The following is a 144,179-nucleotide window of genomic DNA, read 5'->3' as shown; positions in this document are numbered from 1 at the left end:
GAAATGATCTAACAAACTTTTTTATGCTAAGAAGAAACTATTCATTATACTGCTGAAGCATTGTGATTAGACAGTGCCTAATTAATTAGAACTGCATGGCACATTAAAATGTCTGGTGAACAAAATGCTAATAAAGAAGTTCAAGACACAAAGAAATGTTGCTTTTAGTCAAAGAAATCTTTTTTTGTAACCAACCTGTTAGTAAATCATCATAAGTTATATTATTTTATCTTATACTGAAAGCTGGCTAGTAAAGTAATGATGTAATTAATGTTAGTGTCAATTATAAGAAACAAAAAAAAATCATGATTGGCATTTTTTTCTGTTTGGTATATTCTTTAATTTGATCATAGTAAGATGATAGTCTTTTTTTTGTAAAACCTAAATATAGTTTGTCAGAAAATGGAATTAATAATATGTCAAAATAAAATGATATTGGTGCAAAGTATATATATGAGCCACGCCATGTGAAAACCAACATAGTGGCTATGCAACCAGCATGGATCCAGACCAGCTTGCACATCAGCGCAGTCTGGTCTGGATCCATGCCATTTGCTTTGAAAGCATATTGCAATTAGAGAAACCGTTAGCGAACAGTATGGATTTTGACTAGACTGCACAGATGCGCAGGCTGGTCTGGATCCATGCTGGTCGCAAACACAGTGTTGGTTTTCTCATGGCACGGCTCATATGTACATATCATACTGATCAACAGTTATGATGGGTTTTTTTTTCTTGTTTTAACAGGCATTAGCATGTTACTTATTTTTTTCATTATATCTTATCCACATGTTGTGCACATAAAGGGAACATCTTCCTGCTGAAACTTGTCCCACTTAGCTTTTGCTCTGAGGCCAGCACAATTTCTGTGTAACCAGAGGTTACAGCCATCACACTGAATCCACTGAATACCTTTTCTCCCCCTTTTTTTACACACTTTACATAATTCCTCATTGTTTTCATCTGCAGATGGACTGGATTCTAATGTCAATGTACTTTCAGATGGCCCTGGAACATTATATCCTGAAGTACTTGGTTCTGGTTCTTGTGTGTCAGGATGTAACTGCAGAATTTCTGTGTTAGACATATGTTGTGATTCAATAATTCCTTTGGTTAGAATGTCAATTATTTCAGATTTTTTAAGCTTTGATCTTGCAGGAATATGATATGCTTTACATAACAGGTTTAACTGCTGTTTAGTCATGTTCTCCAAGACTGCTGACTTTCTCAGAAGCATTCCCTGCAGTAAGGAATGTGACATTTGTTTTTGTTCTGTATTATCATCAACAATGTTTTTAAATGTTAGAGACTTTACAGAATCTTCCTGTTTCTTTTTCCTCACTTGAACCTGTTTTCGGTGAGACATTGTCTTTGCTACATCAAATGCCTGTAGCAAGTCACTCCTAAATTGCACTAACATTAAAAAAAGAAATTTTCTTGATACAACTCTGAAAAGATCTTCTGTGATGCTAATTTTTTTCAGCATGCTGTCCATAACTTCTTCAATTTCTTTTCTTTCATTTTCAACCAAGAGATGGCTGGAAGACAATTCACATCCCTTACTTGAACATGCTTGCATAAATAGTTCTGCAAGCTTTGTTGAATTTAGGATTTCTGATAAACAGTAATCAAAAAGAACTTCAGCTTTCTCATTTAAGTTCTTGTCAATCAGGAGATTTAAACAAGTTTCACACAGTTTCACAAAAAAATGATAGAGTTTATCCGATATGTGTGTGAGTCCCTTATTTATGTACTGCTTCCTTACAGTGTCCATTAAAGAATCTGGATCAGATGTAGTTGATTTTAGATACTCCTCCTCTTCTCGGAAGTTGTCGAGTACCGATAAAATATCACATGCTTTCTGATATTTTACCTGAGAATCTCCTGATTTAGAGTACATGTGTGTTTTTAACACAGAGACCTGCTCTCCTTTGATTTTATGGATGCAATATCCGCCTACATATCTGATTCTACCTTTTGATGCATTTGTTACTTCTCGTTTAGAGATTTCTCTTTCAGCTGAAGGGAATATTTTTTCTTTTCTGGACAAAAGAAATTGTCTAATTGCTACAGTTAGCTTATATGTAATATACCAATGTGCACTGGAAATGTTTTGATTTGGAAAACACAGCATGCAGTTTAACCTGTACTGAGCACTTATTTGGTGTTGATGGCACTTTTCAATGAAGTTCGTGATGGTTTCAGGTTTTACAGGCACTGGGTCAGTAATGTTCATTTCATCCAATATTGAATTAAGCACACTAAACTCTTTTTCACAGAAACGTTTTAGTTCATTCATTGAACTTGGAGTCAAACCTGCTATGATTGTATTCACTTCCTTCTGCTTAGGTGTAAGAATTGGTTCAACTGCTTTTATTGATTCTAATGTGGATGACACACTGAACCCCTCAGGAATATTTGGAACCACTGGGTCTTCAGTATCTATTGTCTTTAGAACTTCATTGAACTCCTCATCAAATTCTTCCTCAGAAGCATCCAGATCATATGGGTCATAGTCTGCGTCTATAGTAAATTCTGTCTTATCTTGGTGAATGTATCTGAAATACATGTATATATTGTTACTGTGTTCAGCATATTATATAGGTGTACTTTCATATTGAATTCAATTAACAAGTTGAATATAAGTATTTAATGTGAGGCTCTGCTGAGCATTTTATGTAATTTATTAAAAGAGTTTAATAAATTCAATACAGGAAGTCGCATAATATTCATTATTAATACAGGGTACTTTTTCCTGCCTAAATATAAAAATAAAAAATCTACTTTCTGTAAGTATTGTAAACAAGTCAATTCAACCGATGTATCCTAAACACTGATGTCAAAGCTTTATTACACTAGGGTATAATCAATTTTATATAATGGATTTATTTCATTCCTTCGAAATCAAACATATGATAAAACAAAATATTTGAAATGATTTTTTTGGGTATCTATACTAAATTCCATTAAAATGCTACAAAAAGTAAAAAAAAAGTACGAATTAGAAAAGTAATCAGCACACAAAATGAAATTGTTTGTTGAAATTCTTTTAACCCTTATCATGCTGTATATGATTGATTCTGCCTTTCTGATCAGTGTAGATCATGATCAGCCTGCACATCCGTGCAATCTGATCAAGGTCTGCACTGTTCGCCATTCAGTCGGTACCGTTTGGTTAGCATCCCTTTTAACAGTTAATGGTACTGTCCAAATTGAAAGATGGACAAGTTCATTATAGAAATTTAGCAAGGTGAGGGTTAAAACTAAATGATTTCCTTATGTGTATAAAACCATAAAAATATTTTCTTTTAATTTAACCTTTAAAGTATTAAATAAAGACATGTTTTACAAAGTTTAAGTCACAATGGGACAATGTCTCCATTTTTTGCAGGTATTTTATAATCAGATTTTCAGAGTAGCAGTATTGAAAAACTATATACCTGTGCAAAAAAAAAAATGAATTAAATTTTTACATCCTGTCAAAAGATGATGAACAGATATAAACATTTTGCTGCATTTTGATTATAACTGTAGGGGCCAAAACTTTGACAAAATATTACACTTTTGAAATGATGTTTATATGACAAAGGAAAATAACAAATGAAGTAAAAACTGGAAATGATATTAATTTAATATGACATTGTATTTACTACATGAAGAACAATTATGTTCTTACTTTGTTTAAATAGCCTTATTTATATAATAAATACTAATGGATCTGTTTTATTTCTGTAAATTTCAATGTTACTATTCAAAAGTGTACAAGTCAGAATGCTTATTAACTCAAACTATAATTTCATTTCAGGCTGTTATCAAGGGTGGAAAAGTCTGATGGTTATATTGAATCATCTCAGTTATTTGAAACTTTTAAGTTTGAAACAATGGAGGCAGGGTTAGAAATGGATTTGGAAAAGCGTGTGTTTTCAGAGATAGTTCTACGTTTATTTGATGTGAGGAAAATTACAAAAAGGATAAGCCCAGAAAAGACAATATCTGTTTACCAAGGACTAAAACTGAAACCACTGGCAGCCACGGTCACACTTACAGACAACTCAATCCGAGACATGAATGAAGTTTCAAAATACAAACCAGAACATGTTAAAGTTATTTCATGTGACAGTAAAATGGCAAGTTTTTCTTTGTGTACACACTACACATCAAGTGGAAACAGAGTTGAAAAGGTTGTTACATTTAATGAAAACCTTCACTGGAAGATAACAGTTTGTGAAAAAGAAATTGACCTTAAGTCCTATGGTATAAAAGATTCTTTTACTCTTGATCTTGAAAGTATTCAACTTGTTTTTGATATTGTTGAAAAACTGAAAATCTGTTCTGGAATGGATATTAAGAAGTCTACAGTATGTTCCAGATTGCACAGTGTGGAGAATTGGAAGAATACAGACAGTGACACCTGCACTAGAATTCTGAGATCAGTTATGTGCTCAAGGGTGGTTAAGGTTAATTCAAGAAGCCAGACCTGTAAAATATGTCAAAAAATGACTATTGTTAAAAATAAAAATAGTGATAAAGAAAATGCTACTGAAATCAACAGAGAATTTCTATTAGATAAAATTCCATCTGCTTCGAATGAAATGATTGAACTTCTATTAAGTCAGGTTCAGAATGTAGGTAAACACCCAAAAGGGAGGCGATGGTCAAGAGCAATAATAAATGTTTGCCTTCAATTATATACTAGAAGTCCAGTAGGGTACAGACTGCTGATGAGTAGCCAAATGCTAGTCTTGCCATCACCACAATTGCTTGTACTGTATAAGAGTCGGGTACAGCACAAGATTGGATTTCAGGATGAGATATTTAGGTAAGGTTATCACCATTTTTATTTCCATTTCACAAGTTACTAGATGTTTTACTTGGTAGACACATCACACTATAAGTAAAGAAACATTGCATCAACCTTTACTTTATTCTGACTATTTCTTTTAACATCATCTAATTAACACTTTTTTTTCTCAATTTGTCACCAAAACATATGTAATTTTCAGTGCAAAGTACCAAAAAACAGTTGTTACCCATCTGGCTAAAGCCAGGCTTTTTGTTACTGTAAATCATGTCACAATTTTACAAGACTTAATATTCCAAATGAAAATGCATAATATTATATAATTATGTATTTTTTTTTTTCATTTTCCCCAAGTAGATAATTGCTGCATGAATTAAGATTAAAACCCCTGCTGATATTGTATTGAAAGTTAAGTCCAATAAATTTAGAGTTTTCAAAGTTTAAATCTGCTGATTTTTTTTAATTAGGTGAGCGGCCTTACTAATGAACTCTTGTACATGTCAGTTAAGATTTAAGCTCTACTGCACACATGAACACTACACTTCTATTGTGTATTACACCTAGATTTACCTGCCAGTGGCAAATTCCACTGTTTGACTACTGTAAAGTGACACACATGTACACATGCATTAAAGACTGATGCACTGTGTTTCATCCAACAACTTTTACAAGTACATGCAATTAAGAGAAAAGAAAATCACAAAATTAATCATATTAAATTTTTTTTAAAATATGGAAGGAAAATTATTTCTATAATTTATGAATATACAAACATGTGTAAATACTAAACAGACACCTACAAATAAAGGCCACCACTGCAAAATAAGCTTATAAGTACCTCTTTTTTTTCTATTCATAAGTTAACCGACAGAATTTTCTAAATGTTAGCTGGAGTCATGCTATTAGTTAGAATTAAAACATTTGAAGTCCACACTTATACACTATTAAAATAATCATTCTTTGTTTACAGTCATAACAGTATTAAGTCAGCTTATGCAGATATTTCTGTAGCAGCTGTGAAAAGCTCATTCATGCAAATTTGCATTTCTGTATATACTGGATCAGTGGTAAATAAGCAAAAAAAAAATGTTTATGGTTAATACATCCTAACTGCTGAACAAAGATTCATTTTTTATTTCTTATTATAAATAACTACTGTACATGAAAGTACTCTAATTAGACCATACATGCACTTAATATGCATGTTAAATAAACACAACTTTTGAGGTAATCATTAGATGATTACTTTTTTCATGTAAATATATTTTTGCTGATCAGAAAATTTAATTATTATTTAACTTAGGGTGTCTGTTACAGCATTCTTTATATTTCTGATAATTTACACTATCTGATTTAACTCCCTTGAAAATGCATTTTTGCTCTTTTAAAGCAGTTCCTTCAACATTTTTTTTCTTAAAAAACAACTGTTTTTTAAATTGCATGGCAGTCTGTTTATGCTTATTTCAATATAAATTATTCTAGCTTGCATAAAAAATGTTAATGAATACAGGTAAATTGCAATTCATTAATAAAAATACATTTATTTCATTTCAGATGGATGCATACTGAAGCGCTTAGACTTGAAATTCCTGTTTATGGCTGGAAAGGAGGTATCATCATAGATGAAATGGCCATACAGAAAGACGTTCAGATTCAAAAAAATGGTGATCTTGTTGAATTAGTGGGCTTGGTTGATGTGGGACCAGAGGGTAACATGTTAAACACCCTAAGAATGGGTAAAAAAGAGAAACATTTAGGCACCCATGTGCTACAGTTCATTTTTATCGGTTTAACTGGGTTTCGTTTTCCCTTTGGTCATTTTGTGACAGATAATATAGCTGCTTATGACATCCACACTCTTTTTTGGGATGCAGTAGCAGCCCTTTCTATGTATGGGTTTTCTGTTATATATACTTCAATGGATGGAGCGCAAAGTAATAGGACATTTCAGAATATGAACATTGGTAAGGACCCACAGACAATGACTGCACAATGCCCAGAGGACCCAGACAATAGTGTAGTTCTGATGATGGATGTTTCTCATGTCATCAAAAAAGTCAGAAATAATGTTATAAAGTCTGGTATAAGTAAGGGTTGTACAAGAAATCTTATTCTTCCAGATGATTCATCTATCCAATGGCAAATGTGGGTAAATGCATTTGAGTGGGATCAAATTAACAGTCTGAGAATTCATAGAAAACTAACTAGAGAACATATATACCCATCAACCCAGTCCAAGATGAGGAATCACCTAGCAAATGAAGTTCTCAACAAAGACATGCTTTATTTAATGTGCCAATATCAGGCCAGTTTGGAAAATGGCTTAGTTTTAAGTGGTGCAATAGAGTTTCTAGAAAAAACATCAAAAATTATTGAGATATTTAGTGACAGAATGCCAGTTCGTTCAAAAGATGACAGCAGGTTGAAGGACTTGTCTGAAGTAAACGACTGGTTTAGTGCTTGGAGCAACAAAATTAATTCAGAAAGTATAAGCTCTGCTGAAAAGTCAAAGAAGTTAATGTCAGCTCAATGCAGAGATGATTTACATTCATGTCTTTTGGGGTTTTGTGAGCTCTGCTTTAAAGTCCTTGCATGCAATGATTCTGCTTATGTAACACCATCTATTATTAATTCAGATATTGTAGAAAATCATTTCTGTCAACAGAGATCAACATACAATGGGGCAAATACCAACCCAAGTGCTCTGCAATATCGTAAAAACCAAAATGCAATAATCCTTGGACAAAACATTATTTCTAAGAAATGCAATGCTGGAACAGCAACGCTTAAGCAAGCAGCTCAGTCATTCAAGTTTCAAGACATTAGTAGTAACAAAAGGAAAATAAGCAATCAATCCGGCAGTGATCCTAAGAAAATAAAAGTATTGAGAATGTAATGTTGTAGATAAGTTTGTACAAAACATTACCATGAAAGACATGTTTCTTTCTACTGAAACTTTAAAAAAGCTCAAAGCTGAAATCTGGATTAACTAGATATTACTGAAGTTAACTCAACTATATTTTTTCAGATTATAAGCATATGTTGATATACAAAAATGTTTAGAAGCTTCTTGCCAAACTTTTGAAGATAAAATATTATTTACCTTAGTATTTTGTCCATTTTGATCAATAACTTGTATAAACACATTAATAACCAGGATATATTAAAAAACATGCTTATTTCTTTTCTTTTTTTATCTCATCTTGATCCAAAACATGTGGCAGGTTGCTTTATATCTATCAAGGAGAAAATGTGTTTGTTTTCAGTATGCTTAGCATGCTGAATTTTATGCATTGTTTTTAAATTATAAGTTGTCAATATAACAGAAAATTAATACCTGGCATGTTTACAGCATGAAGTGTCATGAACTGGATCCTTCGAAGGTTCTTGTAGAAACATGTCAATGGAAAATGGCTGAGGTAGACAATACTTAGGATGAAAATTTTTTATTCTCAGACCATCAGCTGTTCTAACCCTGCCTATAGCAACTCCTAGTTGTCCGGCTTTAAAAATCTGGTTGCAGTCAATCTCAACACTGAAGTATAATCAATATTTGGTGCCATTTTACTATTTATTAATTATTATGTGATATCATAAAATCATTAATTCATTTTATTGATTTTATTAAATGAACTTTGACATATCTTAACCATCGTATACTTCGTGATATCATTAACTATAATTGTAGATATCATCACATGTAATTACCTAAAATGATTGAGATATCACTAAATGAGCCGTGCCATGAGAAAACCAACATAGTGCATTTGCGACCAGAATTGATCCAGACCAGCCTGTGTATCCACGCAGTCTGGTCAGGATCCATGCTGTTCGCTAAAGGTTTGTCTAATTGCAATAGGCTTTGAAAGCGAACTGCATGGATCATAAACAGACTGCGCGGATGCGCATGCTGGTCTTGATTTATGCTAGTAGCAAATGCACTATGTTGGTTTTCTCATGGCGAGGCTCAAATGTTCAAAGAATATCGCAAAAGGGTTTTTTATTAATTGATAGAATGATTTCAAGTTATCAAAGAACAGTCCACATTGTTTTTGTGAACTCATTCAATTGTTACAGTGATATCATTACATAGATACAGATATGTTAATTACGATGTACGATATCACTAAATGAATTATTATTGTATGAAAAGTAAATATATTTTACAGCATCCTCCATTTCTTTATATGATATTTTATACATATCACAAAATAATTAATTATTTTAAATAGAACTAAGAAAATCATTAAACTGAATGGAGGGTTAAAATAAAACAGATTTCAGGAAAAATTATCTGATGAAGGATTTATATGATATAATTGATAAAATGTTAATAATACTATTTATTAAAATCATTTTATGAACCGAAGATTTTCATATTTTTGGTAAATGTTTTCAGTGAAATAATTGATCACCGGTAATATGTATTTGAGTAAGAAAAGCATTTGAATGAAACATTTTATCAGCAAATTTTTTAAAAAGAGCATCAATTTTACTCTTCTAATATTGAAAATTTTATTCTAGTAATTGAAATCAGAAGCTATTTATCTGAAATAGAAGGAATGCTGTTGTTTTGTGAATATATCTTATTAAAGTTTACAAAATATCAATTTCTTTGAAAATGACACAGGTTACAAAGACCTTACTAAGATATTTTTTGTAATAAATCATGAAGTATGTTAGCATTTTGCCAGTATGGTTCTGTGATATAGTGTGAATCTTTATGTACCTATCAAGAGTCATTCCCTGTGCTTTATGAATAGTCAAGGCATATGCCAGCTTTAGTGGTATCTGCCCTCTTGTTGCAAGGTTTCTCCTCATTTTTGGACTGTACACTGAAAAAGACATTTATTACTATGAGTATAAAAAAATAGCTATGAAGAATTGTGTCTAAATGTTTATTATAACCTTATTTTGAAAGTTCTGATATACAGGAAATTGGTTATTTATAAAATTCTGCATACATTTTGATTTATTCAACAACCCATTTTAATGTAAAACCAAAGATATATTTTCTTCAAATATGTTTTACTTTTATATATATTGTACTTCAATGTATTAAATCAATAATATATTAAATATATTGACTTGAACATTACCAGAAAATTCTGTCTTTTTTATTGTGGTTGTAATTCTGACAGAAGGAAATTCTACAACAGGTCCATCTGGATCAAAGCCTTTAACAGTTCCTGTCAGTCCATTAACAAGGACACTAGAAATGTTTCGAAGGAGGATCACAGGAGATCCCTGCTTCAGCCATAAAGTTTGTTGAGCACTGATATTTACCAAATATCTCTTATCACCATGGTCTATTGCCTTAAATTCCACAATATCTCCATCACTTTCCATTAGTTTCGAGCGATTGTATGTGTCAACAAGAAGGTTGTTAGCAAAAAGTTTAACTGATGAAGTATCATCGATGGGTCTTTCTAAAGATTTTAAATAACTTATTGCAAAATCATTGAGATGTCCTCGGGATACTTCACCAATAACCTTTGCAAGATCTTCATTATCTTGTCTAATTATTTTGGTAAGAATTACTTTGTGAGGAACTGCACCTTGGAAGACGTTGCTTTCGAAACAAAGTTCCCCGTGGTCATTATATTCTCTATTGGGAACAGGTGGAAGCTGGTAAAAGTCCCCACACAATATGACCTGAAGACCACCAAAATATTCTTGAGACTGTCTTACAGATGAGCAAATAATCTCCAATTGTTCGAACATTTTTTTGGACAGCATAGATATTTCGTCTATTATAAGAACATGTGTGTTACATATCCTGTTTAACGTCTGGTGAAACTGAGGGCTTGTCTTGATAAGTTCAGAGGTTTCTTCAGCCGCATACCTTCCATCGTCCAGTCCAGACCACCTATGGACTGTTATTGCCTGCAGGTCCTTAGGAAAGCATGTAGAAGCAATACCAGTTGTACTTGTAACCTGTACATTTTTGCCAGTACTTGTCAGTGCTCTAGCAATTTGTGATAATAAAAATGTTTTACCAGTACCTGCCTGTCCTGTAATGAAAACGTTGTGTCCACTCAGGCACAAATCAAAAGCCTCTTGTTGTTTGACATCCATTACAAATTGCTTATATGTATTTATTCAGCCACTAAAGTTAGTATCCACAAACTTGTAATTTAGCATGGCAATACAGTATGCTTGTAAACATGTACCACATGTATATACACATTGCATACATGTATATAGATCACATATGATTTATACTTTCAGCTGTTATTTACACATTTTTTTAACAGAACATCATTTGGAAACAGGTTACACAAACGTAATCCACAGAATATACTCTCATATGCATCAACACTTCAACATTTCACGGCTAGATTTATTGCTAATCATTGATGACACCAGCACGAACGCAGTGTTGCATTTTCAACATGGTTTTGTTGACATATGGCTTGTTTCCGGATTAAAATTCCCACGCTATTCGTAAATCGTTACAGTTAACTTAAAACTAAACGTATGACTGGAACCAGCCTTGTTGTCATCAGACACGTGTTGACATTGACCAATCCGTGACGCGGTTTCATATTTTTCATTACACAATGATAAAATCCGATTCTAATCCGAGTGTACAAACAGCGATGGCAGCCGGAGGCGATACGCGAAAGCCAAAAAGTTAAATAGAGAATTTGTAAGTAATTACGAAGAGTTGAACCTGATGTTCGGTCTTGTTAATTTTTATTTGGCCTATTCTGACCGGTTGTAACGTTATTTTTAACTGGGACGGAGTACTTGATATGTTTTAGGGGGGAGACTTCGGTGCGAAAAATGTGTGGGATTTGTTCGGGTGGAGAAATCACTATCGTTTCGTACGCAGTTGCTCGCTCGTGATGCGTAAACGGTTTGGAACTGGGTTTTGAAGTAAGGTTTTTCTGAAAGATTAATCTGTTGCCGAAAAGGCGGCCAACCATTGATAAGGAAATATTGTTTTGAAAAAAAATACGGACCTGGAAGCAACGCAGGTGTCAAACTGTTCATAATCACCTTTATCATGGCTCATTGTCACAGGAGCAAAATTTTTTTCAAAATGGCTTTTTGTCATTTTTTTCCTAAGAAAACATTATAATTGTAATAAATTTAAGTGCATATGACTCATGGACCTATACTGTATCCTAGGTACGTTACTGCCACCTGTGGTTTTTATTACCCATGGTAAGTCACTGAGGTGTTTTATAACCCATGGAAAGTCATTGAGGTGTTTGATTACCCATGGAAAGTCATTGAGGTGTTTTATTACCCATGGAAAGTCATTGAGGTGTTTGATTACTAAGCTTAGTCGAAATTGTAACACCAAAATAAACAAATTTAGACAAATGACATACTTTTTCTTACATGTACAATGCAGTAAAATCTCGTTATGAAAGAAATCATATTGTAACATCTTCGAAAAGAGTTTATCTCCCACGGAGAGCCGTTGATGGGTTTGATTACTTAGATATTATCACCTTATTCAAATGTAAATGGAACTTTGGAGAACAAAACGAGAAGTACAGTATCCCAGAAGAGAGCTGTGTCCTCTTAATTCAGACGGGAAGAGTACATCCAAGTAAAATCTAATAATGAAAGGTTTTCATTAAACGTAATAGCGTCAGGTCTGAAAGTACTAGTAAACGCTAACATTTTCAATTACTATGCTTTGAGTTCTCTATAATGATTGCTCAGCATGTATTCGACATTTATAACTACCTCTTCATTTATAGCGTTACTTGCAAACTACCAGCAGTTGGCTCCACTGTTTTACAGCTTCACACATGTATAGACAAACATTTCAACAATTTCACAATTCGATGTCTGTATAATGGTTTCTTTTATTTGCCTTTAGGTTATATGGCGTCTTTCCAGCTTTAATGGAGGTGAAAGATTTTCCGGCGTTAGCTGTATAACATGGATTTTGACCTAGATTCTGTAGAATCGGGACACGGAACAGGTGCGCGCTGAGAAGATAAACCATTTATTAAGTCTAAAATGACATTGGGTATCAGAAGGCACATATTAAATGAAAGATATTTAGTAGTTTTGTAACCCAAAACTCAAATAATTTATTGTAATTTTAAAGTTTTTAGTAATTTATCACCGCAAGAGAAATCGAAAGTAAACTTCTTCCCCCGTTGCTTACCTCGCTTACAGATGAGTAAGTGGTGGCTGGGTGTAACTGTAGTCAGTGTACCCAGTTTTGGACTGAACGCGGTTTCGTACACACGGCAAATGCACGTTCTTCGCGAAAATAAAGCATACATTTAACAATTCTTTGTTATTATTTCACGAAACTGAGTTATTCCCTACATAAGTTAACACCAGAGGTCTTTCCCCACTGGAGCCTCGCTCTAGTAAGTGCAGACAAAACAATAACAACACCAATGAAGGCCAGTAGGTCAGCTGAAAAATCTTAAATTTCATGAAAATATTGACTATGCAAACAATAGCAATGAGCAAACTAAATTTAAAAATCACTATTTCCATTAAATATTAAGTAGTTACCTATTACTTTACCCAAAAAAAACCCCAACAAATTATCAACATTTATTGAAGGTTTCCCAATCTGCAAATTTAATGTTTGATTTTTTGCTTTAAGTTTGTTTTTAAACTGAGGACTTAATCAAGTAATTAGAGTTATGGGGGTCACTAGTGATTTAAAAGCTATGTTTTTTTTTTTTTCATTTCAGGTATTCAACTGCTTTAGCCTTTTCCAATCCAACTAACTGTATGCTGGTCGACATACTGTGCTAGTGGGTTTCTTATGGGTGATTCTGACCCAACACGAAATCATTTTAGAATCAGTCAAGGACGTCAAATCATTTTGACCTTATATCACTGAAAGGATAGATTAATGATCACTTAAATTTGCTGCTTAGTTGAAATATTTGCAAATGAATAATGTGTTCATATATGCATATCCAAATCTTTTCTGCCTGTGCATCCTGTTTAATTCTGAATTTTTCATGCGTCAAACATTATACCCTCTACGCCGATTGTCTCTTTTTAAAGACATTTCTTGTTTTCTATTAAAATGGTCAATTCTTAGATCGAGATCTGGACAAACAAGATCACTGTATTCTAGTTATGATGATTTCCAAATATCAGCACCTCTTTTCCTCTATCTATTTCTTGTAAATCATTTTTACATCAAAATACAGACAAAAATCCATAAATAGATACAGACGAAAAACAATCAATACAAGAATAGTTACAGGAAAAAAGTTCCTCATTCATATTTTTGGATTTGTTAATATGTATTTGAGGATAAATCATTTACATATAGTGAGTCAGTGACGCAGTGGTTAGTAGGTTGGGCTACAACGCCAGCGGTCCGGGTTCGATTCCCGGTCGCGGCTTATATCCCGACTAGAGATCAGTGCTGTATGGTTTACCTACCCTCATACTGTTCCCAGCAGTATTGGCCTAAACTGGACGCTGGGGTGAAAAATATGACACCTGCCGTGGACTAGCCTGGACGCTGGGGTGAAAAATATGACACCTGCCGCGGACTAGCATGGACGCTGGGGTGAAAAATATGACACCTGCCGTGGACTAGCCTGGACGCTGGGGTGAAAAATATGACACCTGCCGTGGACTAGCCTGGAAATAACGGGTTCCGATCATTCCAGATGGGAACTTCCATCGACTACCCACGTTGAACAAGAAACTTTACTTATACCCTTCTATAACCCGCCCGCTAAGCTCAGTAGGTAGAGCGTCGGTCTACGGATCGCGGGGTCACGAGTTCGATCCTCGGGCGGGGCGTGTGTTCTCCGTGACTATTTGATAAACGACATTGTGTTTGAAATCATTAGTCCTCCACCTCTGATTCATGTGGGGAAGTTGGCAGTTACTTGCGGAGAACAGGTTTGTACTGGTACAGAATCCAGGAACACTGGTTAGGTTAACTGCCCGCCGTTACATAACTGAAATACTGTTGAAAAACGGCGTAAAACCCAAAACAAACAAACAAAGAAACAAATATACCCTTCTATAGTTTAAATGTGGTTTAAAACGGATTTATTTTTAATCCAGTTTAGTCCACAAACAATGTGTATCAAACTGTTGATTTTTTTTGAAGGTCAAGTGGATTAAAATAGAAAAATTACCCCCAGAGGTAGTTTTAATGTTACCGATTGAAAATTAATCTACATTTATTTCACTATTATACCGTGTTCAGACTACGTTTTTAATCCTACATTAACTTGGGTTGATTTTTTAAACTCGTTTGCGTCCACACTATATGTGGTGTAAAACGTGAATTTTGTAAAGGTCAAGTGGTTTCTGTAATGTAGCATTAAAACTACCTCGGGAGGTAAAACCACATTTCTTTGCCCAGTGTGGACGCAAACTAGATTATATTTTGATGGGTTTCAAATGTCAAATACCAGTTATAGCCAATTAATGCCTGATAAAAATAAAACCGATCTGCTAGTGAGAACACGCTATAATGATAACACAGTTTCGGTTTTAAATCTGTTATTTTAGCGGGAGAATACACATGGTTATCTTTAGTGTTTATGAACAATGGATGCAATGGCTGTGGGTTATATATCTTCTTCTTATACCCGCACGCCTCCTTGTTTGTTATCGTTTTTGTTTATTACAAATCATTCCAGCCCGCCCGCTTAGCTCAGTAGGTAGAGCGTCGGTCTACGGATCGCGGGGTCGTGCTTTCGATCCTCGGGCGGGGCGTATGTTCTCCGTGACTATTTGATAAACGACATTGTGTCTGAAATCATTAGTCCTCCACCTCTGATTCATGTGGGGAAGTTGGCAGTTACTTGCGGAGAACAGGTTTGTACTGGTACAGAATCCAGGAACACTGGTTAGGTTAACTGCCCGCCGTTATATGACTGAAATACTGTTGAAAAACGGCGTTAAACCCAAAACAAACAAACAAACAAATACAAATCATTCCCCAAAAACAACTATGTTTACTTCCCATAATGCAACGATGCTTATAAAAATCTATCAGCCTTGCATGTAAATAGTATTACCTAAACCGAATATTCGAATATTCGTTCCCATCCCTACTAAATCCACATTCCAGTTCCAGGCAAAGAAGGCTGACAGATTGAAATTAGCAAGAATAAGCTTCATACGAATGAGACATGAACGTTGTAAACTGTTTTTGGTTTGCTATCTCATTTTACCTCCCATTCACTTAAAACTGCAACGTAACTGAATTGTCCGCAAAAGTGCCAACCCGTATTACAACATACTTCATTCTTTTAAGAAACTTACTTATTCTATAATATAATATAATATAATAGTGAAATGTTTCACATCTTATGTTATCAACGCTCGATTACTGCCTTCTGAAATTTTTGTCTGGCACAATGTAAGAGTTGTTTTGTTCAGTAGTTGACGTAGACAATATTATTCGAGGCAAGTGTATTCTAAACGTCACATGTCTTTTGAACACTTCAAAACAGCTCCAAATTATAACACCTGAAACCAGAAGCCAACCGTTACTATGGTTTCCAAAGACACGTGATACTTAGAGCACACTTGCCGCGAAAATTTTTGTCAACGTCAACTACTGAACTTTTGTTCCCATCATCTTGAATCGAAAACGGAACTGTGTGAATTGGAACATCCATATTGGATGATAAAGGTTTCTTGTTTAGCGTGGACAATCAACAAAAGTCCCGACACGAAGTCGATGAAATAAGTTATAACCAGAAGAGCCCCCGGCAGTTGTCATGTTACCTCCTCAGCATCAAGTCTAGGACGTTAGTATCGGCAACAGTACCAGTTTAATTAAATAACCCAGCACTCATTATTAGTAGGGATATCAGTTGCAATCGGGAACAGAACACGGATCGCTTGCCCTGTTGTCCAACACTTGCATACACTGCACCATCGGCTCCATTTAACGTTTAACACGATTTCCGTACATAGTCTTCGTATTACACCACAAAATGACCACTTTAATCCTAACAACCTTATAATGCCTCAGATCCAATGAGTTACAGATCTTATTGGTTGATTCCAAGCTGAGACATGAAATAAACAGGACATCATTCCGATTATACGATGAATTAACTTACCAACCGAGTCGTGAGTACGATAAGGAAGTGAGATAGAGCCCTTGGTACATAATGCTGAGGTTTCAAGATAGAAATTAATATAACTTCATGACTCACGTTGCTGTGCGTCACCATTTGCGTCAATGACTATTATGATAATGAAATATTTTAGATTTTTGCAACTTTTCTTTTTTTGTAAAGTCATTTGTCAACAGAAAAAAAATGGAACAAAATGTACTGAGACTTTGAAAGAAAGTTTTAATAACTTAGGTGTTAACGAGGTAAAGACATCAGGGTTTTTTTTTCCTTCTATAATAGGGGCCTGTAACAGGCCCCTTCCCCTCAGAAAAATTCTTTTAAATCATGCAGTTTTCCCCAAAAATTGACTTTACATCAGGTTTTTAATTCCCCTTTGCCCAAATACCGAGCTATTTTTCCCCCAAACCACAGGCCTGGGCCCCTTCCCCTCTTGGTAAAAAAAACCCTGATTAATTTAAGTATACTCTTATATAGTTCCGAGATCTGGGGAGTTTATAATCATTAAGAAGTGTGTAATTTCAAATATATTCTTGGTGTATAACAACAGACTCCGGACTATGCTGTCCTTGGAGAACTTGGAAGAATACCTTTATCAGATATATGTAAGGAAAGCTCTATAAAGTTTTGGCTCAAACGATGGTCTAGGATACCAAATGGAACATTCCCTAACAATGTCAGACAGTTACAGAGAGGTTTTAGGTTTCTGTAAACATATCGGTATTATGACTCAGCTTATGATAAAGAAACCCGCAAGAACTAGAAAGGGACAGACCTGGCAGCTGCCTCTTTAATCTGTTTTCTCATAAAAAAATAATGCTCTTAAAAACCGGAATGATCGAAATGCTTCACTTTAAAGGGGAATAAAGTTTAGGATAAACTATAGTTGTGCGATAATCGTAAAAAGTATGATTTCGTCTTTTTGCAGTCCTGTGTGAAGACCACGCATAAAACACTTAAGGTATTAGGCCCCTAATAGTGATGTTTAAAAAATGGCATTTGCTTGGTATATTCTTACAGTTGACCGTGCTTCGCAATTTATTGCTAATTTTCAAAAACTTTTACCGTGCCGTTTTTTATCAATTTTGTGTAATTTATGGTATTTCCTCAAGCTCAAGGAGAGACACTTTCAAAGTGGGGGCCTTTATCCAAAACGTTTGCAGAAAATTCATTATACCATTATTTTTAATGAAAGAAACATCAAACTATTGGTAACCAATTATAAAACTTGAAATAAAACTGTCAATATTTTTTTCTAGGGTGTCTCAAGTAAACGGATTTAATGAGACAGAATTCTAACTCCAGCATTGAAAAATTAAGGTCGGATCCTGCGGATCTGTTTTGAATTTTGCTCACTTCATTCAAAAATAACATTGGGGCGGAAGTAAAACCTACCTAAATTTCTTCCACAATATGTAATCTAAAGAACGAAGGCAAAATAGAGAACTTTTACCAAATGTAACTCAATATTTTTAAAGATGTCTAACTTTACCCCTTCTGTTTCAGAGGTAAATTCACTTTGAACAGCAAGAAATCGCTTATCAAATGATTTTTTACCACTTTTGTACAATAAATCAATAACAAGTCTTGAAAGAAGTAAAAACCCACTAGAAAAAAAAAGGAAAATAAGGGGGAAAAAGATTTGGTCCCAGTGGGGCTTGAACCTACACCCCCCTGATAATTGCAGTCAAAGTAGGTTTATGGTAGGAATTGAATACTCTTCAGAAAGGAGGTACTCAATTATGGGCCTAATACCTTAAAGGCGTACGCTAGAATTCCCTGTATATGAGATGGGCGAAAATTTTCCCAATAACAGAATTTCCTTAAACTTTGGATATTGAAGCACAATCATCTAAGAAACAAAAATATGCAATAAAAATCATAGGTCACCGGTATTGCAAAAGAGTTATCTGCCCCTGAAAACGTCATTTTTGGGGGAAATGCCATTTTCAAGGGCAGATAACTCTTTTTTGATACCGGTGACCTATGATTTTTATTGCATTTTTTTGTTTCTTGGATGATTGTCCTTCAATATCCAAAGTTTGAAGAATTTCTGTTATTGGGAAAATTTTCGCACCAAATTCTAGCATACGTCCTTAAGAAAGAGTACGTCACATACATTGTCACTTCCGCTACAAATAATTCTCATATGCAATTAGGTAGCAGGGTACACTTCGAATTTTGGCCCCCTCAATATTTGTTATAATTAGAACTTCGTGACTTTGAATGTCTGAAAATTAAGGTGAGAGATAATGATTGTTAATTCTTTAGAAAATTTAAACAGCCGATACATGTAAAATTCTGATGTAATTTCTAACTGCTGCTATCTTTGTATGAATCGGTGAGTCACCTTGGCGCGGGAAATTCAAATCACGGAAGGGTTCCGTGCTTGTTGATTGATACTCAGGAACGTTTTCGCTATTTTGTGAAAAAAGAAACGAGCTGGATGGGCCCCCATTCGTTTATATCCTGTAGGTCAGTAGGGACTATTAAACTGAGAAATGCAACAAAATTGGGCATTGTTCTTGCAGCGGGATCATTGCAGGCTGTTCAAAAAGTGCAAAATTGATGATTTTTGCATGCTATTTTTAATGGAATATGTAAAACTTTCGTTTTGATAACTTTCTGTATTCTTGTATGAGAGTCCTGATCTTGCCATTAATTAAAAGCACAAAACATGCACGAAATTTATAAAATGGCCACCCTGATTCTGCTCATTAGGGAAGTGCAATATTGCGACTCGCTACGTGTAAACCTGGCCGTGCCCAAAATTTTCGAATCTAAGTGTACCCTGCTACCTTAGCAGCATTTTCAATTCATACGATAATCTTATGTTTACGCGATCATATGCTTTTCATAAGATTTTCATCTAAAGGGGTTTGTATGATATAAGCATATGAAAATAGATCATATGAGAACCTTATTCTTTTCATATGAATATTATATACATGCGTATGAAGAGCACATTACATTAAAAGATGTTAAATGTTTTAGATGACCTGGTGAATTGAACGATGAATAAATAATACTGACTACGTATATATGTAGGTGGGTCGGTGGTCTAGTGGTAACACGCTTGACTGTCAATCCAGAGGTCCGGGGTTCGAATCCCGTTCCAGGCACTGGAAATTTCTGAGATCATTCTTGAGTGTCTCCCACCTAACTTAGAGGCATGTACTGGTTCTTCCCACGAAAGACGGCTTCGCATGTATCGGTGCTATACACCGGGCATGTTAAAGAACCAGACTGTCTATTCGCAAAGAGCTAGGCTAAGTTAGCCGGACAAGTCTGTATCTAAAAAGGATTTCTCTCTATCTGTTCTGAGGGCTTTATCTCACTCTGTCCCTCTGGTCAGATCGCTCTGTATCTGTACTAATTTTGCGCCCTGTGTTTGTTATTTGTAAAGCGCCTTTGAACGTGTTTATCATGATATAAATCTGGTATAATAATAATAATATAGCATGCACATGAACAAATAGGTTGTTAATCTAACTTAATTATCGATATATCGATGTATCATCGATATTTATCTTCCGATATATCGGTATCGTCGATATGCTTAAGACCCAATCAATGGTAGCAATGCTTGAATTCAAGCATTGATATTATACAACAATCTAGGGATCTCAGAGAATGGCAAAAGGAATTTTCAACTTGTATCATTTCAAACTGGTGAATAATCATGTTCATTGGTTTTAGCAAAAACTTATGTATACGTGCTTTAAACCATGTTCAAGCCTTATGACCTTTAGAGGAAAGAGATCGTGACTTCTTTAAACCAGTGTTCTAATAACATTTGACTAAGATGACAAATGTATTAACTGCGCGCTCTGGGAGTAATAAACAGCTACCGAAGAGGTTGAAAGTGATAACAAGTGGCTCATATTGAAATTCCTGTCAGATTCTGTACGAATGTGAGAACGATTTTTCCACTAAATCTGAAGATAAAAAAGGTGTTTCAAATATTGCTTTCTTTCTCATTCAGCATCGGCAGTGTTCTTGCGATTTTGAGTTAGTTTCATAGAATATACCTTGAAAGAATTGTATTTTGGCTTCATTATCTAGTGTTGTGTCACACACATGCAAGCAGGTACCCACGCAAGCACACGCACACACGCGCGCACGCACACACGCACGCACGCAAACACATGCACACAAACACTGGTCTTTTTATTCTTATGTTCATATCGCTCTTGCTACATACGTTATGTATTCAAATACTCATAAAGTATGCAGTCTGTTGAAGGAAAGAGACAAGCACGTGGTGATTTCATAAACAGCGTAGAGTTATACATTTGTTGCAGATAATTTCGGTCATTTGTTTTGTGAAAAAACTTTAGTCCATCAAAACAAGTAATGGCACTAGATTTTCTGAAACTGCAAAAACAAGTTTGAACAAAGTCGTAAAAAAGAGTTTTAAGTCCAGTCACGTTTGGGAGAGCCAAGGAGTTAAGAATTAAAATATTTTAAAATGTTTACAACGGAATTAGAGCTATCACTGAAGGTAATGAATGTACCCCCCGCATGCACTGACACAGTACGTTGCAATTTGACGCACCTAAGATTGCATAATTATGTGCACTGTATGTATATAGACTCTATGTATATAGTATAGTAAGGAAAATCAAAATGCCATAACTCTGTAGAATATTTTTCTAAAAGAACCTAACATGCACCATGCACAAGTAAGGTTTGTACTGATCACTTAAGTTTCATTAAATTGTGTGCATGGGTTCGTGAGATTGGCGCGCACAAGATTGCATATGCAAACTCTATACTATATAGCATAGTAACAAAAAAACAAAGTCCCATAACTCTGCATAATATTTATCTAAAAGAGCCTAGCATGCACTATGCACAACTAGGGTTGGTACTGATCACTTGTGTGAAGTTTCATTAAATTGTGTGCAAGGGTTCGGGAGATTGGGCGCGCACAAGATTGCATATGCAGACTGTATGTATATAGTATATTAACAACAAAAAAACAAAGTCTCACAACTGTGCAGAATTTTTTTCTGAAAGAACCTAACATGCACCATGCACAACTAGGGTTACTATTGATCACTTGTGTAAAGTTTCATTAAATTGTGTGCATGGGTTCAGGAGATTAGGCGCGCACAAGATTGCATATGCAGACTCTACATTATATAGTATAGTAACAAAAAAAAAAAGTCCCGTAACTCTGCAAGAACCTAACATGCACCATTGCACAACTACTGTTGTTACTGATCACTTGTGTGGAGTTTCATTAAATTGTGTCAAGGGGATGAGGAGATTTGGTGCGCACAAGATTGTGTCTACAGACAGACGGACGGACGGACGGACAACCTGAAACCAGTATACCCCCCTTACAACTTCGTTGTTCGGGGGCTACAATGAATCGTGTGGTCTTTAACCTAAGTGATCTTTATTCACAGTTTGTCTTTAGGGTCTATTTGACTAGTTTTCACATTTAAAACTGTGCTAACTTATCAATATACCCATGTATTGCTATATCATCATTTAATATTGCAAAATCTGTATTGTAGCACTTTTGTAGAAATGTGAAATAACCGTTTATAGAAAATGGCCGTGGTGTGTAGTTTATTTCAAAATATAACGGGGTATAGATTCAATCGAGAAAAGGAAGACCCGGAAAATCGAATGGCTATTTAATTACCAGTTTATTTGATCTCTTCACCTACTTCTGCTTTTCTGACCAGACTTTGATGATCATTTTCAACGTTTATGGGTACATTTTGATTTTATGATACAACGACTGTAGCCGTTGACAGTTTACATTCAGTCTATATAATAGTCTTTGATATAATCTTGTCCTTGGATAATAACCCTTACCTTGCTAAATTTCTATGATGAACTTGTCCATCTTTCAATTTGGACAGTACCGTTAACTGTTAAAAGGGGCGCATACCAAAAAGATACTGACTGAATGGCGAACAGTGCTGGTCATGATCAGACTGCACGGATGTGCAGGCTGATCATGATATGCACTGGCCGCAAAGGCAGAATCAGTCGTGTCCAGCATGATAAAGAGTTCATAAACATATTTGAAAAGTGACCAAAACTTACAACATGATTATTTTACAACACAATGTGTTCGAACCATATGCTAAATTTCACTGTTTGTAAATAAAAAACAACAAAGCATACATGTATAATAAGTTTATTTTGATGTCAATGTCAATACATTCTGTATATAAATATTGCAGTATGTTCATAGTGATAAACTATCTAAACTTAAAACCCGTTTTTTTTTTCACTACTTAACATGAAACCAGATGTTGACATGTGTTTTACTTTCCAACACCGAACCTGAACTTTAATGTGTTTGCGCTGCAAAGATTTCCAGTTTTGAAGTAACGCATCAACATATCGAAAGTAATTCTGGTCAAATCGCAATCCATAAAGGATCGCTTAGACTCTTGTCGCTTTGCAACCTGTAGAAATCTGTTCAAAATATTTCTCGTCTCAGTATTGTACTCTATGTAATTCCTTTCAGAATTGAAAGATCCCCTTTCCAGTTCAATGTCAGTTGGTGACAAATCATTAAGCCGCAATATATCTGTAATGAGAAAAGGATGTCCCATCATTATTTGCATGTTTTTATTAAGATTATTCATTCGATCTTCTTCATTTAACCCTTTGTGCGGTGGGAGTTCAAGAAAAGGAACTTCCTCTTTTTCTGTGAATTGAAATAAAACACTTATACAAAAAAATCCCAGTTAGTCTTATGTAAAGGTACAGGAAGGCTTTATTTAAAGTCGCATATGATCAACAGACAACATATGCTACAAAGCTCTTGTGCGATAAACAAGGTATCCAATGTCAGGTACGTTCCTAAGCATATTTTTCCACTAAAAATGTATAATTTAGGGCAAACAAAGTGCCTACAGGTTCACATTAATTACCTTTGAAAGAATGCATGAAAATTCCTAAAGAACAAGACAAATTTCCTAAAACTGTTGTTAGGTATTAATAATTATAAAACCATGATTAGGTACATCATAGCAACAGTATAACAGACATAACCCAAAAGCATTAAACGAAATACTCTTGGAACGGCAGTAATACGAACTAGTTTATGCGAGGAGAACTGTGACACTGAAAACATCCTGACTTTTATAGAAACTTTTAGATGAATTTACCAACTTGAAGAAGAAATTAACTAATGGATGTAAAATTTATCTAAACATGAGCTTAAGCAAAAGATTTAGAATTTTATCATTGACGTTATAGGTATTTCTAATTACGTTAACCAAGGTAACTAAATGATTTGTTAAAATTTCATCGAGTTCTGAAAATCAATGAATATGTTTAAGGTTTGTTGTGGCAGAAAATATATTGAAGAAGAGAAATTGAAATTGTAATTATTTCAAATTAAAATGCGTACCATTATCATCGTATGTTCCAGAGATCGGTACTGCCATCACACGGCACACAAGAAGCATGGCTATCGATACGTATGACGGTACAAACTGTCCCATGTTTACTGAAACAAATGAATACTAAATCTAGACAATATTATTACGATATGTATACAAATTTCAAAATGCATGACTACATTTGTTTTGCGAAAATGTCAAAATTAAAAATGTCATTTTGTATTTCATTGCAGTTTAAGAGCTATCATGGTCCATTTGCAGTTTTAATGATGCCAAAAATGCGAAAAGATCTAATTTCTACGTATTATACTAGTATGTTCTTTATTCTTATTACGCAAAAATCTTATTAATTCCTTCAGCTTGTCGATAACAATGAATTGAACACCTAATACTGGAAATAGTACCATCGGTCATTGACACATTTTAACGTGTAAGTTAAAACAAAAACCTTTATCTCAACTTCGTCTGTTAAGATGTCATATATTGTCAAAAAAACGTAAATATAAATCAATATCCCATCTAATACGAAACTCCAAGTTTTATTTACCATGTCATATTGGATGAGAAAACAACACACAGTCAGTATTAAGTGCTAGTATGATCTTTTACGGAATACAAATGTATCTCTTACCTTTCGTCGGTCAGTCTCCTCGCCTTTCACAACACACAACAACTGTGTCCTCAAAGCAATTTTCGCGTTATTATATAGAGTACAAACGTAAGCAGTACACAAACTATCCAATCAGATAGACCGCCGAGAGCAGCCATTGGTTAGAACGTACAACGTCACACAATGCTAATAATAACCCATGAGTGAGATAAAGCTATTAGCAATTGTTGCCATGGTCGCCCCGACGAAGTCTTTTACGTTTTAGTACAGGAAACCATCGTCTCCCGGTCAAAACAGGCCGATTATGGCAATCTGTTACACACGAGGAGCGCAAGTGCCCACGGTACCCTCGGAACGATATTGCACACGAAATGCATTTTCGTCTTGAAAGCACTCAAAAACAAGTATATTACTCGTCGTAGTTTCTGTAGACAAAATATTCTGAAATATGAGGAGTTGAACAGGAACATATGCTTCATAATTTATGCTCATTTGTTAAACAGTTAATGGAAGAGATAAATCATTTTATTTTTGTATTGATAATTTAAGTAAACTTATTTTTGTATAGGTATTTTTCTCGAACTGGGTCTACTGTCCGTTTATTCCGCTATAAATTCAAATGTACTTAATTGATTGGATTTAACAAACCCGTGTAAGTCAACGTATATGAAATCTTTAAAAAAAATAGATCCATGAAGAAAAATGGTAAAATACTCAAAACATTGTTATAATCACAATATACGATTAATACCTCCATTCGCGAGTTAGACTGCACACGCGGATTCAGTTGGATTTTTGCACGCACTGCAAGCTCGACCAATCAAAAGCAAGTTTACAATGTATCTAAATATAGATATGCTTATAGTACATAACAAAAATAGTGCACAAGGTATACAAAATAGTTAAATTCAGTTATTTTTTCTACTTCTTTTTCTGATAATTTATTGTTTCGTCCACCATTGAAATCTGATAATATTGTAGCGTTAATCTTAAAATTTCATTTTCTTTTTCCTTTTTTAATTTATATTTTTTGCTGTTTTTTTTGTTTTTGTTTTGATCACTTCCCCTACAGACGTAGATAATGAATGATAAGTATAAATAATGATTATATTCTATTGCCATTCATGTATGAAACCTTTTGTGCAAAATTTGCTTGCATGTACATGTATTTACGACCTGTAAATCATTAATAAAAGTAATGACTTGACTTGGTTTGACTTGGGTATTCGACCTTGATATACTTGTGTTCATACCACTCCAAACTATGTACTATTTATGATCTATCATTTTCGCTTGAAGTTTTGTATTGAACGGTAAATACTTTTGCAATAAGTCTAAAAGCAAAATTTTCTGTTTAAACGCACTTACCTACGTAGTACTAAAACTGTCTGTATAAAAGTATCCCCGCTTTTGTGATTACCACACATCGAGAATCTTCCTGTTGGCCAACGTTGTGTCATACAATATTGACTTCATTCTTATTACTTATATACTTTGGTTTGCTTAATAATTACATGTTACTCCCTGATGGTCAACCCCTACAATTATTTTACATATATAAAACGTCCCTTGCAAAGGTTATGAACGTGATCTCATTCCGAGTCTCACCAAGGTGAAAGCATTTAAGCGCTATCTGACTGATTCCGGTCCGTCTAGACTGAAAATTATGTACAATAAAGAATAAATGTTATTTGTAATCCGCTCACCATAACCCTAAAAACTCTTAATGCGAGAAAAGTACGAGAAAGCGTTAGATTACATTAAACATATTTATTTATTGTGAAATAGTAATTATTAAGAAAAACACAAAAAAAAACAACATAAAACACATCATATGAAATGATAGAATTTTTGTTTAAAAACAACGAAAAAGACCGACGTTTTTGAATTCCCTTTTTACCTTGCTTTCTGCGCGAGCAGTCAAGCTGGGAACCAATCACTGCAATAAACCAATGAGACTCTTTCTATACGAAAGCTGTTTCCTTTATGCGTACCTGGTGAAAGGTATACCAGTATAGGCACTTTCAATTATTAAACATTTCCATTACTAGCTTTTACAAAAAGCTTACCTTGTTAAAATGTTTCTACTGGTTTCTTGGATATCATGTACCCTACCGGTTGTGCCCGGGTCACTATAGGATTGTCTTCTCTCCATTCGTTCATCCGTCCGCCCGCCCTTCCACAGAATCTTGATCCTTCTATGATAATAATGTGAAATATATATATATGTGCCTGTGTTTTATTTTATTTGGTATTTAGTGTAACTTGGGGGTTTTTGGTGTACTATTTGGTATCTTTTGTTTACTTAAGAATTACCTGTCTATAAAGTTCAATTCTGTATAGACGATTAAAAACTTTTATTACTTGCTAAGTTGATATAGTGTGGAACATCAAGAGGCCATTACGTACATCGTAGAACCAAATGTTAACATGTTCTGAAAAACATATATGTAAGCCTCATGAATATACATGTATAATAGTAAACATAATTTAGCACATTCGTTAAATACCTTATTACATATTTCAATCAATGGATCTAGTGGCCAGTAATAAATTTCACTATAGATAAAACAGATAAACAGAAATTGAAGAAAACCAATTAAAACAATACTTTACATAATACAAAGCAAAAATATACATTATATTATGAAACTTGCCATTTATGGAATGAACGTCATGTCTACACTTTTTCACTCATTCAATGCGCCTAGTGCTGATAACTAAGCCAAGCCAAAAGTGGTTACCGCCTAATACCCAGGTAACTGCAAAAATGGTGAAAAAGTGTAAAGGATATGAATGCCTTGTGACAGTCATGAATGTTATAGTTAATTAAAGAACAATGCTGCAATCTTGAATTTTAGCAATTCTTACTCTAAATTCTAGCATTCTAAAGTAAAAAAATGCATGTTTACGTAATAGTTTACTACAAACACAGAACAAGTAATTGCCAAACAAATGCAAATGATACTAACCATAATTTTCCAGTAAAACATTAGAAATCAAATTAAAACACAGAACACAAAACTTTGTGAGTTCAATAAGCCCTCTGTGCAAATGACTAAAAAACACCACATAAGGCGGGAGTTATTCCAAGTCAGGTAACTCTAATGGGTAAAAACTAAAATCATGTCTCAATATGGTCAGACACCATTAAATCAAACAATAAGAACAAGTATGGTAAAGGGATACCAAACTTTCAAAATAAGCAAACAGTTACATCTAATTATCTTACGCTGTATTGTTTAGCCAGTTGAAAATAGGGGACACCTGAGGTTGACATGCCACAAATACGTTAAAACCCCATGATGTCTGTATTTTGCAAGGCAGTTTTAACAATTCCATCAAGAATGAGACATGTTTATTTTATTGTCATCACATTGGTCTGTAGATTCACCAAGGGCCTCCGTGCCCGAGTGTTGAAAGTCGCTGACTGCAAACCACTTGCCCCTCACCGATGTTTGTTCGAGCCTCGCTTGGGGCGTTGAATTCTTCATATGAGGGAGCCTTCCAGCTAGCCTACGGAAGGTCGGTAGTTATACTCACATACCCGCCAAAAGCTGGAAAGTCGCCATGTGACCTATGATAGTGTCGGTGCGACGTTAAACCCAACATAAACAAAAAAAAATATATCAAATTCACCGCTGGAAATTAGTCCATTTTCTGTTTGTTTAAAAGTAACTGTGTAAGTTTGGTCTGCTGGAGTCCCCTGGGGTTAAGTACTTTGCTGTTGTATAATATGTTATGAAACATTTAACAATTCTTCATAGTTCGCATATTTACATGTACAATGTATTAACAACTGGTAGAAATCTAAGAAATTTATATGACTGAGAGGTGAACATTTGGTACATTTCCCAACGTGACTATGGTTCGTCCAACGAGCACAATAGTTTTCTTCTCGGTTTAACCTAAGGACTCGTAAGTTCTTACTTATTCATTTATGTATCAAAGAAAACAGTACCGGTTCCTTGTGGTTCTATGCTGTACCTTTCTTTTGTCATAAATTCCACCTTTTTTCCTGAAAGTGTTCTGTCTATTGCAAAACCAAGAGGATTCTTTGAACGAACTCGCTGTAAATTGCATCTGTTTGCTTGAAATCGATATAACTGACATACAAAATGTGTAAAAAATATATCTTCCTCCCTTGAATCAAATCATATCTGCATGCTAGGGCTGGGCGAAAAATATCTGTATAAAAAGGAATTGCTGCAGAAACTTTTCGGATGCATACAACGAACATTTTCTCCGATGTTGTCTTTCACCAGACACTGTCAGTAAGTTATTACATATATAATAACAATTAAGCTGTGATAATCTGTTTTCATCCAGAGATATTTAGTTAAAAAAACATCTTCCTTCGTGCTCGTGTAGACTGGACCTTTTTTTCAACTTTTACCCCCAGTATTTGCATTCAAAAGGCATACATGAAGTGAAAAGTATATTTTTACAATAATTTAACATGATAGGCATATAAAAGATATCACTAACGATACAAAAATTAAGTAGTGTGAAGTCAGAAATGCGAGTTCGCTTTTCTCACTTCTTATTTCATAGTTTCTATATGGTACATAGTGTATAATAAAAAATTGAGAAATGAGAAATAGAAAATGGGAATAGTAAAAAGTTACAACTCAAGAAGTCACCACCGGAATATCGTAGTGAACGCTTCGCTTAATTTCTATTGTACTATAAATATCACACGGTTTAACGTGGTGCTGAGTTGCTTAAATCAGAAAAGTTTAACAAATAAGTAATATATCGGTTTAAATACATTATTGAAACACTGAATATTTTAGAATATAAAGATTAGTTAAATGAAGTTTTTACGGATATCTAGACATTAAATACAATGATTGAACGTCTGTTAAAAAAATATTTAGTTAGTAGTTGGTATAGATAAATGACTGAAGATTAATCTAAAAACGAAAATGACTCCTTGGGAAGTATAACTTGTTTACAAGGTTTTTTATCAAGAAGGAAGTTTTTACGGATAGCCAGACTTTTGAACTTGATTTTTATATTCAATCATTATTTAGAATTTTTTTTATTGTAAATGTAATTACACAACGAGACAATGATGTGTAAAGTGTGAACGTTATCAATGTTAGGTAATTAAAACAAAAGTAAACTTGGCGGTGCGCATATATAACAGTATGGCTTTTGGAGGAAGAATAAACTCAGACATTCTCTGTAGTGAAATGGTTGATCTACCATGTACTATGTGTGAACGTAAAGGCAGATGTATAGAAGCAGAGAAATACTGTGTAGAATGTCAGGACTATTATTGTTTGCGATGTGTCAACGTTCATGGGGATGTCCCATCACTGAGTCGGCACAATATATTTGACAAAGGACAGTTTCCATCAGAATCAGTCCATGAACGGCCGGGTACCGGCAAAGCTCTACCTCTTGTGCTAACAGAGCGATGTAACATACACACCCATCACTTTGTAGACATGTACTGTCAAAACCATGATGATGTTGGTTGTGGTACATGCATGGCATTAGATCATAGGTATAAGTTTTAATTGTCTTTAAATTTTGTTCTTTGTTCAAACTGTTCATTCAAATACAAAGGTATGTCTTTGTATACCGTGCATTTTTATTCCTACTACGAAACCATTGTCTTAATGTAACATTATTATTCTCGTGTGTCAAGCGACTGTTTTCATTGATTTCCGATGACTGAGAGTAAAATTTAGGGCTAATGGAGACATGTACAGAAGCCTCCTATTTAGGGACCCAGGTGACAAAGCCCCAGATATACGGCAACATAGGCAAGGTCCTTAAGTTAATATTTCAATAACTAGTACTTTCTCATAAGAGAGATCTGCGCAAAACTGCCCGTGAAGTCTGATGACTTTTCTTTTTTTCTGTAAAACTGAATAAAACAGCTATGCCAGTTGTGCTGTATTCCTTATTGTGTAGTTCTTGATTCTGAAAAAGTTGTTTTATTGCATAACGTTACACAAGAGATAGTAGTCTAAAGCGGAACTCTGAGTTGTAACGCGCTGAAACGTTGCTTTAGAAAGAAAACATATTCAAAATGAATTGCTAATGTCGTATTATAGAACACTAAACTGAGCGTAAAATATACAAGAACCGCAACTCTTGTCAGTATCGACTATTAGCCTTATACGCCGTTGTAGTTGCTTCCCTTCATACTAAAATATTGATAAACCTGCTTCACGCTTGAGGCCACACTACACTAAATAGTTTTCCCTATATATTCTATATAAAACTGACATTTTTTAAAGAGCTACCAAACATAGCTAGACTCATTTCAGAGAAAATATCCTTACCTCATTTTAAAGAGTTATGATAAAACTGATATAAAATGAAAAGAAAAGTAGGGGTCATGTATCTTCGAAGAGAGATTTGTCTTGTCACATTTGCTTACTGTGACACTCAATGGAATTACTGTAAAATCACATCAAAATCACACTGCTTTGACCTGGAACTACTACTCATACTAAAATTGAGTTTCACTTTACCAAATACAATCTACTCTCCCATTTTTTCTACCAAAATGTCACATGAAAAAATACACCCACAACGAAATTTTAACATAAAACAGATTTAATTTAGACCTCTGTGGCCTTGCCAAGTGAAAAAAAATAGTGTTCAAAACCCGGTCAGCCATTACGCGGTCAGACCAGATGGGTAAGTTCACATGGAAGCTCTAGGGTAGAGCAGAGACCGACTCTATACTCGATAACCCATTTGAACGGTTTAAATTAGTACACCAATCGCACCTTCCCTGTTGAAGAGCTGAACTCTGCAAACACCACGGCGCGGTAGGGTTTACTGGTGCCTTGCTTTTCATCACAGCGATCAATGTGCAGGAGGAAAACGTTTTACATAATTTCCTGAGCCCAACTTTTGATTGGTCGGTTACTTTATAGGTTGGAATAGGTATAATGTACACAACTAGAGCTTCCATGTGAACTTCCCCATTGACTCCCACGCTGGTTCCTTTACTATAATTAGGTCCTTGCTAGTTTGTAGTGAAATGTATTGGACGTTTGGTCTTCGGACAAAGTGTATAAAGTATATGACTACTTGTTATAGTACAATGATTCAATATAAAAATGAACAAAAGCGAAACATTCTCTGTTGATGCCACTTAGTGTTGCGGCTAGTGAAGTCCGTGCAATTGTGACCATTTAAATTCAGTTCTGCAATTGAAATAATGGCTGGATAGAAAATAGCTCTAATTTTGACTGGAGTCAGTATTCCTCCTGTTAGACCTGTTTTACAGACAGCAACTGCTTCCGAAACGTTTTCTTTTGGCTTAGAACCGTTATACTTTCGAACAATTTAATTTGATATCTCTTGCGTCAAATTTTTAACCTTTAGCCTGCTTTCATTTTTAAATGTACTAGCCCATCATTCAATTTGGGCAGTAACATTTATAATTCGACGGAGAGTTTTCATTTTGTATTTTAACAACGAAGTTGTGTGAGATAAAATGGAATCATGTTATTGTGGGTTATAAGGCCGGTCTGTCCGTTGAAAAAAAAATCGAGACGTGAACTACTTCCACAATTTTAAAGGTATTAAAATAAAACTTTATACAAACGGTCGCCATGGAATGTGGTATGTATATTCAAATACTTTGGGGGCAAACACTTACCCTAACAAAACAATGCAAAACTCAGATTCTCAAATCAAAGGTCAAGAACAATACTGTTCTTCGTATTCAGGGGAGCAAATACCAAACTAGAATATAAAATTAAGTTACATTGAACACCTTGAGATTGCGATTACCTTGAATACCAGTATATTTTTTTTTCGACCAGGTGCTGTTTAAGATTGCTGTACGTACGTCTTGCTCTTGGTTCAAGTTCAACTTGCCATAGAGTACAATTGTTCTCGGGAGAGCAAATATGGGTTACGAAAATCTTCTAAGAAGTCCGTCAACAGAAGCGTGTAACAAAAGGGAATAAAACCAAACCTGATATAAAATGTAGCCTTGTAAATGAATAAACTGGTCCTGGATTCAAAGAAAATAGATAATATTGTAAAGTAGGTGAATTGAGTCTAAACAAGAAAAACCCTGGTATCTAATGGTCTTGCCTATAGCAAGAACTTTTACATTTTAATATTATCAAGGATGAAACTATTAAAGACATTAAACATTACAAACCGTTATGTTGTTAGACAGGACAGGTTTTGATAACAGTTTGAAGAGTTGCTAAGTCTCAGTGAACATAATATCGCACAGAGATAATCAAATGAGTTTCCTCAGACAAATAATCACTGTTTTCTCTGTTTTACAGGTCATGCCACCATACCTTTTATATACCAGAGTTTCTTCAAAATAACACAAGGATACTGCCAGCGAAGACAATGCTGAAGAAAATAGAATCCATTGCGACAATACTGGAAGTTAATGTTGAAAAATTACGAAATGCAAAACAAGAGATCTTAACAAAAAAACTTGCAACAGTAGAAACTATAAGAAGGATTAGAAAGGAATTCAATGAAAGACTTGAAGAACTAGAGAAGAACACTTTAGCTCACACAGAAATTAGATATAAGCATTTATAAACAAGTTAGAAGAAGAAATGAAAATATTAAAGGAAAACAAAACCTACATAGAGTCCGCCAGAGACAAACTACTGTCGTCTGCTGACAATAGTTTATCACAAAACTTTATTAATATCACAAGAGTTAACGATGTAGTAACGAAAACCGTGAAATGTATTGAAGTTAGCAAAGTGCAACTTCTGGCTGAAGATATTGAATTTAAAACAGATCCAAGAATTTCTGCTTTATTACAGGAACTGCCTGCCCTTGGCTATATTACTCAGAGAGACACTAGGAAGGTGGTTCAGACAAAAGATCCTGTGAAACAACAAGTTAAAGTTTTCGGTGAGATAAATCCAAAACCAGAACTTTCTTCTGCTGGTAACATGCAACAGGAAGCTTTACTTCAGGTAAAAGGTAGCAAGAAATATTGTGTCAGAGTTCAATCAGATGTGTACCAATGTGATATAGTTAGTGCATGTACTCTGGAAGATGGGACAATAATTCTGTCTGATAACAGTAACGACAATCTGAAACGTTTAAACAGTTCTACATAGACTGCTGCGGCCTACCTGATTGCCCATGGCAAGTTTGTTCCATCGATATACACCGAGCTGCTGTATGTATGCTTGACCAGAAACAAGTTCAATTCATTTCCATAGAAGACAAAATGACATTGGAAAATAAGATAAAAACTGACTTTAGGTGCTATGGTCTAGCATATGCTATTGGAAATTTGTACATTTCAGATTTCAATGCATCAATTTATATATACAGTGTATCAGAAAGATTACTGAAGCAGTTCAGTAAGGACCAACCAGGACGGACACTGTTCTCCGGCATTCGCAGTCTATCTTTCACTGAAGATGGTTCAAATTTTTATGTTGTTAATTATTTTCGTGGACTAGTTGCACTGGATAATAATGAAAAGGTCGTTTGGAAGTCCAGTGGTTCTCAATTAGGAGGTGCCATTGATAGTTGTCTAACAGTTACAGGAAGTTTACTTGTATCTGGTTGCTCCTCTAACAATGTACTTCAATTTGGACTGCAAGGCGAGCTAGTAGGTGAGGTTGTCACATTTGATAATGAACGTTGTATGCCAAAAGCAATTTGTTGCAATCAGCAAATGTCAAAGATGATAATAGGAGGGGACAAAAATGAAATTTAAGTATTTGAATTTGCATAATCTCGTTGATGTTATACATTGAGGTTAAGAATAGAGGAAGATTATATACCATATATACGGTGTCCCGTTAGAGCTATCGCCGCCTATTGTGAACTCGGAACAGCAGAAGTACGATTCACTGCTATGTTCTAAAGTCAAACAAAACAAAACTACCACGGTGAAAAGTCGAAACCACGATGTTGAAACGTCGAAATAACAAAACTGCGACGAAGAAAAGTCGAAATAATATCAAACTTTCCTCTTTGCACTTTCGACTTTTCACCCAGCATGGATCCTGACCAGACTGCGTAGATGAGCTGGCTGGACTGGATCCATGCTGGTCGCAAATACACTATGTTGGTTTTTTCATGGCGCGGCTCATATGTTGATAACCATAGAATGGTCAGCTGTCTTTGGTAAATTTTCAACAAAAGATGCATTCCATTTAACACACGGCTTTCCTTGGTATTATCATTAATGTAAACACACATAAAGAAATGTATTCTTTATCAAGAGACACATATTTCTGTCGCAAACAATTGTTCAGTTTGAAAGGGTTTTCGCTTTTCGAGGAATTTCGTAATCATAATTTAAATAGAATGATGGACTTATTGCAGTGGCTATAATCTTTAAAAAAAATATACGAATATCAGTGGTTGCTGGTATCCAGTGTATTAAGATAGTGGGCCCGTAATGACGATGGTCATTTCCTGTTCGATAATATATTGTCCGTATGTGACTCCGAAATTTTCCGGTTATTATGAAAAAATAATCAATGACGAAAACGCATACAGAGAAAACATAATAGCGCGGAAATTCCTTGTTGCCATTGCTGCTCCGACCCACTGGTTTATTTCAAAGCTAACGCCACGATCAACCAATTAGATGCTAGAGCTTCAAGGTGACTGGCCCGTTATGACAATCGGCTATTTCTGGACGGATTACACCAAACCGGAAGTGACTACTCAGTGTTACATGTGAAGTAGTCCAAAATGTAGTTCCATGCTATGGATGAAATCTGGTATAATGAGTGACATGAGGAGGTGACAGTTAAATTTTTGGCTTATGTTTATTGCTTATAGTATTGAGAATAGATATAGACCATTTTCATTGTAAATTTCTTGGAATAAGTTTTATTCTTTGCGAAAAATGTCTACCTACGCGTAACTGCTAAACGGCTGTTTTCATGGGGGCATTTTTAGAGGGTGATGTTTCTCAGAACAGATTATTTTTCTTATATTCAACGTAATATGTCAATATTTTTCTATTTTTGATAAGAAGACATGTTATACTAAATGACCATATATGGTTTTCATACCATTGAAATGCTCTAAAGTGCTGAAAATGAGGTCTGAATATTTTGCTATTAATATGAAATAAATAAGAAATTGAATCGGTAGAATGTAACCTATTCTGTGCCGTTAAGCGATTTCGGCATCCTTCGGACATAACATTTTTTTTTATAAGCGGAGAATGCCGAAATCACATACGGAAAATACGGAAAGGAACGGAAATTGCCGAATGCCATTACGGACTGCCTTTTATAATCGGCAACCAAGTTTATACCAGATTGCCCCTAGTTGAAGAAACGCAGTTTATTTCAATATCTGTATATTTAAATCATTTTCCCAGTCCAAAACGTATCTGAGAAGTTCTTGTGCCACAAAGAGTTTTGTATCTAAGGTATTCTACAAGCATATTCAAAGTTACTTTACTAAGATCACAGTCTACATACTGACGCTTGTCTACAGGTTTCTTTGTTTCTGTTTTATCATCTTTAACGTCGTGATCTTTATCCAGTTCAACAGAATCCGTAATAATATCATTTATCGGTTCATCTTGAGTAGCAAGACTCGCCTGTTTTACGGGAAACGCTTTGTCCACTTTCTCCGAAAAGTCAATCTTTGAACTGGTCTTTAAAGAAATTGTGTTATCAATATCGTTTGTAAAATCTGAATCTCCTGTGTCCATAATGACATTTTCAGTATTTTTGTTCTCGAAAGTGCCTTCATCCTTTGTTGGTAGCGTAACATCGTACAATATGTCAAACCTTTGTCTGGGATAATCATATAGAGTGTGCTCGGTATTGAATTTCTCCGGATATGTTTCTTTTAGCCTGTGAATAGGTGCACTAGAATCTTCTATGAATTCGTTCGCCCGAAAAGCTGCAATTCGTTGATGTGTTTGACGCTTCAGAAACTGGTATAAGTTCACAAACGGTTTAAGCTCCTTACCTGACATCTGATTCATGTCGGCAGACTGCAACTCCATATTGCCTGAATATATACAATATACACTGGTATCAGAAGAAAACTTTTCATCTAAAAGTGCTTTCAGTAACTCTTTATTAGGTACCATACTTACAATTAACCTTTAGCCTTCTATCGGAAAGTGATTCTGCCTTTGCGACCAGTGCAAACCAAGATTAGCCTGCACGACCGTGCAGGCTGATCATGTTCTGCACTGTTCGCTCTTCAGCCAGTAAATTTTCAGTGAACACCCCTTCGAATAATAAACGGTATTGCCCAAATTGAATGATGGACCAGCCCATTTTAGAAACTTAGCAAGTTCCATTTTAGTTTACCAAGTTAGCGTTTACATACAGTGCTAAAGATAGAAAAGACTGAATTAATTCTTGACTTTATATTTGGTCATGTCATGGGTTTGTAAAATGTAAAAACGAAAAGCATAAATACTGTGTAGAATGCTTGCATCCTTTATATCCTATAATGAAACCTTGAGCCGAGAGTTCTTAGGTAATCTTTATTGCTTTTTATCAGGATACAAATTTCTGATATTTCAGTATTTAAAACAAATCGATTGGAATTTCCTGTTGGAAAATATCTCTTCCATTGGTAGGATTTTTCCCATGGGAAAGGACAGCTTCACATGGCAAATCGATCTTTTTAATTCAATGAGGAATCGCTTCTTTGAATTTTCTAAGAAGAAAAGCTAATGGGAAAATTGGAAACCCACGATTTGCATACTTCAATGGCCCCTTGTAATCTTTGCTAAAGAAGTGGGCCCATTTGATCACTATTTACCAATTGTCCATTGTTAACCCTTACCTTGCTAAATTCCTATAACGAACTTGCCCAACTTTCATTTGGACAGTACCATTTACTGTTAAAATAACTGCTTAACAAAAGGATACTGACTGAATGGCGAACAGTGCAGATCTTGTCCAGACAGCACGGATGTGCAGGCTGATCATGGTCTACACTGTTCGCAAAGGCAGAATCAATTGTGCCCAGCATGATAAGGATTAACACATTGATGGTTAAAATCGAAGATGCGTTTTGGTAATATAGTGTAATGAAATTTTACGCGACTTTCATAGGTCATACGGTGAACTAGTTATAATCTTTGACTTGATATTAATTTTGACTGACCAATTCCACAATACAAGCCAGAAAAAAACAACTTTGAAAGTACACGACCTGTATCTTTCAGGGGATGAATTGAAAAAAAAGATCCAGTGATATAATTCCGAGGCGGAACTGACCGAAACTACTAGTATACGAGAAAAGTAAACAAAGGAAGAGGGTGCGTTGACGTTTTTTTTTTCTGAAACAAATTTAGGACCTTATTTCAAAGAACGGGCAATGTTATTCCACTCAGAACTGATTATACTTTTTAGGTATTCAGGTCGATTTGCAGAGCGAAAGAATTATTTGACGTGAGGACTTTTAAAAGTTGTGAAACAGGACCGGTTTAATTAAACTAAAAGTGGACAAGTGTCACTATTCAGACCATGTTTTATTAAAAGGAGATAACTCATGGGGCTATTCAAATTTTGTATAATTACGACCCTTTTCTTCTCAAAAGATATGATCATCAAATTGGACAGTGTAAGAGAAATGATTAAGAACAATGTAAAAAAGATATCTAACAGGTAGCCAGAATAAATGTCATATGGCATAAGATTATATCCTCCACACGGCATTTCACCTGAGTTTTTTTTGTTTCGTGTCAGGTCATGTTTCGTTTTTAATGTTTGACAATGTATATATTCACACCATCTCCCCTTTCGTGCGGCATTTTACATAGTAAAGCAGACATCCAATAAAATACCCATGCAAATAGCTATCTATTACGTAGGAAATAACATCACTTCCGAATTCCATGCAATGAAGAGCGTAAAACGTGAAACACTTTTTATTGTGTTTCTGAGCCACACACGTGATATTTGTCGGCGATATCTGGTCGGGGGATACTCCTACACAAAATTGGTAGAAATAATATTTTGCAAATGTGCTATTGGCATTAACGCAACATTGAAATCAAGCTACAGTACGCGTAGTGTTATATTTAAAAATTAAAATAGCTCTACATTCTAATATGAAAAAAGAGTTTTCTCATGACAAACGCTCGACTATTCGATGACTTACATGATAAAAAAGATACTGAAATTTATGAATTTTTAAGTTAAAAGGGGCATAACTCTTGCAATACTGTAAGAAGAGTTAATCGTCTTGTGACGTCAAAGTTTTTGTTGCGACCGCTTCTCGATTTTTATTCACTGTAATAAGATTAAGGGCATATTAGAATCGAAATAATTTATAGCTAAGTCGTGTTTTAGCACTAATTATACACTCGGTTGGTAATACGTCGTACAAATAATTAAAATTATTACGCCCGACGTATGACCGCCCATCGTGCATAAATAGTGTTAAAACACTTTTTTTGCTACAAATAATTTCTTAATTGTCACTACGAGCAAGTACAGCAAGTTTCAGTAGAATATCTTAAGTAATGAAGAAGATATTGGACTTCATAAAAAATTCAAACCAACTTGGACGCCAACGCCTGGACGTGTGAAACATGGCAATAAATAGAAGTGTTGAATAATCATGTTAGTTAATGTTTTATTCAAGCGAGCTAAAAATGACATATTATTCAGCTCCATACAATCGCCGGGATAGAATGCTACTACATTCATGCTACTATTTAAGGTGGTCATTCATTATTAAATAATGCAGGTGTCTATATATAGCATCGAGTTGCATGCTGTTTCTTCGAATAACATTGTGCAAGTATATATAAACCAATTGCACGAGTATCGAACCTGACCTGCGATGAAAACAAAAGACCAGACAAATAAAAAAAACCCTGTTTTCATCCTAAATCAATCCAAAATGAAAAATATGTGGCGAAATATGAGCATCTTTCAATAGCTGTAAATATCATTTGAAAGGGAATCATATTTTACCACATATTTTTCATTTTGAATTGATTTAGAATGAAAACAGGGCTTTTTATCTGTCTGGTCATACTTTTTTATATCGTACGTGCGATACTCATTCCTGTGGTATGAACTATAGCTTTTTTGAGTAATACATATCTTAAATCTTTGGTATTCTGTCACGTATCAGGAATGACCGGGCTGATTATCACGAGTTTTCCATATTTGTCGCAGCTTATATAAATGAAAATCAGAAATTTAATAGGTGACAACTGCTCTTTTATTGTTGCTATAAAAAGTAACATTAGTGTCATCAGTTTTACTAAATTTAGCCCTTCGTGCGCTATATAAATGATACCTAAATGGAAATTTTATACATTCATTGTTATCTGTATTGATAATAAAAATTATTTTTATACCAGACGAAATAGTTTAATTATCTGTTGTCCTTTTTTGCTGTTATATAATATATGCACATAATATTAAGCAGGGTGCATCCGTGGCCAAGTGGTTTTCATGTGAGGAAGCCATCCAGCCGGCTTACGAAAGGTCGGAAGCCATCCAGCTGGCTTACGAAAGGTCGGTGGATTTACCCAGGTGCCCGGAGGAGGGGCACCCCGGGGTCTTCCTCCAACACCAAAGCTTGGCTTGAAAATAGTAATATGACCTATGAATGTGTCGGTGTGACGTTAAGGTAGTTCCGGATCGATTTTTTTTCAAAACTTCAGAATATACTTTAGAAAATTCAGCATATAAAAAGATAGGGTAGTGTGCTTGAAAACTTTTTTTTTTGCTACACCGATATGAAAAATTTGGACCTCGCGCATTTTTTGATAATGGGAGTCTATGGAAAAAACATAACTTTAATAACATTTACGCCAATAGAAATTATTCTACAATGTAGATTTTAATGAAACTTCTCACAGTTGTAAATAAACATATGACATATACATGTGGCAAAATAAAATATATAGTTCCGTGTGCTTAGTTTTGAGACATTTGACATTGATTAAAGGGAACAGCACATTTCATGCCAATTTTAAGACATTTTTTGAATAATTTAACGTGTCAGGTGATTTAATATCATATTTTAAGTTAAGGACGATAGTAACAGTGCCATTGTGTTAAATTAACTCACAGGTTGCCATTGATTAAATAAAAAATGATTTCCATTTCCGTTAGCTAAAGGCATACAGACACTAAATAGAAAAATGGCACGAAAAAAAATGGCGGACACAAATAGTCCACAGTTTTTTTTGCTCTGTAGAGCTATTTTCCTTATTTTCTTTGCAATTTTTTTGCTAAAATCACATGACAGATCTATGACTGACATGTAGGTAGCATTTTCATAATGAAATAACAACATGACAAAATTTTTCATGGAAACTTAGATCATACACCACTAGTATAATTTGGGGTCTCATTTTTTATCTGATTTTGCAGTTTGTGTGTTTGACTGAAATTATTTTTCTTGCATCAGACATGACCCCTACTTTTCTTTTGATTTTTCTTTAGCACTAACAATTTTCTTCAAGAAAATGTAGGTTACAGACATTTAAAATGGGACCTGGTGTGTGCTGCGGCCATTGGAAATAGGTCAGTTTTATATAGAATAAAGAACAAAAACTATTTAGTGTGTTATAACCTAAATGCACAGGCTTTATCCTACGTTTTCCGGATAAATGACGTTAGCGGTCACTTCCAGTTTATTAAACATGCAGATTTACCTTAAGCCCTACAAAAAGATCTTATTGAATTATTTTACCTAATTCACATGGCTAATCACGGTATAAATGTGTACTACCAGTTTATTTTTATACAAATGACTTTAACTGCGGATTTAGCTCTACAAACACATTTTATATATTTAGTCAAATTAAATTCTTTTGACGAGGATTTTCAACATTTTAGCGAAAGGTGCTCATTTGATATCTTTATATAACTTTAGCGAAAAATAGCTTAACCATTTTAGGACTAAAATAATAATAAAGGAGGCGGAATGCATAATTAATTATTACAGTGGCCCCTTTTTCTAAAAATAGAAATTTTTTATATGAAATAAATAAATGAAATAATGATTAAAAACGTTTCCCAAACTCACCATTTAAGTAAGGCTTTAAAAGCACAGATGACACAAAAATCCTGTTTGAGATCATCCATACACAGACGCACAGATACACGTACGGTGAATGGCCCACTGACATTGCTCCTGCAAAGCAAATATAAGGCATGTTTAAGAGTCGGCAAAATTATGAAGAAGGAAATAAAAGGTTATGTAGTTTTATTATTTTTAACAGGTTTTCGGCAAATGGCCATACGCCAAACATGTTGCTAATAATTTATAAGGTCTAACAGATCTGATATTTAACGAGAACTTGCTTTAAGCTTAAGATCTGTTTTATTTTTAAACTTCTTTGATTATGCCAAAATATATATATTTTTACTTTTACTATGAAATATATGCAATATATGCAACATTTTCAGCTTTGATACTGTTTAACAAACTTATCGGATAGCTACCAGTATAAGATATGACTCTCATAAGCTTAGTCTTTAAAAATATATACAAAATGTACATAAAATAGATAAAAAAAAAACAACTCATTTCTTACCTTTGAAGTTTGTTCCTGAAGTTAGCTTCCTTTTGTTGACTTGAACAGATTACCTTTTCTATTTTTTTTAAGAATGATTTCTCCAGCTTTAAAGATATACCCTTTTCCAAAGTATCAGTCCGTTACTTAAACATACGTCATCTAAAATCGGCCAATGGAATTTGTCGTTATAAAAGCGGTCATAACGGAATAATAGCCTAACCAATGGGGATTCAATTATAACAAATATCCAAGTTCGCCATTAGATTGGGGTTAATATGTCAATTTATCGGATCAATTTTCATTCATAAGCAAATTTTCAGCCCACACGTTATTGTCTATAGTCATATTTTATTCATGGTATAATTTCTGAACTTCTTTTTTTAAGATAATGCGGATTAATTTCTCGGGAATAGGAATTAGGAGAGACATGAAAACATATCTCTTTTATTTCTCGAAAAACAATATCAAGAGGTGATTTGAACAGAACAATATTAAGCATATCTGTGAGATGTTCTTTTGGAAGTCAGTGCCACTGTATCATCTGTTTTTAAGCAAAATTTCAAGGCGGACTTTTTATGTTATTTTCCGCAGGTTTATTATTGATATTATTATTATTATTGATATTATTATTATTATCAGCATTACTTCTACTACCACTGTCATTATGATGATTGTCTGATCTATAGTTAGTGACCGGGTGGGTACTGTCGCTGACTTCAAGTCATTTGCTCCTCACCAACTTTGGTTCGAACCTTGCTTTAGTCGTAGAATTATTTAAGGGAGGATGCAAGTCAGCTAGCTTACGCAAGATTGACGGTTCTACGCCGGTTCCCGCTCGTGATGAAATGATGAAATAGTGTGGGGGTGGGGGTGCGGGGTGGGGGTGGGGGGCGGCGGGATCTCCCTCCAATATCAGAAGCTGGAATGTCAGCAAATAACCTATGGTTGTGACGGTGCAACAAAAAATATAACCTGGCGTTTGAAGTAAAACTTAAGTTAAGACTTAAGTTAAGAAAGTGAATACATACGATTTAAAATGAAAATGTCACGCGTCACCTCACCTCAACCTTTTACTCGATTCTAAATTTGATATTAAATTCTCTCCACCTTTATGTATTTTGTCAAGTCAGCAAATAGTACAGAAATATACACTTTTTGGCTTGAATATCCGTCATTGTCAAATATTTCATGCTAATTGCTAAATTATAAATGCTTATTGTCAAATTTTAACTTTATGATTCAAAATTCGTTTCTCTTATACTTCTATTATTTGAAAATATAGTTTCGACCGTCTGATCTGAAGCAGAAAAGTGTGCTACCGGTCTTGAAAAGGTTTCATTACAACTTTATTCACTTTCCGGGAATTTCCTGGGGATTTTTGTAATAGCCACGTATGTCGACATTAACACGTGACGCAGATGACATTTTGAAAGCCATCTGATGAATGGCTGTTAGGGATAAAAGTTTATATAACGACACATTTAATAATTACTACGGCCCACTACATATTAATAAAATTTTGTCAAGCTGGTATTAATGTCTTTAGAGAGGATATTGCACGGAACAACAGAAATCTTCAAGAAATGTTGGATAAACATCCCGCCAACCTCTATATGATCGCGCATAAATGATTGTTGTTCGTTTGTTGTAACAGACAATTGGCAACTTTTTTTATAGTCGTGTTGGTCTTTACCTATCAATGGGTATTCATGTACGAAAACAGGGCCTATTTTACAGTTGTTCAACATCTTTAAAAGATCTGTACTTTAAACTTTACAACTTTGAAAAATGCCTTAACGCTTAGCTTTACATTTTGAAAAAAAAAATGAAACAATATCAAATCATAGAAAGAAAGGTTGCTTCACATGGAAATTGAACAGCATATAAAACATGTATACAACGCTACAAAACAATTGGCAGTGTAGATGGATTTACATTCGGCACGATCCTTAGCAACGGAAAAAAAATCGCCTACGCACTATACGTATGGCAAAAAAGACATGACGGCACAATATAAACTATGTTAAAGTTAAATCCCATTTCAATATATTACATGTACATCAATAAATGTCGGTATCATAATAAATTACCGCTGAAGGACAAAGGAAAATATATTTAAATCGTTGCACGTCCACAACTGTCTTGATCAAAATGTGATACTTGAATACGCATCATAACTGATAATTAGTATAGGGATTCATGATGAACAGTCAATAAACTATTGTTCAGCAATATAGATCTTTCATCTCGACAAATCTAGATTAAAGAAAAATATGAAATTGACATATTCCATCAATTTAAAAAGAAAAAGCTTTTTGAAAACCACTCGAATACTACTCTACAAGGTATTGACTTCATACTTTATATATTGACGGAGGTCAGTGAAAGGGAGTGCAGTGACAAGGAACCATTACTCTATAGTTGGTCCCAATTTTGAATTATCTCCTTTTTTGAAAACTTTCTTGATAGTGTATATATTTGATTTAAATTCATTTTGTGACCCTAATTAATGTCTGGCAAGAATACATGTAAAGCTACTTTCAGACATTTTTATATTACATTACCCATAAATACTTTTTTCACGTAACTTCATCATGTATCAACTCCACTTAAAGAGCTATAAAAATGTATTTTATACTTCTTTGGTATACTGCTTTATTCTGTAATAAATAAATTCGTTTTCAAAAAAGATGCATATTTTTCATTTGTTATATTCGCACTTCAAATGTAAATTATTTGCATAATTCAAACTGTCTTAAAGTGGTTTTACAGCTTTTTCTTATTAGTATAATTCAAATTGTCATACAGTGGTTCTGCAACTGTTTCTTATTTCTATAATTCAAACTGCCTTACAGTGGTTCTGCAACTGTTTCTTATTTCTATAATTCAAATTGTCATACAGTGGTTCTGCAACTGTTTCTTATTTCTATAATTCAAACTGCCTTACAGTGGTTCTGCAGCTGTTTCTTATTTGTATAATTCAAATTGTCATACAGTGGTTTTACAGCTGTTTCTTATTTGTATAATTCAAACTGTCTTACAGTGGTTCTACAGCTGTTTCTTATTTGCATAATTCAAACTGTCTTTCAGTGGTTTTAAACATGTTTCTTATTTGTATGATTCAAACTGTCTAACAGTGTTTATTTTTCTTATTTGTATAACTCAAACTGTCATACAGTGTTTTACAGCTGTTTCTTACTTGTATGATTCAAACTATCTTACAGCTGTTTCTTATTTGTATAATCCAAACTGTCTTACGGTAGTTTTACAGCTGTTTCTTATTTGTATATTTTAAACTGTCTAACATAGTCTTTTTTTGTTATTTGTACAACTCAAACTGTCATACAGTGGTTCTACAGATATTTCCTATTTGTATAATTCAAACTGTCTTACAGTGGTTTTACAGCTGTTTCTTATTTGTATAATTCAAACTGTCATACAGTGGTTCTGCAACTGTTTCTTATTTGTATAATTCAAATTGTCATTATAATTCAAACTGTCATACAGTGGTTCTGCAACTGTTTCTTATTTGTATAATTCAAATTGTCATTATAATTCAAATTGTCATACAGTGGTTCTACAGCTGTTTCTTATTTGTATAATTCAAATTGTTATTATAATTCAAACTGTCATACAGTGGTTCTACAGCTGTTTCTTATTTGTATAATTCAAACTGTCTTACAGTGGTTTTACAGCTGTTTCTTATTTGTATAATCCAAACTGTCTTACGGTAGTTTTACAGCTGTTTCTTATTTGTATATTTTAAACTGTCTAACATAGTCTTTTTTTGTTATTTGTACAACTCAAACTGTCATACAGTGGTTCTACAGATATTTCTTATTTGTATAATTCAAACTGTCTTACAGTGGTTTTACAGCTGTTTCTTATTTGTATAATTCAAACTGTCATACAGTGGTTCTGCAGCTGTTTCTTATTTGTATAATTCAAACTGTCATACAGTGGTTCTACAGCTGTTTCTTATTTGTATAATTCAAACTGCCTTACAGCAGTTTCTTATTTGTATAATTCAAACTGTCATACAGTGGTTCTGCAGCTGTTTCTTATTTGTATAATTCAAATTGTCATACAATGGTTTTACAGCTGTTTCTTATTTGTATAATTCAAACTGTCTTACAGTGGTTCTGCAGCTGTTTCTTATTTGTATAATTCAAATTGTCATACAGTGGTTCTGCAGCTGTTTCTTATTTGTATAATTCAAATTGTCATACAGTGGTTCTGCAGCTGTTTCTTATTTGTATAATTCAAATTGTCATACAGTGGTTTTACAGCTGTTTCTTATTTGTATAACTCAAATTGTCTTACAGTGGTTCTGCAACTGTTTCTTATTTGTATAATTCAAATTGTCATTATAATTCAAACTGTCATACAGTGGATCTACAGCTGTTTCTTATTTGTATAATTCAAATTGTCATACAGTGGTTCTGCAGCTGTTTCTTATTTGTATAATTCAAATTGTCTTACAGTGGTTTTACAGCTGTTTCTTATTTGTATAATTCAAACTGTCATACAGTGGTTCTGCAACTGTTTCTTATTTGTATAATTCAAATTGTCATTATAATTCAAACTGTCATACAGTGGTTCTACAGCTGTTTCTTATTTGTATAATTCAAATTGTCTTACAGTGGTTTTACAGCTGTTTCTTATTTGTATAATTCAAACTGTCATACAATGGTTCTACAGCTGTTTCTTATTTGTATAATTTAAACTGTCTTAGAGTGGTTCTACAGCTGTTTCTTATTTGTATAATTCAAACTGTCATACAGTGGTTCTGCAACTGTTTCTTATCTATATAATTCAAATTGTCTTACAGTGGTTTTACAGCTGTTTCTTATTTGTATAATTCAAACTGTCTTACAGTGGTTCTACAGCTGTTACTTATTTGTATAATTCAAATTGTCATACAGTGGTTTTACAGCTGTTTCTTATTTGTATAATTCAAATTGTCATACAGTGGTTCTGCAGCTGTTTCTTATTTGTATAATTCAAACTGTCATACAGTGGTTCTACAGCTGTTTCTTATTTGTATAATTCAAATTGTCTTACAGTGGTTTTACAGCTGTTTCTTATTTGTATAATTCAAACTGTCATACAGTGGTTCTGCAACTGTTTCTTATTTGTATAATTCAAATTGTCATTATAATTCAAACTGTCATACAGTGGTTCTACAGCTGTTTCTTATTTGTATAATTCAAACTGTCATACAGTGGTTCTACAGCTGTTTCTTATTTGTATAATTCAAACTGTCTTACAGTGGTTTTACAGCTGTTTCTTATTTGTATAATTCAAACTGTCATACAGTGGTCCTGCAACTGTTTCTTATTTGTATAATTCAAATTGTCATTATAATTCAAACTGTCATACAGTGGTTCTGCAACCGTTTCTTATTTGTATAATTCAAATTGTCATTATAATTCAAATTGTCATACAGTGGTTCTACAGCTGTTTCTTATTTGTATAATTCAAATTGTCATTATAATTCAAACTGTCATACAGTGGTTCTACAGCTGTTTCTTATTTGTAAAATTCAAACTGTCATTATAATTCAAACTGTCATACAGTGGTTCTACAGCTGTTTCTTATTTGTATAATTCAAACTGTCATTATAATTCAAACTGTCATACAGTAGTTCTACAGCTGTTTCTTATTTGTATAATTCAAACTGTCATTATAATTGAAACTGTCATACAGTGGTTCTACAGCTGTTTCTTATTTGTATAATTCAAATTGTCATTATAATTCAAACTGTCATACAGTGGTTCTACAGCTGTTTCTTATTTGTATAATTCAAACTGTCATTATAATTCAAACTGTCATACAGTGGTTCTACAGCTGTTTCTTATTTGTATAATTCAAATTGTCATTATAATTCAAACTGTCATACAGTGGTTCTACAGCTGTTTCTTATTTGTATAATTCAAACTGTCATTATAATTCAAACTGTCTTACAGTGGTTTTACAGCTGTTTCTTATTTGTATAATCCAAACTGTCTCTTACGGTAGTTTTACAGCTGTTTCTATTAGTATATTTTAAACTGTCTAACATAGTCTTTTTTTTTATTTGTACAACTCAAACTGTCATACACCGGTTCTACAGATATTTCCTATTTGTTATAATTCAAACTGTCTTACAGTGGTTTTACAGCTGTTTCTTATTTGTATAATTCAAACTGTCATACAGTGGTTCTGCAACTGTTTTATCTGTATAATTCAAATTGTCATACAGTGGTTTGACAGCTGTTTCTTATTTGTATAATTCAAATTGTCATACAGTGGATCTGCAGCTGTTTCTTATTTGTATAATTCAAACTGTCATACAGTGGTTCTACAGCTGTTTCTTATTTGTATAATTCAAATTGTCATACAGTGATTCTACAGCTGTTTCTTATTTGTATAATTCAAATTGTCATTATAATTCAAACTGTCATACAGTGGTTCTACAGCTGTTTCTTATTTGCATAATTCAAACTATCTTACAGCAGTTTCTTATTTGTATAATTTAAACTGTCTTAGAGTGGTTCTACAGCTGTTTCTTATTTGTATAATTCAAATTGTCATACAGTGGTTCTGCAACTGTTTCTTATTTGTATAATTCAAATTGTCATACAGTGGTTCTGCAACTGTTTCTTATTTATATAATTCAAACTATCTTACAGTGGTTCTGCAACTGTTTCTTATTTGTATAATTCAAACTATCTTACAGCTGTTTCTTATTTGTATAATTCAAATTGTCATACAGTGGTTCTGCAGCTGTTTCTAATTTGTATAATTCAAACTGTCTTACAGTGGTTTTACAGCTGTTTCTTATTTGTAAAATTCAAACTGTCATACAGTGGTTCTGCAGCTGTTTCTTATTTGTATAATTCGAACTATCTTACAGCAGTTTCTTATTTGTATAATTTAAACTGTCTTACAGCTGTTTCTTATTTGTATAATTCAAATTGTCATACAGTGGTTCTGCATCTGTTTCTTATTTGTATAATTCGAACTATCTTACAGCAGTTTCTTATTTGTATAATTTAAACTGTCTTACAGCTGTTTCTTATTTGTATAATTCAAACTGTCATACAGTGGTTCTGCAACTGTTTCTTATTTGTATAATTCAAATTGTCATTATAATTCAAACTGTCATACAGTGGTTCTACAGCTGTTTCTTATTTGTATAATTCAAATTGTCATTATAATTCAAACTGTCATACAGTGGTTCTACAGCTGTTTCTTATTTGTATAATTCAAACTGTCATTATAATTCAAACTGTCATACAGTGGTTCTACAGCTGTTTCTTATTTGTATAATTCAAATTGTCATTATAATTCAAACTGTCATACAGTGGTTCTACAGCTGTTTCTTATTTGTATAATTCAAACTGTCATTATAATTCAAACTGTCTTACAGTGGTTTTACAGCTGTTTCTTATTTGTATAATCCAAACTGTCTTACGGTAGTTTTACAGCTGTTTCTTATTAGTATATTTTAAACTGTCTAACATAGTCTTTTTTTGTTATTTGTACAACTCAAACTGTCATACACCGGTTCTACAGATATTTCCTATTTGTATAATTCAAACTGTCTTACAGTGGTTTTACAGCTGTTTCTTATTTGTATAATTCAAACTGTCATACAGTGGTTCTGCAACTGTTTCTTATCTGTATAATTCAAATTGTCATACAGTGGTTTGACAGCTGTTTCTTATTTGTATAATTCAAATTGTCATACAGTGGATCTGCAGCTGTTTCTTATTTGTATAATTCAAACTGTCATACAGTGGTTCTACAGCTGTTTCTTATTTGTATAATTCAAATTGTCATACAGTGATTCTACAGCTGTTTCTTATTTGTATAATTCAAATTGTCATTATAATTCAAACTGTCATACAGTGGTTCTACAGCTGTTTCTTATTTGCATAATTCAAACTATCTTACAGCAGTTTCTTATTTGTATAATTTAAACTGTCTTAGAGTGGTTCTACAGCTGTTTCTTATTTGTATAATTCAAATTGTCATACAGTGGTTCTGCAACTGTTTCTTATTTGTATAATTCAAATTGTCATACAGTGGTTCTGCAACTGTTTCTTATTTATATAATTCAAACTATCTTACAGTGGTTCTGCAACTGTTTCTTATTTGTATAATTCAAACTATCTTACAGCTGTTTCTTATTTGTATAATTCAAATTGTCATACAGTGGTTCTGCAGCTGTTTCTAATTTGTATAATTCAAACTGTCTTACAGTGGTTTTACAGCTGTTTCTTATTTGTAAAATTCAAACTGTCATACAGTGGTTCTGCAGCTGTTTCTTATTTGTATAATTCGAACTATCTTACAGCAGTTTCTTATTTGTATAATTTAAACTGTCTTACAGCTGTTTCTTATTTGTATAATTCAAATTGTCATACAGTGGTTCTGCATCTGTTTCTTATTTGTATAATTCGAACTATCTTACAGCAGTTTCTTATTTGTATAATTTAAACTGTCTTACAGCTGTTTCTTATTTGTATAATTCAAACTGTCATACAGTGGTTTTACAGCTGTTTCTTATTTGTATAATTCAAACTGTCATACAGTGGTTCTGCAGCTGTTTCTTATTTGTATAATTCAAATTGTCATACAGTGGTTCTGCAGCTGTTTCTAATTTGTATAATTCAAACTGTCTTACAGTGGTTTTACAGCTGTTTCTTATTTGTATAATTCAAACTGTCATACAGTGGTTCTGCAGCTGTTTCTTATTTGTATAATTCGAACTATCTTACAGCAGTTTCTTATTTGTATAATTTAAACTGTCTTACAGCTGTTTCTTATTTGTATAATTCAAATTGTCATACAGTGGTTCTGCAGCTGTTTCTTATTTGTATAATTCGAACTATCTTACAGCAGTTTCTTATTTGTATAATTTAAACTGTCTTACAGCTGTTTCTTATTTGTATAATTCAAATTGTCATACAGTGGTTCTGCAGCTGTTTCTTATTTGTATAATTCGAACTATCTTACAGCAGTTTCTTATTTGTATAATTTAAACTGTCTTACAGCTGTTTCTTGTTTGCATAATTCAAACTGTCATACAGTGGTTTTACAGCTGTTTCTTATTTGTATAATTCAAACTGTCATACAGTGGTTCTGCAGCTGTTTCTTATTTGTATAATTCGAACTATCTTACAGCAGTTTCTTATTTGTATAATTTAAACTGTCTAACAGCTGTTTCTTATTTGTATAATTCAAATTGTCATACAGTGGTTCTGCAGCTGTTTCTAATTTGTATAATTCAAACTGTCATACAGTGGTTTTACAGCTGTTTCTTATTTGTATAATTCAAACTGTCATACAGTGGTTCTACAGCTGTTTCTTATTTGTATAATTCGAACTATCTTACAGCTGTTTCTTATTTGTATAATTCAAACTGTCATACAGTGGTTCTACAGCTGTTTCTTATTTGTATAATTCAAACTATCTTACAGCTGTTTCTTATTTGTATAATTCAAATTGTCATACAGTGGTTCTGCAGCTGTTTCTAATTTGTATAATTCAAACTGTCTTACAGTGGTTTTGCAACTGCTTCTTATTTGTATAATTCAAACTGTCATACAGTGGTTCTGCAGCTGTTTCTTATTTGTATAATTCGGACTATCTTACAGCAGTTTCTTATTTGTATAATTTAAACTGTCTTACAGCTGTTTCTTATTTGTATAATTCAAACTGTCATACAGTGGTTCTGCAGCTGTTTCTTATTTGTATAATTCGAACTATCTTACAGCAGTTCCTTATTTGTATAATTTAAACTGTCTTACAGCTGTTTCTTATTTGTATAATTCAAACTGTCATACAGTGGTTTTACAGCTGTTTCTTATTTGTATAATTCAAACTGTCATAGAGTGGTTCTGCAGCTGTTTCTTATTTGTATAATTCGAACAATCTTACAGCAGTTTCTTATTTGTATAATTTAAACTGTCTTACAGCTGTTTCTTATTTGTATAATTCAAATTGTCATACAGTGGTTCTGCAGCTGTTTCTAATTTGTATAATTCAAACTGTCATACAGTGGTTTTACAGCTGTTTCTTATTTGTATAATTCAAACTGTCTTACAGTGGTTCTACAGCTGTTTCTTATTTGTATAATTCAAACTATCTTACAGCTGTTTCTTATTTGTATAATTCAAACTGTCATACAGTGGTTCTACAGCTGTTTCTTATTTGTATAATTCAAACTATCTTACAGCTGTTTCTTATTTGTATAATTCAAATTGTCATACAGTGGTTCTGCAGCTGTTTCTAATTTGTATAATTCAAACTGTCTTACAGTGGTTTTACAACTGTTTCTTATTTGTATAATTCAAACTGTCATACAGTGGTTCTGCAGCTGTTTCTTATTTGTATAATTCAAATTGTCATACAGTGGTTTTACAGCTGTTTGTTATTTGTATAATTCAAATTGTCTACAGTGGTTTTACAGCTGTTTCTTATTTGTATAATTCAAAGTGTCATACAGTGGTTTTACAGCTGTTTCTTATTTGTATAATTCAAATTGTCATACAGTGGTTCTGTAGCTGTTTCTTATTTGTATAATTCAAAGTGTCATACAGTGGTTTTACAGCTGTTTCTTATTTGTATAATTCAAAGTGTCATACAGTGGTTTTACAGCTGTTTCTTATTTGTATAATTCAAATTGTCATACAGTGGTTCTGCAGCTGTTTCTTATTTGTATAATTCAAATTGTCATACAGTGGTTCTGTAGCTGTTTCTTATTTGTATAATTCAAAGTGTCATACAGTGGTTTTACAGCTGTTTCTTATTTGTATAATTCAAACTGTCATACAGTGGTTCTGCAGCTGTTTCTTATTTGTATAATTCAAACTGTCATACAGTGGTTCTACAGCTGTTTCTTATTTGTATAATTCGAACTATCTTACAGCAGTTTCTTATTTGTATAATTTAAACTGTCTTAGAGTAGTTCTACAGCTGTTTCTTATTTGTATAATTCAAATTGTCATACAGTGGTTCTGCAACTGTTTCTTATTTGTATAATTCAAATTGTCATACAGTGATTCTGCAACTGTTTCTTATTTGTATAATTCAAACTATCTTACAGCTGTTTCTTATTTGTATAATTCAAATTGTCATACAGTAGTTCTGCAACTGTTTCTTATTTGTATAATTCAAATTGTCATACAGTGGTTCTGCAACTGTTTCTTATTTGTATAATTCAAATTGTCATACAGTGGTTTTACAGCTGTTTCTTATTTGTATAATTGAAATTGTCATACAGTGGTCCTGCAGCTGTTTCTTATTTGTATAATTCAAATTGTCATACAGTGGTTTTACAGCTGTTTCTTATTTGTATAATCCAAACTGTCTTACAGTGGTTCTGCAACTGTTTCTTATGTGTATAATTCAAACTGTCATACAGTGGTTCTGCAACTGTTTCTTATCTGTATAATTCAAATTGTCATACAGTGGTTTTACAGTTGTTTCTTATTTATATAATTCAAACTGTCTTACAGTGGTTCTGCAGCTGTTTCTTATTTGTATAATTCAAACTGTCATACAGTGGTTCTACAGCTGTTTCTTATTTGTATAATTCAAATTGTCATACAGTGGTTCTGCAGCTGTTTCTTATTTGTATAATTCAAACTGTCTTACAGTGGTTCTGCAGCTGTGTCTTATTTGTATAATTCAAACTGTCATACAGTGGTTCTGCAGCTGTTTCTTATTTGTATAATTCAAATTGTCATACAGTGGTTTTACAGCTGTTTCTTATTTGTATAATTCAAACTGTCATACAGTGGTTCTGCAGCTGTTTCTTATTTGTATAATTCAAACTGTCATACAGTGGTTCTACAGCTGTTTCTTATTTGTATAATTCGAACTATCTTACAGCAGTTTCTTATTTGTATAATTTAAACTGTCTTAGAGTGGTTCTACAGCTGTTTCTTATTTGTATAATTCAAATTGTCATACAGTGGTTCTGCAACTGTTTCTTATTTGTATAATTCAAATTGTCATACAGTGATTCTGCAACTGTTTCTTATTTGTATAATTCAAACTATCTTACAGCTGTTTCTTATTTGTATAATTCAAATTGTCATACAGTAGTTCTGCAACTGTTTCTTATCTGTATAATTCAAATTGTCATACAGTGGTTCTGCAACTGTTTCTTATTTGTATAATTCAAATTGTCATACAGTGGTTTTACAGCTGTTTCTTATTTGTATAATTCAAATTGTCATACAGTGGTTCTGCAGCTGTTTCTTATTTGTATAATTCAAATTGTCATACAGTGGTTTTACAGCTGTTTCTTATTTGTATAATCCAAACTGTCTTACAGTGGTTCTGCAACTGTTTCTTATCTGTATAATGCAAACTGTCATACAGTGGTTCTGCAGCTGTTTCTTATTTGTATAATTCAAATTGTCATACAGTGGTTCTGCAGCTATTTCTTATTTGTATAATTCAAACTGTCTTACAGTGGTTCTGCAGCTGTTTCTTATTTGTATAATTCAAACTGTCATACAGTGGTTCTGCAGCTGTTTCTTATTTGTATAATTCAAATTGTCATACAGTGGTTCTGCAGCTGTTACTTATTTGAATAATTCAAATTGTCATACAGTGGTTCTGCAGCGGTTTCTTATTTGTATAATTCAAATTGTCTTACAGTGGTTCTGCAGCGGTTTCTTATTTGTATAATTCAAATTGCCATACAGTGGTTCTGCAGCTGTTTCTTATTTGTATAATTCAAATTGTCATTATAATTCAAATTGTCATACAGTGGTTCTGCAACTGTTTCTTATTTGTATAATTCAAATTGTCATACAGTGGTTCTGCAGCTGTTTCTTATTTGTATAATTCAAATTGTCATACAGTGGTTCTGCAGCTGTTTCTTATTTGTATAATTCAAATTGTCATTATAAATTAAATTGTCATACAGTGGTTCTGCAACTGTTTCTTATTTGTATAATTCAAATTGCCATACAGTGGTTCTGCAACTGTTTCTTATTTGTATAATTCAAATTGTCATTATAATTCAAATTGTCATACAGTGGTTCTGCAACTGTTTCTTATTTGTATAATTCAAATTGTCATACAGTGGTTCTGCAACTGTTTCTTATTTGTATAATTCAAATTGTCATACAGTGGTTCTGCAGCTGTTTCTTATTTGTATAATTCAAAGTGTCATACAGTGGTTCTGCAACTGTTTCTTATTTGTATAATTCAAAGTGTCATACAGTGGTTTTACAGCTGTTTCTTATTTGTATAACTCAAACTGTCTTACAGTGGTTCTGCAGCTGTTTCTTATTTGTATAATTCAAATTGTCATACAGTGGTTCTGCAGCTGTTTCTTATTTGTATAATTCAAATTGTCATACAGTGGTTCTGCAGCTGTTACTTATTTGTATAATTCAAATTGTCATACAGTGGTTCTGCAGCTGTTTCTTATTTGTATAATTCAAATTGCCATACAGTGGTTCTGCAACTGTTTCTTATTTGTATAATTCAAATTGTCATTATAATTCAAATTGTCATACAGTGGTTCTGCAACTGTTTCTTATTTGTATAATTAAAATTGTCATACAGTGGTTCTGCAACTGTTTCTTATTTGTATAATTCAAATTGTCATACAGTGGTTCTGCAGCTGTTTCTTATTTGTATAATTCAAAGTGTCATACAGTGGTTCTGCAACTGTTTCTTATTTGTATAAAATTTAAAGTGTCATACAGTGGTTTTACAGCTGTTTCTTTATTGTATAATTCAAACTGTCATACAGTGGTTCTGCAACTGTTTCTTATTTGTATAATTCAAATTGTCATTATAATTCAAATTGTCATACAGTGGTTCTGCAACTGTTTCTTATTTGTATAATTCAAATTGTCATTAGAATTCAAATTGTCATACAGTGGTTCTGCAGCTGTTACTTATTTGTATAATTCAAATTGTCATACAGTGGTTCTGCAGCTGTTTCTTATTTGTATAATTCAAATTGTCTTACAGTGGTTCTGCAGCTGTTTCTTATTTGTATAATTCAAATTACCATACAGTGGTTCTGCAACTGTTTCTTATTTGTATAATTCAAATTGTCATTATAATTCAGATTGTCATACAGTGGTTCTGCAGCTGTTACTTATTTGTATAATTCAAATTGTCATACAGTGGTTCTGTAGCTGTTTCTTATTTGTATAATTCAAATTGTCTTACAGTGGTTCTGCAGCTGTTTCTTATTTGTATAATTCAAATTACCATACAGTGGTTCTGCAACTGTTTCTTATTTGTATAATTCAAATTGTCATACAGTGGTTCTGCAACTGTTTCTTATTTGTATAATTCAAATTGTCATACAGTGGTTCTGCAGCTGTTTCTTATTTGTATAATTCAAATTGTCATACAGTGGTTCTGCAGCTGTTTCTTATTTGTATAATTCAAACTGTCTTACAGTGGTTCTGCAACTGTTTCTTATTTGTATAATTCAAATTGTCATACAGTGGTTTTACAGCTGTTTCTTATTTGTATAATTCAAATTGTCATACAGTGGTTCTGCAGCTGTTTCTTATTTGTATAATTCAAATTGTCATACAGTGGTTCTGCAGCTGTTTCTTATTTGTATAATTCAAACTGTCTTACAGTGGTTCTGCAACTGTTTCTTATTTGTATAATTCAAATTGTCATAATTCAAATTGTCATACAGTGGTTCTGCAACTGTTTCTTATTTGTATAATGCAAATTGTCATACAGTGGTTCTGCAACTGTTTCTTATTTGTATAAATCAAATTGTCGGTTCTGCAACTGTTTCTTATTTGTATAATTCAAATTGTCATACAGTGGTTTTACAGCTGTTTCTTATTTGTATAATCCAAACTGTCTTACAGTGGTTCTGCAACTGTTTCTTATCTGTATAATGCAAACTGTCATACAGTGGTTCTGCAACTGTTTCTTATCTGTATAATTCAAATTGTCATACAGTGGTTTTACAGCTGTTTCTTATTTGTATAATTCAAACTGTCTTACAGTGGTTCTGCAGCTGTTTCTTATTTGTATAATTCAAACTGTCATACAGTGGTTCTACAGCTGTTTCTTATTTGTATAATTCAAATTGTCATACAGTGGTTCTGCAGCTATTTCTTATTTGTATAATTCAAACTGTCTTACAGTGGTTCTGCAGCTGTTTCTTATTTGTATAATTCAAACTGTCATACAGTGGTTCTGCAGCTGTTTCTTATTTGTATAATTCAAATTGTCATACAGTGGTTCTGCAGCTGTTTCTTATTTGTATAATTCAAATTGTCATACAGTGGTTCTGCAGCTGTTACTTATTTGAATAATTCAAATTGTCATACAGTGGTTCTGCAGCGGTTTCTTATTTGTATAATTCAAATTGTCTTACAGTGGTTCTGCAGCTGTTTCTTTTTTGTATAATTCAAATTGCCATACAGTGGTTCTGCAGCTGTTTCTTATTTGTATAATTCAAATTGTCATTATAATTCAAATTGTCATACAGTGGTTCTGCAACTGTTTCTTATTTGTATAATTCAAATTGTCATACAGTGGTTCTGCAGCTGTTTCTTATTTGTATAATTCAAATTGTCATACAGTGGTTCTGCAGCTGTTTCTTATTTGTATAATTCAAATTGCCATACAGTGGTTCTGCAACTGTTTCTTATTTGTATAATTCAAATTGTCATTATAATTCAAATTGTCATACAGTGGTTCTGCAACTGTTTCTTATTTGTATAATTCAAATTGTCATACAGTGGTTCTGCAACTGTTTCTTATTTGTATAATTCAAATTGTCATACAGTGGTTCTGCAGCTGTTTCTTATTTGTATAATTCAAAGTGTCATACAGTAGTTCTGCAACTGTTTCTTATTTGTATAATTCAAAGTGTCATACAGTGGTTCTGCAGCTGTTTCTTATTTGTATAATTCAAATTGTCATACAGTGGTTCTGCAGCTGTTACTTATTTGTATAATTCAAATTGTCATACAGTGGTTCTGCAGCTGTTTCTTATTTGTATAATTCAAATTGCCATACAGTGGTTCTGCAACTGTTTCTTATTTGTATAATTCAAATTGTCATTATAATTTCAAATTGTCATACAGTGGTTCTGCAACTGTTTCTTATTTGTATAATTAAAATTGTCATACAGTGGTTCTGCAACTGTTTCTTATTTGTATAATTCAAATTGTCATACAGTGGTTCTGCAGCTGTTTCTTATTTGTATAATTCAAAGTGTCATACAGTGGTTCTGCAACTGTTTCTTATTTGTATAAAATTTAAAGTGTCATACAGTGGTTTTACAGCTGTTTCTTTATTGTATAATTCAAACTGTCATACAGTGGTTCTGCAACTGTTTCTTATTTGTATAATTCAAATTGTCATTATAATTCAAATTGTCATACAGTGGTTCTGCAACTGTTTCTTATTTGTATAATTCAAATTGTCATTAGAATTCAAATTGTCATACAGTGGTTCTGCAGCTGTTACTTATTTGTATAATTCAAATTGTCATACAGTGGTTCTGCAGCTGTTTCTTATTTGTATAATTCAAATTGTCTTACAGTGGTTCTGCAGCTGTTTCTTATTTGTATAATTCAAATTACCATACAGTGGTTCTGCAACTGTTTCTTATTTGTATAATTCAAATTGTCATTATAATTCAGATTGTCATACAGTGGTTCTGCAGCTGTTACTTATTTGTATAATTCAAATTGTCATACAGTGGTTCTGTAGCTGTTTCTTATTTGTATAATTCAAATTGTCTTACAGTGGTTCTGCAACTGTTTCTTATTTGTATAATTCAAATTACCATACAGTGGTTCTGCAACTGTTTCTTATTTGTATAATTCAAATTGTCATACAGTGGTTCTGCAACTGTTTCTTATTTGTATAATTCAAATTGTCATACAGTGGTTCTGCAGCTGTTTCTTATTTGTATAATTCAAATTGTCATACAGTGGTTCTGCAGCTGTTTCTTATTTGTATAATTCAAACTGTCTTACAGTGGTTCTGCAACTGTTTCTTATTTGTATAATTCAAATTGTCATACAGTGGTTTTACAGCTGTTTCTTATTTGTATAATTCAAATTGTCATACAGTGGTTCTGCAGCTGTTTCTTATTTGTATAATTCAAATTGTCATACAGTGGTTCTGCAGCTGTTTCTTATTTGTATAATTCAAACTGTCTTACAGTGGTTCTGCAACTGTTTCTTATTTGTATAATTCAAATTGTCATACAGTGGTTCTGCAACTGTTTCTTATTTGTATAATGCAAATTGTCATACAGTGGTTCTGCAACTGTTTCTTATTTGTATAAATCAAATTGTCGGTTCTGCAACTGTTTCTTATTTGTATAATTCAAATTGTCATACAGTGGTTCTGCAACTGTTTGTTATTTGTATAATTCAAATTGTCATACAGTGGTTCTGCTTTCTTATTTGTATAGTTCAAATTGTCATACAGTGGTTCTGCAACTGTTTCTTAATTGTATATTTCAAACTGTCTTAGAGTGGTTCTGCAACTATTTCTTATTTGTATAATTCAAATTGTCTTAGAGTGGTTCTGAAACTGTTTCTTATTTGTATAATTCAAATTGTCTTAAAGTGGTTCTGCAGCTGTTTCTTATTTGTATAATTCAAACTATCTTACAGTGGTTCTGCAGCTGTTTATTACTTGTATAATTCAAACTATCTTACAGTGGTTCTGCAGCTGTTTCTTATTTGTATAATTCAAATTGTCATACGGTGGTTCTGCAGCTGTTTCTTATTTGTAAAACTCAAATTGTCATACAGTGGTTCTGCAGCTGTTTCTTATTTGTATAACTCAAATTGTCATACAGTGGTTCTGCAACTGTTTCTTATTTGTATAATTCGAACTGTCTTAGAGTGGTTCTACAGCTGTTTCTTATTTGTGTAATTCTAACTGTCTTAGAGTGGTTCTGCAACTGTTTCTTATTTGTATAATTCAAACTATCTTACAGTGGTTCTACAGCTGTTTCTTATTTGTATAATTCAAATTGTCATACAGTGGTTCTGCAGCTGTTTCTTATTTGTATAATTCAAATTGTCTACAGTGGTTCTGCAGCTGTTTCTTATTTGTATAATTCAAATTGTCAAACAGTGGTTCTGCAGCTGTTTCTTATTTGTATAATTCAAATTGTTATACAGTTGTTCTGCAGCTGTTTCTTATTTGTATAATTCAAATTGTCATACAGTGGTTCTACAGCTGTTTCTTATTTGTATATCTCAGAACTGTCTTACGGTGGTTTTACAGCTGTAAACTAAAATCTACAACTGTAAAATCGATGTTGTTATATAAAACCCACAGATGTAAATTTGAAATAATTGCGAGCGTAATTTTCAAATAAAAAATCAAGGTCTTTAACAGCTACAGGTTCATTTATTCATTCCATACTGGCAAGTTGTTTCACACATACGGTCTATTGTTTCCTCTAGTTGAAGGTTCGAAATTTCATAAAGTGAATCAGTGAGCCTGCTGTAAGTAACAATAATATATGCTTGGTGGCAGACAAAGGCAATACATCCAATGCAGGAATTCTTCTACCAGTTACAGAAGTTGTTCTGTTCACCACTTTCATCACGTCCGGTCGTGGCCATGCAAGTTTATATCCAGTGTAGCGCCTTTTTTACAATACCATGAGCCTGCAGGGTCTCTCAGTGGTTTTGAAACCCATTCTGTTTTTTCCAAAAAAAGGTCACAAGAAGTGTTCCATTCAAGTCTTTTTTTGTTATCTGCCACAGGTGATGACTTTCATGATCACTTCTGTTGTTAATGTAACCGTAATTTATAAGAGGTGCTTTTAATTAATATTTATGCTGGGTTTGAAGTTTGTAGTAACTAATGTTAAATAGTAAGGGCAAATTTCTTTTTGTTTCCATGACAATATTAAAAACGGACAATATGCAACAATCTGACAGATATATGCAACAATATGCAACAGATTTTTGTGTTGAATACCGCAAATGTAAATCCTTTTGAACTAATGTTATTTTTTGCAACTTACACAATACATGCAGTCGTTTAGAGATAAATCAATCATGACACAATCTATGGCAAATACGTTTTTCAAATTTTCTTCTATGAAAATGCATGGCATGAAAAGACCTATTAGTATATTTTGGATACAATAACAACAATCTGTACAAACAGAATGTTTCTTAACATTTATTAGTTCAATGATACATGCAATAAATCAGACAGAGCTGATATGTAAGAAGGGTGTCAAGTCTTTCAGAATAAAGACACCAACTGTCCAATTTGAGAAGTACAGCAGAACAGTATTTCCTTTATTTACAATCAAAACTAAATTTATAATAATCATACATTAAAGAGTGACTATGTAAATAAAAAAACACAATATTTTTTAAAGAAATAGAATGTTTTGTACCTATAAACATGAAAACCACTGATTACTTAATATATGAAAATCACAGCCATCCCAAGTCTAGACTTATATTTATTTAACTCCGAAGTTTAAAGAATAAAAAAGTGACTTTATTTGTAAATAAAAAGAAAGATTTAAAGGAAAAATATAATTATTGTACTTTAAAGCCAGATAATCACAATTTATTTCTTAAATATCACAGCAGTAAACAACAAAATTTATAAAACTCCTAATCTTATAATTATTATAACACACATTAAAGAGTAACTATAGAAATAAAAAGAAAAAATTAAATAATCTTCTTAAATCTTCAGCAGATATAAAATTCATGTCAATTAAAATTTGCAGTAACTGAAAATCTTGGTAGTATTTATTGACATAAATTTTATTCTGTTACCTCCATCTCAGACATTAAAGAGTGACTATTAGTATAAAAGAAAAAAATGGAGAAAATCACAGAAAGCATATAATGTGAAAGAAAAGAATGTTCTATATATCGCAAACAGCTTATCATTAAGAGATAATTAAAAAATATTTAAGTATAGTGTTGTCAAAAACTTGAAACAATATTTTAATGAAAAGCTAAAAGTAGCACTAAACTGATGGAAATTAAAGTCATAGCCAGGGTGATTGAAGGGGCATATGTATGGCATTAAACTATAGGTGTCTCCACAATGACAGTTTACCAATATGGAAAATAAGCACTTCACCATATAAGAAATGCATTAAATCTTAAGTACACATGAAGTGCTGGAGTGACCAAAGGTTCCTTTTTGAAGGTGTAGAAACACTTAAAGCAGGTTCTTCTGTAAATGTGTGGAAATGTTGAAAGCCGGTTCTTAAACAGCCGTGTTACAGCTGGGTGCTGAAATTTTCCAACAATATCATCTTTCATGTATAAAAATATCTACAAAGAGATCAGTGATTGGACATGTTATAAGCCGAGAAAGCTGTATACACAAACATGGTTCATTAATGTGTAACATATAGTTTAACAAACAAACAGAACCATTAATTCAAATACAAGTTCAATTCAACATGTTCTAAATTGAGCAATTGGTAATTCTAAAATTTTGAGTGCATTAAATATCAAAACATCAACTAACCAACAAATTTAATAGTTTTGTTAAAATATGAATAACACAATTTCTGGTAAATATTATTTTGTAAACAAAAGGTTTTGCGTATAAATAAACTATATGGCTATATTTTAGCACAACATCACTTAATTTTTATTATCAACACATAAAACACTATATAACATACAAATTTTCTACTCCTTTTCAGTTTTAAAAGTTTTACAAAAAATTTCAAATAATTATGTGAACCTAGTGCATTTAACCTATCGCATATATTAACACTAAAGATGAAACTTTTGCGTCTCAAAATTTACAAAAAAAAAAGGTGAGATCCACAGTGCAGTAGTTTACTCATTGACTACGATATGTTTTTATTTAAAACTTATTTATTACAGATAATTCATCAACTCAGGGAACTGGCCAATTAACTAGGGAAGCACATAGTCAACTGGCAATTTTTGAGCATTTACTTCTATGCAGAGTGTGTTAAGACAAGAGAAGATCTATAGGACTATGAACAAAATTTTGGTAGGTAAAGGGTCTAAAAATTTAACACTTTATCAAAAACTTTATTTATAAACAATTTTCGTCCCAACCTTAAAGGAACTTTAACCTTTAGCATGCTAGATAAACTGTCGTCTGCTGGGAATGTTGTCTGCTTAAATTGTAAAGTTCATTCAATTTGCTCCAAAACTGGAATAAATATTGTCAGAGTAGCAAACAGCTTGGAACCTGATCAGACGCCGATTTAATCGGCGTCTGATCTGGTTCCAAGCTGTTTGCAAAGGCTGTTAAATTCGCCTGCAGCAGGCTAAGGGTTAAGGAAAGCTTTCATTACATGGCAGTCTCTATGAGTCTAATGAGCTCTGAAAAACAATAATTCTAATCTATACAATAAAGAATATATTACATATACATATAAAATGCATTCTTCGGAAACTGCAAGCTTAAACCTTAACCCTGCTAAATTTCTAAAATGGACTGGTCCGTCATTCAATTTGGGCAATACCATTTATTATTCAAAGGGGTGTTCAATGAAAGTTTACTGACTGAATAGCAAACAGTGCAGGCTGATCTTGGTCTGCACTGGGCAAGATCACTTACTGCCAGCAGGCTAAAGCTTAACAATTTGAAAAATAAAATTCAAAATAAAATGAATAAAACACCTTCAACAACTTCTGAAAGAATTTATGCCAAAAAAAATTAAAATTTCAAAATTCAACTTTTACAGTATGGTGTCATAAAATTTCATTAGATATCATTTTTTAAAAGTTGGAACTTTCTGGCATGGGGGTACCATATTTGGTCTGTGTATATACAATTGTTCAAGGGCCGACAGAATCCACTTAACATGTCATTTTTATGTCAAAACTTGACTTCACTTTGATGTCAATAACAATGTTAAACCTGTACTTTCTGCAGAAAGAAATTTATATGTACTAATGTGTACTAATATCACAGATATATGCAAAATGCTCCTTACAGCTTGTGTAAAATTCTTTCATATAATCAACACAAAAATACATCATGAACAAAATACAAGTTATGCATCGTAAATTTTGATTTAGTATTATGGAATGGTGGAAAAAATAAAGACCAAACATATCTATAATATTACAATACAGTTTAAATTCTTCTCTCTCAATGTGCCATTATGGCATACCATAGATTGAAAAAATATCCGAAAGTCGTAAAAACCTTAATGCATTAATGAGAGATGAGAGATTCCGACCATAATGCATTTATTTTGTCAATTGTATAACTCCCTTGATGAACCAACCCCACAGAAATACAGGGTAGCTTAACAAAGCATTGAGTCAATGTGAGGTTTGCATAGCTGCGGGGAAAAGTCAGAATTTTTTGTAGTGCTATTTTAGTCGATGCATTAAGAAAAGGACCTTGTAATCATTATACAACTTTGTTTAAGCATTTTTGCTATGCACAGTGTTTTATTGACCTGTTTTGGTACACTGTAACACATAATCTGGAATTTGTAAGAGGATCTGTTCTATTTTACTTCTTTTCTCTGTTAAAAGTTGGGCAAAAAATGCATCAAATCAGCTTGTCTAACACAACAAAATTATTTCTTATGAAATGAGATAAGGGGACAACTATACTAAGGTGTTCTTTACATTCAATGAGTTATGATCACTCTCTGTTAATCCCATTCCATTTTTTTTCATCACAACATATTTTTTTCATAATTAGCACTACAACATTCAACAGAAAAATGAAAACAACTTTCAATTTTCTACAAGTTACATGTCTATACATTCCTGATGAGGTTTGGGTATATCTTAGCACATCATTCAATCTTCAAACTGTTTAATATATAATACCTCGCCATGAGAAAACCAACATAGTGGGTTTGCGACCAGCATGGATCCAGACCAGCCTGTGCATCCGCGCAGTCTGGTCAGGATCCTTGCTGGTCGCAAACCCACTATGTTGGTTTTCTCATGGCACGGCTCATATTATATTAAACACATGCATTTTTTTCACCATGATAAGTCCATTCAAACATTCTTATATTCATTTTTTACTCCTAATTATGACTATAATATCCTATGCCGTATTAAACCAATCAGTCAGTCTGAGAGAAAACACATAAAGTAGTTGAATTTTCAATTAAAATATAAGATGGGCTCTACAAATTAGAGCACCTTGTAAAAACAGTCTTACGGTAAAATCATAAATATCATGTAATATGTCATTTTTCCATCTATACTAAAAGTTTTTTTCCCTTTTTTTTCTTCATCCGTTGTAGGAAAACTACATTTAAAACCCTTGAAATTTTCTGTTAAGGTAGCGAACTGGTAATGATGCTCGGCAATTTCCATGCAATAATGTATTCTTCATATATTATTTTGGCATTTTTCAACCATAACAACCCCAGAATGCTTAATGAGCCACACCATGAGGAAACAATATTGTGCGTTTGCGACCAACATGGATCCAGAGTGCACAGCCGCACAGTCTGGTCAGGATCCATGTTGTTCGCAAACAGTTTTTCTAATTGCAACAGGCTTTGAAAGCAAATAGCATGGGTCCTGACCAGACTGCGCGGAAGCGCAGGCTGGACTGGATCCATGCTGGTCGCAAACGCACAATGTTGGTTTTCTCATGGTACGACTCAAATGGCATATGGAGAACAGGTAATTGAATGGACGATGCTAAGAGTCATTGCAGGCCCACTACCTTAAACAAATTATCACCTATAATAAATCCTCTGCTTGAAGTGTTTTTAGCCAACTTGCAAATACGCATAATCAGCAAATATACTCTTTGTGGTTGAATCTGATGCCACAACTGTTCAAGAGAAAACTGTCTTTAACTGCTGAATGATCCTTACCTACAGACCAATAAGTACATTTTACATTCATAGTGTTTTTTTTTTCTTTCTGAAGCTATCGTCATCTCTCAAGACACTAATCAGGTCAGACACAGCACTCTGAAGAAAACTCATTGCCGATGACATAAATTTCTAGATTCCTTCTTTCTGTTGGATATGTTCCCCGAATGAAGTTGCGGGGTGGCTACAGACTTCTAAAGTTCTGGTAGTGTCTCCGTACGTGTTTCCAAACACAAATCGTTTTTCTGTAAATGTAAAATATATATATGTGAGGTTATTATAATTATTACTATTATTATACCAGATTTATGTAGCACCCTTTTCAAGATAAACACGATCAAAGGTGCTTTACATTTAGCACACAGGGCGCGAAATTCATCTTCTCTACTAGTACAGACACAGAACAATCTAACCAGAGGGATGGAGTGTGATAAAGCCCCTAGAACAGATAGAGAGAAATCCTTTTTAGATACAGACCTGTCCGGCTAACTTAGCCTAGCTCTTAACAAATAGTCGGGTTCTTTAATGTGCCCAGTGTAGCACATGAAGTCGTCTTTCCAGGGAAGAACCAGTACCGGCCTCTTAGTTATGTGAGAGGCACTCAAGGGCAACTCATAAATTTCCAGTGCCTAGACTGGGATTCGAACCTCGGACCTCTGGACTGACACCACTAGACCACCGGCCCACCTAATACCTCAGGGCATTTGCATACAAAAGATTATTAATGGAAACATGTTTTCTGCTGTAAATATAGTCAAAAGACAATGTATGCAGACAACAGAGAACACCCAAATATGTAAACAGTTTTCCTTACTTTGACTGAAATATGATGAGATTATACGGACAACAGATAAACATAAAATTCTAATTTCTGCTAGAAGATTGCAACTTACGTGGAATGTATCCCGTGTATTTTGGAATCATGCCGTCTGTTTGGTAAAGTCTTCTATTATAGGCTGCAGGTGCACTTTGTAGCTGTTCCCGTGGAATTCTAAAAACAAGAATGGAAGAATTTTAAAGCAGACCAGACGACAGAATTAAGTTTCCTTTTAGTAAAACAAGAGGACCATGATGGTCCTGAATCGCTCACCTATCTCCACATGACCCAGTGTTCAACTGAGTATGACATCGTTATTTCTATTATCTGACATAGTGACCTAGTTTTATGAGCACATGTGACCTAGATATCATCAAGATAAAAAATTCTGACCAATTTTCATGAAGATCCATTGAAAAACATTGCCTCTAGAGAGGTCACAAGGTTTTTCTATTATATGACCTAATGACCTAGTTTTTGAAGGCACGTGACCCACTTTTAAACCTGACCTAGATATCATCAGGTTGAACATTCTCACCAATTTTCATGAAGATCTCGTGAAAAATATGGCCTCTAGAGAGGTCACAAGGTTTTTCTATTTTTCGACCTACTGACCTAGTTTTTGAAGGCACATGACCCAGTTACGAACCTGACCTAGATATCATCAAGCTGAACATTCTCACCAATTTTCATGACGATCCATTGAGAAATATGGCCTCTAGAGAGGTCACAAGGTTTTTTCTATTTTTAGATCTACTGACCTAGATTTTGACCCCACATGACCCAGTTTTGAACCTGACTTAGATATCATCAAGATGAATTTTCTGACCAATATTCATGAAGATCTCATGAAAAATATGGCCTCTAGAGAGGTCACAAGGTTTTTCTATTTTTAGATCTACTGACCTAGTTTTTAACCCCACGTGACCCAGTTTCGAACTTGACCTAGATATCTTCAAGGTAAACATTCTGACCAATTTTCATGAAGATCCATTGAAAAATATCGCCTCTAGAGAGGTCACAAGGTTTTCCTATTTTTAGACCTACTGACCTAGTTTTTGACCGCACATGACCCAGTTTCAAACTCGACCTAGATATCATCAAGGTGAACATTCTGACCAATTTTCATGAAGATCCATTGAGAAATATGGCCACTAGAGAGGTCACAAGGTTTTTCTATTTTTAGATCTACTGACCTAGTTTTTGACCCCACATGACCCAGTTTCAAACTTGACCTAGATATCATCAAGGTGAACATTCTGACCAATATTCATGAAGATCTCATGGAAAATATGGCCTCTAGAGAGGTCACAAGGTTTTTCTATTTTTAGATCTACTGACCTAGTTTTTAACCCCACGTGACCCAGTTTCGAACTTGACCTAGATATCATCAAGATGAACATTCTGACCAATTTTCATGAAGATGCATTGAGAAATATGGCCTCTAGAGAGGTCACAAGGTTTTTCTATTTTTAGACCTACTGACCTAGTTTTTGATGCTACGTGACCCAGTTTCGAACCTGACCTAGATATCATCAAGATGAACATTCTGACCAATATTCATGAAGATCTCATGAAAAATATGGCCTCTAGAGAGGTCACAAGGTTTTTCTATTTTTAGACCTACTGACCTAGTTTTTGACCCACGTGACCCAGTTTCGAACTTGACCTAGATATCATCAAGGTGAACATTCTGACCAATTTTCATGAAGATCTTGTGAAATATATGGCCTCTAGAGAGGTCACAAGGTTTTTCTATTTTTAGACCTACTGACCTAGTTTTTGATGGCACGTGACCCAGTTTCGAACTTGACCTAGATATCATCAAGATGAACATTCTGACCAACTTTCATAAAGATCCCATGAAAAATGTGACCTCTAGAGTGGTCACAAGCAAAAGTTTACGGATGCACGGACGCACGGACGACGGACACCGCGCGATCACAAAAGCTCACATGTCACTTTGTGACAGGTGAGCTAAAAAGGTTCCCTACCAGTCCTATCTATGGTCAAATCTTAAGGGTAATGAAACTCTGGCTCATGGTTGTGAAACTGTCAGAGTTTTGAGACCAGTCTAAAAACTGAAGCAACTGATTGGTTGTTTTTGAGCATATATTTGAAATTGACCAATGGCAAAGCTGCAATCAAAGACTGGTCTCCAAATCTATTTTTATAACCTCTTACCGAGGGCTATGTGTTGTATTCTTTACCTTAAACAATGACAGAAAAGCTGGATACTTGTCTAAAGCAGTCACCCAGATGACCAATCTGTCATGACTATAAATTACATACACACAACAGTCAATATGTTATATATTAACCTTTAGCATGCTAGATAAATTGTCGTCTGCTGGAAATGTCGTCTGCTAAAATTGTAAAGTTCATTCAATTTGCTCCAAAATTGGAAGAAATATTGCCAGAGTAGCAAACAGCTTGGAACCTGATCAGACGCCGATTTAATCGGCGTCTGATCTGGTTCCGAGCTGTTTGCAAAGGCTGTTAAATTCGCCTGCAGCAGGCTAAGGGTTAAACAAGCTGTCTATCCTTAAATTTTATCTCAGCATTTGCCAAGTTTTGAAATTTGGGAGTTTTCTCATCTGATTTATCATGCATAAAAATTGAAGGTGTTTGTCTGACCGATGCAATATACCATTGACTCTATATGTGTTAGCACATACCCCAGTATATCCTTGGCACTTCATCATTTTTGAAGAATACGAGTTTTGTCGTTAGGTGGCAAACTATTGTACCAGTTTCGTCGCTTTATTATATTTACAGTGTATTACGCAAGCAAAATTTCAGATAGCATTTCAACTAACAGCTTTTTTCAGGGTTTGACAGAGCCAACCTTCTGTTTGACACTAAAATATAATTACCTTGCTAACAGAGATTTACACTTTGTATTAGTCTGCCCACACTTTTTTATTGTCTAATTCTAGCGGCACTTAAGAGACTGAATTTTTTGCGGCTTAACAAATTGAACAATATAACAATTAACTGTGGGAGTGTGTTATAACGCAAAAATAGTATGTATAACAAAGAAGTTGTTTAAACATATCTATTTTCATCATTATTTCTTAGAAATTATTCTCACACCCTCTTCCTAAAATTCTTCGCAAACAATAAGTGAATTTTAGGTCCCTTTTTTTTTTATTTTGCAAACAACAATATACATTGTATTCTTCTATATCAGGAATTCTTTCAGGCATAATAACAAAGATGCAAGGGTTAAAGGTCAGCTCCTTTGAGAACCAATCCTAATATCTGTAGTATCGGGTCTCATGTTAGGAGTACCTGTCCGTTTTGTTGTAAAATGATATACTGATCAATTTCATCAAATATGGTACAAAAATACTCTTCTTCTGATTACAAAGAAAACAACATTTCTCATCTCTTTTTTTATCCATAACATAGAAGTTATCCTCGGATTAATTACACATGTTTTCTTTTTAGCTCAACATTTTGAAAGTTTTCAAACAGTAGAGCTATTCTCGTCAATCTTTTGTCAGTGTTGATGTCCACATCACATAAGTTTTAAATGTAAGAAGGTTTTTTTCAAGAACTGCTAGGCCAAATGCTGTCAAATTTCACACATGTATTTGGCATAATGAGAGGACCTCACAGGACAAGTGAAATAATGCATGTATTTTATAGGTTACTAGTAATCGTGGGAAACATTTCTGCGTACTTAGTAATCAAAAATCCTTCAACAGAATTATAAGTAATGGAGCAGAAACAATCTTTTTACTTGACCTTCAAACAGTGACTGTGACCTTTAACTGAAAAGCATAGATCATGTGTAGACACGTCGTCTCATCATGGGGAAAGTTTTTGTGTAGCGCTCAGATAATCCATCAATTAATGCATATAAAAGATATGGAGCAAAAAATTTTTTTACTTGACCTTCAATATTGACCTTGATTTTTGACCTACAAGCACAAGTCATGTAATTGCATACTCTACATATTGCCCTCTATATACACACAAAGTTTTATGAACCTAGCTTGAATACTTTTTGATTAACTGCAGGATCCAGATTTGCAGACGGACGGACAGACAGATCAATGGATTAAGGGCATACCTATAGTCCCCTCCAGTGTTTGCCAAAATACCACATGTGAAAAACTGTGTTTTTAAAATACATGGCATCTCATAAACCTTTGGAATAATATACTTAGTCTAATAAACATTCGCAACATAAATAGTCTGAAATGTTTTTTTTAAAGCAATGTTCAAGATGTACATTTCTAAACAGTATGTTCAAGAAGTACATTTCTAAATAGTATTTTACAGAACAAGTGATATCAGAAGAATGATTTTGTTGCACAATAAATTTTCCGTTTTTACTTTTTCTTGTCTGAAATACATCACTATCTGACAGACTGGTCATCAAAATTTCTAATCAAAGTTTTGCAGATGCTTTGGGATCACTTTATATCCCAAAATGCCATCTTGCAAATGCCATTAGTACCTGAAAGGTAATAAAAGTCTGGAAACGGCAAATAAACTGAGTCATGAAGCTGATTCCCTGAACAATCCATTTCACTTATCTTCACTTTATCATATTATCTTTGCATGCTAAGGAGTCACATGACAGCACTTTGTTAAAACATTGAGAAACCCCTTTGTCGTAAATTGCATAGATGAGTATATCATGTGTAGAGGGTGATGGTGGTATGTAAATTGGGTCATCTGTTTCAGTGACTATAGATATTTTCATTTTTCATGGTAAATGTATGATGTTGTTTCTTTTTCATTCTATTCTATGTTAAACATTTGAAATAAGATGTATATAATTGTCTATATATTTCTTTATGTGTTATATTCTTTAAACAAGTGAATGAAGTATTGCCATGCAATACAAAGTCCCCTACTGGAAGGCACCTAATTTTCTCTACTGCAGTATAACATAATGAATTGATATCTGTCAATGATGTATAAACAATATTGTACTATATACAATATAATATAACAAAGCACTTGGATTAAAATCTGCATATATAAAATCGTACAGTTGTTTTCATTTGGAATTTTTTTTGGCCAATTATACAAAAAGTTATCATAAAAGTTATTTATAGTAACAACAAAATGAAATTAACCCTAAAAAAAAAATCTATAAAATATAAGTCTACAAAAAACTCTTTACCAGATAGAGATAGATCAAAATACACCTAAAATTTGGATGTACCATGCATGTTGTACCACAGAAAAGTGGTCTTGATTTTTTCCTACGGCCAGTAATAAAAACGTTACAATATAATCTATTTATAGTAACAACAAAGGGACATAATTCTAAAAAAAGTGTGCCTTATGGTGATGAACATCTGTGCCAAGTTACATCAAAATCCCTCCATGCATGAAGAAGAAATGCTCCGGACAAAGTGATTCTTGAATTTGACCTTTAACCTCTAAGTTTGACCTTGACCTTAGACCTAGGGACCTGGTTCTGGCGCACGACAATTTAATCTCATTGTTGTGAACATTTGTGCCAAGTTACATTAAAATCCCTCCATGCATAAAGAAGAAATGCTCCAGACAAAGTCATTCTTGAATTTGACCTTAGACCAAGAGCCGGGGCTTTGCGCACATGTTGTCTCATCCAGGGGAATGTTTGTGCCAACTGATATTTAAATCCTGTTTTGCATGACAAAATTATAGACTGGACAGGACAAAAATCCTATTGACCTTTGAAGTGTGACCTTGATCTTTGAGCTAGGGGTCCGGGTTTTGCGCATGACATTTGTGCCAAGTAATATCAAAATCCCTTCATGGATGGCAGGACCAGACAGGAAAAAAGCCCTATTGACATTTGACCCCCAATGGTGACCTTGACCTTTGAGCAAGGGCTCTGGGATTTGCGCATGACACATTGTCTCATCATGGGGAACATCTGTGCCAAGTAATATTGAAATTCCTTAATGAACGACAGACAGGAAATAGATCATGTTCATGCCATGTTAACATTTGACTGCTAAGTGTGACCTTGACCTGTAAGCTAGGGGTCTGAAAGTACTGCATGACACATCATCTTATTATGAGGTACAATTGTGCCAATTGATATTAAAATCCTTTCATGGATGGGAGAGTTATGGACCGGACAGGAAAAAGCCCTGTTGACCTTTGACCTCCAATTGTGACCTTGATCTTTAAGCTAGGGGTCTGGGTTTTGCACATGACACGTCGTCTCATCATGGAGAACATTTATGCCAAGTAATATTGTAATCCCTTGATGGATAACAAGGTTCTGGACCGGACAAGAAAAAAAACCTATTAACATTTGGCCCCCAATTGTGACCTTGACTTTGAGCTAGGGGTCCGGGTTTTGCGCATGACATGTTGTCTCATCAAAGGGAACATTTATGCCAAGTAATATTGTAATCCCTTGATGGATGACAGAGTTCTGGACCGGACAGGAAAAAAACTCTATTGACCTTTGGCCCCCAATTGTGACCTTGACCTTTGAGCTAGGGGTCTGGGTTTTGCACATGACATGTTGTCTCATCATAGGGTACATTTTCTGCCAAGTTATATCAAAATCCCTTCATGGATGGCAGAGTTATGGACCAGACAGGAAAAAAGCCCTATTGACATTTGACCCCCAATGGTGACCTTGACCTTTGAGCAAGGGCTCTTGGATTTGCGCATCATCATGGGGAACATCTGTGCCTAGTAATACTGAAATCCCTTAATGAATGAAAGAGTTATTGACCGGACAGGAAACAGACCCTGTTCATGCCATGTTAACATTTGACTGCTAAGTGTGACCTTGATCTTTGAGCTAGGGGTCTGAAAGTTGTGCAAGACACATCGTCTTATTATGAGGTACAATTGTGCCAATTGATATTAAAATCCCTTCATGGATAGGAGAGTTATGGACCGGACAGGAAAAAAGCCATATTGACCTTTGACCTCCAATTGTGACCTTGACCTTTAAGCTAGGGGTCCGGATTTTGCGCTTGACACATCGTCTCATCATGGGGAACATTTGTGCCAAGTATTATTAAAATCCCTTCATGGATAAAAGTGTTATGGACTGGACACGAAATTGCGGACAAACGGAATGACGGAATGAGGAAAAGCACATTCCTATAGTCCTCGAAACTGGTTTTCAACCAGTAGGGGACTAATAAAGATATTTCTATTATGATTATTATCATTATCCTTCTTATCATTAATATTATAATTATTATTACTACCACTGTCATGGTCATCATCATCATTATTATTATTATCATTATTTTCATTATTATCATCATCTCTTAAGACAGATGGCACAAGAAAGATCCTGAGATGTGATATATATACCTATGGCCACTCAGATGAGTTGCTTACTTTCTCATATAACATAATAAGATATTTTAGATGTGTTGAAATGACTCTGAAATTACATTAGTTAAAGTGCGATTTTGTCACAATTGTCAATGACGCATGTCTTTTATTGAGAAATTCATTAATTAGAAATAACACAAGTTTACCACCATATATAAATGCTCTCTTAATATAATGTAATATAAGTGAATATTAATAAAATGTAATTGATATAACTCCAGGTAGAATGGCACCATTCTCCTTTCAATTACACATACATAACTAGAGATGTCACAAGACTGACGAATTATACCCCAACAATATGGTCTTGTCACAGACCTAAGCCAATGTCAAAGGTGAACTTGCTTGACCTTTGACCTACTGACCTCAAAATCAATACAGGTTATTTGCTGGTCATGATCAACCTTCCTTTTAAGTTTAATAATCCTCGGTCCAAGCGTTCTCAAGTTATTGTCCGGAAAAGGTTTAAGTGTTCTGGGTCACTCTGACCTTTGGAACTGAAAATAAATAGGGGTCATCTGTTGGTCATGGCCAACCTCTCTATTAAGTTTCGTGATCCTAGTCCAAAGTGTTCTGAAGTTATTGTCTGAAAAACGTTTAAAATGTTCCAGGTCACTGTGACCTTGACCTGTGACCTACTGACTTAAAATTATAAGGGGTCATCTGCTGGTCATAACCAACCTCCCTATCGATTTTCATGATCCTAGGCCCAAGCGTTCTCAAGTTATCATCCGGAAACTGTTTAACTATTTTGTGTCATTGTGACCTTGACCTTTGACCTACTAACTTCATAGTCAAAATTGACCTGTACTTTATCATGTTACACCTCTGTACAAAAAATTATGATCCTAGACCCAAGTGTTCTCAAGTTATCATCCAGAAGCCATTTAACTGTTCAGAGTCATTGTGACCTTGACCTTTGACCTACTGACCTGTATTTCATGATGTTACACCTGTGAATCAAAATTTATGATACTAGGCCTATGCTCAAGTTATCATCAGGAAACCATTTTACTGTTCAGGGTAACTGTGACCTTGACCTTTGACCGGCTGACCCCAAAGTCGACTCTGACCTGTATTTTATCATGTTACACCTGTGTACAAAAGATTATGATCTTAGACCCAAGCGTTCTAAAGTTATCATGTTTCAAGTTAACTGTTTCAAGTCATTGTGACCTTGACCTTTGACCTACTGACCCCAAAGTCAAACTTGACCAGTATTTTCTGATGTTACACCTGTGTACCAAAAATTATTTAAATCAGTCAAGCCTTTATTGAGTTATCATCCGGAAACCATGAAAACCAACGGACCGACAAGCTCACTCCTATATACACCCCGCCCCCAACTTCGTTCCCCAAACTTTGTTTTGTGGGGGTATATTTATGATGATACATATAGTTTTTCTTTTTAGTTTTAAATGTCTAAGTTATAACAGTACTTCAACTTTTCTGTTAACATTTTCCAACTCTACTAGCTATTTCTTTCTTTAAAAGAAGGCATGACTGTACCACTTACAAACAAGAAATTGTTACAACTTATGTCCCTAGTGTGCTCCAAAAATCAAAACAAAAAGTTGCATAAGTACAGAAAAATGGTCAGTTGCTATAATGGAAAGGACTTTTACCCAATAAAAAAAAAAAGAAGTCTTTAATCAAACTTTTGGCTCTCTTTTAACCCTTGTCATGATAGACCTGATTGATTCTGCCTTTCAGCCAGTGTAGATCATGATCAGCCTGCACATCCACGCAGTCTGATCATGATCTACAATGTTCACCATTACAGTCAGTATCTTATTTCGATAAGCACCCTTTAAACAGTCAATGGAACTGTCCAAATTCATTATAGAAATTTAGCAGGGTAAGGCTTAAGATAAACCTAATTAGATAATTCAGTAAAATCGCCTTTAAAACTCTTAAAATTCTGTTTTACTAAATCTTTTTTATTTTAAACTAGAGCTATCACTGAATGTGATTAATATCCCATGATGCCTCTCTGATTCATGGAAAGACCAACAGATGCACAGAAAGAATTTGAAGTCAACTATCTTGACCCTAGTGACCTGAATAAAATTCTGTGGAGGTAAACAATAATTTTTATTGACGCTACTTTTATGAAAGTCCTTTATGTGTTGTTATTTTAAAGTTTACTTACTGTTCTGGATATGTCTTTGCAAAGGAATTATGGGCAGACAGACCAAACATCAATAAATACCCATATATTTTGTATCTTGTGGGGTGTGAGTAAAATGTGACTCAACTTTATCAACCTACTTTTCTAATGCTTTTGGCAAGGTTCCGGTCAATCTCTCAGACTGTCTCGCAGTTTCCCGTACAAACTGGCTAAATCCATTGTCACATGCCACATGGTACCGATGTCCGAGCCCAAGCTCAGTGGGTTTTATTCTAGGTATATAGCCATTGTATCCCGGTATAGGTGGCTCTGTCAGAGGTCGCTTGTCCTCTGAAATGTTATAATTTTCATAATTAATTGAGATATTATCAAAGAAGAATATTTGGATGTCAGCTTTGAAGAAAAGTTTTTGAAAATCATCCTTAAGAAAAACATTTGGATGTAGCATTTTACACAGAAACTTAAGTTAAAGGTAAGACTTCCAAAAAATGTGAAAATCTTGTCACAGAAAAGGCATTAATTCTGTGATTCATTTGAAATATGCCTTACTTTCGATTCAAACAGCATTTCTTGACATTGCAGTTAACTAGAACTGCCTTGACCACAGCACAACCTTTCTCATTTAGGTGGAGTTTAAAACTGTATATTCCCTAAAATACTGAAAAGCTTGTATCTTTTTTATGATATCTAGAAAGTAAATTTTTGTAGTTACTGTTACAAGAACAAAAACATTACCCATTAATAAAGGTCTAGACGGATGAGTATCTCTATAACGGTCAAGTTTCTCTTTCACTGAAGGGTCATGTGACGTTGCTGTTAATCTTGGTATTGAGCTTACTTGGCGGAACAAGTCACGTTGCCGCTGGTCATGGTTTGATCTGTTTGTCATGTATTCATCGATACATACGTCACAGTCTTCTTTATATGTACCGCCAAATTTAAATGTCATTCTTGGAATATAACCTGTTGTGGAAAAGAAACGCAAACATAATTAACTTCCATTGTAGTAAACAGAATTTTTTTCTTATTATATTTAAAAGAAATATTAAAATTACACTTGCTTCAGTTTAACAGGAATAACTTTGGTTTACCTTCAATGATTTATAACATAGCTACACACACATATATATAGCTAAAGCATTACCGTACAAATTTTAAAGCAAGGGAGAAAACTCTTGAGGGCTATAATCATATGCAAAAGTTGTTATTGTTTACTCCCCTTGGACATTATAAATACCTGGTATTGGGGAAAAGACATTTTTTTTTGCTTTCAGGTTTAATTTAACAGTTTATTACCAAGTACGTGGCACTGTATTTGTATTTCTTTCCTATTCTAAAGATGGAACTTTTACTAAAATAACTGCTCATGTTTCTTTTTACTTAATTTATAGTCGTTAATGTGTTTTTATTCAAAATTGAACAAGAGTGGCAAACTGTGTCACAGCAAATTACTTCCAACTTTAATGATATTCTATTACTGTGCAGTCCTGTTTTTCAATTAATTCAAGGGCCATAACTCAAGAGTGACAAAGACTATCTGGCTGGTTATCAAACTTTACAAAGATAATATGCCAATAAACTTTTTAGGTTTGGTGATCATTGGACAAGAACTGCTTATTCATAAGTTATTAATTGGACACCGTCAATCCTTGCAATTTTAACTTATGACATTGTGATCATATCTGGCAAATACTGGATAAGAACTGCTCATGTTAGAGAGCATACACTGTCAATTTTCACAATTCTGAGTAATTCAAGGGCCATAACTGAAGAAATACTTTGAGGACCCAAATGGTTTTCCAACTTGTTCGAGATATTTTGACCATAACCATTGTGACCAAGTTTGGTGAAGATAAGAACTACTCAAATAATAATATGTCCTGTTTTACTGTTCCCTAAACTTGCCACAAAAAAACAACCTCTGTACAACAATGCATATAATTTTCCGAACAGTTTTCTCTAGACAGGCTGCCATTATAATGAGGTGTTTATTCTACAGTTAACAGAGGTGCTGGTTGGCAGTTTACCTAGCTGTCATTTAATAGAGCTGTAGGTAAACAGAGGTGTTAGTTTATAATAGAGGTGTCAGTTAAGAGGTGTCATTTAACAAAGGTGTCAGTTAGCGGAGGTTTTGGTTAAAAGATGTGTCATTTAACAGAGGTGCCAGTTACCAAAGGTGTCATTTAACATAGTACCAGTAGTCAGTTCGCAGACGTGTCATTTAACAGGGGTGTCAGTTAGCAGATGTGTCATTTAACAGAGGTGTCACTTAACAGAGGTAATACTATACCTGTATATCCTGGCACCATTTGTTCTGTGTATTTATTATCACCCGTTGATTTTGGCAGTGTATTGCGTAGTTCTACAAGTTGTACCCCTTGGCCGGGGGTGACGGCATTTGATGGATGGACATGTATACGTGACTGAAATACACAAAACATAAATAATAATAGTAAATCAACTTGAAATACAAACATAAATATCTCTTCTTCATTTAGACAGTGTACTACATTGTACAAAGAATATGAAGACAAGGCAAGACTATGAATGGCTGAAAGAGTGTCAGCCTGGACCACTGTAGCATTTGCAAGCTTAGCCATTTGCAACAATTCCATAAAAAGTGGCTCAAACTACAACTATAACTAACATATAGACTGACAGTATGATTATTATAAATAAATACTGACTCTTTTCTATGATACAAAAATTACAAATAAGTTCACTCTGAATACAGTCTCTAAACTGACAAGTCTTAGGAACAAATGAAATGTTAACCTTTGTGGGTTTTGAGTTTGGAGGCTATTCGTAATAAGAAAAAACTTATTCTAGATGAAGACAACAATTGTTCATTTAAGCAGGATCTGACATTCCAGGATTTCCAGTTAAAAGGGATTTCACTCAGCAGAACTTTTCAATCTTTATTTACATTGTCAAAACCTCTTGCGTCACCAAAGCAAAGCATTCGTTTATACCGAGGGATCACTGTATACATTTCATTAAATCTTTCTTATTTATGTTATCAAACATAGGGTTTAACCAATTTACCAAATATACTTTCACTGAATAAACCAGGTATTTTATTTTGAAGCTCGTAACAGTCCTGATAAATAAGATAATCTCCAATATCAATATACCCTCGAAGCCAAGATAATGAGGATCTATAAAAGCACTACAGGCTGACACCATTTATTTAAAACATCTTCGCGAACCCTCTTGAAAATTTGAGATAAGTATATATGATGACAAGGCACAACACGCTGGGTAAATACAGCACTGAGCTTTCAACTACCGAAAAAGCAAATAAAGTGACGGGATTGGATTTATTATAAATTACAGAAGATTTCTTTTTAATCACACATTATTCAAGTATAAATTTTAAACAGTCTTGAGATAGAAATATTCTTTTTTTTTTTTTTTTTTTTTTTTTTTTTTTTTTTTTTTTTTTTTTTTTTATAATATTTTGCTTTATCAAAGTAAGTCTGTTTACAGATGGAAAAAAATAAAGAACTGTGCATGAGAAATTTGTATTGTGTTTAGAATAACAAAAATAATTTTGTCTAGAGGACATTGTTGCTATTCTCTGTCCAATATGGCATTATGGAAACAAAATCCAATGTTTTGCCGACAGCATTTTCCAACAAGCTAAAACTGCGATAAGTTGTGCCCCCTTACGATCAGAAATTATATATCGGCTGTTGTTATTTATTGCTACTATGTTAACAAAACATTAACAAACCATCAGCTTTTGAATTTTTTTACTGCCTTTCAATACTTAACCCCGTCATATGAACCGTTTAAAATTTAATATAAAATGATGATATAAATCTTTCGCCTTCCAATCGTTCAATCACGACCATCATACAAACAATAAAGATCTGTACAAAGCCAAATATTATTTACCAACTTGACAATACTTCACCGATCAATATAGTCTCCTTACCAATACAGTGACACCTATATGTTTTCCGATATAATCTTTCATCAATTGTAGATTAAACATCTTAAGGGGTTTCTTAAGAGATTTTATGATTTTTATGGTTCCTGTTTTTAGAGCATGATATGCAATAAGAATAATATATAATGGTATTCAAATAACATTTCTACTGTAATATGGTTTAAAACTGTATTCTAGCAAAAAAGTGATCTTAATTTACTGTAGTTTTCAATGATTGGGCAGGGTGTGTGCTTAGGGAGGTGGGGTGGGGTTTTACAAGTGAGTTTTGTTTTGTGTTTGTGAAGTTTAACGTCGCACCGTCACAATTCAGATCATATGGCAACATTCCAGCTTTGACCCCAGGTGTCCCTCCGTGCATTATTTCATCATGGGCAGGCACCTGGGTAGAACCACCGACCTTCCGTAAGCCAGCTGAATGGCTTCCTCACATGAAGAATTCAACACCTCGAATGCGGCTCGAACCCACATTGTTGAGGGGCAAGTGATTTGAAGTCAGCAATCTTAACCACTTGGTCCTATCAACAATAGAGTAAACGTGTATTAGCAAGACCGTATTATTCTGTTAAATGTTCATAATGCCTTGATTTGAAATGTGGCTGCCATATTTTCTGCCATGAATACAAAAGCTATTAATTTTCCGTTAAATCTTGTTTTCAATAATTGTTATCTCTAATAAATGTCTAAGATTTGAATATTGATGAATACAATAGAAAGTTTATTTGAATTTATTGTTTTGGTTACCTCCCTTTATGGCTCTAAACGGTAAACATTCATATACAGTATGAAAAAATGGCAACCATTTTGACCATTATAACTGTGCATAGCATCTATTTTGACAGCTTTTTCGTTTTTAACATAAAATTTAAATCCTTATGGGACTTTAAAACAATGTCTTCTATAATGAGATTTCCAAACTTTTTGTACAATTAAATCAATCCTGTTTTGTTTATGTAGATCATATGACTTTTCAACTGGAAGACCTCCCAGCTGCCCAACTTAGCATTACTTCAGGCATGGGGATTTGGGCGGCAGTGGAGGGATGGGGGGAGAGAGGAGGGGGAAGGGAAATTGTGTAGAACCATTGAACATCCATAAGCCAGCTAGATAAAAACATAAAAGTCTATTCATGTTTACCAAATGTCTGTGAACCAGTCAATTTTACATATATACATTGTACTTTTAGTCTTTACCACCTTCTGTATATGCTATTCACTTGTAAATTGAAAAATCACAATATTTAAGCAACTGCAAACAAATTTTAGGATTTGAGGCGTCAACATTTCAGATTTCTTTAAAAGGCATATATTTGGAAAACTGATTAATGTATTCAAAGTATAACCAAATGGGTTTCACCTTTAAAACTCGCGCTTTATTTGTATAATAGATTCAAACAAATTGCAATTTTTACGGAGAATTTAAAGCGCTGTTATGCAAGTATATTGGCTTTCACAGTTTCTTTAATACTTTCATTCTATAAAGTATAGAATTTATAGCTAATCCAATGTTACGAATGTTTAAGAAATGACGTAATTTATTGGTCAAGATATTTTCAACTTTAGATTAAAAATCTTTATATACCGATATCTCTTTAACGCTTTGAAGATTTTTGTTTTATATTTTTGGCAGGTACATAATTACATAATCCCAAACTCTGCAATGAATATCCTTTCTTTGAAAAAGGTCAAAAAGTTTTATTACATAATTATACATGTAACTAAATTGCAACAATCTACTTTTTTACCGACATTACTTCAAAATTTCCACAAAAAAAAAGGTAGAAAATTACTTAGAAGAATGTATAAAATTGCAGAATTTAAGATTTTGCCTTTTAAATGTTTGTAATATTGCTTGTACATGTAATTTCGTGAGAGATCCAATTTTTTCACTGCAGGATGGAAGGAGGCATTTGTACTGGGGAATGGGGAATACGGTATTTCTATGGTGTACAGACCTTGTATTTTTGGTGTTATTAATATCATATTTATCATGTCTGGCTATATGTTGCGGCAACAGAGCAAATAAAGAATTGTACGATTAATTTAAGACAACAAGCAAATAAAAAAAATCTTACCTTAGCAAGTTCATGTGTGTCTGTTCCATAGGTTTTACCAACACGGTACTTAATCTGTGGGCAATATCCCCGATATCTGAAAATATGCACGATAAAACTAAAAAACCTTTTACAAATGCAGCGAAAACAGAAAAATAAAAGTTTAAACTAAACCAAGAACCTACAGCAAACAAACTACATAACCCGCATCCTAAACAAAAAGCTTAGTATGTGAATACAAAGTCTGTTTTCATTTAAATAATGATTGTTAAGTACAAAGTTAAAATTAATTAATCATTTTCCTTGTTTTCATCTAAATAACAATTCAGAAATAAAGAGTAATTATTTTCATTGATTTCATGTCAAGAATGATTCAGAACTTGAGGAGTCAATTATAGTTTGTAATGTTCAAGTTAAACAAAATTATTGTAACTTTTTTTTCTCTTTCATCACAGCCAGGATTCAAAAGTGTGAAGTATTAAAAATAAATTATAAATATTAACTTTTAGTTGGACATTCTTTTAACCTTTAGCCTGCTGGCGGCAAATATTCTGACTTTCTGACCAGCACAGACCAAGATCTGCCTGATGTGCGATCATGGTCTACACTGTTTGTAAATCTGTCAGTAAATTTTCAGTGAACACCCCTTCAAATAATAAATGGTATAATGTACCAGTCCATTTTAGAAATTTAGCAGGATAAAGGTTAATACCAACTGCTGTTGTATTTAACTCCATGATTACAATAAATTATCTTCAAATATTTTCCTGGTTTATTTCTATGGACATCGCTTTTAGTTAAACAAGAAGTGACCACACAGCAACCAATCATTTAGTGCCAGAGTGAAAATTCAGTCAAAACCATCTTTGAAATCATGCTGATTTTCTTATTATTTTCATTTTCATACCAGCTAATGTTATTCTGAGTCTTTCATCATTTAATTATCCCACACACCCCACTTATTAAATATCCCTTTTCCTTCTAAACATGCGAAACCATTATTTAAAACAAATCAAGAAAGCTTTAATATTTTGATTTTATTTATAAAGCAGTCTCCTCCTTTCCACACTCACTGTTCTGTCTAGAACATGTAAATGGAAGAGACTATATTAACTTTATTTATGAGTAAAACTCAAATCTTTCAAAGGTTCAGAGTGAAGGAAATAAATAATGCACACTTTGAAGTCATTGGAAGTGAAACATACCTTAGACTCAGTCTTTTATGAATCTACCCCAAATAGGATTAAGGCTAACACAGTTATGTCATAACTGTAACAAAACTTAGATACTTTAGTCTTAAGTACATGCTTCCAAAGGTTATGAACCAATGTAACAAGTGTAATTTACTTAAATCTTAAGTAATAGTATCAAAAATGATAAACGAAGGCATGTTACAAGTGTAACATACTTTAGTTTTACATGTATGCTACACTGTATCAATGGATATGAACCGAAGTATGTCATAAGTGTAACACACTTTTAAGATGTAAGTGTAATAATTCTGCTAAAGATTATGAACAGAAGTATGTGCTGCGAAAGCTGTGGACAGCAATGCTCTACTATACATAAGCCTTATCACTAAAAGATCTAAACAACTTAATACGAAAGACCAAAAGTATGGCGTAACTTGGTGAAAAGCTTAAGCAGAGTTGTCGAACCTTAGTATAACTGCATGTCAGTTTATCACAGTGAGAAAGTTTGAAGTTTTAATCCATCACAAAACAAGTAACTGAAATACCAGTTAAAATAACAAAAAATTGCTAGGTCAGACAAGGGGAGTAACTTTGTAAAAGTGCAAAATAGAGCTATAAAACCCATGCATTGCATGTCAGATCATCAAATTAACAGGTTTGTGAAGTTTCAGTCTATTCCCACTTGTGGTTAACTAAACATCTGCTTACGTGCAAAAACTAAACAAAAAAATGCTGTGTCAAAATAGGTACAGAAATTTGTAAAAATGCAAAACGGAGTAACAAGATCTGTTAAGTGTGTTAAGCTTCAATCCATTTCCGAAAACTGTTACTGTGATACATGTACCAGCTTAACCAATTGGAATGTGGATGGGGACACAGATACTGATGAAAGGGTGAGTGCAATAGATCTAATTATTCTTTGAAAAGTCAAGCTAAAAATTGCAGAGAAAAAAAAAACGAGTGAGTGTTAGAGGGTGATACTTAAAGAGCCCTCACCTATAGCCCTAGTCTCATGACTTTGAAGTCTGCACATGAAAGCAATTTGAAATAAACCTACTGACAGTCTTTAAACATTTGAAAGTACATTGAATCAAGACTTAATTCAAAAGTATATACTGGTATCAGTAACATTAATATTCAAAAGTGTAGCACTCTGCATCAACATTTGACAAAACAGAACCTTAGGCCATAACGAAAAATACTTGTCTTGACAGCTGAAATGTTGTTTAAAGTAATTTTAAGAGTACATAAAATGTAGAATAAAATTGTACAGGTCTACTAACATTACAGTATTTTTGTGTAACACCAGCTAAACCAAAATTCATGAATGTAATGTTTAAATTGAAAACTATTTCAATTATTGCTAGGCAACATTTTGATTTTTGTCAGATGAGTAGATTTATCATGAGGAAGAAAGGCACAGAACATTCCCTTGCTACCAAGGGTTTTAGCACCTTATGCCTGGTGAATTATATACCCTGGAAGATTAACTCCAGCTCTAGGAGCCATGATACCACATCTATTAGATTGTTTGGCAATCTGCTTAATTCTAAAAGTACAATCATTATTATACCATATGTAAAATATGAGAATGTTCTAAAACTATGTTGAAAACCATTCTTTATCAACAGAGCAAAAAAAGGGGGAAAAAAACAAAAAATGTGATGTGAAGAAAAATATAACTGATAAAAATGTGTATTGACCAATTTATAAAAAAGGCTCCCAAAACCAATTAACTTTTATATTTCATATCTGTTGATCAGTTTGAATTCTGCACAATTATGCCTGTTTCTCGTCGATTCGAGCTTTCTCATCGATTCGAGCCCTTATGTTTTAGTAAAATTCATGCTCAAGTAGCATGTTCTTCCATCTGAAACTTCTGTCATTTACATTTTAAAGTTTTGGAAAATATTAGTCATGAAACCACTGAAAAAATGCGTAAATACCTGTTTTAATCTTTTGCATCAAAAATTGCTTATTTCAAAAGGAAATTACATAGTGAGTAATATTGTGAGCCCAAATTTCAAATTAAAAGAATCCTGAGCATATTTCGGCTGTTGAAACGAGTGAACAAGAAGTCAATCTTGATAGAAATTTGCTTTATGGAAATAGAATATGCAAACATTAACACTTAATGACCTTCCAAACAAAGGGCTCGAATCGATGAGAAAGTTTTAAAATGATGCACGGAGTTTGACCTCATTCAGTCTCATGCAAAAAAATACATATAAAAGATGATAAAATTGTAATTCTTATTGTCCATTGTTAAATGCAAATATTTTTGTAACAAAAATTATTTAATTGAACAGGTTTACAAAAATATGCACAACCCTAAAAGATTTAAGACGCTCGAATCAAGGAGAAAGCAGCATATATAGATCTAAACATTCTACAAAAATGTCTTAAAAAGTGCATTTGTTTGTAAATTTATACTTAATCAAATTATTCTAAGAAAAAAAATACAACATTGTATTGAAGAGAAAATTAAACTCATTAATTTTACTGCTATAAATAGTTTCACATTTCTTGTATTGTCATTAACTAGGGCAATGAACTTTCTTTGATCTTTTATTTATGATTTAATTCTATTTAAAAGTCATTCATTATAATTTAATCCTTTAAAGATCTAGAATGGATTTATCAGTCTAAGATATCAAGATAATTCTGTCTGCTGAAAAGCGAAATTGACAGGGTCAAATGAACTTACCCTGGTACGTGTGTCCCGTCTCTCAGAGTGGTGAACCCTCGACGTTGATCAAGGGACGGACCCCCTCCGAACGCTATCGTTGTCATTTTCCGCAATTACACTTTCTACAATAGCTGTGGAAATCCTTAAACAAATCTGTGTATCGATTTGATTGTTTGATTGATTTAACACACCGAGGGTCGTCGTTAAAGGCGCTATAAACAGTTGCTAAGGATGTCTACCTGGGTAAGCGGAGCATGACAAGATTTACCTGTCAATCGGCAAGATCAAAGATACGTCATGCTTACTTGCCGCAGACTGGTCACATTTATTACTGCCGTGGTTTACATTGTAATGTTTAGGAATACAGGCAAAAAAGGCAGAGGAATATAGTGTATCATATTCGGGCAACATCTGTCATTCTCTTTCTTCGTCTAGCTCCCTTGAAAGCTTGTAATTCTTCGAAATCTTCCGAGAATGACGTCATATCGCGAATTGTATAAACTGCAATCCAGTCTAAACAGAAGCTACACATGCGCAATGCAACTTCCTGTATGCTAATTGATGGTGAGGTTGTTTACATTGACGATGGAGGACAAAATAAGATAAAACATGTAAATTAAGTGCTTGTAGACCAGTTGGATCGTTAAAAAAGATGGGAAATACTGCAGTTGTCGCGTCTGGCGTGAAAAATCAAGCTGACAACAAGGCGAAAGCTCTATATCAGCTGGTAGACTTAAAAGGCGGTGGGGAACTAATCGAGTGTGCTAAACGGGCCGGATGGACAAAAGATTATAGAGAATTGGATCAGAAAATCCTAACTGAGGTGCCAAAGTTTCTGTACAATAATGGAGAAGGCAAGAAAATTCCCATTGTTGATTTGGTTATGATGAGAAATAAAGAAAGACAGAAAACAAAGATCAAAGCTGGGAAGGAAAAACAAGAAAAAGCAAAAGAATTGGCCAAGATTGACATGCACTTAACAGATGCTGAAGGAAATTACCTCCACAATAAACCAGGTAGAGTAGCTAACCAGGCTGGTAACATTGCCCGATCGGGCTTATGACACAAAAAGTAATATTTCTTGACAAATAATGATGATATTTCTTTCAAACTTGGTCCATTTATTAAGCATTACATATAATGCTTATCAAGATAGAAATAACTTTGTTGCCTTCAGTTTAGTTAGAATTACTTCCCTTTTTCAGATTTTTATGATGCATAATTTTTGAAGTCCAAAAAGTATTATGTTTTAATGCAATGTTTAAAACAGAAAAGGGTTCAATGACTTTCTAGTGCTCCAAACTTGTGTGCCAATACCTTTATTCTATATATTTAGGGTAAATATACTTTGTTTCTAGTGCAGATGTATGAGCAATTTTTTTAGGACTAACATTTCTCTATAATGTTGTAAGTGAAAGCAGAGTAAAATGTTTACATTCATGTACTAGCGCAATAATTTAGAGCATTAGAAAGCCATTTAACCCTTTTTTGTTTTAAACTTAGCATTAGAACATTATTATTATTAATTGCTTTTTTGGACTTCAAAGATTATGCTTCATAAAAATCTGAAACAGGGAAATAATTCTACCAAAACTGAAGGCAACCAAGTTATTTTTATTCTAATTTGTATCGTTTGTTATGCTTAACAAATGGACCAAGTTTGAAAGAAATATCTTCATTATTTTTCAAGAATTATTACTTCTTGTGTCATAAGCCCGATCGGGCAATGTTTCCAGCCTGCTATATGCAAAGCTCATGATGGCTTATGGAAGGTCGTAAATTTTATTTACAAAGTCGGTGGTACAAAATAATATAACATAAGCTCGTAAGAGCTTTAAAACCGACATAACCAGGTGCCCGCTGGTGATGAAATAATGCATGGGGGGTATCTGGGGTCTTCGTCCATGACTCCATCAGCAAAGCTGGAAAGTCGCCATATGACCAATAATTGTTGTGTCAGTGGGACATTAAACCCCACAAACAATAATAATAATAAAAAAAAAATGCCAAAAACTTCTCATGTCTTTGAAAGCACTCAGTCAAGTAATTTCTCAGAAACATGCTTACTTACCAAAATTCAGCATTTAAAAAGTGCATAATTTTGAAACATAAAAGATAAGAGTTGTAACCTGTCATGCAATGTCATTTTATATAGCTAAATAAATGTTTGCAACCAGCTTCACCAGTTTGTGACATCATCCTGCATGTGGCCGCTCTACTATTTGAAACATTTCAAATGTACATGGTTAACCTCTAGCCTGGTTAATTTCTAAAATGGATTGGTCCATCAATCAATTAGGCAATAGCATTTATTACTCAAAGGTGGTCACTGAAAATATACTGACTGAACAGTCTACAATAAGAAACAAGTAGATCTTATACTTTTAGATTTGAATAAGGCTTTCAACAAGGTTAGCCATGAGAAAGTTCTATTAAAAATGCATGGATATGGAGTCAGAGGTAACACACTAAGATGGGTCAAAGGCTTTTTAGATAATAGGATCCAGTCAGTAGTACTAAATGGCACTACCTCTGACGCCATCCCAGTATCATCAAGTGTCCCGCAGGGGTCTGAACTTGGTCCCCTGCTCTTCCTAGCTTACATAAATGACCTCCAACAAAACATTAGTTCCAAAATCTGTCTGTTTGCAGATGACACGGCAATATATCTAACATTGTCATCTGCAGACCAATCTGTCACTCTCCAAAATGACCTAAAACTTCTAGAAAAGTGGTAGTTGGAGTGGGGTATGGAGTTCAACCCCTCCAAGTGTCAAGTGATCCATGCCACTAGAAGGAAACATCCTATCCCTACCCAGTATTACCTACATGGAGTCTAACTTGGATCGGTCAGCTCAGCTAAATACCTAGGCGTGGATATCTCAAATGATATCATGGGACAATCACATAAATAGGTCAACCAAAAAAGCTAACCAAACCCTAGGGTTCTTAAGAAGAAACATTAAGGTCAAATCCCAACCCATTAAGACCATTGCTTACCAGACTCTAGTCCGACCCCAGCATGAATATGCCTCCGAGGTATGGTTGCCCCACACCCAAACCCAGATAGACCAAACTGAAAGCATCCAAAGGAGAGCCGCCTGTTGGATCAAGACTGACTACGGCCGTACTTCTAGTGTAACAGATATGCTACACTCCCTAAACCTTCGTCGACTGGATTTAAGGCATATAGATTCTAGGTTATCACTCTTCTATAAGATTCATCATGATCTGGTTGCTATCCCAATCATAGATTACCTTACCCCAATGACTCGATGTGTCTCCGCTACGGCCATTCCCTAAGTTATAGGTTAATTACTGCAACCACTGACTATTACAAGTTCTCTTATTTTCCAAAAACTGTGTACCATTGGAACCAAGTACCCCCAAGTGTGGCCCACCTCCCTACCCTAGAGCAGTTCAGTGCCGCAGTTTGCAGCCTTGAACATATCTTGCCCTAGTTATCCTGCTAACTCAAGTTTTAACCTTTTTATTTCACCAAAGTTATTTTTTTAGTTTCTTCCACTCTAAATTTTTATCACTATATTCTTTCTCTTATGATTTTGACGCGCAAAACGTCTATGTCCCCGCAAGGGGTTCGACGGTTACGGAAGATAAAGATAAAGACCATGATCAGCCTGCATGGAGCTTATAGCTGGGGACATTATATGAGCTTTTCTGACTGACTGCTTAATCAGATTTTGGCCAAGTAATGGATTTGTTTGAAATATTAACAACTGAACATTATTAGGTTTTGATGATATTCTATATGAAAATTTAAGAGTTCAAAAAATTTCCGCATGAAGAACCTGAAATGAACATTTTCAAATTTTCCAGACCAAGAAGTGAAACAAATTTTAGGCTTTACAGTTTTTCACAAGGCAATGATTTACTTGATAATTTTAATTTACCTGATAAAATAGTCTCTGCAAAGATGATCAAGAGGATGTTTATTTACTATGAGGTAACACAAGTATTACCAGAATATAACCAGGTTTTGTCCCAGTGAAAATGCATGTGCACGCCTGGAGTCTTGCCTTTTTTACCTGTCCTCGAGGATTTTGTTGTTTTCATTGCCAATGTGGATTGAATGCACTTTTTCTTTGGTTAAAAAATTTAGGGGAGAACTACCTTGTTAAAAACATCAGCAAATTCTGGATATTTTACAGAAGCATTTATATTGAAAGTTGTAGGTTATTTAATAACATCAAATCATGGTGGTTATATGTCCAGCCACAGGGTCAGGGTCACCCAGGTCACTGCAGCTTTAAACATTTGCCTGCAGCCTTGACCAATAAAACACGAAGCAATATGTACTTGATTGTTTTTTAATATTATTTATTATTAAGGCAGTTTACCTTCAGTACCTCGCCACAAAAATTAATGCAATTCAATTTTGATGAAAACAACTCATTCTTATGTGTTTCCTTTAAACTTATAATCTGCCAATATTTAAACTGAGTTTCAAGGACTTCTTAAGAAATATGGCAGTAATTTTCAGATACGTAAGAATTTTTTTTTATTGTTTTTGTCATACAATCTTGAGGCCAGTGCTTTAAATAAACATACTTTACCTGTGGAATGATACCTGGTATCAAAATACACATTGTTTTAAAACTTTCTTTTGGTTCAGATTGTTTAAGTACCCTAATATTCTGTAAAATGCAAATGTAAAAACTAGAAATTACATTAAAACACTTTCCTGTTAAAGGGGGATAATTACGAAATTTCATAAAAAATGAGCTGCGCCAAGAGGAAACCAACATAGTGGCTTTGCGACCAGCAGGAATCGAGACCAGCCTGTGCATCTGGCAGTCTGGTCAGGATCCATGCTGTTCACTTTCAAAGCCTACTGTAATTAGAGAAACCATTAGCAAACAGCATGGATCCTAACCAGACTGCGCAAAGTCACTATGTTGGTTTTCTCATGGCGTGGCTCAAATGATAAAGCATACAATTCTAATAGAGATCTAATTCAGTTTCTATGTAACTGGTCTTTTGTTTCTCAAGTAAATATCTACCAGAAAAGTTAAATGTTGCTTAAATGTGATTGACCGTTTCTTAAAATTAATATGAACCTCATTTCTTGTTTATTACTTACCGGTAATTATTATTTACATTGAGTTTTGATTATTATTATTAAAAGGGGACTTGACTCCAGATTTTGGCTAAAAATCATTTTCTTTAAAGATTGAAGTTTGGTCATATTATAAACATGAAAACTTGAGTTTTTGTTTCTAAACTGTCTTAAAAAAATGCGAAATCAAGAAAATTTGTTCAAGTTGGTAATCAAACTTGGGCTACGCCGGCAATAAATATTTTCGTGCCTTCTTGACCACACCTTGGAGGAAGTTGTACGAAATGCTGGTTTAAATGTTAAGCTTTATAATTAAGGCAGTGTACCTCTGAAAGGAAAAACTACTTAAAACAACTATTTCTCATGTAACATAATCTGTCTGTCACTTAGCTTCAAAGCCTTCCTAAGAAATATATAGCAATAATTTTCAGTACGATATCTGAAATTTTTTTTTTTTTTTTTTTTTTTTTGGTATGATCTGGACGTCAATGCCTTAAGCCCTTACCATGCTTGGCATGGTTGATTCTGCCTTTGCGACCAGTATAGATCATGATCAGCCTGCATGTCTGTGCAGTCTGATCATGATCTGCACTGTTCGCTATTCAGCCAGTATCTTTTTTGTAAGCATCCCTTTCAACAGTTCATGGCACTATCCAAATTAAGTCATAAACAACTTCATTATAGAAATTTAGCAGGGTAAGGGTTAAACAGAATTATGAATATTTGATCAGTCAAAGGTGTTATGTTCAAAATTTGTGAAATACAAGAATTATTTTATCATCCAAAATTTAACCGTGATTTAAGGTAGTTGACACGAAATAACAATTGGAAATGTTGGTGTGGTCACGTATTTTCAGTACGTGATTTTGACATTCTGCGGAATGAACCGAAAATGCAGTGCTTGTAGGTTTTTAGCCTTGTTTCGAGAAATATGCACATGATAAGTTCTGCGGCGGAAATATTGCACAACTTTACGAGTACAGTATTATTAGCTCATCTGATTTTTTGAAAAAAAATGATGAGTTATTGTCATCACTTGAGCGGTTGTCGGCGTCGGCGTCTGCGTCGGCGTTGCCTGGTTAAGTTTTATGTTTAGGTCAGCTTTTCTCCTAAACTATCAAAGCTATTGCTTTGAAACTTGGAATACTTGTTCACCATCATAAGCTGACCCTGTATAGCAAGAAATATAACTCCATCTTGCTTTTTGCAAGATTTATGGCCCCTTTTGTACTTAGAAAATATCAGATTTCTTGGTTAAGTTTTATGTTTAGGTCAACTTTTCTCCCAAACTGTCAAAGCTATTGCTTTGAAACTTGGAATACTTATTCACCATCATAAGCTGACCCTGTACAGCAAGAAACATAACTCCATCTTGCTTTTTGCAAGATTTATTGCCCTTTTGGACTTAGAAAATCAGTTTTCTTGGTTAAGTTTTATGTTTAGGTCAGCTTTTATCCTAAACTATCAAAGCTATTGCTTTAAAACTTGCAACACTTGTTCACCATCATAAGTTGACCCAGTACAGCAAGAAACATAACTCCATCCTGCTTTTTGCAAGATTTATGGCCCCTTTTGGACTTAGAAAATATCAGATTTCTTGGTTAAGTTTTATGTTTAGGTCAACTTTTTCTCTTAAACTATCAAAGCTATTCCTTTGAAACTTGCAACACTTGTTCACCATCATAAGCTGACCCTGTGCAGCAAGCAGCGTAACTCCATCCTGATTTTTGCAATAATTATTGCCCCTTTTGGACTTAGAAAATCATTTTCTTGGTTGAGTATTATGTTTAAGTCAACTTTTCTCATAAACTATCAAAGCTATTGCTTTAAAACTTGCAACAGTTTTTCACCATCATAAGTGGACACTGTACATCAAGAAACATAACTCTATCCTGCTTTTTGCAAGAATGATGGCCCTTTTTAGACTTAGAAAATCATGGGTAGGACAATATTTCTATTACACAAAAAAAATCAGATGAGCGTCAGCACCCGCAAGGCGGTGCTCTTGTTTTGCTAAAGAATGAGTGCAAATTTCTCATTGCAAAACTAATTTTATTTTTTTTCTGCTGATTTAACAACATGGAAATTGTGACCGATTGAAAAATTGAAAAAAACTGTTGTTGAGGTTTCGAACCTGCAATTTACTGGCTAATATGCTACTTTAAAACAAGTGTACACACTACAAATTATTTTTGATCGTCAATAGATATTTATAACTCACACAAGATTATTAAGTATGATAAAGTATTTTATATCGTTGGGCATAAAATAACATTCTGTTGACACAATTGATTATAAAGTGTTATAAATGAGTTTACAGACCTTTGATGACATAATAAATTTGTTATCAATGTTTACCCAACTTTTACTTGTTGATAGGGTAGGTATTGATTAATCTTCGTTTGAGCCTGGGACATGATTACTTCAATTATGGAGATGGTGTGATTCTGTATTGATTCGATAAATGATCAATTAAACCAATTTTGTAATATCGACAATAGTTAACCACAGGTCTGTGACCCATTTTGTAGAAATTTATTTTAGAGACATATTTTAATTCTTGTATGAACCCATCTCATAGCATTTTAAAATGTGTAATCATATTTAAACTAAGCTTAAACCTTATGCTGCAGCTAGACATGACTGATTCTGCCTTTGCGACCAGTGTAGATCGATATAGATCATGATCAGCCTGCACATCCATGCAGCCTGATCAAGATCTGCACTGTTTCGCCATTCAGTCAGTATCTTTTTTGGTAAGCACCCCTTTTCACATTTAATGGTACTATTCAAATTGAAAGATGGACAAGTTCATTATAGAAATTTAGCAGGTAAGGGTTAAACCTTATTCTTTGGTATGACACAGCTGTTGATTGAACCCAAGACCTGCCACATGCGAGGTTGATCCTATACCACTAGGCTTAATGTGGCAGATGCTTCCGATATTAGTTTTGTCAGTTGAAGTTGGCCTTTTTAAATATTACGTTTTTCAAGCAAGTTGGGTCAAGTTAACTAGCTGGTGGCTGAAACTAGCAGGTGGCTGACCACAAATGGCCTTATCGGAATAGATCTCTTTAAGTCTAGGACCTGCAACATTCCGTTCCCAAGCTGAATTCTTTTACCAAATTCGGCCACGGTGTCTGGTGGAAAGTGTCTAAACTAGTAAGCAATAGTTTAACAAATTGTGAATTATGTTGTCACTCTATTTTATAGATCGTAAATACCGTGAACTTTGCTGGAAGATAGACGAACTTGGAACCGTAGGCGAGTCAGCCCTCCATCTGTGTCTACTCAACTCGTCGGCAATCCATGCTAACCTAGCCAAGCGACTGCTTCACCACTTTCCTAAACTGATCAATGACATCTACTTGTCAGAGGAGTACTACGGTTAGTAATTGTAACTACATGTACTACCTTAGTATTTCTTTAACATAAATCTATTTTTAGAGTAGGAAGTCACGTGACTATGTATTCCAGTTGTTTCAGTTCTTCAGTACAAGTTTTCGATTCTGTTTTTATGTGCATCCATGATGAAAAGCTACTGTTGCCCAAAATTATCAGTACATGGAAAAAATAAATACATGCATTCAGTCTATGGTTATGTTGTCTACTTTTCTTCTTTTGGTGTTGATACAAAATATATTAGCATGAAATTGTGTTGCGTCTTTCAACATAATAATTAGTTGTCCATCGAATAAAGGTTACAAGTATGTATTTTATATGAGCAAGCTGTATTGGAAAGACATGGTTTTAAAGATTTTGTATGTAAGCTGGTATCTCAGTATCCACTTACGGGAATGGAGTGAAATTTCACACACTTGTTCATTGTCATGATCTGACATGCACTATATAGGTTCAATAACTCTACTTTGCATTTTTACAAAATTATGCCCCTTTTTCTACTTAGCTGTTTTTGGTTAAGTTTTTATATGTAAGGTAGTATCTCAGCACCCACTATTAAAGGGGAATGGATAGAAACTTCACACACATGTTTACTGTCATGAGCTGATAAGCACTGTGCAGGTTCCATAACCCTAATTTGCATTTGTACAAAATTATGCCCCTTTTTCAACTTTTGTATTAATTTTATTCAATTGACAAGACTGTTAAATAGTCGAGCATTGCTGTCCTCTGAAAGCTCTTGTTACCAATATAATATGTAAAATGTAGTTACATAACCTTTTATACCTTCTTACAGGGGAGAATGCCCTTCACATGGCGATAGTTATCGAAGACCCGTGTATGGTGAAATTTTTGCTGGACAAGGGTGCAGACTACCACCAGAGATGCTATGGAAACTTTTTCACGCCGGATGACCAGAAAGACTCGCGCACTGACAGCATGGACCATGAATGGGTTGATGTTTGTCAGAAAACCAATTATGAAGGGTGGGACTTTTTTTGAAAACAGACTTAAGTTTTTAAAGTCACAGACTGCTTTTAGATGTTTCAGAGTGTTAAATGGATGATCAAGACAGGAAATTTTCTAACCAGTCTGTAGAAAAAAGTGTTCTTTTTCTAAGCTTTTAACAAAAGAACAAATTTTTACTTAAAATATTGGTAACAGCAGGCTGGCAACCAAATCCCATAATTATGTCAATCCCTTTTTAACATATTACATAATTTCTGTCTTTAAAAGAACCTCTTGTACATTTCCTATATATTCCAGTATTTGAATGATTTTCCTGCAAGTATATTTTTGGATATTGAAAATTATTGATGCGAGATAATTTTAACTTTTCATTCTTGGCAAGGAGATACACATGAAAACAACATAAAACACACTTCAAAACTCAATGTGGCCTGATCAAATGCATCATTTTTTTATCTGGTTTAACACAAAAAATATTAACTGCACAAAAAATACAACATTTTTATGAAAACCTATACTTTTTAGCTCATCTGATTTTTTGAAAAAAAAATGATGAGTTATTGTCATCACTTGAGCGGTTGTCGGCGTCGGCGTCGGCGTTGCCTGGTTAAGTTTTATGTTTAGGTCAGCTTTTCTCCTAAACTATCAAAGCTATTGCTTTGAAACTTGGAATACTTGTTCACCATCATAAGTTGACCCTGTATAGCAAGAAACATAACTCCATCTTACTTTTTGCAAGATTTATGGCCCCTTTTGTACTTGGAAAATATCAGATTTCTTGGTTAAGTTTTATGTTTAGGTCAACTTTTCTCCTAAACTATCAAAGCTATTGCTTTGAAATTTGGAATACTTGTTCGCCATCATAAGCAGACCCTGTACATCAAGAAACATAACTCCATCTTGCTTTTTGCAAGATTTATTGCCCCTTTTGGACTTAGAAAATCAGTTTTCTTGGTTATGTTTTATGTTTAGGTCAGCTTTTATCCTAAACTATCAAAGCTATTGCTTTAAAACTTGCAACACTTGTTTACCATCATGAGTTGACCCTGTACAGCAAGAAACATAACTCCGTCCTGCTTTTTTCAATAATTATTGCCCCTTTTGGACTTAGAAAATCATTTTCTTGGTTGAGTATTATGTTTAAGTCAACTTTTCTCATAAACTATCAAAGCTATTGCTTTAAAACTTGCAACAGTTTTTCACCATCATAAGTGGACACTGTACATCAAGAAACATAACTCTATCCTGCTTTTTGCAAGAATGATGGCCCTTTTTAGACTTAGAAAATCATGGGTAGGACAATATTTCTATTACACAAAAAAAATCAGATGAGCGTCAGCACCTGCAAGGCGGTGCTCTTGTTTAAAACTTGGTCATCTGTGATTTAAACTAGAAAAACCTTGTTTACACCATAGAGGCCAAATTTTCACACCTGTAGTATGAAACATGTTAAAAATGTTTGTTTTTAATAAATCTGTGCTCATTTCAAAAGTTGGTCATTTGGCTTACAAACTACTGGTAGGCGACCAGGTCAAATCATAGAAAATACCTCGCCTCGATAGCCTAGTGGTAGAGCGTCGCCTTCGAGTGCGGGAGGTCGTGGGTTCAATCCCCAGCCGCGTCATACCAAAGACGTGCAAAATGGTACCAGTAGCTCCCTTTCTTGGCGCTCAGCATTAAAAAGAGAAACTGGCCTCTTCCCTCATACCCTCGTGGCGATGGATTCCATCAGGAATGAGGTGTCGAGAGTGATTAATATAAGTTGTAGAACTTCCTTCACAATCGACCTAAAATAGTGTATAAATTAAATCTTTGTTAACCCTCAGCAGACACAGTGGTCCCGTAGTAACACTGTCTGACAAGAAACCAGGGGTCATAAGTTTGAGGCCCCACTTCTCCAGCTAAAAATTACTAACATTGGGATAAGACCCATTTTCTACCTGAAATTTGGTGAGATTGTGAGATTTATGTTAAGATCAAAACTTGATAGTTTCGTAGACATAAATAAGATCACAAGATCAGATCTTGAAAACCTTTTGAACATTTTAGAGGCTATATTTTCTGCATGATCTGGATGAAACCTAGTCAGAATATTTGTCTTTATGAAATTTAGGTCATATTCAAAACTGGGTCATCTAGAATCAAATTAAAATAAAACTATATCATTTTGGAATAAAGTTAGTTCACAAGGTCAATTAAATAGAAAAAGATACATTTTTGAATGGATCTTCAGAAAACTTTTCTTGTCCATCTATTTACCTACTTAATACAATCGTTCCTTTTCATGACATTGATTATTCAAGGGTGAAGGTCAGGTGAGCTGCAAATGGCAGTGATGGCCACCCTGCTAGAATTTATCAATAAACAACCTTATCCTGGCTTTAACTGTAAACAAAATTATCTTATTTTAGGCATGTCTATTTTGGAGAGTATCCACTAAGTTTTGCCGCTTGTCTTGGTCAGGAAGAATGTGTCCGTCTGCTGGTGGCCAAGGGAGCTGACCCAAATCTACAGGACAGTAACGGCAACACGGTCATGCATATGCTGGTTATAATGGACAGGAAGGTATGTTATCAGTAAATGGCGAAAATGTGTGAGGCTATGGTTAGTGTTTGCTACTATATGGCACTAGATTTTTTGACAAAATTGGTGCAAACTCAGATTACAAACAGATACACAAAAATCAAAGTGGTTGATAATCATTCTGTATTCTTTTCAGAAATATTCACAACAGATTATATTTTGTTAATTTAACAATTTGGATAACTGTAAAATAATTAATATTCATGGGGGATTCATTCTTGCAGATTTCATGGTTGGGCAATCCTTTGAATTAAATCTCATTGAATGAGTTAAGTTCCCACTCATTTTCTGTTCAAAATTGAAATCCATGAAACCTTATCGCCAACAAATACCTAGCTGTTTTGGTCAAAACCATGATATTACAGTATATCCTAAAAATCTGTCCTAGCAAAAACTTGTATCGTTATTATTTTAGGGACAGTCAGACTTTGTTATCTTGAACTCAATGGGACTAGCTATATTTGTTGAAGTTATCTGTATTTCCAGCCATCAAACTATATACAGTCGAAACTCGGTATCTCAAACTTGCTTATCTCGAAATTCGGCTTAAGTCTGAGAAATTTTTAAGTCCCGTCAAATTTCCTTCTTTTTATATATAATTCAACTCCGGTTACGTCAAAATTTGACTTATTGAGACTCCGGATGAGTCGAAAGGGAATTTCTGTCCCGTCAATAAGATACAAGTGCATTGTAAACTCAGTAAGCCGAAGTGGGCAAAATATGCGATAAAATTTCACACATCTCATTGTGAATGTGGTTGGTTTTTAACACATGTCCATGTTTATTGCATAATCAGAGAGCCGTGATGCCGACATATCAAAGGTGCGGCGATTATCAAAGTGAGATGATGTCATACTTGTTTGCACTTGTCATAATGATAATTGTTGGAAGTAAACATTAGATTTCTTAATCAGCAGCCGTTTGTTTTTGAGACCTTATGGCAATTGCTTTTAATTCAAAATAAATAGTTTGAACAGTTGGGATCTTTAATAAGTATTAATAAGAGGTAATTGCTATGAAAATGTATAAGAAATTAACTTCTAAAAATGTCAGATTGAAATTCTGTCAATCCTCCTGGAGAGAAACGTGGTACAAAAAGAATCTTGACACAAATAATTTGAAGTTAGTATCATTTTCAAGACTGAAAACTTTGATAACACAAACTATACGGAATTGTTTATGCGTAAAGTGCCGACAGCATATACACGGCCTCTTTTTGTAACTAAACCAACATTTTTTTCACACTTCGTCCATATACGTCCCTCCACATAACTCGAATTTCGGTTATCTCAAAATAAAAAGCATGGTCCCTTGAAATTCGAGATACCAAGTTTCGACTGGATTATATATTATATTATTTGGCTGGGACGTGACAATGAGTTAAAGCAAAGGGTGTTGATTGAACTATCTGATTTTGACTGAACGAAGTCCAACTGTATATTTCAGAAATTTGAATAATATTGGTTTACCATTTTCGATATCTAATTTCAATTGTTGTCTGTTTTAGAATTTTTGAAGTTTTTATGTTGATCTGGAGGCATGTCCCTTTAAGGAGAGAATGACTTATTTTTTGAAAGTACATCATACTTTGTATGCTTTAACTTAGGTTATTTTTTTTTATATAGAATAATCACTGTTTTATCTTTTCGTTCAGCCACATAGTCCTGTAATACGTGCTCTGTTTTACAGTGGATTTTAAGAAGTGTCTTTTTACTACTTGAAACAGATCAGAAATTAATATAATTTTGTTGTGTTTGAAACAATATTCACTAGGTACAATGTTTTAATTTTTATACTTTAAATTAATGCTGCTTCCTAGGAGAAGGAGTTGGAAGGAGAGGTTAGTGCACAATGCCATGTCTTTAGATATTGTTAAATGTACTTTTTAAGACTAATGAGTTGCCATGATAACAATTATGGTGACTATCATAGGTTTAAAGACCTTGCTTTAAATTCTACAGATATAGTTATACAGTGTCATAGAAAAAAAAATCTTAGGTTGTACTGATGTTTTTAAAGACATCTGTCTAGTCTTTTTAAAATTCACCAGAATATATATACTGACGTGATATCTGCAGTCTTCAATTCTTTCGCCCTCCTCAACAGTTTTTTACTTGCAAAGTCATTTTGTTATACATCTACCTATAGCATTTTTGTGCAAGAAAATGGCAGTATACTATTCACAACAATGCATTTTGGTATTAAATTTCTGTTACTAAAACAGTTTGCACAGTCACAGTTTTACATCAGTTTGGCAATGATGGTGAAACAGTTTCTCACTTACAGGTTTTATAGCAACAAAACATTCATCTTTGTGCATTCAGACAGTGCCTCTAATAGGAATCTGTGTTTGTTATGTCTTGGCATCAAATATTTACTGCACAGTTTACTGGCACTTTACGTGATTTAATATTAGAAAAATGATGCTGTAGCAATGTCTTTAAGGAGAGAATGAAGTATCCAAGGTGTTTAATTTAAAGCCACTTTTAACTTAACTTTAGTAGAACAGAAACTGGGATATACCATATCTTTGTATTGTAGTGCTCGCTGGCTGAGGGAGCAATGGTAATTTTACATGCATATTAAGTAAAACATTGCAACTGCATGAACAAGATTTCAATATAGAGAACAGCTAGATATTGTTTCCAGAGCTTATAACATTTAACATATTTTGGTACATGCTGTGTCATCAATTTATGTACAGTAAAACTAAGATACAGGGTAACTAGGTAACCAGTAAAATGTTCTTTAACCTTTACCATGCTTGATTTTTTTTAATGGACTGGTCCGTTACTCAGTTTGGGCATTATCACCTCTTATTCAAAGGGGTGTTCACAGAAAATTTACCGATTGAATAGCAAACAGTTGCAGACCATGATCAGCCTGAATGTACATGCAGGCTGATCTTAGCCTGCACTGTTTGCAAAGGCAAAATCATTTGCCGCCAGCAGACTAAAGGTTAAAACAGAGTACATTAATTTTGTGTAAATTCAATGTACAGTATTATCCCCTGACTGAAAGAAAAATTACAAATATTGTCTTTTAACTAAACATCTTTAATAGTATGCTGGTACTGAACAGTTTGTTGTTCAGTAGGGATAAGTATTGCCTTGGGTCTGAAAGAATATATTGTTGCCCTTGACGAGAGGTATTTGCTTTACGAAGGGGTTGTTAACTGAAATTTTTACCGTATATATATTTCAAAATTCAAGGTTTTCTTTTATCAAAGCCCTGTATGCATTAGTGTTACTGTATATAAATGCAATACTTACATACTCATGCAACCTTTAATGGTGTTTACTTCCATTTGCTGCATTCAGTATACATCTAAAAAGGTTAGTAACATTTCAAGATTACCAGCTGCTTCTTCTGTAATATATTCATTCTGGGATATGTATTTGTGTTGTTTTTTCATTGTTGTAATGCTTTAATTGTTATATTTACGCAATTTGTGATAGTTCCAACTATTACTGATACTGACTATATAGTGTATGTGATAGTTTTCTGACTTACGAAAGTTACTCCCCCTTTCATTGGTGGCAGCCATTTGTTTACATATAGGGCTGAACAGAAATTTATTAGTAATTAATTCATGCGCAAGCAGCGTTACTTGCAAATACATTTTTCAGATGTCAACAATGGAAGCCATTTTTTGTCAAGATACAAATGTACCGGTACCTGTATTTTTTTCTAGAGTTACTCCCCTTGAAGTACTTAGTGGCCCATCTTTAAGATATGGAGGAAGGATAACAAACATGTTTTGCAGTTTCAGTTGAAGATTCATGTGATATTTATATTGGATTGACAAATCATTATTGTTTATAGTCATAATATTTCTTTTAATTAAACTGTGTGTATTTTAAGCATGTAGGTTTTTTAACATTTCGCAGATGAATCACAAATGCTCTTCCTGCATTAGAGATTATTAATCTGATCGAATTGCTAAGTCCAATGCTCCTTTCTTTTTAACTAAGGTTCATGAGACTATAGAAAGTAGATTTCTAGATGAACATTTTCATAATGTTCATTTATTTTTTTAGCTCACCTGTCACATAGTGACAGGGTGAGCTTTTGTGATCGCCCTTCATCCGTCGTCCGTCCACAATTTCTTGTGAATAAGATAGAGACCACATTTTGCAAGCAATTTTGATCAAACTTGTACAAAACTTGTATTGGCATGATATCTCATTTCCTTTCAAAAACTGGCCAGATCCCTTAATGGGTTCTAGAGTTATTGCCCCTTAAAGGGCCAGAATTTGCTATTTTTGTGCGTCAACAATTTCTTGTCTGCACGATAGTGGTTTCATTTATGATTTTATCTTAACCAAACTTGCACACAACTTGTATCACCATAAGATCTTGGTTCCTTTCTTGAACTGGCCAGATCCCATTATGGGTTCCAGAGTAATGGCCCCTGAAGAGCCAAAATGAGCTATTTTGACCTTGTCTGCACAATAGCAGCTTAATTTATGATTTGATTTTTACCAAACTTGTACACAACTTGTATCACCATAAGATCTTAATTCCTTTCTTGAACTGGCCAGATTCTGTTATGGGTTCCAGAGTTATGGTCCCTGAAAGGGCCAGAATTAGCTATTTTGACCTTGTCTGCACAATAGCAGCATCATTTATGATTTGAATTTAATCAAACTTGCACAAAACTTGTGTCACCATAAGGTCTTGGTTCCTTTCTTGAACCGGCCAGATTCCATTATGGGTTCCAGAGTTATGGCCCCTGAAAGGGCCAAAATTAGCTATTTTGACCTTGTCTGCACAATAGCAGCTTCATTGAATTTAACCAAACTTGCACACAACTTGTATCACCATAAGATCTTGGTTCCTTTCTTGAACTGGCCAGATTCCATTATGGGTTCCAGAGTTATGGTCCCTGAAAGGGTCAGAATTAGCTATTTTGACATTGTCTGCACAGTAGCAGCTTCATTTAAGATTTGAATTTAATCAAACTTGCACAAAACTTGTGTCACCATAAGATCTTGGTTCATTTGTTGAACCAACTAGGTCCCATAATGGGTTCCAGAGTTATGGCCCCTGAAAGGGCCAAAATTAGTTTTTTTGACCTTGTCTGCACAATAACAGCTTCATTTATGATTTGATTTTAATAAAACTTGCACACAACTTGTATCACCACAAGATCTTGGCTGCTTTCTTCAACTGGCCAGATTCTATTATGGGTTCTAGAGTTATGGCCCCTGATAGGACCAGAATTAGCTATTTTGACCTTGTCTGCACAATAGTAGCTTCATTTATAATTTGAATTTAATCAGACATGCACAAAACTTACGTCACCATAAGGTCTTGGTTCCTTTCTTGAACCGGCCAGATTCCGTTATGTGTTCCAGAGTTATGGCCCCTGAAAGGGCCAAAATTAGCTATTTTGACCTTGTCTGCGCAATAGCAGCTTCATTGATTTTAAGCAAACTTGCACACAACTTGTATCACCATAAGATCTCGATTCCTTTTTATTCGCCCGAAGGGACATATTATGTTATCGCCTCAGTGTCCGTCTGTCTGTATGTCTGTTGGTTAGCAGTTTCCCTTCCGTTCTGTAACTCTTACTTCCCTTTCATGTTACTATAAATAGCTTATTTAGTAACATTTTTATTATTGGCCGTAGGGAAAAACCAAGACCACTTTTCTGTGGTACAACATGGATGGTACCTCCAATTTTTAGGTGTATTTTGACATTTCTGTACCTTGTAAGATTTTTTTTTTTATTTTGGTTAATTTCTTCCCTTTGTTGTTCCTGTCCTTTGGGCTTCATCAATCAAAATTTTGCTCCTAACCTCCTCTGATGTAATCCTTCAGGCATGAAACTACTGGCCTGATTTGAAAATAATTTTATTTGAAGAAAATTTCAGCTATATTTTCTCATAATTCTTTTGATTGATCTTGATTATGATTTTTTGACCTTCTTGTCCTTAAGTGCAATGATAACAGGTGAGTGATATAGGGCCATTTTGGCCCTCTTGTTTATTTATTTTACACATTAAGATTACAAAATTGGAGTATACGTTCATTCAATCCTTATAAGATTTCAGGTTTTACAAGTGATACTCGAAAGATATTTGTTATTGCAAATATGACCCTTGAGGTATAGGGTATATCATGACAGATTAATTACATTTTTGAAAGATTATATATATATGAAGTTACATAACTCAGCGTAACAAACATATAAAAACATCATAAAATTCTACATAATAGAATAACATTATAATTATAAAACTCAATATCTCAAATTCCAAGGGATCGAGCGTTTTACTTTGAACTAACTGAAATTTGACATAAAACGAAATTTTGTGAACGTGTTTTCGGGATGGGTCTTTAAAAAATGTCTTCGAGATCGCTGGAATTTTGAGATTAGCATGTTTGAAAAATCAAGTTTCAACTGTATATCTGTACTTACAATTACTGTCAGATCCACATTTTCTTTTAAGATTCATCATTAATTAATAAAACAATACCATTGATAACCAGAACTTCGAGGTTGATAATTCTAATAGGAACTTTTTATTTGAATCTTCCGAATATCTTAAGGATAACATGGTGTAATAGCCATATTTCATATCTTGCAACTGGATGGTAGTATTTAAATGAAGTTTGGTCACTTTAAAGACATTCAAAATTAAAAAGTTTTCACCGAGAGATATTTCAAATTTTATCATTTTTTGGGGAGATAATCGGTATTGAAGTTAACATTGATGCCTATGGGAAATATATAATTTCTTTGATTATGAGAATCTGAACTTGAGTTTCGAGAAAATTTTGCGGTAGAAAGCTGCATTATATGATTCTGATACAAATATCAAAAAGAAATCTAAAATTCCCCGTATGGAAAAGGAGAAAATCTTTTTTTTTCTAGTTTTCAGGGGATATAACTCATGAAAAACCAAAATTATCAAGGGAGGTAATCTAAAGGAAATTTTTGAGAACTTCTGTCACTATATAAATTGTCAATATGCACCTTATTTCTATCGTTTGACATTTTTAAAGCTTCTATCACAAGTTGTATGAACGCTTTTGTTGAAATTTAGGCCTATTACACCATGTTATCCTTAATTTAGTTTTGAATTCATTAGAAAAAAACATCAACAACAAAAAATCGATTTTGATAGGTTATTTCCATGATTGAATTTAAGTCATTCTTAAAGCCATTTTTATTAAATTTCATTTTGACTTTATTAACGGATTGTAACAAGTTTTAAAACTCTTAAGATATCTTAGAAAGCGTATAAGTAATGTTTCCATGCATTTCTAACAAAAATATTTTGCCCAGTTTTTTACAATGGGAAAAATATATCATTGGTATTGTCATCTTAAGAAACTCAAAAAGATCCTAAAAACTACCTCAACACCTTTAGAATGAAGTATATTTCATATTTGGATCTTGCAAAATGAAGCCCCCATTTACGAAAAACCCTGATACGTAGTAGATCAAACAGTATTTCTGCTTAGTGTGATTGTTGCTATGTATGTCAAGTCCACTTTGGTGTATTTAAAACATAGGCGTTGCCTCAGTAATGTATGCAACATATATTCATAAAAAAGTGGCCAAAAAGATGCAAAAAGATGCAATGCCTAGCTGCCTGCCAGAAGTCATCTCCTGTCGGACTGGGCGATTTTACTTCAATTTTGGCAGAAAATTGTGCACATATTAGAGTCTAATAGCTATGGCATCGCCCGTGTTGCAGTGCACCTCATTTTTTGTATTCTAGTTGAGATTATAATTTGTATTTATTTGTTTCTTTTGTAAATAGACAAACTATGCCACACATCTGAAGTGTCCTCAAGTAAAGATTTAGTTTTTTTATCCTGATCTTGAAAATCTTATCCATTCCTTGTTGTTAATGTTGTTAACACCTGTTTTGATCTCACATTTAATACCTTGTACCTCCTCATGAAATAGTTACATTTTTTGGATAACCTCACATTGTCAACATTTTTTTCAACCAACAGAACGAAGTCACTTTCAATACCTGGACTTAAATCAGTTTTTATGAGGTAGTATCAGAGGTTTCAATTACATGCAATATTTTTCCATGTTGAAGCAATGTGAAATTATTTTTCTTTCTGTAGTTTAAAATACCAGTAAATATGAACTAACACTTTATAGAAGATTCAAACAGAACTTGTTAATAACTAATTAACTTTTTCTTGTACTTTGTCGACTAATTATTGACAATTTTTCTTAAGAAATAGTGTTTTTTACAAGCTCCAAGGGGAGTGGTGGTCAAGTGGTTAAGGTGTCGGCCGCTCAACCCGAGGCTTATCAGTTCGAGCCCCATTGGAGTTATGACTGTGCCTTCTTGTTTCACACCAGTACTGGTTTTTCCAGGAAGCCGGTCCAAGAGTTGTTCAGTTAAGCTTTAAGCTTTCATCACAGTTGAACTAAAATAAATTAAAATAAACTAAACTAATGACTTCTTCTGAAGGTAAAGTGTTTTATTTTTACTGGTCCAAGCAACTACTTCAGAAGATCAAGTTAGTGTTTATTTTACTGGTCCCAGCAACTTGTGTTTATTTTACTGCTCCAAGCAATTTCTTCTGAAGATAAAGTGTTTATTTTATTGCTCCTAGCAACTTCTGAAGATAAAGTGTTTATTTTACTGCCCCCAGCAACTTCTGAAGATAAAGTGTTTATTTTACTGGCCCTAACAACTTCTGAAGATAAAATGTTTATTTTACTGGCCCTAACAACTTCTGAAGATAAAGTGTTTATTTTACTGGCTTTTGCAACCTTTCATTATGTGATTAACTTCACTATAGCTGTTCAGATTTTTTTTTAAACTTTGACATGTTACCTAAAAAAAGTTAAATGCTTTTTTTCCAGTTGTATTAAAGATCAAGAGTAAGTTATGATAAAGTTTGCATGATTTTTTTAACTGTTTCAGAATGTTTTTTTTTTTTTCACAGACAGCCATGATTATGGCATTTTTTTGGAGATTCATTTTAGTGGTCTTGATTGATTGTCTTTCACAGAGTGATCTTTTAATATCAGTGTTATCTGTAGACTGGTCATATTTAGCACACACGGAAATGTTTTATTGTATTTTGTGATCTGGAACAGTCACTATGGTAAAAGATTATTAAACAATGGTTGGAGACCAGTCTCAGAATGCTACCTTGCCATTGGTCAGATTCCATCTGGTACTCAGAAGTATCCAATCAGATGCTTACATTTTTTAGACTGGTATACTGACTCAGGTTTCAAATTTTGACAGCCCTGAATGTAGTTGTAAACATAGTATGGATTTTAAGTAGCTGCATGGGAGGAGGTGTTATCCTTTGTGGAGTGTGCTGTGATTAATGGAATCAAAACTTAATTTTTACTTAATTAATAGTTTTGTTATATATGTTCAGTTTTTATATTCCATTCCTTTATTCAGTTACTACTAGCTACTAGTATTTACTTGCATTTATTTGATAAATGACTCATGATTTTGGTTTGCAGTTAAAAAATTAATTTAAGAGATACAACTATTGCATGAAAAGACACGTACAGGAACAAAATGTCTTAAATGTTTCCCTGATGTTTTTTGAGCAGTTAAAACACAAATCTATTTATTACACATTCCAAAAAGTCTGAGTCCATTTTTTTTCAACTGGAAAGGTTAAGTGCATAAACCCTTGTTACTTTATCACAAACACTTTGAGGTCAGCCGTCCTGCTCCACTCAGCTGCCCCTACCATCAGTAAACATGTTTTAGCCTTAAAAAAAACCTTGAGCACAAGTCTTAATCATTAAACATATTCTGTCACAGTTTCATTATGGAAAGAAAAATGAAATATTTCATTTAGAAATGAGAGATAGAAAATATTACCCCTATGGGAAGCAAACTCGCAACTTTGAACAGCAAGGAGAGAATGAAAACCTGTACCCAAGACTTTATGACCATCATGGAACCTGACTGATATTGAGTGTACATCTGTTATAACTATAGATGATACCAGCTGTGTACTCAGATGTTGTTGGTAAATTCTCCTGTGACCAGGGAGTTGTGTTTGAAATTTTTAAGGAGGCTGACTAAATTACCCTTTATTGTTTTTTTTTTAAAAACACTTTGAAACTGTCACAAAACATGTTTTATGATCAAGTTCCTGTGCTCAGTTTGTTTGAAAAGGCATTAAGATATTGGCTTGCAGGAACAGCAGCAAGATGGGGTAGGAGGGGGCTAACCCCTAAGTGTCTGTGTATTTTACTATAGTTAGTTCTATTACTAATGACTTAATTTGTAAGTTTCTTGTAAAAGCTATCATTTTTAAATCTTGAAATACTATTTAGCCTGGTAAAAGATTTACCTGTAAGTAACGTTTATTGTTTATTGAAGGGAATAGAGCATACATTTACTTAGTTTTAAGTTTCATAGAAAATGTTAACTTGTACAATAAATTCTGCAACATTTTAACAAGATTGATATGTTAACAGACTTATTTCAATGAATAAAGATATAATATTTGTGTTAACATTTTTCAGGAGATGTTCGATATCTTGTACAGTCTTGGTGGCCGACTCGATATTAGAAACAGACAAGGGTTAACTCCCCTTACTTTGGCAGCAAAACTGGCCAGGAAAGAGGTGAGTTCGCTCTATATTCTCAGTCGCTTAATACCAGAAATAGACATTGAGTTAATCCTCTCGTTGGCAGCCAAACTGGCCAAGGAAGTAAACTCCTGGTGCCTGGCTTTATATTGGAAATAGTCGAGGATTAACTCCCTTACATTGGCAGCAAAACTGTCAATAAGAAATACCAAAGTTTTCAAAATCGTTCTGTTGCAGTCAATTATTGTACGTAAGTCAACTGTCAACAATTTTTGCCAACTTTCAGTTTGAAAGAAAGGCAACTGTTGGAATTATGCCCCATTCAGACAGACAGTCCACACCTGCAAAAAACGTGTCAGGGGCATAGATAATGCCAATTTTTCATTAAATATAGTATCATACGGTCTTACTTATCTTATTTCTATTATTCGTTTGCAAGAAACAGCTAGAAGTACACGAAAAATAATCGATTTCTGTCATTCTTACCTAAAATGGTGTTGCTGATGCAAAACTGAGATGTGGGGAAGCACCTTAAAAATCAGAATTTTTGCCTACTTTGCGAAAAAATCTCAAATTTGCCCAAAATATGCAAATAATATGCCATGTTTGTCTTAAAATGGTGCTTATTGCTCAAATCTGATCAGAAAGTACCAGTTTTACATCGGTTGAAGCAATTTTCACGAAGTGCGAATTTTTCATTTTAGGTATGAAGGTATTAAATGCATCCGCTGCTATTTTCTATATAAAATTAACAACTTATAACAAATTTTATCAAGATTTCTAGCCTTTCACTTCCTGCGAGACTACCCTTGTCTTGAAGGTCTGTCTTTAGGCAATCAAAATATACCCAAAAAATATGGGGTTGACCATAATGCAGTGAAACCATGGTCACGTGACTGAGACACGTGATGAAAACGTTAATATTGCGTAGGTAGACACCAAGAATACCTACTTTCACTTTCATTTTACAAGGCAGCTTCAAATCAACTTTTGAAGCATATAACATAGCTTAAAATCATCTGCGGACATTCCTTTTTACAATCAAGCATAAATAAAGCTTATATCTGGCATGAAAATGGCCTTTACTAGGCGGGAAAATTGCACTATATATTGATATGGACTACATTCGAGTGGACCACGGAGGCATATCCGGCTAATTGCCCCCTTCATGCCTCAAGGAAAGAGGTGAGTACACTCCTGGTTCCTGGCTTTATATTGGAAATAGTCAACGATTAACTCCCTTACATTGGCAGCAAAACTGTCAAGGAAAGAGGTGAGTACACTCCTGGTACCTGGCTTTATATTGGAAATAGTCAAGGATTAACTCCCTTACATTGGCAGCCAAACTGGCCAGGAAAGAGGTGAGTACACTCCTGGTGCCTGGCTTTATATTGGAAATAGTCAAGGATTAACTCCCTTACATTGGCAGCAAAACTGTCAAGGTAAGAGGTGTTACAAAATTCTGTACAGTCTATGCCAGACTTTAATGTCAGGAACAGACCAGGATTCTTTTACCTTGTGAGAAAAGATGTGAATATTGTAAAATTTGGCGCAGTCAAGACCTATTGCTGTTAGCTCAGACTGTCGTATAAAATTGTGAACAATTTGAAGGTAACCATGGCTTTTATGTAAATAAATTAATTATGAATTTCAAATTTCACGCTTTTTTTGCAGATGTATGAACATATATTAGAGATAATCCGGCAGATCTATTGGATTTATGGAAATGTCACATGTGCCGGTTATCCTTTACCAGATGTTGACACAATCTCCGCTTCTGGTGAACTGGATAAGTTTTCTGTGTTGAATCTGGTTGTTTATGGGGTAAGTCAGAATCAACTTGCATAGTTTTAGGTAATCCATGTCATTGTACTTTCTGAAAGATTTTCAACATCTTGATATTAAAATATTCCTATTAAAACACATTCAGCATGCAGCCCATGGTGAAACGTAAACATACTGTGATATTCAAGGCATAATTAAACATATTTGAGAGAAAATGAATGCTGACAAATAGAAGGTGCATCTTTTTACACATTTAGCACTAGAATAGTTTAAACATTTTTTTTTATGCTGTAACATTTGAAATTGCCATAGAGCATATTTTGTGCTCGATCAGATGTCAGTGTTGTTGGATAAGTTTGATGTTATTTCCTTTTGAATGATCTGTTTTGTATCAAGATATTTTATATGATTCTTCTTTATCAGGAGTCAGAAGGTCACCTTGACATGATGGATGGACTGATTGTCAATCTTCTCAAGGAAAAATGGAAAGTTTTTGCAAGATTCAGGTAAACTTGTAAACCAGTCTAATTTTTATGCCTTCCTTCTTCGAAGGAGGGGTATATTGTTTTGCAGATGTCGGTCGGTCGGTCGGAATGTAGACCAATCCGTTTCCGGATGATAACTCAAGAATGCTTGGGCCTAGGATCATGAAAGTTGATAGATAGGTTGGTCATGACCAGCAGATGACCCCTATTGATTTTGAGGTCAGTATGTCAAAGGTCAAGGTCACAGTGACCAGGAACAGTAAAATGGTTTCCAGGCAATAACTCAAGAACGCTTGGGTCTAGTTTCAGGAAAATTGATAGTTAGGTTGGCCATGACCAGCAGATGACCCCTATTGATTTTGAGGTCATTAGGTCAAAGGTCAAGGTCACATTGGCCAGGAACAGTTAAACGGTTTCTGATCTTCTTGTCCAAAACCATAGGGCCTGGGGCTTTGATATTTAGTATGTAGCAAAATCTAGTGGACCTCTACTAAGATTGTTCGAATTATTACCCTGGGGTCAAATACGGCCCCACCCCAGGGGTCACATGGTTTATATAGACTTATATAGGAAAAAACTTTGAAAAGCCTCTTGTCCAAAACCACAGGGCCTAGGGCTTTGATATTTTATATATGACATCATCTAGTGGTCCTCTACTAAGGTTGTTCAAATTATTCCCCAAGGGTCAAATATGGCTCTGCCCTGGGGGGTCACATGGTTTACACAGACTTATATAGGGAAAATCTTCTTGTCCAAACCACAAAGACTATGGCTTTGATATTTTGTAATGTAGCATCATTTAGTGGTTCTCTACCAAGTTTGTTCAAATTATCCCTCTAGGGTCAAATATGGCCCCGCCCCAGGGGTCATATGGTTCATATAGACTTATATAGGGAAAAACTTAGAATCTTCATGTCCATAACTTACATCATTCAAATTTGGACCACATGTCTATATTTAGAAATGCTGTTTATTTCAAAGTACTTTTTTTTTACTTTAAGGTAGTGGACCTTAATGACATTTGTCAGTTACTCTGTAAATACATTATATATTATAACTTTCTGTAAAAATTAGAGAATGCCTATAATTTTGAATAAAGAGAATAACCTACTTGTTATTTCAGGGTGACTACCTATGCATTGTAAATTTTTACTATTTTCAGAGAAAGATCTGGTCATAAAAACAAGATAACAATAATATTTATATAGTGTCCTCTAGGCTCATGTTTTATCTTCAGTTACATAATTATCAAAGCAGTAAAAGAAGAAAAGTAATATTGGTAATACAGTTAATTTGCATATAGAATTTCAGATTTTACTAACCAAATAATCAAGGCCTTCGAGTGGTTTATCGTCTAATTTACCATGGTTCAGAGTTCAGATGCGTAGGAATTGAACCACGAGGGCGTTAGCCCGAATGGTTAAATACTGAAGCATCTGAACGATGAACCGTGGTAAATTAGACGATAAATCACAAGAAAGCCTTGATTATTTTCATTCTGACATGCTCATTGACATATTTTAATAAATATTATGCTGGGCTTCATTTACCCGAGAAGTAATGTATTGGACGTCATGTGGCAATTTGACGTCATAATTGACGTCGTAATGCTCTCTTACCGGTCCGCGCGTCAACTGTTGTTTATCGCAGAATATACAGAGCTTGATATCCTTCTTTGTTTAACTGGAAATCAAATCGAGCCATGTTAGAATGTTGGTTAAAGTTGTACAATTTTAGATTTTTCTGTTGTCAATTGTTTAGTTTCAGATTTTTCAGGTTTGCTCAGTTTTAATTTGTCTAGGGCTTGCTTACTTACAGATTTTATCATTGATTTTCTTGATTTCAGATTTTACCGTCGGTTTGTTATATTCATTATCTACTTCCTCTTGTTTGTCGCGGCCTTCATTTTACGTCCTGGAACAGACCGTTGCCCAGCTACACGTCAGGTAAACTCAAGCAATGGTATGCTACAGAATGTTACGGAAATTGATGCCGGGTACCTGCTGAAAGCTTGTTCGACTGAAGATAAGGTAAATTAATCATTGATTTTAATGTACCAGCGATTTCAAGTCAGCTAAACCCATTTATATAAGTAATTTCTTAAGGGTGACGAACACTGACAGAAATATTTTAGAACTGATACAGGTATTTATATAGACTTACATAGTCTGTTGAGATCAAATAAGCTGTAATGATGTTAATTTCTTTCATACTGACACTGATATTTTCTCAGAAAACCATTTACTCTCAACAGAGTTAAGAGTCAGAGATAAGAAGTATTGTAAATGTTTTTAGAAAATGCTATTTAACAGGGCTTTTTGGGCAGAGATGTTTATTTTAAAAGGAGTCTAACAAATGATGACAGTCTAGTATATGTAGTATTAGAAATGTACCTACACAGGGTTTGGTATCAAATTCTTGTAGAGGCAAAATGACTTTATTGGTTGTTAAAATGTAATAAATATACTCCATTTCCTCTCTGAACAAGGGTTGATACATTACTCAGTGCACTACATACAGCAGGGCTGTTGGAAATGCCCTTTTAAGCTCTGTAACATAATTATCTAAGCAGTGTTTAAAATATTTCAGGTGCGATTTGCTCTAGAGGTACTGGTGCTTTTCGGAGCAATAGTGTATCTAGGGCTAGCAATGAAGGAAATATATCATCAAGGCTTCAACATCTTCTTCACAACACTGGTAAGTTCCGAGTTCTGCATCTTACCTGGATATGGTATTTTATTTGAAATTTGTTTTCTATAGTGCTAAATTACAATAAGGTAATTAATTCTCAAGTTGTCCAGGTGAATTTATCTTGTTAAAATCTTGGAAAAAAAAATATGCATTTCCTTTTGTTTTAAAGAATATTTTGCAGAAAAACATTTTTCAAGAATTTAGAGGTATCGAAGCTGTTCAAATTCAAAATGTTAGTAGAAAAGGGCAGTGGGTGGAGTTACAGTTGTTCTGAGGCAGAAGTATGGAAGTTGCAATTTATTGCTTCTGTTGCGGAAATGATGATACTTATTCACTTCAGAGAGGTGCGCCAACCAAGGCAATGTTCCTGATGTCATGTGTGTTTGTTGTAATGATGTTGCCAGGCCGGGCGGCAGCGGCATATCAGTATGAGGATGTGATGGGAGTGCTTGCCATACTGTTTACAGCACCATATTTTCTCTTTTTCTGCAGGTAGTTAATTATTTACATTATTAAGCCCCCACCCACACCACAAATACCCCCACCCCACTTCCCAACTAGTGTTAAAACTATGCACCAAATTGATCACTAATTTTTCAATGCCTGACACCAAGTTCTAGAACTAATGAATTGTTGCTATGAAGAAATTGACTGATTGATTTATGTCAGATAAGGTTATGATTAAATAGATTGGTAAAAATTTTTTTTATACTTTACATACAAGTTTATTGTCCCCTGCCTTTTTTAGCTCACCAGAGCCAAAGGCTCAGGGTCACTCACCATCCGGCGTCCGTAAACTTTTACTTTAAACGACATCTCCTCATAAACTGCTAGGCCAATTTCATCCAAACTTCACAGGAATGTTCCTTGGGTGAAGCTCTACAAAAATTATTCAAAGAATTGAATTCCATGCAGAACTCTGGTTGCCATGGGAACCGAAAGGAAAAACTTTAAAAATCTTCTTTTTAAAAAGCAGAAGGCCTAGAGCTTAGATATTTGGTGTGAAGCATTGCCTAGTGGACCTCTACCGAATTTGTTCAAATTATGACCCCGGGGTCAAAATTGACCCCGCCCCAGGGGTCACTTGATTTTACATAGGAAAATCTTAAAAAATCTTTTTAAAAACCAGAAGCCCTAGAGCTTAGATATTTGACATGTAGCATTGCCTAGTGGACCTCTACTAAAGTTGTTCAAATCATGACCCCCGGGGTCAAAATTGACCCCGCCCCAGTGGTCACTTGATTTTACATAGATTTCTATAGGAAAGTCTTCAAAATATTTAAAAAAATAAACCAGAAGCCCTAGAGCTTAGATATTTGACATGTAGCATTGCCTAGTGGACCACTACAAAATTTGTTCATATCATGACACCCGCTATCAAAATTGACCCCGCCCAAGAGGTCACTTGATTTTACATAGGAAAATCTTCAAAAAGTTTCTAAAAATAAACCAGAAGGCCTAGAGCTTAGATATTTGACATGAAGCATTGCCTAGTGGACCTCTACAAAATTTGTTCAAATCTTGACCCCCAGGGTCAAAATTGACCCCACCCCAGGGGTCACTTGATTTTACATAGGAAAATCTTCAAAAAATTTCTAAAAATAAACCAGAAGGCCTACATCTTAGATATTTGACATGTATCATTGCCTATTAGACTTCTACAAAATTTATTCAAATCATGACCCCCAGGGTCAAATTGACCCAGCCCCAGGGGTTACTTGATTGTACATAGGAAAATCTTCATAAATTTTCTAAAAATAAACCAGAAGGCCTAGATCTTAGATATTTGATATGTAACATTGCCTAGTAGACTTCTACAAACTTTGTCCAAATCATTACCCCGGGGTAAAATTGGCCCCGCCCCAAGGGTCACTTGATTTTACATAGGAAAATCTTCAAAAATTTTCTAAAAATAAACCAGAAGGCCTAGAGCTTAGATATTTGACATGTAGCATTGCCTAGTGGACCTCTACAAAAATTTTTCAAATCATGACCCCTGGGGTCAAATTGACCCCGCCCCATGGGGTTACTTGATTTTACATAGGAAAATCTTCAAAAAATTTCTAAAAATAAACCAGAAGGTTTAGAGCTTAGATATTTGACTTGTAGCATTGCCTAGTGGACCTCTACAAAATTTGTTCAAATCATGACCCCCGGGGTCAAATTGATCCCGCCCCATAGGGTTACTTGATTGTACATAGGGAAATCTTCATAAATTTGCTAAAAATAAACCAGAAGGCCTAGATCTTAGATATTTGATATGTTACATTGCCTAGTAGACTTCTACAAACTTTGTTCAAATCATGTGACCCTGGGTAAAATTGGCCCCACCCCATAGGGTTACTTAATTGTACATCAGAAAATCTTCCAAATAATTTCTAAAAATCATCAGTTTGACATTTGAAACATGTTGCTCATATTACTCAGGTGAGCGATCCAGGGTCATCATGACCTTCTTGTTTAATAGATATTGGCTGTATTTAAGAAAATTATTTACCTTGCTATCACTACATAACTGAAATATTACTGATAATTCTGTTGAATTCTGTGAACAGAAACAACTGTATGAAACAAGATACCGGTACAACTAGAAGCATTAAAAATGTTTTTAAAGGTATGCTGTGCTGATGTAGCACTAAAATAAGTGATCACATAATATTAACTTAAATTTAAACTTAAGTACAAAGTAATCATCGGATGGATTTAACTTGGCAACTAGACTAACTATGTATATAGAGCTGCGTTCACAATTTAATCTCATGTAATAACAGTCATTTGTTAGCTCACCTGTCACATAGTGACAAGGTGAGCTTTTGTGATCACCCTTCGTCCGTTGTCCGTCGTCAGTCCGTCCGTCCGTCAACAATTTCTTGTCTGCATGATTGTGGTTTCATTTATGATTTTATTTTAACCAAACTTGCACACAACGTGTATCACCATAAGATCTCGGTTCCTTTCTTGAACTGGCCAGATCCCTTTATGGGTTCCAGAGTTATGGCCCCTGAAAGGGCCAAAATTAGCTATTTTGACCTTGTCTGCACAATAGCAGCTTTATTTATGATTTGATTTTTACCAAACTGACACACAACTTGTATCACCATAAGATCTTGGTTCCTTTCTTGAACTGGCCAGATTCCATTATGGGTTCCAGAGTTATGGCCCCCTGAAAGGGCCAGAATTAGCTATGTTGACCTTGTCTGCACAATAGCAGCTTCATTTATGATTTGAATTTAATCAAACTTGCACAAAACTTGTGTCACCATAAGATCTTGATTCCTTAGTTGAACCGGCCAGATCCCATAATGGGTTCCAGAGTGATGGCCCCTGAAAGGGCCAAAATTAGCTATGTTGACCTTGTCTGCACAATAGCAGCTTCATTTATGATTCGATTTTAACCAAACTTGCACACAACTTGTATCACCACATGATCTTGTTTCCTTTCTTGAACTGGCCAGATTTCTTCATGGGTTCCAGAGTTATGGCCCCTTAAAGGGCCAAAATTGGCTATTTTGGCTTTTGCAGCCATATAGAGACTTCTTTTATGGTTTTATTAGATACAAACTTCCAAAATAACTTCATCAACAATAATTCTTGGATTCCATGACAAATCAGATCCAGTCGTAGGTTCCAGAGTTATTTTATATCTGATTACCTCACCTGATTGTAATCAAAATGGATTTATATCAGTAAGTACTTATAGGACTTATTTGAAATTTCATTATTGTCATTAGTTGGACTGAGCCAATCAGGGTAGATAACTATGGACTGATTTTATGTCAAATTACCTCCCTTTATTTCAAATTAAAATGGGTATATCTCCGTAACTAATGAAGATACTGATCTGAAATTTCATTTATGTCAACAGATTTATTTGGCAGATCCTTCTTTTGTTCACTTACAATAAATTTTTTTTTTTAAATTACTTTCCTTTTACGTTACTATAATTAGCTTATATTTATGTCTCCCACCACACAGTGGTGTGGGAGACATATTGATTTACTCCAGTCTGTGTGTCTGTGTGTGTGTCTGTCACGAAGCTTGTCCGCACTCTAAGTCGAACATTTCTCATCCGATTTTCACCAAACTTAAACAAAATGTGTTTGACCATAAGACCTCAGCCAAGTTCGATAACTAGCTAAATCAGCCAAGACACTTCGGAATTATGGCCCTTGACAATAATTTATGAATCACCTAGATGCATAAAAATGCTTAAGTCTTCATTCTCAAACATGCACCAAAAACCATTCATCTTGTCCGCACTCTAAGTCGAATATTTCTCATCCGATCTTCACCAAACTTGAACAAAATGTGTTTGACCATAAGACCTCAGCCAAGTTCGATAACTAGCTAAATCGGCCAAGACACTTCGGAATTATGGCCCTTGACAATAATTTATGAATCACCTAGATGCATAAAATGCTGAAGTCTTCATTCTCAAACATGCACCAAAAACCATTCATCTTGTCTGCACTCTAAGTCAAACATTTCGTATCCGATCTTCACCAAACTCGAACAAAATGTGTTTGCAAATAAGACCTTGGCCAAGTTCCATAACTAGCCAAATCGGTTAAGACACTTCGGAATTATGGCCCTTGAAAATAACTAATGAATCACCTAGACTCATAAAAATGCTAAAGTCTTCATTCTCAAACATGCACCAAAAACCATTCATCTTGTCCGCACTCCAAGTCAAACATTTTTTATGCGATCTTCACCAAACTTAAACAAAATGTGTACGACCATAATTCCTCTCCCAGGTTCGATAACTAGCAAAATTGGCATAGGCACTTCAGAATTATGGCCCTTGAATTACTTAAAATCAGCCATTTTACTCTTCAAAGGTATATTTGTTGTGACTAAACAGTATAAAAACACTGACTTAGTGTTTAGATGATTAGGCAGTTGTGGGAGACATGGGCTTTTCTCAAAAGTAGCTCTAGTTATTAACTTTTTTATTATTGGCCATAGGGAAAACCTGAGACCACTTTTCTGTGGTACAACATGGATGGTACCTCCAATTTTTAGGTGTATTTTGACATATTGTACCTTGTAAGAATTTTTTTATTCTTTTTGGTTAAATTTCTTCCCTTTGTTGTTACTGTCCTTTGGACTTAGATATTTTTTCTGAGGACCTTCTTGTCCTCAAGTGCAATGATAACAGGTGAGCGATATAGGGCTATCATGGCCCTCTTGTTTAAAAAAGTTGCCAATATTTTAGCAGTAACACATATATTTATGCTGTGTTTAGCTATACATTAAACCGGTGTGTATTACTATTAACCTAGAACAGAAATCTGTTTATATACACAGATGTTTATTTTGCATTTACATGGATGCAGTATATACACAGATGTTTATTTTGCATTTACATGGATGCAGTAATTGTTTACATGGATGCAGTAATTGTTTTGTTTTATAAATATAAATATTATATATTAAATAATTTTAAACATTTTAGAGAATTTTGTGTCAAAAGTTAAATTTCTATTCACAATCTATAAAATGATTAAGACAAAATACAAAAGTTTGATCATAATAACAAAGATTTTTTTCTGTGTTTCAGAGGAGTTTTTATCGTGGGTTTGTTTGTGATTACGATTTATAAAATGATCCTGATTGTACGAATACATTATGAAAGTATCGTAACAAAGAATTATTTTATTTTTCAGAGGTGTTCGAATCGTGGGACCATTTGTGATCATGATTTACAAAATGATCAAAGGTGATCTGAGGCGATTTTTCATCATTTACCTAGTGTTCATCGTTGGCTTTTCTCAAGGTTCGTATTTTGGATAAGGATGAGTAAGAAAGAGTGTTGAATACAAAACTGTTGTATGTGTCACTGTATTCATTTGCATATATGATAGTTTTGCATTCAACCAGTAGTTAAAAATAAAGAATTTATATTTCATACCCTGTTACCTTACCTCCAATAGGCCATTGTTGGGGGCATAAACATTATGTGTTTTATAAATATATTCTTACGTTTATATTGCTTTTTTGTCTGAAAAGGTTGTTGTTGACAGATTATGGATATACCGGTAGTTCAAGGTAATCTAAATCGGATGCTGTGAAGAAATTTAATTTCCTGGTTTTGGCAAGAATGGCCCCTTAATTCATGGATTTCAAGTTTTGAAAATAAAATTAATGGGACCTTTACATATTTATTGGAAGGTAATTTCGTGGATGGAATTTGCCATGAAATCCAAGGAAGTTAGTCCCCAGCAAAAAATAATGAAAGCTGTCTTAAGAGTTATGTCCCTTTGTTACTTTTCAGTATGCAGCCTTAGGTAAAGGTCAAATATGTCCGGCAGTGGACTGGTTCTAGTCAGTCATCATAGTTTTATGATATGGAAGATAGAATTGCTCTCTTTTTAACCTTTCTGCATAAATTTCCGTTGTAAAAATGTTCAGGTGGTCAAGTCAAGACCTCTGATTACTTATCCTGCTGTATTTGTTTTAAGGGCACTTTCACTTGATGACTATAGTGTGGTGTGTGGACTATAAGCACTTCTGGTTAAACTATAATGAGACCCAAAGACTGTTGCCTGGATCAAACTATTTCTACCAGTGTAGCACAGAAATTCAGGGGTACCAGTTAGTATTTATGTGTGGATTTGACCGGATACCAAACTTGATGGGATTGTTGTGCAATTTATGTCCTTCTTAAATATGCTAAGTCATTATACCACACTATAGTACCAAAATGAAAATGCCCTCTTTTGTTTAGCTGTAGCAGACAAGTTATCAGTCAGTGTAAAAATATCCAGAACATGTAACGAAAATAGCTAGGACCATATGAGTTATTCAAGTGTCCTGGAGCAGTACAGTGTTATGTTACCTAGAACATGTATTTAAATGGTCAGGACCAACTTAATAACTGGAGTTATTCCAGTGTTCTTGAGCTTGAGTATGATATTACCTAGAACATGTATTGAAAATAGCGGATAAGAGTCCCATGTATGGGTGCTTTACACCTTGCACGCTAAAGAACCCTGGAAGGTTCTGGAATTGCAGTGTCTTCTGTATCTTGCACTGTCCTCCTGCTTGCATTACTAACAGTTTTCTGGAGGAATCGCCCATATGGGCTGCTGGTGCCAGCTTAATAACTGAATGAGCCAGTGTCCTCGAGTTATTGCTAGTTTAACTGTATGCATACTACAACTTAATATATGAGTAAACACTGTTTATTACTAACCATCATATTTTATCTATGCAGCAATGTTTTTGATATTCAAAAACACGGAGGTTACATCATTTTCTGACCCAGCTGAAGCCGTCATGGGCATGTTCATGATGTCACTTGGTGAATTCGGCGATCTTTACGAGTCTTTTGGAGTCATTGAATATCAGGCCTTAGCTATTGTAATTTCTAAAAGCACATGTTTTTATCTTTCAGCAATGCATTAATGTTCATGTTTAGTTTTGTATGTAAACAGTTTCATCTTTTTAACTTGTACCTTACTAGATTTCTAAAATGGACTGGTCTATCATTCAAATTTGGCAATAGCATTTGTTACCCAAAGGCGTGTTCACTGAAAATTTACTGACTGAATAGCAAACAGTGAAGATCATGATCAGCCTGCACGGAGGCAAAATCACTTGCTGCCAACGGGCTAAAAGTTAAAACAGAAGTTGAAGAAGTCATTTGCATAAACTAAAATTTTATGAAAAGGTTTTTAGGTTTCAAAAAAAAACCCCTCTTACTTCTGAGGCCACATTATATTATATTTACAAAAAAAAAAATCCAGAGAGATCAAGCTTTTGTTTTTAATGACAAGCTTTTTTGTACATTCTCTCGAGTCCATTCTGGAGTTGGGACTTTGATCTAGTTGGCCACTTATCCTTCCACCATAACTTCATCCAAAGATTTTTGACCATATAGAAAGTCAGTGTATGATACACAAAAGACTGTCAATTTAGGTTGTTGCACGTCTTGCTCTTGAGGCAAAATGTTGTTTTTATGTATTGATGTAATATTTATTAAAGATAGTGGGTCTAAAGTCATCACTAATTGAGAGATAGAAGTTAGCCTTGTTACCAAATCCGTGAACAGCTGAGGTGTACTGACCAAAGTATATAATTGAAATACTGTTACACTCAATGTAGATGCATGATAAAGCAAAACTGCCATATGTACAGACCAAAAATGGTCTTCCATTTGACCAGAACTAATTTCTGAGTCAAGTTTACCTGCTTTTCAGATTTATTGCTTGTGGGGTTGGGGGGGAGGGTAATGGTGAAACTGTTTACTCATTTTGTTTCTTCTGTAGAGAAAAAATGTTTTACATTTTGTTTGTTAGTAGAGTTGCACATGTATGTCTGTTTTTGCAGAGTCACGTTGTTTTACTTTTTTCATGTTTTGTTACTGTGTTTTTGTGTTTATGTATAAAGGATGTGTTAGAAATTGATAACAGAATGAAGTTGTTATTACCGGTAAACTGTTTGATTGGGGCCTTCTCAGCCACTTGGTTAAGTGACTGACTTGGCACAAATTCGGGTTTGAAAATTGCCTTGGGTTGTAAAATTCTTCATATGAAAAAAGCTATTCAGCTGACTTGAGGAAGGTTAGTGGTTCTACCCAGGGGCATCTGGTGTCTTCCTACACCATTAAAGCAAGAAAAGTCTCCATATGGCCTAAATTGTGTCAGTGTAATACACACACACAAAAAAACTGTTTGGTTAGCGGCTACAGATTACAGGCGATTTATGCTAAACATAGAATATAAGGAATAATTAGCAATGACTTTATTAATTGTTTTTAACACATCCTTTTTTGAGTTTTAATAGATGTTAACTCTTTAAATGTCTTTCAAATGTTTGAATAGATAAAACCTTTGCAATATATATTATTTATAGCTTTCGAATTTGTTTTTTTTCAAATTTCTATTTTTAGATCCATAGTCATTGATAGCTTGCAATATACATTGTATTTTCAGCTATGTATATAATATACCTGGGAATAGACGGAAGTGCGTTCTCCCACCCTGCCGAGGCCATAATGGCTATGTTTATGATGTCACTTGGTGAATTTGGCGATTTTTATGACACGTTCGATGAAACGAGTCATCACATCCTTGCAATAGTATGGACTGAGCACGCAGTTTTCATTCGTTAACTCTGGTATAAAATAAAGGCAGTGGGGCAGTAAGTTTTGGGATAGGATAAGGGCAGTGGCACATTCGGCTTCAGTAAAAGTGGCTCTCTACAAATTCGATGTCGATTGGCTGGCCACAAGTAATCATCACATGAAGTTTGATGGCTAAAAGGCAAAGCATTCTTCAGTTATTAAACATAAGTGATCATCTAGTTCTGGCATTATTAGATGATCCCTGATCTTTTGGGGGTCAGTTAGGTCAAAGGCCAACATCAAGAGTGAGTAATGGTTTTGCTTAATAACTCATTGACAAGATCTTTAGAATTTGCCTGCTGCCTTCAAAGTTCAAAGGGTGATTTCCTGTGGTCCACAGATGACAACAAGACTGAAAAACAATTCCGCTCCTTTACAAAAGAATACTTTTGCCCACTCTTCTTAACTTCATAGAGTTATTGCCTACAGTCAGTAGATTACCCCTAATGTTTTTAGGGTTAAAATAGGTGAAAGGTGCATGTGATCTTTTCAGTGACCTTGAAACTGAAAAGGGTCTGTGAACAATATCTGGAGCACCTGAACTTAAGGCTGTCATTATTACATAGGACGATTGCTTGATGTCATGTGAGAACCTTAACTGTGTTTTGGGGCAATACCTCAAGGGTCAAGGTCACAAGTGACTTTGAAATTTGAAATGTTTTCTGATCATTTACCGAAGAACGCTTGGGTTTTTGAGATCATTAGGCCAAAGGTCAAGGCCATGTCATACAAAATAACATAACAAGTTACCTCATACAGGGTGTCATTGGAGGCATATATGGTTTAAAAACAGATCTTGTTTCATATACATCGGAGTTGCGGCAGTATAGGTCATGGAACCATCTTTTTGTTTCGAAAATGACTGATCACATGGAACGTTAGGATTACCAAATCTTAAAATGTAGAAAACAATTTTTTCTATGCTTTCTAAAAGTAATAAAAGAAATTCATAGGTGGGAATTTTCAGTACACAAGGAAAAATTAATCATTTAATCTTGGGTATGGCTGTGTACATTGCTAATCTGCCAGAGTTAACGTTGAAAATTGCTCGATGTTGCATAGTTGCTGTTGTGCGTATGGAATGTTCCGATTGACGTCGTCTCATATCTCACTTGCCCACCAAATAAAATTTAACATGTCTCATTGTTTTATATCGCCGCATTTTTTAATGAGCGAAAGAAATTCCCCAAACTTATATAATATGAATAATACTCTAATTGTCTTCATTTTCAGTTGTAGTTTTACTTTTTTTGTGGCATGCCGGTTTTTACTTATAACATCATTTTGGAAAGCTGTAGTTAGAGAACAAAATGGAATTCAGGTTTTAGATGAATATAGACATTAAATTATAATTTTTCAAGATATTTATAGTTTCATTTTCATAAACAGGAGTAAGTTTGCGTTATAGTTATTACCAGTTTTTCAGAAATATGAATTGAAGCAGAATTAAGTAAGAAATATATCCAATAAAAAACTGGTCATTTTTGTAAAAACCTGTATGCCTGTGTTGTAATTTCTGTACTAGCTTTGTTTTATTAGTTTTATTAACAATGACATTGAGATTTTAATTTCTGTAAATTTTTGGACAGTTTCCGGGACGTTTATGTCCTGATGCATAGAGAATCTGTGTTAAAGACAGAAAATTTGAAAAATAAAACACTGAAATGCTCCGTGTTCTAAGAAAAACCAACAGGAGCGCATGTTTTTTCAAAATCTTAAAACAAAATCTATTTATGAAACTGTTTAGCATAAAATATGGGCTGAATCTCCATTCTCCAACTGGTCATATTTAATTTATATAGAATAATACGTTATAATTATGGCTTGCCTTATTAACATTGAAATAATGGCACTCTTCTTCAATTCTAAATGTCTTTACAGAGTAGTCAAAGTATATACAATGTTGAAAATTTAAGCTTCTTTGAACCACTCATAACAAGCCAATTAAAATTGGATATAAAAAAAATTCTATGTTGAATTTTAAAAGCAATCTGCAGAAAAAGATGTTTTCTAGAGCTGTATTTAGTTTTAGATTTATTTTTATACTTATTGGCATTGATATGTTTTGTATTAAATCAAATTTCATTTGCTTATTTTGGTTATTTCAGTTTTAGTCTGTACTGCAATTTTGTTTGATCAGTGTTTTTATTTTCTTACAGCATTCTATATAAGTTTTGTTGGTAGTTCTTGTGATCCCGATACTGACCCCTGTGTGTTCGCAAACCCTGTCGATGCATTGTTGGGTACATTTTCTATGTCCGTTGGTGATTTTGAGGATATCGTTCAGACATTTCCATCCTCACGCCACCAAGTCACACTTAGTGTAAGTGCTGTCTGTGAAATACATGTATTATATATCAAATTTCATCATAAAATATTAATATTTATAATAATTTATAACATTTTTATTTTAATTTTCTGGTATGCTATAATTATTATTGGTGTTTTATGTTTGTACTTCAAGTGATATGGTGCATAATTTGGCTTTTGAGAAATTTCATGACTAGGGAACTGAGGCAGTAACACAAGTACATTCTGGGAACATGGTAGACTTGGAATCAAGTCTGACGATTTTTAATTTCCTTTTTATTTTACTAAAGCCATCTTCCAGCTACAGCGCCTCTTGTTACATTTGTTTATAGCATACCTGTTATGTGTATGTGGTAAAGCTTTTGATATCAATAATTCATCACTAAAATTAGAACTGGAATTTTCACCAAAAGACTGATCACAGTCCTGTAATTACAGGTGCTTCTTAATATTTTTGTTCCTAGACCAACATTTCTTTTATATTTCTGAAGACTTCTCAAGAGAGTGGTTACAAAGTCAGATAGTACATAGTGTACTTCAATGCGTTTTGTTGTTATCAAATTGTTAGATACATTTGTACTTAATTTGCAGATAAAATGAACAACAAAATTGTCAAATGTTTGGCAACATTGCCTCATTTCCTAGTTTTTGTTTCAAACACAAGCCAGTATGATCGCCTGTTAACTAGGCTATTTATAGTAAAATGAATTATCAGCTGTATCATGAAAACTCTGTCAGTGCCACTTATTATTATTTTATTTTGTTAGTTATATATAATAATTTTTTATGTAAATTTTTGTGGTGAATGCCCTTAACCCTTAGCTTGCTGGCGGCAAGTGATTCTGCCTTTGCGACCAGTGCAGACCAAGATCAGCCTGCACATCCGTGCAGTCTGATCATGGTCTGCACTGTTCGCTATTCAGTCAGTAAATTTTTAGTAAACACCCCTTCAAATGATAAATGGTACTGCCCAAACTGAATGATGGAACAGTCCATTTTAGAAATTTAGCAGGCTAAGGGTTAAAATTATTTTTTTTTGCATGCTGTTTTCATTAAACCATATATTTTCCTCAGTTTTGTAAAAATATTGTTCTTCTTAATTAATGCTGTCATTTGCTTGTATCAAGACTATACTTAATAGGAGATGTGGTAAAGTGATACTCACTATGAAATTTAGAGTTGAAAGTCTGCAATTAATAAATAATGTTATTAGAGCCCACATAATTCAGACATAACATCTAATTAATATTGTAACAAAAATCCTATCTCAACAAAATAAACATCTTCGCTTGCTCAGAGTCAATATTTTTCAGCTTGTTAAAGTATCATTTGGGTGTATAGACAGATTTTTTTGTAATTGTTTTAGAAATAATATATGCCAAACATTTTTTCTGGTAATAAAATCGTTGTTCAGATGCAAAGGAATTATATCTTTAGGACGCAGTCTTGAGTGGTGTAATAAATTAATACACATCTGAATGACAAACTGTGATCTTATCACTCTTTGTGATATATTATTTCTAAAATATAAGGTGGATTTATTAATATTTTAATAATTGCACATGGTATTTAAGTGTTGAAAATATTCATTGTTAAACAAACAAAGATGTTTTTATATATGAGCCGTGCCATGAGAAAACCAACATAGTGGGTTTGCGACCAGCATGGATCCAGACCAGCCTGCACATCCGCGCAGTCTGCTCAGGATCCATGCTGTTCGCTAACGGTTTCTCTAATTGCCATAGGCTTTCAAAGCGAACAGCATGGATCCTGACCAGACTGTGCGGATGCGGAGGCTGGTCTAGATCCATGCTGGTCACAAAGCCACTATGTTGGTTTTCTCATGGCGCGGCTCATATGTCATAGGGGGACTCCACATACATCACATTATTATTAAAATTTTCAAAATAGATTGCAAGGTGTATGAAATAAGGCATAAAAAAATTGTTTGTTTCTGATATCCCGACCTACCCTAGATTTTTGGCTCAACCCTAAATTTTTTATGGCCTTGGAGAATATTTTTTTCTACTTTTTAAAAATGCACTTCCTATGATTTAAACATGGTCAGTGATGTTAGAAATCAACTTACTGATGCTCTTAAGGCATATAATTATATAACCCCTTATTTATTTTAATTTTTTTACACAACAATAATTTCCGAAAAAGTCTGTCTAAAAAAAAAATTCTGACATACCTTCCCTAATTTATTTTTAGCATGTTACCAGAAACAAAGAATCTTTTTAAGGCCTAAAAGAAATAAAAGTCAATGTATTATAATTATGAGTATTATTTGATACAAGTAGATTATATCTATTTTACATCAAATTTTTACTGAGTAACTAGCACAATAGGTACTAAGCTGTCAAACATGTTTAAAAGACTATTCAAGCCTTTTAATAAAAACTCATGGGAACTCTGTTTTTTATTTTTAGCTCACCTGAATTTGAAATTCCCTTTTAGACTGTCATTTAATTAGGCCAGCTTAAATAATGGTTTTATGTCTCTTACATAAAAAAAAAAAAATGTTGAAAAAAAACTGGTTTACACCCAGATGATGACAGAAACATCCAACTTGAAATGTTTTGTTTAGATGTGATGTTTTTGCTAATAATAATATAATAACATTTTTGCAATAAGCAAACTAGGAAACAGGCTTTTAGAAGCAAAAAAATTCTCCAAACTGAGATTTTGAAACATTAACCACCAATTCATTCCTCCCTACTTGCAGAGACTAGTCTACTGAAAAAATCGTAATAATTTTTAGGGCTCGAACTATTTCTCCTGTTTTTGACTGTCATGAAGTTCTAACAAAACTAACGTCTGTTACTGAATAAAGTTGTGCTACTTGAAAAACTACACTATTTGAAAGAGTCAGCACAGTTCTTCCGTCACTAGAATGCTTTTTAATCTGAAAGAAACAAATTTAATTTTCACTGTTCTATGTGAAAAATCAGTTATGCATGATTTTGTTTAAATTAATGTATAGTTTCAATTAGTTTTAATTAAAGTTTTCAAAAATGTTAAGAAGAATATATTCATTTGGTAGATATATCAATAAAAAACATATTTTCTTAGCTAATTATGTCTTTAGAAATATTTTCTCTTTTGAAATCTGTCAAGGAAGTGCTCACAGTAACCTAGATGCTTATATTTTTAGATTGTATTTGTATTGTACATGATCATGGTCACCCTGCTGCTTGTAAACATGTTGATTGCCATGATGGGAAATACATACCAGCTAGTTGCTGAAACACAGAAGGAATGGTTCAGACAGGTAATATTGTGTTCATTTCTTTTTAATTGTCGAGCCCACTTGCGGTGAGCTCTATATAGTCGTCACTTTCGGCGGGTTTGTGTAAATACTGGTATGTGTTTGTTTGCATGCATGTGTGCATGCATCGACCGTTTGTCCATCCAATTTTGTCTGGACCATAACTTTGACATGCATGGACAAATCTTGTTTATGTTCGGCATGAATGTTTACCTCAATGAGAAAGAGTGTTTTGCGCAAACCCCATGTTCCTATCTCAAAGATTTAGGTCACAGTTGGAGGTCAAACTAAAGTTTGTCAGCAGCATTTCTTCTTCATGCATGGTTGGATTTTGATGTAACTTGACATGAATATTCACCATTATGAGACAGAGTGTCATGTGCAAGAACTAGGTTCCGAGTGTCATGTGCAAGAACTAGGTTCCTAGGTCTAAGGTCAAGGTCACACTTAGAGGCCAAAAGTGCTGGCGGGCTCGACATTCTGCCCATGGGCATACAGAATGTATTTCTAGTTTAAAGACGGATTCATCCATAAACAGGGCATACAAGCTTTACAACAGTAATGGCAAAAGAATTTTAATATAAATTTCTAAAATGGACTGCTCTATCATTCAATTTATTAGTCCCCTACTGGTTGAAAACCAGTTTCGGGGACTATAGGAATGCACTTTTCCGTCATTCCGTCCGTCCGTCCGTCCGCAATTTCGTGTCCGGTCCATAACTCTGCCATCCATGAAGGGATTTTAATATTACTTGGCACAAATGTTCCCCATGATGAGACGACGTGTCATGCGCAAAACCCGGACCTCTAGCTCAAAGGTCAAGGTCACAATTGGAGGTCAAAGGTCAACAGGGCTTTTTTCCTGTCTGGTCCACAACTCTCCCATCCTTGAAGGGATTTTAGTAATACTTGGCACAAATGTTCCCCATGATGAGATGATGTGTCATGCGCAAATCCCGGACCCCTAGCTCAAAGGTCAAGGTCACAATTGGAGGTCAAAGGTCAACAGGGCTTTTTTCCTGTCCGGTCCATAACTCTCCCATCCATGAAGAGATTTTAATATTACTTTGCGCAAATGTTCCCCATGAGGAGACGACGTGTCATGCGCAAAACCTGGACCCCTAGCTTAAAGGTCAAGGTCACAATTGGAGGTCAAAGGTCAACAAGGCTTTTTTCCTGTCCGGTCCATAACTTTCCCATCTATGAAGGGATTTTAATATTACTTGGCACAAATGTACCTCATAATAAGACGATGTGTCATGCACAACTTTCAGACCCCTAGCTCAAAGGTCAAGGTCACACTTAGCAGTCAAATGTTAACATAGCATGAACAGGGTCTGTTTCGTGTCCGGTCCATAACTCTGACATTCATTAAGGAATTTTAATATCACTTAGCACAAGTGTTCCCATGATGAGACGACTTGTCATGCGCAAATCCCAGACCCCTAGCTCAAAGGTCAAGGTCACAATTGGGGGTCAAAGGTCAACAGAGTTTTTTTTCCTGTCCCGTCCATAACTCTGCCATCCATGAAGGGATTTTAATATTACTTGGCACAAATGTTCCCCATGATGAGACAACATGTCATGCGCAAAGCCCAGACCCTTAGCTCAAAGGTCAAGGTCACAATTGGAGGTCAAAGGTCAATAAGGTTTTTGCCCTGTCCGATCCAGAACTCTGTCATCCATCAAGGGATTACAATATTACTTGGCATAAATGTTTCCCATGATGAGACGACGTGTCATGCGCAACACCCAATACCCTAGCTTAAATGTCAAGGTCACACTTTGAGATCAAAGGTCAAGAGGATTTTTTCCTGTCCGGTCTATAACTTTGTCATGCAAAGCAGGATTTAGATATCAGTTGGCACAAATATTCCCTGGATGAGACAACATGTCATGCGCAAGAACCAGGTCCTTAGGTCTAAGGTCAAGGTCATATTTAGAGGTCAAAGGTCAAATTCAAGAATGACTTTGTACGGGACATTTCTTCTTCATGCATGGAGGGATTTTGATGTAACTTGGACCAAATGTTCACCACCATGAGGCACCCTTGTTTTTAGAATTACGTCCCTTTGTTGTTACTATAAATAGATTTTATTGTAACTTTTTTATTACTGGCGGTAGAGAAAAATCGAGACCACTTTTCTGTGGTACAGCATGCATGTTACATCCAATTTTTAGGTGTATTTTGACCTATCTCTACCTGGTAAAGAGTTTCTTGTGGAATTGTATTATATAGATTTTTTTTTTTTTTTTTTTTTTTTTTTTAAAAGATTAATTTCCCTTTGTTGTTACTATAAATAATTTACATGATAACATTTTTATAATCAGCCAAAAAAATTCAATATGAAAACAACTGTAGGTTTTTATATATATAAATTTTAATCCAAGTGTTTTGTTATAACATATTGTATATATAGTACAATATTGTTTATACATCATTGACAGATATCAGTTCATTATGTTATACTGCAGTAGAGAAAATTAGGTGCCTTCCAGTAGGGGACTTTGTATTGCATGGCAATACTTCATTCACTTGTTATTTAAAGGGGTGTTCCCTGAAAATTTACTTTCTGAATAGCGAACAGTGCAGAGTCATTTTAGTCTGTACTGGTCACAATGGCAGAATTACTGGGCTGCCAACAGGCTAAAGGTTAAAATTACTTGATTCTAAGCTGAGCCATATTTTCAGTCTAAAGTGAATATTTTATAGCTGATATATTACAGAAGTTGAGTTTTCATACTTTTTTGTGCTTGCATCACTGTATGATTTTCAGGTCAAGTATTTCAAAGGATAAGGAGGGATATTAAATTAACCCAGGTGTTAAAATTCAGAATAATGCAATTTTAACCAAATTTAGATGTACTTTAAAATGCTCATGATTGCCTCGGAGCTGTTGATGCACGAGTGAGTGGTATTTTGCAGAGCATGTTCATGTTCATGAAAAATGTCTAATGTTTCCATTCAGAATTATTTAAATGTAATCATCAAAAATTAATTTGAAAATTTTTAGCAGAATGCTAATTATTATGTCTTGAACTGACCTCGCATTCATGTATGTGTACACTAATATGTTTTTGAAAATAGAAATATGTTAAAGCTATGAAAATTAAGAGCTTTTTTTGCAAAATTTGGAAAAGTCATCATATGTTTACATTGTTACAGTGGGCAAAGATTGTTCTGGTTGTAGAACAGAGTGTTACAACAAAAGAAAGACAAAAATATCAGATCCGGTACTCGCAGCCTGCCCTTGATGGACGTCGAGCTTTCCCTATCCGATGGTACCAGTCGGTAAGCATCTTGTTGAAATGTCTGTAATGAAAAGTTTTAAGTCTGTTTTCTTCATCCTGAGAACTTAAATACTGAGGCATTGCCGTGTTCCCTGCTAGGTTTGAACTGGCAGCCTGTACGGTAAGAGGCCTATAGCTAGCCAATTGCACCTCAAATTGTTTCTGACATTTTGCTTGTTAGTTGCATGGAAATATACAAAAAAAAGACGTTTAATGTGTGGAATAAATAGAGAATATTTGTTAAGTGTAAGATGAAAATATCTCACTGTGTGATCAACAGAAGCAATAAAAGAGAGGCATAGCCAGGAGTGAAAGTACAATGTCTGGTGTTCAAAAGTGAAATACAGAGTTTTCTTACATGTAAATCATACAAATTTTCTTTTATTTAATGTCTTTTCAATTGTTTTAATTTTTGTGGTTCAGTTGAAATGACAAAATGTATTTGATATTTTTCAGTGTGAAGTTATTAAATAAATTCTATTATGTTTCAGTAATTTACTGAAAAACGTGATAAAAGTAATTTACGTGATTACAATATATTGGCCCAATTTCATTCATGTTTGGCCATGCATTATTATACTGGCATGCACACTTGTTTGTCAGGTCTGAATAGATAGATACATTTCTTTCCAGTATTGGCCAGGAGAAACAGAGCATTGTAATTCTTATAGCATGTAATTTTTACTGCACTTAAAATGTTGAATTGGTCTTTAGGAGTTTAAGCTGTTAGAATAATAAATGTCAAAGAATATGAGACTTGAAGCACTCTTACTGAAACGGAAATTAGTGTAACTTATAAATGATCTTTATTAACAGACATGAATTTTTTTACCAAGGCCAAGTAGTAATAATAACATGTAGATCCTTTTGGTCAATGGAAAAGACCCTGTTCTACTATAGGGCCATGACAATAAAACTTGCTTATTAACATTATAACGCTTGAACAAAATACTTATTTAGGAACGAGAAAAAGAGGAGCGCCGTGTGGCGCGTGAAGAGCAGCGACGTAAACAAAAAGAAAAGATGTCACAGAGTCGCTGGAAGAAAATGAAGAAGACGGCAATGTTCACAAAAACTATTAACCTGAAAGAAGTCAAAGAAGGAAGGCTTAATGTATAAAAAATATTTTTAATATGTTTTTCTTGATTAGTAAAAAACATGCTTTTTGTTGAGTTTTTGTCCAAAGTGTTTTACGATTAATTTTTAGCGTTTTGCTTCTTTCTTGTTTTTTTGTTAATATGATTTTTTTTGTCCAAATTTCAAGATAGAAGTGTTTGCAGGGAAAGCTGTTTCATACTTTTTATAAGTGCCTCACTAATTCTGAATAGCCTTACAGTAAAGCATTTCCATTTGTGAGGAATGTTACAAATTGTGGTGTCAGTGAAGAAAAGAAGAATTGATACAAAAAAAAAAGTTTGTATAAAGTCAAAATGAGTTACATTTAGTACTTAAAGGTTTGTTATGACAAAATTTATGGACTTCTGAAACTGCTGTTTTATTTACAGATAGTTTTTTCATTTTAATTGGAAGATAATTGGTTATGTTGATGAATTTTTCATATTTCAATAATGAATAGTTGAATTAATACGTTGTCCATTTTATGTTGAAAACCATTTTGTGTTGATATTTTCTTTTACTTGTTTATATATTTGTACGTGTCACATTAGGAAGATATATTTTTGGTTGTTCATTTTGATAATTTGTTCATTTCTTGTTAAACGTATTTATTCATGGTTAAAATAATATTTCGTGGGCTGCATTTCGTGTTGAAAATCATTCAATTTGGTTCATTTTGTGTAAAAATACTTTGTGATTTTGAAGTTAATATATTTATTTTATGTTGAAGATTTTAAGATAATTTTATTGTTACTTAAATGAGTGAAATTTTTTGTATAAATTATATATTTAAGACATATCGAGGGTTGCCCGCAAAACTGCGGTAACTCACTTTTTTTTGGAAAATCACTTTTTTGAATTTTTTTAAGTATTTTCATATTATACACCTGCAGAAAAAATTATAGGGTTATATTCCCAAAACTTTTGTTGTATAATTAAAATGCAACATAGTTGTAACTCAAAATGACATAATGCAATTCCCGCAAGACTGTTGTAAGTTGACTTACTGCAGTCTTGCGGGAAACTGATAGCCATTTGTCAGTAAGAAAGAAATGACTTACTGCTATATTGCACTGATAAGAATTTTGAACTGTTTTAGTTATACTCCTAAATTGCTTCTTATAGTAATGCCTTAAACAGAACTTACATGCAAGGATGTGGTAAGAGAGTCGTAATGAATTTTTAACTTGATGCACTATGCGTCTCCTATAGAAATGCTTCGGAAAGCTTTTTCATACAAATTCAATAGTTTGTAGTGGTCAAAGTACCTTTTTTACACATACACAATAATTAATCAAAAGCTTACAATGGCTTTTAGCAAAAAGAAAAACTGATCAGCAATATGTACCATCATCGTATGAGTATAGGTTGCACCTTTTTACCGAGATTCTGGTCAGGAAGGACCAATGTGCCCTGACTAAAAAAATTAAGAAAATCTATCTTTGTTTACACCACATACGTTTACATTGCAGACAATTCATGGGGAGTAACTACCTAGGACTCGGGCATAAAAGCGGGTATCATGACCTAGTGTCTTTAATGAATTTTTTCTAAAATGTAAAATTAAGAGCTCCCTTATAAGCTTTAAAGAAATGCAGTTTTTCATTAATATATTTAGTAGATAATCAGGAGATGTTTTAGAAGGTGATGAGATCGAAAAGGTGTTGCACTCAGAGAAGTTTGAGATAGTTTGGATAAAACTTTAAATACCTCCTGATTTTAGTAAGTCTTTTTCACAACTTTGACAAAATTATGGGTGGTGCAACAATGGCCGACTGATGCCGGAAAAAATTCATTTTTTTACAAATTTACATGGTTTTGAGATTCCCTTTTTGCAACCAATACATGGTTATAAGCATTTTTCAGAAATCTGTATATATTTTACACTGTGTCTTATACACAAATGTGACCTACACTCATACGTCATCATGACGGTATGTTTTGCTTCCGTATGGGCAAGACTTTCTGAAATTCGTACAAGCAGTCTATTGCAATGATAGTCTATCAAATTTGACCATCTGCTGGAAACTAAACTCAGTATCAATTTATTTGTAACATGTGGTTGGGTCATGAAATAACACTTTCCACTCATGGAAGTGATATTACATTTATATAATACAAAATTTGATTCATATATAGCTTAATTGATAGAGAGGTAACTCGGAGTAGGGACAGAACAACAAGATTTTTTGTTTGAATCATAAAATTTAATGTAACGTATCTGTTTTTCCTATTTTTTCTCTGTAAACATGCTACAGTTCATAATTTTCATTTATATGTTACTTATTTCATATCATTCAGATGTGAAACATTTTTTTTATGCTTCAGTATTTCATATTTTATAATCTGCCTAGGACAGAAGCTGTGAAGAACTAATATTATGTTAACTTTATATCAATGAAATATATAACCCATATAAATGACAGTGTCTACATGCAGCAGTGAGAACAATGCCAGAGTAACTTTATAGTGCTGCTTCACTGGAATGTGACCCTGTAGATGCATCCAAAAATTTAACCAGGATAAGTTTGGGCATAATTAGGCCAAAATGCATGTCAGAGTTATGGGACTTCATGCTATCACCTACATTTATAACACCAAAGACACCTGGTAAGTTCCAATTCAATATCTGCATTTGTTTTTGAGATAGTAATTTCCATGTAAAACTTTAACCAGGATTTTCTAGGTCATAAAAGGGGGCATAATTTGGCCAAATTACATGTCAGATTTATTGGACCTGACCCAGTGAGGTTGATAGTTGACCTAGAAAAAGAAAAAAATAAGTTTCAAAGCTATATGCCTATAAATGATAGCCATATGTACTTGCATGCAAAACTTTAAGCAAGGTGAGATGCCGACGCAGATGCCAGAGTGAGCAGAGCTGAGTTATAGAACCTGCACACTGCATGTCATATCATCAGAGTGAACAAATGTTTGAAGTTTCAATCCATTCCTATCAGTGGGTACTGAGATACCACATTTTGCTTACATATTAAAACTCAACCAATAATTTTTTAGTCAAAAAAAGGGCATTTAGAGTTTGTAAAAAGAGCTATCGGACGCCAGCAATGCTGGACTATTCAACAGCCCTGTCAATTGAATGAATATAAAAGTGGAAAAAGGGGCATGATTCTGTAAAATTGCAAAACAAGATTATGGAACCTGTGCAAGTATATCAGCTCATGACAATGAACAATTATCTTAAGTTTCAATCCATTCCCATTAGGGTGTTCTGAGATATCAGCTTACATACAAAAACTTAACCAAAAGCTGCTAAGTCGAAAAAGAGGCATAGTTTTGTAAAACTATAAATAGAGTTATGGAACCTGTGCACTGCATGTCATAACATCACAGTGAACAAATGTGACAAGTTTCAGTCCACTCCCATTCGTGGGCACTGAGTTACGATCTTACGTATAAAACCTTTACCAAAAATTTCCAAGTCGGAAAGCTAGCATAATTTTGTAAAAAGCAAAATAGAGTAATGGAACCTATGCAGTGTAAGTCAACTTATCACAGTAAATAACTGTGTGCAGTTTCAATCTATTCCCACCAGTAGTTACTGAGATACCAACTTCCATACAAAAACTTAACCAAACCTGGACACCAACGCATGGGTGAGTCCAATAGCTTCTTTCAATAGTCAAGCTAAAAAGCAAAACAGAGTTATGGCACCTGTGCAGTGCAAGTCAGTTCTTCACAGTGAATAATTGTATGAAGTATCAATCCATTCCCAGTTGTAACTTACATAACAGTTTTACATACAAAAACTTAACCAAAATGGGATGCCGACATCAACAAATGGATGAATACAATAGTTCTACCTTTTCTTGGAATAGTTGATCTAACAAGAACTGTCTGTAAGACAACACCCTCAACTTTTCTCAGTGTTTGACTCTGAATTAGAGCATTGCCAGTAAAAGGGACATAAATCTGTCAATTCTAATCACAGTTATGTGGATTGTTTCTATGTTGTAGCCTGTGATGTAAATAACTATTTTAATTACGATCTTACCTATAAAACCTTTACCAAAAATTTCCAAGTCGGAAAGCTAGCATAATTTTGTAAAAAGCAAAATAGAGTTCAAGTCAATAGCTTTGATAGTAACAAATATACTAGATGTTATATAAAACTTTAACCAAAAAAAATTTAAGTGGAAAAGGGAAATAACTCTGTCAAAAATTAAGAGTTAAGTTATGTGGATTTTTTCTTCTGGTGTAGACTTTGTAAGTGTATAATAACTATTTCAAGTTTCAAGACCAAATCATTGATATTAACAGAGATATTTGACTTTATCAAAAACGTTAACCAAAAAATTTTAAGTTAAAAAGGGGCATAAATCTATCAAAATTCAAATCAGAGTTATGGGGAATGTAAACTTTGATTGTAAATAACCATTTTAAATTTCAAGTCAATAGCTCAGATAGTAACAGAGAATTTGACTTTAGCAAAAAATTTAACCAACATTAACGCTGACACCGATGCCGCGGCAAGTGCAGTAGCTCGGTATTTTCTTAGAAAGGTCGAGTTAAAAAGTGTATAATATTAATGTCAAACTCTATATTTGATTTGCATGCATGTGTACACAGTGATGCCAGGCTCTCATAATTTGAGTAATATGTGCCAAGTTAACCAGGCTTCAACAAAATCCACTATCCTGTTGCCGATATGAATAGAAATTTTCTCTGAGCATGTGGAACTTGCTATAGTACTTGCCCTGCAGGATTAAATTTTGATTTTTGACCAAAAATATGAATTAATCCAATTAAAAAAAGCTTTGCAGAAGCCAGACAGCTAAAAGATGTAAAAGGAATTTTAACTATATAATTCATCCCTCTATCCTTAATGTACCATATATTATGACTGCATTAGGTAGACCCTCGGCAATCAATAAATGATTATTTAATACTCTGTGTACTACTTTTAAGGAACTTCAGAAAAGACAAGTCTGTAAAAAAAATTCTCCTAGCAGGATGAGTACAAACTGAAACTGGACGAGTGAAAATTCTAAGCAGTCATCCTTCAGAACTACAATTACTTCCAAGGAATTTGTCGAGCCCTGTTATAGAAATGCCAATGTTACATTCATATTTTGTTATACTACTCTCATAACAAAAGTCATGGATATTTATTCCAGTCCACTTATTTAGTTCAGGAGATAGACTACAGGACTATGGCTTAAAAGTTCATTACTTTTGACATCTATGTCACATAATGCTATGACAAAATAATAGTGGTGTACAAACACCCGCAGTTTCAATCTTCTTTAAATAGGAAAATAAAACAGATTGTGCAAAAAAGTTTATTTACAGTTCGCATTCTAATGAGTTGTTGCTAGAAGTATAGGGGTGTGATTTTATGGAAAAGTAAAGAACTATACCAGAATTAGCATTTAACTACTGGTTGAGTGCAAATGTAACAATGCAGACAGTTCATATTCACCAAGCCGTTTCAAGATTTTTCAGTTTATATAAAAAAGAAAGCAAAAGAGAAGTTAGAAATGCATAATTTTAAGTTTCGTTTCAAATGCAAAAGGTAGTAACTGATACCAATGTAAATAATTTGTAGTCTAGAATACTGCAAAAGAGTTGTAACTTTAGATACAACTTTTTTGCAGTAAACATCAACAATGCAAGTGAAATAGATCAGCTCGCAAAAGAGTTGTAAGTCAAGTTACAACACTTTTGCGGTAATGACTTGACTGCTAAAAGTTAGAAAAGTCATGCAATATAGTTGTAAGTAATTGTAAGTCAAATATCTCAGATAAGTATAACTTTAGACATAAAAGAAGAATTTATTTTCATAAGTCATTGAAATTTTTCCAACATATCTTCAAGTTTTGTCAAATAAGCTGTTTCTTGTAAAATAAGGAAGTTTTTAGCTTTTCCTGAAAAGTTTTCAAAAATGCAGTTACCGCAGTTTTGCGGGCAACCCTCGATATGTATTATTTTTTGCCTAAAAAATATTTCGAAAGTATTATTTTTAATATTAATGTAGAATACTGTGAAATCATTAATATTCGTAGGGGACTTATTTTCGTGGTTGAGTCAATCCACAAAATTTAATCCCAACGAACAGGTAAAATTCCCATTCATTTTATGTTCCAAAGTTGAAATCCACGAATTCATATCCCCACGAAATTGCCGTTTTGACGAAAATGCGTGCCCACGAAATTTAATGATTTTACAGTAGTCATGAACTTACACAATATGCTTCTGAAATGTTATAGCATAAAGTAAAACACTTATTAAAATGTTTTACACTGACTTTTAAATTGTTTATTTCAAATTTTATGTGTTGAGTCAAAGTTATTTTTGCTTCATTTTATATTATTATACAATCTTTAACATTCCATTTCTTTTATTTTGAACAGTTTCTTCAAAAGTTAAAAGAGCAGTAAAGGTTCAGTTACAGGCGCTTGAAGTTTTGACCTAAAACAAAAACTTATCAGTACTTGTATTTTCACACTTACGGTCATGTATATTATTATAGGCCATTGGCACTTTTATGTTCTCACCCAGTCTCATTCTTCGTAGGTGAGACATAGCCCAAAGACAGACTTTGCTCAGCACTAGATGCTTTGTCTGTTGTAGTGGCCTAGGCCCGAGACCTGTTGTATTCCTCTCAGACCTGTCATATTGGCCAGAGGCCTGTTGTTTTGTCCTGAGGTCTGTTGTATTGGTCTGAGACATGTTGTATTGGCCTGAGACATGTTGTATTGGCCCGATGCCTGTTTTATTGGCCCGTGGCCTGTTGTATGGCAAAAGTATGTACAACAAACTTAGAATCTATTACATTATAAGAATACAAGTTGAATTACATAATATGAATATCTTTTAGAAGCATGGTTTATATTCATCATTTGCTGGGAAGTAGACTCTGAATTTGAAATTGGGAACACAATTTGAAATTCAGTAAAGTTTTACCATATGTTTACTTCTGTTTTTCCAATGGTTTCAAATAGTAGAAAAAGAAAAAGTGAATTATTTTGGCCTTTCTTGGTCTAGAACTTTAAGCGCCTTTGGTCACTTAATATATAATTGTTGTCATTTAATTTGTGATATTGATGCTTCAGTAAACACATATTTGAATACATGTACAGTCACTTCAAAATACATCAAAATTTAGTTTCATACATTACTAGTCAAAATCTTATACAGCTGTAAAAAATCTTTTTACATGAAATACTTTAGTCAGTTTCATAATTTGTAGAACAATCATTCGTTAACTCTCATCATAATGTTGTTTAAAAATGTTTTACTTAATTTTCTTCTGTTTTTGACCAGTACTCAGCATTTTCCCATTGTACATGGACAGAAATTAATTCAAGACAATGTAAATTAACAAAAAAAAAAACAGCTTGTTTCAAAGTAAATTTTTAAGTGTTCGGTAGCTATTCTCAGCTTAAATTGGTCAAAATATGATATGCCAAGTGTTTAACTATTGTTTTGTTGCTATATTGTTGACAACATATACGTGCTTATTGGTAATTATATGCATATTTATTATTGTAATGGGATGTTGCTTTGTCGATGCTGGTTCAGATTTTGGCTTTGATATAAATTGTTGTTAAGTAAACATGTTTGATGGCACTATTTACGGCCTTAATGTCCGATTCACTTTTACTGTGACAAGGTTTTCAATTGATTTCTCTTTAAATATAAGACCATACCATTAAATCTTACATCATTTTAAAAATCTCTTAGGATGGTAATGGGAACTTTCTAACCTCCAAATATCTGGATTTGTTTTGAACTTACCATCTTTAAAACAAATTTGATTGTGTATTTTCCGTTGTAAATTTCAGCCATTTTGGACACCAGAAAGTTTAGAATTTTGAGTTTGGCTTTATATGTTGATGAATTGTCATCAGACTTTCATGCCATCTTTGATAGCGTATAAATAACATTTGCCTACAGACATTTTGTAAAACTAAAAATATTTAAAAAAAAAATTTATGGGCTTAACCTAGAATTTTACGGAGTCAAAAATATGTTTTTCCCCCCATAAAATTGACATTATTAGAGATATCTTTTTAAAATTCAACATGTTTCTCCTACCAGCCTCAGAGGCCTTTAGTATGATGTATAACTTTTATCTGGATATTGCAAACTAAAGCAGAAATATAGGAAAAATCTTGTTACATTTATGATGGATCAAGAAATATATTTTATGTGGCATTTTCTAGTAATTTAAAACATTTTTTTTTTATAGTTTACAAAAAAAAAAATCATCTTTCATTCTGTGTAGATTCCAGGATGCATTTTAAATTGTCAAGATTTATCTGTGTTCATATGACCAGTTATTATATACTAGATATACCAACGTTGCTAAACACAATGTGTGACTAGTCCAGTTGAAAATTCTAAAAATATAAGAAAAATCTGCTGCTCTAGTTACATTTAATGACAGCAAGTGGAGTTTTTTTGAAGGATTATGAGAATGTTCCCACAAAAAATGCTGTGATGTACATTATCTTTGCAGATAAGAAATATATCATGGCAGGATTTTGTTTGTTCGTTCATCCACAAAACAGTGTTAATCAAATTTATGGGTAACATTATATTCCAATTAATTATACAGACAATATAATTTAAACCTGTCTATAAAGACCACCCTTTGGAAAATGAAAATGGTGATCTTTGTTAACAGGTGGTCGCTCAACACAGGTAAATTTACACTACTTATGATTAAACTGGAAGAGAAAATTGTGGCCTTTTTAAGCAGGTTTTATAGTAGTGGCTGTGATTTGGAGGTGGTCTTTAGCGCAGGTTTCACTTTTTTTTTAATTGAATCATTTTTAGCTGTTGGCTTTAAGTGGGTGGGGTGTTGGAGGAAACCTCCATTATTTCTAAATAAATGAAAAGCTGCCCAGATCTATAAAACACTGTAATTTAATTGTTATTACAACTTTTCCTGTAAGAATAACAATTTTGGGCAAGATGTAAATGTTAGGAGGCCATGTCATATTATTTGGGCCCACACTCCGGAAGTGGGGGTAGGGGGGTGTAATGCTTCTATGCCTCTGGCATATAATATTTATTCCGTCCATATATATTTTTGTGACTGCTGTTTGATAATTGTGATGACTGTTACTGCTGATCAGCTATTTTTGTGTGTTTTATAAATAGATTGTTAGTGCTAAAAATAGTATTGATACCCATGCAAAACCCATGACATTTTATGATTTAAGTCATTATTTATAATACCTGCTCTTATTTACACCAGTGGAATTTACCCTTATTTTGTATCAGTTCATAGAAATCAAAATTAATGTTCATTTATGTTTTAATATTTTTATGTATATATTTTTACTGATAGAAAAGATTTTATTGTTGATACTTAATCAACGTATATATATTAATCAAATAATTCTAGCCACATTTTTTTAACATTTGAGCATTTTTATCCCCCGACGAAAGTCGGAGGGATATAGTTTTGGCGTTGTCCGTCCGTCCGTCTTTCCGTCCGTCCTACCGTCCATCCGTCCGTCCGTCCGGAGCCATATCTAGGAAATGGTTGGGAATATTTATTTAAAACTTCATATACATGTTCACCACTATGAGTTCTTGCGGCCCGTCAAGTTTCAGTCAGATTGCCCAAGTAACACCAGAGTTATGGCCCTTAGAAGTTTCTAGTGTTAACTATATAGGGTACTATAAATATGGCAATTTCTGCATCATAACTTTTGATATATTTGACCTAGAACTATGAAACTTAAACAGAATTTAGATCACCATAATGTGGTTGTGTACACACAATTTCATTTGGATTTATATGTAAATTAAGAGTTATTGCCCTTTAATTGTATAAAAATCCACATATTTGTACATAACAAACTTACCATTTGGTAGAATTTCATTAAATTTCTTTCATTCTTTTCCATGAACATTTATTGTAAACATGTGAAGTTGTGTACCCGCACCTGGTCACCCCCCTACCTTGATCACACACCTCCCCCCCTATTCCCCCCCCCCCAAAAAAAAAAATAAAAAAAAAAATCATATCATTCCTTATTTTAGATTTTTTTCAAACAAACTTCATATACATGTTCACCACTATGAGGTTATGGGGCCCATCAAGTTTCAGACAGATTGCCCAAGTAACACCAGAGTTATGGCCCTTAGAAGTTCCTAGTGTTAACTATATAGGGTACTATAGATATGGCAATTTCTGCATCATAACTTTTGATATATTTGACCTAGAACTATGAAACTTTAACAGAATTTAGAGCACTATAATGTGGTTGTGCACAGACAATTTGTACGGATTTCTTTTGTAACTTCAGAGTTATTGCCCTTTAATTGTCTAAAAATCCACATATTTGTACATAACAAACTTAACATTTGGCAGAATTTCATTAAATTTCTTTCATTCTTGTCTGTGAACATTTATTATAAACATGTGAAGTTGTGCACCCACACCTGGTCACCCACTTGCCTTGGTCACACCCCATCCCCCTCCCAACCCCCCTTCCCCCCCCCCCCCCCCCCCCCCACCCCACCCAAAAAAAACCAAACTTTTTTTCATTTCTTAGTGTAGATTTTTTTTCAAACCTTCCAAGTTGTACCATTCCCCCACCTCACTTCTCCACCCAGTCATGCCCACCCACTTATCATGCATCCTCTGCACCCCCCCCCCCCCTCAACTTCCCCCTTTTACCCTTTTTTTTTTTTTTTTTTTTTTTTTTTTCATTTTTAATTTTCAATCAATATTTATAATCAACATGTGAAATTTTGTTTCCTCTCCCGTTCCCCTGCACCCCCACCCCCTAAAAAAATAAATATATACATATATCTATATATATACATATATATATTTCCATTCCTTTTTTTTTTTTTTTTTTTTTAAATGTTCAAACCTTCAACATGTTAAGTTGTGACTGCACAAACCTTGCCCTCAGCCATGTTCAAGATATCTTACCTGTGTTCTCTTAAGGACATCTGTTCTTTTAAGTTCAAATGTACATGTTAAACAGCAACACCTGGTGCCAAACCACTCAAAGACAATATTTTGTTCCAGTTAAACTTCAAGCTCACATTTCAATTAACTGCATTTAATTTTAAAAACTAAGCTTATTACAGTAAGCATATCCCATTCAAAATAAATTCTTTAGTCAGGATCAAAGTATCATACATTTATTATGTACTCTTTAATTAAACATTTGTTTTCTGTT

General features: G+C 34.0%; 6 protein-coding genes across 15 annotated transcripts; 3 read left to right on the top strand and 3 right to left on the bottom strand.

Annotated features, from left to right (window-relative positions):
- The first annotated feature begins 3,826 nt into the window (after window positions 1–3,826).
- Window positions 3,827–8,187, top strand: LOC128549115 (uncharacterized). Its single transcript, XM_053525388.1, has 2 exons — window positions 3,827–4,819; window positions 6,356–8,187. The coding sequence occupies exons 1-2, from the start codon at window positions 3,882–3,884 to the stop codon at window positions 7,695–7,697; spliced, it is 2,280 nt and encodes a 759-aa protein (XP_053381363.1). The 5' UTR covers window positions 3,827–3,881; the 3' UTR covers window positions 7,698–8,187.
- Window positions 8,188–9,859: 1,672 nt separating this feature from the next.
- On the bottom strand, window positions 9,860–10,879 carry LOC128548801 (uncharacterized). The gene has a single exon (XM_053524282.1). The coding sequence runs from the start codon at window positions 10,877–10,879 to the stop codon at window positions 9,860–9,862; it is 1,020 nt and encodes a 339-aa protein (XP_053380257.1).
- Window positions 10,880–30,014: 19,135 nt separating this feature from the next.
- On the top strand, window positions 30,015–33,414 carry LOC123524767 (uncharacterized). The gene is made up of 2 exons (XM_045303267.2): window positions 30,015–30,376; window positions 33,144–33,414. Exons 1-2 carry the CDS (start codon window positions 30,015–30,017, stop codon window positions 33,412–33,414), a joined length of 633 nt encoding a protein of 210 aa, XP_045159202.2.
- A 2,401-nt stretch (window positions 33,415–35,815) lies between these two features.
- On the bottom strand, window positions 35,816–42,477 carry LOC123562318 (uncharacterized). The gene is made up of 3 exons (XM_045354962.2): window positions 42,356–42,477; window positions 41,845–41,952; window positions 35,816–36,834 (listed from the first exon to the last, which is right to left on the bottom strand). Exons 2-3 carry the CDS (start codon window positions 41,945–41,947, stop codon window positions 36,179–36,181), a joined length of 759 nt encoding a protein of 252 aa, XP_045210897.2. The 5' UTR covers window positions 41,948–41,952; window positions 42,356–42,477; the 3' UTR covers window positions 35,816–36,178.
- Window positions 42,478–61,503: 19,026 nt separating this feature from the next.
- On the bottom strand, window positions 61,504–86,753 carry LOC123556077 (protein FAM166B-like). Of its 2 annotated transcripts, XM_045346674.2 has the most exons (8): window positions 86,350–86,753; window positions 85,120–85,191; window positions 82,471–82,546; window positions 78,735–78,867; window positions 77,180–77,407; window positions 76,585–76,774; window positions 67,061–67,158; window positions 61,504–66,412 (listed from the first exon to the last, which is right to left on the bottom strand). In XM_045346674.2, the coding sequence occupies exons 1-8, from the start codon at window positions 86,433–86,435 to the stop codon at window positions 66,300–66,302; spliced, it is 996 nt and encodes a 331-aa protein (XP_045202609.1). In that variant the 5' UTR covers window positions 86,436–86,753; the 3' UTR covers window positions 61,504–66,299. The 2 variants fall into 2 exon arrangements, with proteins under 2 accessions (XP_045202609.1, XP_045202617.1); XM_045346682.2 differs by lacking the exon at window positions 85,120–85,191.
- A 100-nt stretch (window positions 86,754–86,853) lies between these two features.
- Window positions 86,854–133,796, top strand: LOC123556055 (transient receptor potential cation channel subfamily V member 6-like). Of its 9 annotated transcripts, none has more exons than XM_045346652.2 (17): window positions 86,854–87,347; window positions 94,622–94,795; window positions 95,607–95,796; window positions 98,191–98,344; window positions 100,182–100,202; window positions 101,683–101,697; window positions 108,858–108,959; window positions 110,598–110,747; window positions 111,132–111,214; window positions 113,040–113,223; window positions 113,783–113,890; window positions 114,225–114,376; window positions 119,554–119,663; window positions 125,174–125,337; window positions 128,482–128,598; window positions 131,762–131,887; window positions 132,847–133,796. In XM_045346652.2, the coding sequence occupies exons 1-17, from the start codon at window positions 86,984–86,986 to the stop codon at window positions 133,003–133,005; spliced, it is 2,373 nt and encodes a 790-aa protein (XP_045202587.2). In that variant the 5' UTR covers window positions 86,854–86,983; the 3' UTR covers window positions 133,006–133,796. The 9 variants fall into 9 exon arrangements, with proteins under 9 accessions (XP_045202587.2, XP_053381358.1, XP_053381359.1 ...); XM_053525383.1 differs by lacking the exon at window positions 125,174–125,337 and adding an exon at window positions 122,824–122,969; XM_053525384.1 differs by lacking the exon at window positions 125,174–125,337 and adding an exon at window positions 121,104–121,249.
- The last annotated feature ends 10,383 nt before the right edge of the window (window positions 133,797–144,179 follow it).

The sequence above is a fragment of the Mercenaria mercenaria genome, chromosome 15, assembly GCF_021730395.1.
Source record: "Mercenaria mercenaria strain notata chromosome 15, MADL_Memer_1, whole genome shotgun sequence".
NCBI classification, from domain to species: Eukaryota; Metazoa; Mollusca; class Bivalvia; order Venerida; family Veneridae; genus Mercenaria; species Mercenaria mercenaria.
The sequence above is the reverse complement of the archived record's forward strand: the minus strand, read 5'-3'. Positions and strand labels throughout refer to the sequence as shown.

Bases quoted from the DNA above. Each gene is read 5' to 3' on its own strand.
- LOC128549115 (XM_053525388.1), top strand. From the start codon at position 3,882: ATGGAGGCAGGGTTAGAAATGGATTTGGAAAAGCGTGTGTTTTCAGAG. The intron at 4,820-6,355 runs GTAAGGTTATCA...ATTTCATTTCAG, and splicing joins TTTCAGGATGAGATATTTAG to ATGGATGCATACTGAAGCGC.
- LOC128548801 (XM_053524282.1), bottom strand. From the start codon at position 10,879: ATGGATGTCAAACAACAAGAGGCTTTTGATTTGTGCCTGAGTGGACAC.
- LOC123524767 (XM_045303267.2), top strand. From the start codon at position 30,015: ATGGCTTTTGGAGGAAGAATAAACTCAGACATTCTCTGTAGTGAAATG. The intron at 30,377-33,143 runs GTATAAGTTTTA...TCTGTTTTACAG, and splicing joins TGCATGGCATTAGATCATAG to GTCATGCCACCATACCTTTT.
- LOC123562318 (XM_045354962.2), bottom strand. From the start codon at position 41,947: ATGTCAGTGGGCCATTCACCGTACGTGTATCTGTGCGTCTGTGTATGG. The intron at 36,835-41,844 runs GTGAGTTTGGGA...GTATATATTCAG, and splicing joins TTTAAAGCCTTACTTAAATG to GCAATATGGAGTTGCAGTCT.
- LOC123556077 (XM_045346674.2), bottom strand. From the start codon at position 86,435: ATGACAACGATAGCGTTCGGAGGGGGTCCGTCCCTTGATCAACGTCGA. The intron at 76,775-77,179 runs GTAATGTTTTTG...ATAACATTTCAG, and splicing joins GTCTAGACCTTTATTAATGG to AGGACAAGCGACCTCTGACA. The intron at 67,159-76,584 runs GTAGGTTGATAA...TCTTGTTTTTAG, and splicing joins TTGCCAAAAGCATTAGAAAA to AATTCCACGGGAACAGCTAC.
- LOC123556055 (XM_045346652.2), top strand. From the start codon at position 86,984: ATGGGAAATACTGCAGTTGTCGCGTCTGGCGTGAAAAATCAAGCTGAC. The intron at 114,377-119,553 runs GTAGTTAATTAT...TTTATTTTTCAG, and splicing joins TATTTTCTCTTTTTCTGCAG to AGGTGTTCGAATCGTGGGAC. The intron at 131,888-132,846 runs GTAAGCATCTTG...ATACTTATTTAG, and splicing joins CTATCCGATGGTACCAGTCG to GAACGAGAAAAAGAGGAGCG.